The sequence below is a fragment of the Micropterus salmoides genome, unplaced genomic scaffold (genome assembly GCF_014851395.1).
Source record: "Micropterus salmoides isolate LMB-PRFRI ecotype aquatic unplaced genomic scaffold, ASM1485139v1 Ms_hic_scaffold_12, whole genome shotgun sequence".
Classification (NCBI taxonomy): domain Eukaryota; kingdom Metazoa; phylum Chordata; class Actinopteri; order Centrarchiformes; family Centrarchidae; genus Micropterus; species Micropterus salmoides.
Window position 1 is genome coordinate 34,916,807 of NW_024040263.1, and position 142,126 is coordinate 35,058,932.

General features: G+C 45.5%; 7 protein-coding genes across 18 annotated transcripts in view; 3 read left to right on the forward strand and 4 right to left on the reverse strand.

Annotated features, from left to right (window-relative positions):
- Positions 1 to 4,694: 4,694 nt before the first annotated feature.
- On the reverse strand, positions 4,695 to 18,601 carry LOC119899856 (spastin-like). 2 transcript variants are annotated; one of them, XM_038714649.1, is made up of 17 exons: positions 17,825 to 18,601; positions 16,547 to 16,630; positions 16,202 to 16,285; positions 11,141 to 11,218; positions 10,646 to 10,800; positions 10,409 to 10,539; positions 9,898 to 9,991; positions 9,693 to 9,767; positions 9,115 to 9,186; positions 8,889 to 8,964; positions 8,718 to 8,809; positions 8,554 to 8,633; positions 7,765 to 7,807; positions 7,595 to 7,674; positions 7,322 to 7,392; positions 5,366 to 5,406; positions 4,695 to 4,906 (listed from the first exon to the last, which is right to left on the reverse strand). In XM_038714649.1, the coding sequence occupies exons 1-17, from the start codon at positions 18,165 to 18,167 to the stop codon at positions 4,781 to 4,783; spliced, it is 1,725 nt and encodes a 574-aa protein (XP_038570577.1). In that variant the 5' UTR covers positions 18,168 to 18,601; the 3' UTR covers positions 4,695 to 4,780. The 2 variants fall into 2 exon arrangements, with proteins under 2 accessions (XP_038570577.1, XP_038570578.1); XM_038714650.1 differs by having other exon boundaries at positions 10,646 to 10,797; positions 17,825 to 18,599.
- Positions 18,602 to 19,408: 807 nt separating this feature from the next.
- On the forward strand, positions 19,409 to 35,716 carry psen2 (presenilin 2). 3 transcript variants are annotated; one of them, XM_038714651.1, is made up of 11 exons: positions 19,409 to 19,523; positions 21,938 to 22,080; positions 22,228 to 22,448; positions 22,526 to 22,667; positions 23,777 to 23,844; positions 24,024 to 24,244; positions 24,682 to 24,780; positions 26,922 to 26,987; positions 27,449 to 27,535; positions 27,644 to 27,759; positions 32,424 to 35,716. In XM_038714651.1, the coding sequence occupies exons 2-11, from the start codon at positions 21,943 to 21,945 to the stop codon at positions 32,577 to 32,579; spliced, it is 1,314 nt and encodes a 437-aa protein (XP_038570579.1). In that variant the 5' UTR covers positions 19,409 to 19,523; positions 21,938 to 21,942; the 3' UTR covers positions 32,580 to 35,716. The 3 variants fall into 3 exon arrangements, with proteins under 3 accessions (XP_038570579.1, XP_038570581.1, XP_038570580.1); XM_038714653.1 differs by having other exon boundaries at positions 21,938 to 22,074; XM_038714652.1 differs by having other exon boundaries at positions 19,422 to 19,523; positions 21,941 to 22,080.
- Positions 35,717 to 36,139: 423 nt separating this feature from the next.
- dpy30 (dpy-30 histone methyltransferase complex regulatory subunit) lies at positions 36,140 to 40,714 on the reverse strand. Of its 2 annotated transcripts, none has more exons than XM_038714654.1 (5): positions 40,635 to 40,714; positions 39,386 to 39,426; positions 39,062 to 39,109; positions 38,830 to 38,972; positions 36,140 to 36,314 (listed from the first exon to the last, which is right to left on the reverse strand). In XM_038714654.1, the coding sequence occupies exons 1-5, from the start codon at positions 40,642 to 40,644 to the stop codon at positions 36,242 to 36,244; spliced, it is 315 nt and encodes a 104-aa protein (XP_038570582.1). In that variant the 5' UTR covers positions 40,645 to 40,714; the 3' UTR covers positions 36,140 to 36,241. The 2 variants fall into 2 exon arrangements, with proteins under 2 accessions (XP_038570582.1, XP_038570583.1); XM_038714655.1 differs by lacking the exon at positions 40,635 to 40,714 and adding an exon at positions 40,505 to 40,581.
- Positions 40,715 to 44,210: 3,496 nt separating this feature from the next.
- srd5a2a (steroid-5-alpha-reductase, alpha polypeptide 2a) lies at positions 44,211 to 68,710 on the reverse strand. Its single transcript, XM_038714656.1, has 6 exons — positions 68,636 to 68,710; positions 57,126 to 57,447; positions 54,127 to 54,290; positions 47,456 to 47,557; positions 45,303 to 45,453; positions 44,211 to 45,077 (listed from the first exon to the last, which is right to left on the reverse strand). The coding sequence occupies exons 2-6, from the start codon at positions 57,404 to 57,406 to the stop codon at positions 45,011 to 45,013; spliced, it is 765 nt and encodes a 254-aa protein (XP_038570584.1). The 5' UTR covers positions 57,407 to 57,447; positions 68,636 to 68,710; the 3' UTR covers positions 44,211 to 45,010.
- A 2,730-nt stretch (positions 68,711 to 71,440) lies between these two features.
- Positions 71,441 to 112,585, forward strand: LOC119899862 (CSC1-like protein 2). Of its 4 annotated transcripts, XM_038714663.1 has the most exons (25): positions 71,441 to 71,753; positions 72,140 to 72,271; positions 82,386 to 82,605; positions 85,446 to 85,525; positions 85,772 to 85,810; positions 87,416 to 87,506; positions 87,600 to 87,637; positions 88,869 to 89,011; positions 90,655 to 90,706; positions 90,968 to 91,076; positions 91,434 to 91,504; positions 92,265 to 92,345; positions 92,435 to 92,558; positions 93,418 to 93,551; positions 93,751 to 93,888; positions 93,975 to 94,128; positions 94,224 to 94,330; positions 95,613 to 95,699; positions 95,791 to 95,856; positions 96,239 to 96,401; positions 104,640 to 104,745; positions 105,046 to 105,213; positions 105,407 to 105,522; positions 105,618 to 105,701; positions 107,162 to 112,585. In XM_038714663.1, exons 3-25 carry the CDS (start codon positions 82,441 to 82,443, stop codon positions 107,390 to 107,392), a joined length of 2,547 nt encoding a protein of 848 aa, XP_038570591.1. In that variant the 5' UTR covers positions 71,441 to 71,753; positions 72,140 to 72,271; positions 82,386 to 82,440; the 3' UTR covers positions 107,393 to 112,585. The 4 variants fall into 4 exon arrangements, with proteins under 4 accessions (XP_038570591.1, XP_038570593.1, XP_038570592.1 ...); XM_038714665.1 differs by lacking the exon at positions 85,772 to 85,810; XM_038714664.1 differs by lacking the exon at positions 72,140 to 72,271.
- Positions 112,586 to 114,128: 1,543 nt separating this feature from the next.
- rrbp1b (ribosome binding protein 1b) lies at positions 114,129 to 133,497 on the reverse strand. Of its 5 annotated transcripts, none has more exons than XM_038714658.1 (24): positions 133,393 to 133,497; positions 130,361 to 131,024; positions 130,063 to 130,211; positions 128,865 to 128,987; positions 128,567 to 128,719; positions 125,350 to 125,468; positions 124,744 to 124,897; positions 124,495 to 124,591; positions 124,049 to 124,128; positions 122,167 to 122,204; positions 121,976 to 122,071; positions 121,750 to 121,792; positions 119,174 to 119,214; positions 118,829 to 118,895; positions 118,596 to 118,688; positions 118,363 to 118,455; positions 118,014 to 118,085; positions 117,414 to 117,488; positions 117,193 to 117,285; positions 116,137 to 116,208; positions 115,974 to 116,066; positions 115,115 to 115,198; positions 114,963 to 115,025; positions 114,129 to 114,365 (listed from the first exon to the last, which is right to left on the reverse strand). In XM_038714658.1, the coding sequence occupies exons 1-24, from the start codon at positions 133,480 to 133,482 to the stop codon at positions 114,324 to 114,326; spliced, it is 2,694 nt and encodes an 897-aa protein (XP_038570586.1). In that variant the 5' UTR covers positions 133,483 to 133,497; the 3' UTR covers positions 114,129 to 114,323. The 5 variants fall into 5 exon arrangements, with proteins under 5 accessions (XP_038570586.1, XP_038570585.1, XP_038570589.1 ...); XM_038714657.1 differs by having other exon boundaries at positions 119,174 to 119,256; XM_038714661.1 differs by lacking the exon at positions 133,393 to 133,497 and adding an exon at positions 133,045 to 133,190 and having other exon boundaries at positions 119,174 to 119,256.
- Positions 133,498 to 136,685: 3,188 nt separating this feature from the next.
- LOC119899868 (protein PET117 homolog, mitochondrial) overlaps positions 136,686 to 142,126 on the forward strand; it is a 5,497-nt gene continuing 56 nt past the window's right edge. The window contains exons 1-2 of the mRNA XM_038714678.1: positions 136,686 to 136,866; positions 142,032 to 142,126. The exon at positions 142,032 to 142,126 is cut by the window's right edge and continues 56 nt beyond it. Of these exons, the coding sequence (XP_038570606.1) occupies positions 136,771 to 136,866; positions 142,032 to 142,126 (191 nt within the window). The 5' untranslated portion in view covers positions 136,686 to 136,770. The remainder of the gene's footprint in view (positions 136,867 to 142,031) is intronic.

Here is a 142,126-nt window from a genome sequence, read left to right on the forward strand (position 1 = left end):
AAACCATCTCAAGCTTGACTTATTGCGTTTTAAGTTGAATAGTGTTACTGACTTACATAATGTATTTTTTTTAACCCAAACCACAATCTCTTCCTAAACCTAACTAAGTTGTTTTGTTGCCTAAACTTAACCAAACTGCGACTGACAACGTGTTTAACGTCATGTGACCTACGGAGCGTACTTAAGGTCCGGTACACCTGTAGCTGGGCTGGTACTTTCATATATGTTGTTGAGGGAGGCTTTGACAGTCTACTTTTTTTGTTTAGGTATGATAAATAATAAAAATAATAATAGCTTTATTTGGCACTCCATACAGGTAATAAAGGGCTTTAATTAGTGGTGGACAACAAAGACTACACAAAACATATATCATAAGTGTAAAATTAAAAGAAAAATAAATTACACATTGAAAATTTTGTGTATAAATGAGAAATGAGATAAACCAGGAATACACTCTGGGTTTTTGCCTAGAACTTGGAATAGCTAGCAACGCCCTACCAGAGGATTTCAGCATCCCAACTCATGGGGGGATAAGAACTAAGAGCAAACACCGTGGTGATGTTGAGCTGCAGAATTTTGGACTAACTGTAGGTCATGAATTGATTTCTGACTGAGACAGGTTGTATTGGGAGTTCCAGGAGTCGAGGCGGGAGGAGATAAAGGCATGAATGAGTTTCTCCAAATCTGTTGCTGAAATAAAAGACTTGATCTCGGCTGTATTTCTTAAATGATAAAAACATAACTGAATAACTCTCTTTATGTGTGGTTCGTCCTAGTCAAAGACTACCCTAGATTTCTGTCCGAGGGCTTAGCATAAGTTGCTAGTTCCCCTAGCTTTGCCATGATTTGAGTTCTGTGAGCAGGATGACATGAGTACAATGACATCAGATTATTTTGATGAAGATGAAGTTGTGATATCCACTAATATGTATTTCAGCAAGGCATTTGTGAAGGGTTGCAGTGTTAAACTGGTCATCCGGTCTAATTGGGATATAGAGGTGTGTGTCATCAGCGTGAAATTGTACACTGTATTTGCGGATGATAATACCCAGGGGAAGCATATAGATGAAGAATATAATGGGACCTAGAATTGAACCCTCAGGGACACTGTAGAGCATGTTTGTAGGGAATGAAACTGTGTAGTCACGGAGAAACATCTGTTTTGATCTGAATCAGTTTTAGGCTACATCAATGATTCCTGCCCACCTTTCCAGTCTGCCAATGAGCAAGTTGTGATGGACTGTGTTGAAAGCAGCACCGAGGTTCAAAAGAACTAGAATGGAGCCTCACCAGCATCTTCAACCAACAAAAGGTCATGACAGACTCTGAGGAGAGCAGTCTCAGTGTTGGGGAGTGATCGACAGCCAGACTGGAACATTTTGAAGTTATATGTACTGACAGAAGTGACACTAAGAAAACCATAGATAAAAATGACAATTTAGAAACAGGTCTATTATTATTCAAGATGGAGAGGTTTGAAAAAACGTGTTTCATCTGTTCTCTTTTTCTACATTCAGTTCCCAATTTTAGTTCCCGTTACTAAACTGTTGACTTTCAGGAAATGTTAGCTGTCAGGTTTCCACATCCGTTCAGTGCAGCTAAAACACATCCAGCTAAATATATCAAAACAATTCTAAGACAATGCACTATTCAATGACACTGTATTAAAATAATAACTGAATTTACTGTGTAGTGTAAAAGTAACACACCATGTACTTTAATAAATAATGACTGCCAAACTGAAGGACTCCAGCTGCGTTTTTAGTTCCACACGCTCAGAAACTCAGGAGTCATGTTTGAGTCTAACCTTGCCTTGTTTCTTACAGTGAAGATCCATCAAAAAAATACTATATTTTTCATCGCTAAATAATATACAGAAGGTCGTACATGCGCATGTGTCGGCGTGGCCAATCCTGGTTGTCAGCCATAATTTCAAATCATGTCATTAATATAAACCTATTTTTACTGCTGTTTTTATTTGGGCTAAAGATCTTAGACATCAGACCTGTTGATCTTATCTGGTGAACAATGTTTGGTGATTGGCTACAGGAAGTCCCGTGCTGGAGGCTATTCTTTTAATATTAATATATTTTTTATAGCGCCTTTCAAGGGATCCAAGGATGCTTTACACATGACCACAAAGACACAACAAACAACTGAACAATAAAAAGGAGATCATTCTGGATTGTATGCTTTGGTAAAGAGGTGGGTTTTTTCAGATCTAAGTGTCGAAAGACGGAGCCTTTCAGATCTCTGTGGGGGTGGAGTTCCAGAGGGTGAGGGGCTGCCACGCTGAAGGCTCTGTCCACAGAAGTCCACAGTCTGGTGAGGTGGACAGAGACCAAGCCCTTATCGGTGGACCTCAGGTTTCCGTGACGGAGTGGAGAAGGTCCAGTAGGTACAGGGGGCAGTGGCATGGAGGGATTTATAGGGGAGGAGGAGTGAAGCGGGGTGAGGATTGGGGTGATGTGCTGCCACGGCCTTGTGTGAGTGAGAGTTCTGGACATATTGCAGCCTGTCCAGGACCTTGCTGGGTACCCGTACAGGACACCATTGCAGTAGTCGAAGCGGGAGGTGATGAAGGCGTGGATGAGAGACTCTGTCACAGAGTCTGAGAGTGAAGGTCGAAGTCTGGAGATATTTGAGGTGGTAGAAGGCAGACTTGGTAATGAGTTTGACATGTGACTGGAATGAGATGGTGAAGTTCAAAATGACACCAAGGTTGCAGACTTCCTGGGATGGGGAGATGGAGCAACCACCCACTATGAGTAGATCACCTACCCTCAGGATTACTTTCACTTTGCTGTTTTAGGTTTTCCACAATTACAATTGTGTTGTTTTATGAGTTATAGTTTGAGTATAAATCTATTATGGCTGTGTGTATGTGGACTGCAAACTTGCTTACTCACAGTTGGGGGATAATTTCCGCCGCCTGGAGTCAGATCTCCAAAAAAGGGATAAGCTGATGGACGGCTTTGTCTCTGTGCTGCTGCAGAGGTCTCCCACTCTCGCTGTCCAATCAGCCTGATCACCCACCTCCCTGATGTCTCCAGTGGTCTCAGATTCAAAGGCCGCCTCCAGGCCACAAGATTTGTTTGGGGTTTCTCCACAATTCTCTCTAACCGCTACAAGATCCTACTGGATAGGGCTCTGGTCCATTCTGGCGATGCCCCTGAAGTCTCAACTCCTCCGGGCTCCAACCCCTTCCTGCTGCTCCTCCTCACTGATGGAGGCTAAAACCAACAGGCACCAACGTCGGTCGCCAGGTGCTTCTCCTAAGGTGTTACTCACAGCGCAGCCTTACTGGCTACCGTTACACTCAGCGCCCTAAAACTCTCTCCCATCCGGGTCCTGGCACCAATGTAACTGTCTGTCCTGAGTACGTACCTCACGGTCCTGACTTGAACCGGCGACCTCAGGTACACGAGGGGGACATGCTAACGATAAACACTGAAGGAATCCCAACCTGGAGAAGCTGACTGCAGCAAAGGCAATTGTGGTAAAGGCATGAACTCCCATAATCCCATGCTTCTTCCCAACACTACGTACAAGAGTTTGTGCCCAGGGGCCGCTGTATTTTTAATCCGTGCTAGAGTACAAGTACCTCAAAAATCTACAGTAGCCTACAGTACTTGAGAAATTGCATCACTTAAAGGTTCATTGTTTTAGATTTGAGGGCCTCTATTTGCAAAATATAGCGATAACATTCACAAGCATGTTTTCATTAGTGTATAATCACCTAAAAATAAGAATCACTTCATTTTCGTTGCCCTAAAATGACAGCTGGCCGCCTCGAGGCGTGATTTGGGCTGCTGCGAGACATCTCCAACAGCGGTTTGCATGACTGAGGTTATACTAGAGGCCAAAAAAGATACAGGCTTTAAAGGGCGCAGCTTTGGTTTCAGAGATCAGAGACATAATGAAGAAATATAATAAACACAGGTGTAGATGTGAGATCTATGGACGCCTACCTGAACCGCAGGGTGGTGTGGAGTTTCCTGGCCCACACAGGAAGCCGGTGGAGATCCAGTCGTCCATCTCCCAATTAGTCAATTGTCTAAATAGGTGACAGGGGAGGAGGAGGGCCTGAGGACGAGTGGGGACACGCTTCACCATCATAAACGTAATCTGGTGTCACATCACAGCCGTCCTCTTGAGTGAAGATGCACAGTGCTGACTCTGGGTCTGCCTACTGTGACGGCCCTCTGTGTGGTTGTGCCATGTTCGCAGGTTTGTGTAACAGATAGGCGGGGCCGTCCTCTTGGGCTGACGGGGAGCACCTGGGCCCAGAGCACCCGATCCGTATTAAAGCTGCCACCATCGGTCTCTCAGAGAGACGATCTCCATGTGCTTTGTTTGCTTCCTTTATCATTTCTTAAATAAACCCCTTAGTTCAAGTGCGTGTTTTGGTGTCTCTCCCTTTATGTGCAATATGCAACCTTATTTTAGAAGCGTGGCTTCGATATCTGAATTGCATTAGTGCTTCCTGACTTTTTTTTTGCTTTGTGTCAGAGCACACTGAGGGACAGTTAAAAGGACAGACAGACTGGTGGTTTTAGTTTTGTCCAACTTAAAATAGATTGGCACGATGCTGAGTGAGGTTCACTCTGTTGTGGGAGCAGACCACAAACAGTTCAGGTAGTTAAAAGAAGACTGTCTTTGGATATCAGACTTCAAGTAAGAAACAAAAGAAATAAGAGGAAGATTCTTTATTTCGTAGAAACATTCGTGCAAAGGTTCATAAAAACGCGGTTTTGGAAGAAGTCTGTTTGTGTGGAGTTCACAGAGCCGTAGTGTCTCCGTGGTCTCTGTTCCAGCGGACGTAAAGCTCCAGAGTCTGCAGACAGACGCTCCTCTTGATCTTATTCAGAGACTCCTCAAAGTCTCTGAAGCAAATGTTTCGGACCTGTGCAGAAGACAGAAGCACGGGAAACGGAAATATTTACTCCGTATTTTCAGGTGCTGCTGCACACTTTCCATTCACAACTTTTAACTCCACCACATTATTTGATGCACCGCTAACTTTAACTAAATCATTTAAAGTTAGCGTTACATTTTTAGTCAACAGGAAATTAATCTATTTTGTTCATTTACTTCTTTCCTTATTGACTAATTAGATACATGGTTATGACCTGACAGTGAAACTAAACTTCCTAACTTTTCATCAGTCCTCAGGTTATTTACTGCAGCTGAAATCTAAATGTGAACACAGTGTTGGGGTTGAGTTTGAGCGGTGTCTCCGCAGTAAAAACCCTCCGCACTGAAACATTAAGAGGCTTTAGGGTGACATTTAAAGTTTGGGGAGTAAGTTTATTCAATAAATGATCACATGATTACATCATCAGCTGGGGTGGAGTGAACTCACCTCGCTGGCCTCCATGTTCCTCACTTGTTCTGGACGCAGCTCTGCCGAAACACAAACAAACTTCATCTGAACAAACAGAACAACGTTCCCAGTCCTGAAATCTTTTTTCCAGGAACCCCCATTGAAGCCGGTTTTCAGAGCAGTGTGAAGCTTTCTGCTCACAGGGATCACTTTTACATCAGTCTGAACATCCGACTCATTATATTACTTTATATATGTATTATGAGTCCTTACTAGGCAAATCCCTGTTTGAACTAAACTCATTGGTCCCTGTATCATTACCGAACCGCAACCTGCACTCAAACAGGTTTACCTCTCTGGTCAACTCTTCTGGCCGCTTTCAGTTATCTGCGGCCAGTGACTGGAACGAATAACAACTCTTAGCATTTAAAGGACCTCTGTTCTCTTACCTGGTTAAATAAAGGCTAAATAAATAAATATATGACAGCAAATAAGGGAAAGCAGAGCTGGTTGCCTTAAACCATCATTAAAGGGGCATTATGGAGTTTCCAGCGGCCACTAGCGGTGCAGTTCTAAGACTGCAACCAGGCGTGTGCTCGTACGCGTGCTCGCTTGAACTCATGAGCGAGCAGAATCCGAAACACGACCACTTTCATACAGAAATCCTGCAATAAACGCAGGAACACCAGCATGCAGGCTGTGGCTTTTCACCAGACATGTTCAGGCTCTGTTACTTCAGCGTTCCTGGCTCAGAGGCAGATCAACACCGGCGCCGTAACGTTACTTCATTCAGCGCAGCGAGCCGCATATCGGCACAATCCTCCCGGAAAAAGGCAGAGTGACAGCAGCTATAGACAGACAGAGCTGGAAACTCAGGTAAACTCCCGCTGCAACGTTACAGTAACAGTTTTATCAGCTGCAGGTTGAACTAATCCGTGCTCGTTACATGATCACGGTACATTTACTGCATTTAGCCGACGTGCTACATCGTTAGCTCGCCTGCTGCTTTCAGTAACTATCTTTACTTTCAGTGAATCTTTCACCGGAGGCTCAGCAGTGTCAGCACAGCTACATGTACTGGATGATAATGAAACGGTTAGTGAGCTGGACTGAATATTATGAGGAGATTGTGTCACACTTTAGAACAGTTAGACCGCAGTGAGTAACTTTACTGTAACTAGTGTCAGTGGATGACTCTTCCTTCCTCTGGGTTGTTTTTGTTGCAGTGTTTTATGTTATGTGGGTCACGTTAGTGACGGAGAGGAGGAGAAGCTGTGTACCTGAGTATTGGTAAAATGACAATAAACATAAACTGAACGTTACGAAGCAAACAGCAGGTCCGAGCTACTGTAGCGTTAGCTGGCTGCATCACTATAGGCTAACGTTACTAAACAAATCGCTCCACATTTGCTTTTTGCTTCTTACATCCTTTCTTGCAGGCTAAATCTACAGTGCTACACAGGATAGTAACACGGGTGCCGTTAGTTGGTGAATTAAAGTGGAAAGCGATATAACTTTGCACTGGATAACATTAGTAACTGTCTAATCTTGACGGAAAGAGTTGGCGAGAGTGTAACATGGTATCCCAGTATTGAGGATCATAAATGACCAGAAACTTTCCCTCATCTTGTTTATCGTTTGTGTGGATCCAGTTAAACAAACATGACTGAAACAGAATTTAAACCAAATATATGGACTCAGGATGTAAGCACTGGACAAACACAGGAGCCACTGCTGAATAATGGAGAAACGTTCAGATACTGAGAAAAAAAAATACAATTTGTAAAAGTTATGCTTTTACAAACTGTATTTCTGTAACCCTTCTTTAACAGCTTTCAAGTTTTCTCTGGTTTGAACTTCACACAGTGCCAATTGTCCCCATATCTGAGTGGAGTTTTGTGACCAGACCAGAATGCCAATTTGAATTTGAAGACAAAGTAAGACAGCAGACAATAAAAAGAGCTGATAAAGTTTCACTTGAAGACTGTGTCTCACCTCTGATTGGTCCCAGGGAGGCATCTTTAGCCAATGAGGTGAGGTCACTGCCGGAGTATCCTTCTGTCATTCTAAACCAATCAGAAACAGAAACTCTTTTCTTAAACACAGTGTGTCTCTGCCCCTGCTGGATATAAAGTGCAGTGCGAACGCATCATTGTGCTTCATTGAAGCTCCGAGCACTGGGGATCGGGGGGGACGTCTTCCTCACACGCCACAAACAAGTTTGGAGTTCTGTGAAGACTAATAAATGAATAAGTGATGGAAGCTGACCTGGCCAGCTGGCTCAGCTCTCTGTGCGTCAGCGGGTTTCCATGTTTCCCCAACAGGTTCTTCAGCAGCTTGAAGCGAGTCTGACAAGAGAAGCAGCAGCAGCAGCGTCACGTCAGTCAGACAAACCTTTAATTTACATGTTTAAAATCTGTAACTGATGCTGAACTCACCTCCTCGTCTGGCAGAGCTACGTAAACACGCTTAGCAAAACGCCTGCAAATAAACAACAGACACAAAGCTGAGTGAAGGGCTGCCACTAACCATCATCACGACAGCATTATTTCTTCCAGCATCCTTTGCACTATGCTCCATCACACTGTGTACATGTATATGTATGAGTACATGTGTACATGTATGAGTACATGTGTACATGTATGAGTACATGTGTACATGTATATGTATGAGTACATGTGTACATGTATGAGTACCTGTATATCATATCCACCTTCAACATGTACATAATGAGAATAATAGTTTACTCCTGCATCCTTTGCACTCTGATCACTGCACTATTTGTCAATATGTCTATTGTTTTGTTCATAGTGTGTATATAAGTGTTGTCTATACTGTAGTTTGTGTCTGATTTTATTTTATTATTATTATTGTATTATGGTATTTTTAGTAAGTAAGCACATCGTGAGCAATGTACAATCCTGAGTCAAATTCCTCGTATGTGTACACATACCTGGCAATAAAGCTGATTCTGATCACTGTTGATTATTTTCTCCATTAATATATTAGTTGTTTGGTCTTTATAATGTCAGAAAACAGTGTCTGACATCCACAGCCTGAGATGACATCATCAAATCTCATGACAAAGAGGCACAAAATGACAACAAACCGGAACACCTTGAGCTCCACGAGAACTGGGTAACTCCACTTGCAGATGAAGATCATGTGAAATGATCTACAATGTACCTTCTGACACGATCATTTTGTTAAAGACAGGGAGATCTGACCTGAGAACAGCCTCGTCCAGCTCCTGAGGCCTGTTGGTGGCTCCCATCACCAAAACCCGGTCGTCCCCTCCTGACTGGACCTGGAACAAGTGTTTACGCATCAGTGTTTGCTGACGGTTCCTGCAGCTAACGCCACACCAGAAACAGGCTCAAGGCTGCATTACCCCGTCAAACTCGATGAGGAATTCGGTCTTTAGGCGTCGGCTGGCGTCGTGCTCGCCCTCCCGTCGTTCACACAGCAGACTGTCCACTTCATCTGAACACAAACAGCAGCATTAACACAACCGCCGTCGCCCGGTTTGCAGATCAAACCCCAGATTTAGAGTGAGCGTTACCGATGAAGATGATGGAGGGCTGCAGCTCTCTGGCCACAGAGAACAGAGCTCGGACCAGCTTCTCCCCTTCACCCACCTGCACAGACAGACAGACAGACAGCCGATCAGTCACCATCCATCACCTGCTCACTCCTGCTTTGATTAAGCGTAGTTTAGGTGTCAGTGAACAGTGAAAGATGGCCACGAGTGTCCCAGTGCAGCAGACAAGAGAAGTTATTTTACTCACGTATTTGGAGGTTAAGCTGGCGGCGCTGATGTTGAAGAAGGTGGCGTTGGACTCAGCAGCCACAGCTTTAGCCTGGAGTCAATAAAAGCATCTTTAATTTACAGGAAACTCAAAACCATGAATTTAAGTCTTAATACTGTGTGTGGCAGATTTTTAGGTTGTCTTACCATCAACTCTTAGAAATGTCACCAATGGATTCTATATTGTTACGTCACCTAAACTGTATTATCTTTATTCCCTGGTTCAAAGCTACGTTAACGACACACGTTAATGACCTGCGAGCTTTCATGTCATCAAGACTGCTGTATAAAGTATCCAGACTAAAACTAGTTAGAAGTAAAAGCTGCTACATTTAGATTTCAGAATGAACAGCGAAGAAAACAAACACTTGTCAAGCTCAGAATCAGGACTGAAGCTCACATTTTTAATGGCCAAATGAGCCATTTCATTTGTTTGTTGTAAACAAACAATTAATCTAATATATGTATTTATATATATTATTTTTAACCACTGAAATTAACAAGTGAGAAGGGAAATATTGCTGAAGTCAAACCCATCAGTTGGTTTCTGAGACTCACCAGCATCGTCTTGCCGTTGCCGGGTGGACCGAACAGAAGAAGTCCTCTGGCTGGAGTACGCAGTCCTGTAAACAGCTAGAGAAGAAGAAAATCTGCTGACACACCAAAACTTCCAGACACTGAAATCAGAAACTTCACCCTGCTGTTATTAAAGCAAATCAGAAAACCAAAGTTTACAAAGCTTAGTGTCAGGACTTGAACTCACCTCCGGCCTCAGCGCCGGCAGGATGACGATCTCCTGCAGCGCCTGCTTCGCCAGATTCTGACCGGCAACGTCTTCAAACCTCACAGACGATCCGCTGAAACACACGATCAACGCAACCGACAAACCAGCACAGACACACAATCAATCCCAAAGAACCAATAACTCAGCCGGTCTGATCTTCATTCAGAGTAAACTGAATCTTCTTGTGCTCTATAGACCAAACGATTATTTCATTAACCAAGAAACTAATCTGCGGGTTTATCCATAATGAAAACAATTGTTAGTCGCAGCAGTCAGTACAGACGCACAGCTGCAGGCTTCGACGCAGACTACAGTCTCCCTGCTCCACGTGTTCCACCAGAAAACAAGAAGACGACCTCTTGGTTTTCTGACTGCTGAACGCAAATGAGACCAGGACTGCAGAAGCAGAGCGATGATGCAGGAGATCCGTACCATCATAAAGCTCTGTGCAGTGTGCTGGTGTCTGTAAACCTTCAGGTGCGTCTCTCACCTGTCCACGATCTCGTTGAGGATGAGGTTGGCGAGCTTCCCGTCTACGTTCTTCAAGTTCTTCGTGTCCTTCTTCTTCAGCGGGCTCGACGTCGGGGAGCTGACTTTAACGGCGTGCCGACTTGTTCTGCCCTGCAGGAAGAGTCCGACACCTTGTGTTCATCACTGTGGACTAACCTGAGGGACGGCACCTCGGACAGTTCCTGTCACGGTCATCGCGTTTAACCTGTGAACACACCTTACTGTTACTGTGGGCGGGGGGGCGCTGCGAGCCGAGGTCTGATGGGCGATGGAGCCTCGTCGCGGAAGAACAGGACGTCTTTGGGAGGGGCTTTGGTCGGCTGGATGGTGCCGGACAAACAGAGTCTTTCTTTCTGGAGACAGCGCCACCTGCTGACCAACACGCACACATTTCATTTGTTGCTCACATGAAAAAAACTAAATCCCAATATTCTAATTACATACAGATGGTGACAAATGACAGGAAGAACCAGAACAGCTTCAGGGCTCCTCGCCAATGTAGTGCATGATGCTGTAATTTGAGACTGCTGCTGCTTCAAAAGGGACGGTTCTGAAGCAAGGATTTCTTATTTCATTAAATGAGACGTTGCCTCGTCTCCTATGCTCGCACCTCAGGAGGGAGGGACTAAAACGTGAGGGGAGGAGGCGCAAACTAAGAAATGAGAAAGGTCTACGGTGTACGTTGCCTCCTCTGAACCTCAGCAGAACGTACCTGAGCGCAGGTGGGCAGTATGGTAGGCGGGCTCAGTGTAAATGTCTGTCTGAGCCCCGGACCCCGACAGCACCTTGACTAAAACAACAAGGAAGAAGAAAAAACACATTTCACAGAAGAAAAGATCAGAAGAGGTCAACTGACAAGATCAAAAACTACCAAGAGATCCTAAAAGGCCACAAGGAGACACAACACGGCCACAAGGAGACACACCACGGCCACAAGGAGACACACCACGGCCACAAGGAGACACAACACGGCCACAAGGAGACACACCACGACCACAAGGAGACACACCACGACCACAAGGAGACACACCACGGCCACAAGGAGACACAAAGAGACACACCACGGCCACGAGGAGACACACCACGACACACCACGGCCACAAGGAGACACACCACGGCCACGAGGAGACACACCACGACACACCACGGCCACGAGGAGACACACCACGACACACCACGGCCACGAGGAGACACACCACGACACACCACGGCCACGAGGAGACACACCACGGCCACAAGGAGACACAAAGAGACACCACGGCCACGAGGAGACACACCACGGCCACGAGGAGACACACCACGGCCACGAGGAGACACACCACGGCCACGAGGAGACACAAAGAGACACACCACAGCCACAAAGAGACACACCACGACCACATGGAGACACACCACGGCCACAAGGAGACACAAAGAGACACACCACGACCACGAGGAGACACACCACGACCACATGGAGACACACCACGGCCACAAGGAGACACAACACGACCACAAGGAGACACACCACGGCCACAAGGAGACACAAAGAGACACACCACGGCCACAAGGAGACACAACACGACCACAAGGAGACACACCACGGCCACAAGGAGACACAAAGAGACACACCACGGCCACAAGGAGACACAAAGAGACACACCACGGCCACAAAGAGACACACCACGGCCACAAGGAGACACACCACGGCCACAAGGAGACACAAAGAGACACACCACGGCCACAAGGAGACACAAAGAGACACACCACGGCCACAAGGAGACACAAAGAGACACACCACGGCCACAAGGAGACACAAAGAGACACACCACGGCCACAAAGAGACACACCACGGCCACAAGGAGACACACCACGGCCACAAGGAGACACACCACGGCCACAAGGAGACACAAAGAGACACAACACGGCCACAAGGAGACACAACACGACCACAAGGAGACACAACACGACCACAAGGAGACACAACACGACCACAAGGAGACACAAAGAGACACAAAGAGACACACCACGGCCACAAAGAGACACAAAGAGACACACCACGGCCACAAAGAGACACAAAGAGACACACCACGGCCACAAGGAGACACACCACGGCCACAAGGAGACACACCACGGCCACAAGGAGACACACCACGGCCACAAGGAGACACAACAGGGCCACAAAGAGACACAAAGAGACACACCACGACCACGAGGAGACACACCACGACCACATGGAGACACACCACGACCACATGGAGACACACCACGGCCACAAGGAGACACACCACGGCCACAAGGAGACACACCACGGCCACAAAGAGACACACCACGGCCACAAAGAGACACACCACGGCCACAAAGAGACACACCACGGCCACAAGGAGACACACCACGGCCACAAGGAGACACAAAGAGACACACCACGACCACGAGGAGACACACCACGACCACATGGAGACACACCACGGCCACGAGGAGACACACCACGACCACATGGAGACACACCACGACCACATGGAGACACACCACGACCACAAGGAGACACAAAGAGACACACCACGGCCACAAAGAGACACAAAGAGACACACCACGGCCACAAAGAGACACACCACGGCCACAAAGAGACACACCACGGCCACAAGGAGACACACCACGGCCACAAGGAGACACAAAGAGACACACCACGGCCACAAGGAGACACAAAGAGACACACCACGGCCACAAGGAGACACAAAGAGACACACCACGGCCACATGGAGACACACCACGGCCACAAGGAGACACAAAGAGACACACCACGGCCACAAGGAGACACAAAGAGACACACCACGACCACATGGAGACACACCACGACACACCACGGCCACGAGGAGACACACCACGACACACCACGGCCACGAGGAGACACACCACGACACACCACGGCCACGAGGAGACACACCACGGCCACGAGGAGACACACCACGGCCACGAGGAGACACACCACGACACACCACGGCCACGAGGAGACACACCACGACACACCACGGCCACGAGGAGACACACCACGACACACCACGGCCACGAGGAGACACACCACAGCCACAAGGAGACACAAAGAGACACACCACGGCCACGAGGAGACACACCACGGCCACGAGGAGACACACCACGGCCACGAGGAGACACACCACGGCCACAAAGAGACACAAAGAGACACACCACAGCCACAAAGAGACACACCACGACCACATGGAGACACACCACGGCCACAAGGAGACACAAAGAGACACACCACGACCACGAGGAGACACACCACGACCACATGGAGACACACCACGGCCACAAGGAGACACAACACGACCACAAGGAGACACACCACGGCCACAAGGAGACACAAAGAGACACACCACGGCCACAAGGAGACACAACACGACCACAAGGAGACACACCACGGCCACAAGGAGACACAAAGAGACACACCACGGCCACAAGGAGACACAAAGAGACACACCACGGCCACAAAGAGACACACCACGGCCACAAGGAGACACACCACGGCCACAAGGAGACACACCACGGCCACAAGGAGACACACCACGGCCACAAGGAGACACAAAGAGACACACCACGGCCACAAGGAGACACAAAGAGACACACCACGGCCACAAGGAGACACAAAGAGACACACCACGGCCACAAAGAGACACACCACGGCCACAAAGAGACACACCACGGCCACAAGGAGACACACCACGGCCACAAGGAGACACACCACGGCCACAAGGAGACACAAAGAGACACAACACGGCCACAAGGAGACACAACACGACCACAAGGAGACACAACACGACCACAAGGAGACACAACACGACCACAAGGAGACACAACACGACCACAAGGAGACACAACACGACCACAAGGAGACACAAAGAGACACAAAGAGACACACCACGGCCACAAAGAGACACAAAGAGACACACCACGGCCACAAAGAGACACAAAGAGACACACCACGGCCACAAGGAGACACACCACGGCCACAAGGAGACACACCACGGCCACAAGGAGACACAACAGGGCCACAAAGAGACACAAAGAGACACACCACGACCACGAGGAGACACACCACGACCACATGGAGACACACCACGGCCACAAGGAGACACACCACGGCCACAAGGAGACACACCACGGCCACAAAGAGACACACCACGGCCACAAAGAGACACACCACGGCCACAAGGAGACACAAAGAGACACACCACGACCACGAGGAGACACACCACGACCACATGGAGACACACCACGGCCACGAGGAGACACACCACGACCACATGGAGACACACCACGACCACATGGAGACACACCACGACCACAAGGAGACACAAAGAGACACACCACGGCCACAAGGAGACACACCACGGCCACAAGGAGACACACCACGGCCACAAGGAGACACAAAGAGACACACCACGGCCACAAGGAGACACAAAGAGACACACCACGGCCACATGGAGACACACCACGGCCACAAGGAGACACAAAGAGACACACCACGGCCACAAGGAGACACAAAGAGACACACCACGGCCACAAGGAGACACAAAGAGACACACCACGGCCACAAGGAGACACACCACGGCCACAAGGAGACACACCACGGCCACAAGGAGACACAAAGAGACACACCACGGCCACAAGGAGACACAAAGAGACACACCACGGCCACATGGAGACACACCACGGCCACAAGGAGACACAAAGAGACACACCACGGCCACAAGGAGACACAAAGAGACACACCACGGCCACAAGGAGACACAAAGAGACACACCACGGCCACAAGGAGACACCACGGCCACAAGGAGACACAAAGAGACACACCACGGCCACAAGGAGACACAAAGAGACACACCACGGCCACATGGAGACACACCACGGCCACGAGGAGACACACCACGGCCACGAGGAGACACACCACGACCACAAGGAGACACAAAGAGACACACCACGACCACAAGGAGACACAAAGAGACACACCACGACCACAAAGAGACACAAAGAGACACACCACGACCACAAAGAGACACAAAGAGACACAACACGGCCACAAGGAGACACAACACGACCACAAGGAGACACAACACGACCACAAGGAGACACAAAGAGACACACCACGGCCACAAAGAGACACACCACGGCCACAAAGAGACACAAGGAGACACACCACGGCCACAAGGAGACACACCACGGCCACAAGGAGACACACCACGGCCACAAGGAGACACACCACGGCCACAAGGAGACACACCACGGCCACAAAGAGACACACCACGGCCACAAAGAGACACAAAGAGACACACCACGGCCACATGGAGACACACCACGGCCACAAGGAGACACAAAGAGGCACACCACGGCCACAAGGAGAGCCACAAGGAGACACAACACGACCACAAGGAGACACAAAGAGACACACCACGGCCACAAAGAGACACACCACGACCACAAAGAGACACACCACGGCCACAAAGAGACACACCACGGCCACAAAGAGACACACCACGGCCACAAAGAGACACACCACGGCCACAAAGAGACACACCACGGCCACAAAGAGACACACCACGGCCACAAAGAGACACACCACGGCCACAAAGAGACACAAGGAGACACACCACGACCACAAAGAGACACAACACGGCCACAAAGAGACACAAGGAGACACAACACGGCCACAAGGAGACACAAAGAGACCAGATCTGAGGACATTCAGCACCAGAGACGTAGTGAAACCACCCAAAGCTACCTAAAGACTGCAGTCGGTCTTTAGCCATGATCAGGTTGGAGGTCATCTGTTTCTGCAGACGTCTGTCACGCTCATATGTCTCTCCTGGAAGAGAGACAGAAAACACAACTTGACTAAAGCTGGACTTCATCTCCTCACAGAATCAGGAACGAACGATGATCGTCATTACAGTCGGGTCCTCTCCTGATGAACTCAAGCTGAGGATGACGTGACGTCATGACTACAGGTACAGCCAGCTGATGTGGTTTCAATAACAACAGATGCTGGGCCGCTCGGTTTCCCTTCCTGCTCAGTTTGTCCATGTCGGGCTTCGGTCTCCCTGCAGTGAATAAACTGTGGACTCACCGCTTCCTGCAATCTGGATGGCGACGCCCTTCTCCAGCTCGGTGATGCCTCGTTGGTACCAGACCACCGCCTGCTGCTTGTCACCTGATAACACATCAGCCAATTAAAGCCCTCGAAACTAAGTGTGTGTGAGAGAGAACTGAGGCTTTTATTGTGAAGAAGAAGAAGAATATAGACTTAAAGGAAAAGTTCAACATTTTGGGAAATAAGCTGCTTAACTTTCTTGCAAGATCAATACCACTTTCATGTCTGCACGGTTAATATGAAGCTGGTGGTTAGCTTAGCTTAGCATAAAGAGTGGAAACAGAGGGAAACAGCTAGCCTGTCCAAAGACAATAAACTCCACCTCCCAGCTCCTCTGAAGCTCACCGATTAAAATCTGGTTTGTTTCATCTGCACAAATAATTTGGTCAGACCAATGAATGAAACGATAACTTTAATTAGAGAGTCCGGTATCGACAGCAGGGACCGTGGCAGCTCCGCGGGTCAGGACTATGGATCTGCTGGATCCTGATACACTTCCACATCTAACTGACCTTCAGCTGCACACAGAGGCTGAAGAGTTCAGCTTAACACCTTAACCGCATCCTGCAATCCTTACTGTTAAGTTATTTTGCATTATTTCTATGCAGATTTAATGACAGAGTTTAATTTGGATACATTTAGAAATTCAAATGCATCAGTTTTCTCCTCCTGCTGCACAGTTCAGCCTTTGTGGTCACCATTTAATTAAAACCTTCACAAAGATTTGTCCAAACATGTGCTGTTAAATCAAATCTTCAGAAGGTTTTATAAAGAAAGACACGCTTCACTTTAGTCACACAGCCAAAACAACAAATCCCCATGTTTCTACATCCACTGCAATAAGACGGCTGAACTAATCTGGTTCCTTCTGGTCCAGTATGAGGATTTCCTGTTTCCCTTTGAGTTTGGACTCACTTTAACAAACTGATGACATAATACTGAAGATGATTGTTAGGTGCAGCAGCTCTCTGAGAGGGTGTCTGGCTCCAGCTGATCAATAATCAATCAGTCATCACAGAAAGAGTCATCAGCTGCAGGACACCGGCTCCCTGATGGAGTCGATTCCCTGATTTAAACCCTGCGGGGGGGTCAAAGCTGTCACGCGCTGCAAAAAATATTCTAGGCTACTTTATTACAACAAAACCAAGAACTGATACTGATCCAGAACCCTCTGTGGTCCATTCTTCACACACACATCATGCAGCTGATCAGTCTGATGCAGCAGCAAAGGGGGAAAACGCTATCACCGGATACCTTGCTCGTCCTCATCGATCCTCAGCGCCGCAGACATGAACTCGAAGGCCCGGCCGTGGTGGCTCCTGACCCGCTCGCCTGGTTCCGGGCTCCCGCCGCCGTCCCGCTGCTGCCGCTTCGCGCCGCCAGGCTCGTCGGCTCGGGGCTCGGCTCTGCCAGCGGCCGCGGTGCGCCTCCACAGCCAGCGGAGGAGCGACCGCAGCAGGGACAGCACGGCCAGCAGCGGGTAGGACACGGACCACAGCACGCTCAGCTTCCCGGCACCGTCACCGGCGGGGACTCTGTCCAGCGGAGCCGCGGAACTCCCGGTCCGCTTCCTGCCGCTTCTTCCCCAGAGACTCATTCAGGTCCATATTCAGTCCACAGCATACCGGTCCGGTTCAGCCCCGAGAGCCGCTGCAGGTCAGACTAACGCGCTGCTGTTTCACAGACCGCTTCTTCTTTGTGTTTACTGGCGGGTCACGATCCAACACGGTGCTGCCACCTGCTGGGCCGGAGTGTGTCCAGTCCGCCAAGGGCCCCCAGGTTGTCTCCATCTCATTGGGGTCTACATAAAATTATAATATCAACTATGACGGGCCCTCCAGCCTCCATCTTGTGGCCCCAGTCTTGTTTCACTCTGTGTTAATTTGTTGTAAAGTTATGTTTTATCAATTTTTTTTTTAACTCTTTTCTGTGTTTAGTGATTAAGTTAACGGAAAGCTCGTGGGACGTTGAATCAGTCCATCACAGCAGAACTAAAGCTGCAACCAACAATGATTTTTTATCACAACATGACAGTATTTTCTTTATTAATCTTTAATAAATCGATTTGATTATTCACTGAATAAAATGTCAGTAAATACTGAATGCTGTCATTTTGTCCTGAAGCGCAGGTGTTTGTTTTTCTGACCAACTGTCAAAATGCAGACGTCGTGTTTATGATCACAGAAAACTGAAAACTAGCAAATATTTGCAGTTTAGGAGCCAGAACCAGTGACCTGTCGGTGTGTTTGTTTAAAAACAGAAAGTCATCAATTAGCCTATCAGTTAATTGGTTAACCCTCACCTTTCATGTGGTGTGAGAATAATCTGAAACATTTGAACTGGGAAAATACATTTCAAGTCAGAACAACAACTCGGACAGTCTGGGAAAATGTTGGGACATGACTTTATATTATGCAGACTCGGTTTTTATTAATGCACGGATTGCATATCGTTTGCTCACATGTAATTTGTAATATGGTGGCAGGTTGATATTTATTAGCATTACCTCTGATAACACGTCAGGTATGAAATATGTTGTTTTAGGGAATGTGCTGCAGCAAACATCACCTACACACAGCACTCACACTGTTACCACTGAAAGGAGGAGCACGTGAATGCAGCATGCTCAGCTCTGCAGAACTGGTCGGTTTCTGTGTTTAATTGGGGGCCAGTAGGAGCCAGTATCACATTTTTTGCCCCGGGGCCCCTGGAGGGGGACCGGCCCTGGTTCTCAGGTTCCAGGTAGAAACACCTGCTGAACACAAACCATCGGAACCGAGAGCTTCAAATCAGCTGTTTGACGTATCGGAATCCAGCTAGAAACAGCACGTGACCCCGTGACGTGCTCGGTGATCACGTGGTGAGCCGGTCAGCTGACTGACGGCTTCCGGGTTGTCGGTCGTTGTTTACTTTGAGAGCGGATCCTTCTTTTGTTCTTGCGGCTTAAATCCAGGTAAAGTCTGATCTTAAAGCTTCACTTCGAACTACAGGCTCCGCTTTAGACGTTGTACCGAAAGTGTCCCATAAATCTGAGCACGGTCAGCTGACACTTCATTAAATGAATAACAAGAAGGCCCAGGGTTAATATCAGGCTTTGACGGGATTTATGAGGACCTGTCTGTGATTCGTGGATCTTTACAGGTGTGGCTTTAGTGAACTGGGGCCCAAACTGTGGCTCGGGGGTCTCCACAGCCTTATTTTCAACTTCAAACCTAAACTGAAAATCATGTTTGTTTTTTTATCAAACTGTAAAAAGTCTTAAATGCTGCTGGGTGGTTTAATCTTATTTATCCTCCTCATCCTGTGTGTAAAATCTGAATCTTTAAGGTAAAAAGTACAAGTACGCAGGTGGATAAAATGAAAATACTCAAGCGGAGTACATGTACCTCATAAATATACTTAGTTACTGTTGGTCTGAAGGAGGCTGCTGGTTGCTCTGGATGCAGCTGTTTCCTGTTTCCTGTTTGGACCTACATTATGAAGAGATCCATTAGCTGCAGCCCTACATTCAACCGCTACATATCCCATGAGTCTCAGCGTGTCCGGCTCTTTCATACCGCTGAATATTATTAATGCTAATGACCACTCAGATAAACCTGCTGAATTTAATGACGTCTGACCGCAGCAGATCACTGATCAGCAGACAGTCCCACAGCTGGTCCTGGGGGGGTCAGGGTGGAGGACGTTGCCAGGTCTGCGTTACTCTGGTGTCTCTCAACATTAAAAAGGTCCTCGCTGCGCCACCGGCATCAGCTCCCTGTGCAAACCTCGTTCTTTTTGAAATGACAATAAAGAACACGTAAAACCACGAAAGACAAAGTTTGATACGTCGCTCTGCAGGAAGCTTCGGGGCCACAACCAACAACAACTTGTATCGTCAGTTAATTTCTAACAGCTCATATTACAGGACCTACGATGATATTCACAGACTTTATTGAGTAAATCAGCGGCTCGGGTTGTACCCGAGTTCGAACCACGTGGTTCTGCAACTTTACAGACAGATTCTCCTGGAAGACGTTCACAGTGTCGACCTCCGCTGCTCACACCACACACAGAAAAATCAAAAACTTAGAAAAGAGAGCTGAGAGAGCGGCTTCATTATCGCCTCCACACAGCCGAACCATCGCTGCTCCAAGTGGCTGCGAATGTCGGATGTTTTCAGTCTTTATGCTAAGCTAAGCTAAGCTAGCTGGCTGTTCTGTGTTCTTTAAAGGTTCAGTGTGTGAGATTTAGCAGCATCTAGTGGTGACGGTTGTGAACTGTAACCATCAGTCCAGTCTACCACTGCCCTCTAACCTTTCAAAGAGCGCAGGACATCTACGGTGGCTGACACAGGACAAAAGGTGTCTCTTCAGAGACAGCAGAGAGAGATCAGTCAAGATATTAGGGCTGCGGTGGAAAAGTCAAAAAAATCGACTTTCCTAACCACTTTGATGTGAAGGAGAATTCATAAGGACTTGGGAAAAGACGACCGTGGGGCTCAGAGAATCCGACTGCTCTTTTCCAGGTGGCGTAATTATGGGACGGCAGATAAAATGGTTCTGCCTACAAAATAAAAGCGCAAGAAGCTTGTTTACTGTAATGCAGTATTTGGAGTTGAACTGAGCTTTTACTTTGAAAGAGCCGTCAGAGAACGTGATTCCCCTAAATGTTCTCTGCCTGGAGATACTGGGGAAATGAAAAGCGTCTGTAGGTTGATGGATGAGGATCAAACACCGAAACACAAACAGTGCAGCGCATGCCGTGACCTCAGAAACATGCGCTGCAGAATCTTTTTGTCCTGAGGTGGAATCAAACGCACAACCCTGCAGTCCTGCACCTTACCGACTGAGCTGACCAAACACCATGTTAACGAAAGTCAAAATTATGTCTAATGGTTGAAAATGTTGCTCTGATGCAAAACTTATTTGCAGACCCCTGCAGTATATTATTACTTCTTCTTCTTCTGTACGTGTTCAACACAGTGACGAGTGTCTGACTGCCTGAATTAAGTAGAACAAGAAGAACATGGTGACGAAACGCGCTCTGTAGCCTGTTTGTTTTCAGCTACTGTAGAAACATGACGATGCAACGTGGAGACGTCCATGGAAGGGGGTTCCCGCGGTTAAGTAGATATAAACGTCTCACTCTAAGTTAAAAACATAACGGTTTATTATGTAAGGTCTTTACACACCACTGAAAACATAGTTATGGATCTTATATTGCATTTCTGTCCGTAGATCCTCAGAAATATTACAGACTGGTCCTTTAAATAAACAAATGTCCCCTCGGCCAATTTGACGCAAATACTTCTAAACTGTTAGCCATGCTAACATTAGCGACAAACGACCATAAAGAGACGCTAACAGCTGAGTGGTTTATTTTCAGCAGCCATGAACGCCTCGGACAGTGACGACGACTCCTTCAACGAGAGGACGGCGTTGGTCCCGTCTGAGAATCCAACAGTGCCGTCCTACACGCCAGATCCAGACCTCAGCCCCTCAAACGGCACGCCGTCCCAAAGGGTAAAGGTCAGGTTATTATTCTTTACGTGGCAACATCTCGTGAGGCATCGTAACAAAAAACGTTTGTCCTTCTGATTATGGCGAGGAATGTTCTTGTTGGGCTGATGTATTTCCTGCTGCACTGACGCTGAATGTCGCCCTCTGTTGGTCCAGCCGGGGGTCGGCAGGAGGGGCGGTCCGGCCGCCGGGGACGGCGGCGGTGGAGGTGGCGGGGGCTCGGATCAGGAGGTGGATGCAGACGATGAGGAGCTGACGCTGAAATACGGAGCCAAGCACGTCATCATGCTGTTCATCCCCGTCACCCTGTGCATGGTGGTGGTGGTCGCCACCATCAAGTCGGTCAGCTTCTACACCGAGAAGACCGACCAGCAGCTGTAGGTCAACGCTTCAGCCGCCACACGCAGGACTCCTCCTCCCACCTTACAGCTAACCATCATGTTTGTCCCCGCAGGATTTACACGCCGTTCACGGAGAACACCTCATCCGTCGGCCGCCGGCTCCTCAACTCCGTGCTCAACACCATCATCATGATCAGCGTCATCGTGGTCATGACCATCTTCCTGGTCGTCCTCTACAAGTATCGCTGCTACAAGGTCAGGAAAAAGTTTTAAAAAATGATAATTGAGCTTTAAATATGATGGTTGTCTGTTTAAGTCCAGTTAACACGCAGCAGTTTGCTGATCATCCCTGAAGAGAAACTAAACGGGTCCCAGGACTGAACCCTGAGGAACTCCACAGGTCAGACAAAGTGACGGAGACAAATAAGTTCAGACAAGACCAATAGGAGGAAAACTATGTATTAACCCCTTGTAAACTGCTGGATGATGAATGATAGTAGCCACTACAGGGCTCCTGCTAGAGAGCACAGAGGCTGAAACTTCTTCACGGATCGTTGCAGCGAGCTAACGTGTTACAGGCAGTCACGCTGTACATGAGTAGTAATGGCAACTGTTTATCGTCTCTGACCGTTTTCAGGCAACCGCCGTAATGAAACGAAACTCTGATGTCTCGTGACAGCTCCGCTATTCCTGCGTAACTTCCGCAACTAGCGTACGTCGTTGCCGTATTCGCCGTCTATAAACAAAACATGATCCGCCCTGAATTCACAACAATGTGAAAGCTGCAACCGATATTTACTAACTGACCTAAAATAATTCCAGGGATATTTATGAAAGGATCTGCAGAGTCGGCTCGACTGATAATGTGTCCCTTTCATAACTTAAGCATTCTGTTGCCATTTGTGCAGAACACAGTCTGACCCGCAACGTCCACTGACTCCGCCTGCGTGCCGTTACGCCTGCGCCAGCCTGCCGGAGCTGATCGCAGCCATTCTTGTTAATACATGTGAATCCACCAGACGAGGCTCTCCTCTCCTCTCTGCAGAGAAAACACAGCAAGTCTGTTTTTGACGGAAGCCACGTCAAGAAAAGATCAAACCGGGCAGGAAGTCAGACAGAAAGGCAAAGAGAATCTGGTCTATTTTCAAAATAAAACCCCCTGTTCAGACTCCTGATCATAAATCAAAACAGGAGCCTTGTAACTACATAGCCTACTTAGTGATAGTAGGAGCAGAAAAAGCAAACACTGTTTACCAAATTGACAAAATGTGAAAGCAGCGAGTTTAGAAGTTGCTGACTGTGTGTAGCTGTAGTTGAACTTCCTGCTGCTAGAGGGCGCTGTCTGATGTGTTTGTGTTGTCCAGTTCATCCACGGCTGGCTCATCCTGTCCTCCCTCATGCTGCTCTTCTGGTTCAGCTTCATGTACCTGGGGTGAGTCCTGCTCTCTGCTGTGGAACTTCCCAGTATATGATATTAATATATTAATATTTCATCCCAGCAGGAAAGAAACACTCAGATTATTGTTTTTTAATTATTTATCAGCTGGGAGTTGGTGTGAAAGAGAGAAAAGATTCAGGTGCATCATGGTGGTTCATTCTTATGTTTCCCAGCGAAGTCTTTAAGACGTACAACCTGGCGGTGGACTACCCGACGGTGGGGGTGATCATCTGGAACTTCGGGGCCGTGGGGATGATCTGTATCCACTGGAAGGGCCCCCTGCAGCTGCAGCAGGCCTACCTGATCCTCATCAGCGCCCTCATGGCCCTCGTCTTCATCAAATACCTGCCCGAGTGGTCGGCCTGGGTCATCCTGGGAGCCATCTCCGTGTACGGTGAGTCGGCGCTGTGTGCTGGAGGCTTTACAGATAAGTTAACGTAGAGTTCCTCACCTGCTCGCCAGCTTTTCACCTGCAAAGAATGAATTCATAAAAATGTTAACCTGTTTGCACCTGATCTCTTTCTTAGCGCAGCCTTTTCAAACTACATGTGATATTTGTAAAACAAACTCACCTAAACAAATCTTTCTGGCGATGATGCAAAATCAGTTACTAAAACACTGCCAAAGATTTAGTTTGAACTGTGGAAGGACATTTTCCAGCTGAACAGAGATCAGAGAATATGAAATATAAGGTAACAGAAGTGTTGAGCTGTGATGTCGGCGGACGCTGGTCCGGTTCTATCAGCTGATTTTTCAGTCTGTCTTCAGGGACCTCTTCCTCCTGCTGATCCCTCCCATCATGCCTTGCTCAGGTTGTTTGTGTTGTTGCAGACCTGGTGGCCGTCCTGTCCCCTAAAGGTCCGCTCAGGATGTTGGTGGAGACGGCTCAGGAGCGCAACGAGCCCATCTTCCCCGCCCTCATCTACTCCTGTGAGTCCACTCAGCTTTTATCCAGCCAAGAGAAAAAGAATCAGGCTGTTAAAAGTGTTCAGCGTGCAGCTAAAGCTCCTCGCTTCATCTGGAAGGTTCCAACAGTGTAGATGCTCTAAGAGATCTGCGATTACACGGGCAGCATTTCAACCGCTGCACCAACATTTGCATTGATCTTATAATAAAATAAATAGAAAGTTAGTAAAAAGTATTCTTTTAACCTGCAAGTTGTTTAACCAGAGTCAGTCTGCAGCCACACTAGCTGCTCTGCACTGAGCTAAATGCTAATATCAACATGCTACATGCTCACAGTGACAATGCTAACATGCCGATATTCACAATCTTAGCATGCTAACATTAGCTAATTAGCAGTAAACACAGCTGAGGCTGATAGGAACGTCATCAGTTCTGCAGGTATTTGGTCACTGTCGGTGCCCAATCGGTAACGCCTACCAGATCCGCTCTGCACATGCAGAAAAGTCAAAGGTTACCGCAAATCTGCCTATTCAAAATGATCCGAGTAAATCTTTCAAATCAAGATAACAAAATGTTTTTTTAATCACTGGAGATGAAACTGTTCACTCTAATGTAAAGGGAATGTACTTAAGATATGAAAAACCTTATCCAACAGTACATTTTTAATTTGACAACAATCTCACAAAGGAGGCTAACCCTAGCTGCTAGCACACTGGCCATATATGCAATTGCTGACTTAGGTTTAGGCACACACCCCTGTGATGGTTAGGGTAAGGGTAGCTGTCGATGCCTTCTATACTAATGTAGCTACCTACCACAATCGACACAGTCGACCACACGATGTTACTAGACAGACTTGAAAACAGGGTGGGACTTTCTGGCACAGTACTAAACTGGTTTGAATCCTAGTTTACAGACAGGGAGTTCCCCAAGGCTCCATTCTGGGACCTCTTTTGTTTAACATTTACATGCTTCCACTGGCTCAGATTATGAAAAACAACAAAATATGTTTGCATAATTATGCAGATGACACGCAGATTTACATAACCATTTCACCAGGGGACTATGATCCCATACGGGCGCTGAGTAACTGTATTGAGCAGGTCAACGATTGGATGTGCCAGAATTTTCTTCAATTAAACAAAGATAAAACTGAAGTTATTGTTTTTGGAGCCAGGGAGGGACGATTGAAAGTCAGTGCTCGACTTCAATCTGTAATGTTAAGAACCACAAATCAAGCCAGAAATCTTGGTGTAGTCATGGACATGGACCTGAATTTGAGGAGCCACATTAAGACAATTACAAAGTCAGCCTACTATCACCTGAAGAATATATCAAGGATTAAAGGACTTATGTCTCAGCAGGACCTGGAAAAACGTATCCATGCATTTATCTTCAGTCGACTTGACTACTGTAACAGAGTCCTTACAGGCTCCCTAAGAAAACCATCAGACAGCTGCAGCTGATTCAGAACGCTGCTGCTCGAGTCCTCACTAAGACCAAAAAGGTGGATCACATCACTCCAGTTCTGAGGTCTTTACATTGGCTTCCTGTCTGTCAAAGAATTGATTTCGTTTATAAAGCACTGAACCATCCAGACCTCTCAGGTCGTCTGGGATCAGGTCTGCTTTCTGTCCCGAGAGTCAAATCTAAACAAAGAGAAGCAGCGTTCAGTTATTATGCTCCGTATATCTGGAACAAACTCCCAGATAACTGCAGGTCTGCTGAAACTAGCGCTTCCGGTCAACACAGGGCACCTCATACGGACGCTGAAGGCTACCTTTTGTACCAGATAACGTCGGTATTTGAAGCCCTGAGATGAGAACCGGCATTATTATTATTAACAGGCACATTTGTGGTAATGTTCTTTGACAGACAGGACCACTTCTGCACATGTGCAGATAGGGATCCGGCAGGCAGCACGGATTTGGTACCTACACTCACAAACAAAGTGTTGGACCCGTGAACGTCCTGATGATGGCGCTACATGAAAGGTTTTTACAGTTCATCCTGAGGGGGAACTGAAGATCTGAACCACGTTTCATCACAACTCATCCAACAGCTGCTGAGATGTTTCAGCCTGCAGCAGAGTGGAGGACAGAAAATAAAATAGGGATATTTTCAGCAAATGATCATGTTATTTGTTTGTTTGTTTGTTCGGTCAGCTGCCATGATGTGGACGGTGGGGATGGCGAGCCCAGCGGACGCTCCGCACTCTGGACACGATACAGGTCCATCAATCAGCTACTCTCTGCAAGGAATCATGGGAAATGTGGGGGGTGGACACAGCATCATGTTTCTGTTATTTTGTCCGCTCCTTGTTTTAAGGATGTGACATTATGGAGGCTCGAGTGTGACGTTATTGATCCTTTCAGTGGTCATCAGTGATTGGTCACTTAATTTAGTGAGAATTAATTTATTAAATTTACATTCAAACTAGATTTGATCTTTCAAGTTATTTATTTTATTTTACCAAACAATTATATCTCTTGAACTTTGTCTTTAACTTCCAAATTAAAAAAACCACAATAAAATTTCTGTAAGATTAATGATCAACTGATTTTACATTATTTTAATGTTTTAATGTAATCGGCGGCTTTTTGAGTTGATTCAAAAGAGTTTTTCTGTGTGCTGCTGTTCTGGATCAGTTCATCGTACCGTAACACACTTGTCACACTAACGCCATTTTCAGACGAGGAGGCGGAGCAGAGCGGCAGGGGGGCGGAGCCTGAGAGCAGACGGTCCCGGACGTTTCCTGAAGACGACCTGGAGGAGGACAGTGAGTTCATCTCAGGACAGGATTCAGTTTTATATTTCAAAATAAAGCGCACCTCAGGAAAGCCTCGCGTCTCTGCAGGAGATTAAACGCCGTTTCATGTGTCTGTAGGAGGGGTGAAGCTCGGCCTCGGTGATTTCATCTTCTACAGCGTCCTGGTGGGAAAAGCTGCAGCGACGGGTGGAGACTGGAACACGACGCTCGCTTGCTTCGTCGCCATCCTTATCGTAAGTGTCTGACGGGGCAGGTGCTCTGTGCTGTATTATGTGACGCTGCTGCTGTGAACAGACACCAGCAGAGCTCCACACGGGGACTGAAGATCTGTAACACACCTGTTCTCCACCTGTAACACAGCTGCAACTGTGAACTCTGAGTACAGTACGCTCCTCTGTGTGGCTCCGTAATACTGTGCACACCTGTTCTCCACCTACTCTCCACCTGTAACACACCTGTTCTCCACCTACTCTCCACCTGTAACACACCTGTTCTCCACCTGTTCTTCAAATGTTCTCCACCTGTAACACACCTGTTCTCCACCTGTAACTCACCTGCCCTCCACCTGTTCTCCACCTACTCTCCACCTGTAACACACCTGTTCTCCACCTACTCTCCACCTGTAACACACCTGTTCTCCACCTACTCTCCACCTGTAACACACCTGTTCTCCACCTACTCTCTACCTGTAACACACCTGTTCTCCACCTGTAACACAGCTGCAACTGTGAACTCTGAGTACAGTACGCTCCTCTGTGTGGCTCCGTAATACTGTGCACACCTGTTCTCCACCTACTCTCCACCTGTAACACACCTGTTCTCCACCTACTCTCCACCTGTAACACACCTGTTCTCCACTTGTTCTCCACCTGTAACACACCTGTTCTCCACCTGTTCTCCACCTGTAACACACACCTGTTCTCCACCTACTCTCTACCTGTAACACACCTGTTCTCCACCTGTTACACACCTGTTCTCCACCTACTCTCCACCTGTAACACACCTGTTCTCCACCTGTAACACACCTGTTCTCCACCTGTTCTCCACCTGTAACACACACCTGTTCTCCACCTACTCTCTACCTGTAACACACCTGTTCTCCACCTGTTCTCCACCTGTAACACACCTGTTCTCCACCTGTAACACACCTGTTCTCCACCTGTAACACACCTGTTCTCCACCTGTTCTCCACCTACTCTCTACCTGTAACACACCTGTTCTCCACCTACTCTCTACCTGTAACACACCTGTTCTCCACCTACTCTCTACCTGTAACACACCTGTTCTCTACCTGTAACACACCTGTTCTCCACCTGTTCTCCACCTGTAACACACCTGTTCTCCACCTGTAACACACCTGTTCTCCACCTGTAACTCACCTGCCCTCCACCTGTTCTCCACCTGTTCTCCACCTACTCTCTACCTGTAACTCACCTGTTCTCTACCTGTAACACACCTGTTCTCCACCTACTCTCTACCTGTAACACACCTGTTCTCCACCTGTTCTCCACCTGTTCTCCACCTGTAACTCACCTGCCCTCCACCTGTTCTCCACCTACTCTCTACCTACTCTCTACCTGTAACACACCTGTTCTCTACCTGTAACACACCTGTTCTCCACCTACTCTCTACCTGTAACACACATGTTCTCCACCTGTTCTCCACCTGTAACACACCTGTTCTCCACCTGTAACTCACCTGCCCTCCACCTATTCTTCACCTGTTCTCCACCTACTCTCTACCTGTAACACACCTGTTCTCCGCCTGTTCTCCACCTGTAACACACCTGTTCCTCCACCTGTAACTCACCTGCCCTCCACCTGTTCTCCACCTACTCTCTACCTGTAACACACCTGTTCTCCACCTGTTCTCCACCTACTCTCCACCTGTAACACACCTGTTCTCCACCTGTAACACACCTGTAACACACCTGTTCTCCACCTGTAACTCACCTGCCCTCCACCTGTTCTCCACCTATTCTCTACCTGTAACACACCTGTTCTCCACCTACTCTCTACCTGTAACACACCTGTTCTCCACCTACTCTCTACCTGTAACACACCTGTTCTCCACCTGTAACTCACCTGCCCTCCACCTGTTCTCCACCTACTCTCTACCTGTAACACACCTGTTCTCCACCTGTTCTCCACCTACTCTCTACCTGTAACACACCTGCCCTCCACCTGTTCTCCACCTACTCTCTACCTGTAACTCACTTGCCCTCCACCTGTTCTCCACCTACTCTCCACCTGTAACTCACTTGCCCTCCACCTGTTCTCCACCTACTCTCTACCTGTAACACACCTGTTCTCCACCTGTTCTCCACCTGTAACACACCTGTTCTCCACCTGTAACACCTGTTCTCCACCTGTAACACACCTGTTCTCCACCTACTCTCTACCTGTAACACACCTGTTCTCCACCTACTCTCTACCTGTAACACACCTGTTCTCCACCTACTCTCTACCTGTAACACACCTGTTCTCTACCTGTAACACACCTGTTCTCCACCTGTTCTCCACCTGTAACACACCTGTTCTCCACCTGTAACTCACCTGCCCTCCACCTGTTCTCCACCTGTTCTCCACCTACTCTCTACCTGTAACTCACCTGTTCTCTACCTGTAACACACCTGTTCTCCACCTACTCTCTACCTGTAACACACCTGTTCTCCACCTGTTCTCCACCTGTTCTCCACCTGTAACTCACCTGCCCTCCACCTGTTCTCCACCTGTTCTCCACCTACTCTCTACCTGTAACACACCTGTTCTCTACCTGTAACACACCTGTTCTCCACCTACTCTCTACCTGTAACACACATGTTCTCCACCTGTTCTCCACCTGTAACACACCTGTTCTCCACCTGTAACTCACCTGCCCTCCACCTATTCTTCACCTGTTCTCCACCTACTCTCTACCTGTAACACACCTGTTCTCCGCCTGTTCTCCACCTGTAACACACCTGTTCCTCCACCTGTAACTCACCTGCCCTCCACCTGTTCTCCACCTACTCTCTACCTGTAACACACCTGTTCTCCACCTGTTCTCCACCTACTCTCCACCTGTAACACACCTGTTCTCCACCTGTAACACACCTGTAACACACCTGTTCTCCACCTGTAACACACCTGTAACACACCTGTTCTCCACCTATTCTCTACCTGTAACACACCTGTTCTCCACCTACTCTCTACCTGTAACACACCTGTTCTCCACCTACTCTCTACCTGTAACACACCTGTTCTCCACCTGTAACTCACCTGCCCTCCACCTGTTCTCCACCTACTCTCTACCTGTAACACACCTGTTCTCCACCTGTTCTCCACCTACTCTCTACCTGTAACACACCTGCCCTCCACCTGTTCTCCACCTACTCTCTACCTGTAACTCACTTGCCCTCCACCTGTTCTCCACCTACTCTCCACCTGTAACTCACTTGCCCTCCACCTGTTCTCCACCTACTCTCTACCTGTAACACACCTGTTCTCCACCTGTAACACACCTGCCCTCCACCTACTCTCTACCTGTAACACACCTGCCCTCCACCTACTCTCTACCTGTAACACACCTGTTCTCCACCTGTTCTTCAAATGTTCTCCACCTGTAACACACCTGTTCTCCACCTGTAACTCACCTGTAACTCACCTGCCCTCCACCTGTTCTCCACCTACTCTCTACCTGTAACACACCTGCCCTCCACCTGTTCTCCACCTACTCTCTACCTGTAACACACCTGTTCTCCACCTGTTCTCCACCTACTCTCTACCTGTAACACACCTGCCCTCCACCTGTTCTCCACCTACTCTCTACCTGTAACACACCTGTTCTCCACCTGTTCTCCACCTGTTCTCCACCTACTCTCTACCTGTAACACACCTGTTCTCCACCTACTCTCTACCTGTAACACACCTGCCCTCCACCTGTTCTCCACCTACTCTCTACCTGTAACACACCTGTTCTCCACCTGTTCTCCACCTACTCTCTACCTGTAACACACCTGCCCTCCACCTGTTCTCCACCTGTTCTCCACCTACTCTCTACCTGTAACACACCTGTTCTCCACCTACTCTCTACCTGTAACACACCTGCCCTCCACCTGTTCTCCACCTACTCTCTACCTGTAACACACCTGCCCTCCACCTGTTCTCCACCTACTCTCTACCTGTAACACACCTGTTCTCCACCTGTTCTCCACCTACTCTCTACCTGTAACACACCTGTTCTCCACCTACTCTCTACCTGTAACACACCTGCCCTCCACCTGTTCTCCACCTACTCTCTACCTGTAACACACCTGTTCTCCACCTGTTCTCCACCTACTCTCTACCTGTAACACACCTGTTCTCCACCTACTCTCTACCTGTAACACACCTGCCCTCCACCTGTTCTCCACCTACTCTCTACCTGTAACACACCTGCCCTCCACCTGTTCTCCACCTACTCTCTACCTGTAACACACCTGTTCTCCACCTGTTCTCCACCTACTCTCTACCTGTAACACACCTGTTCTCCACCTACTCTCTACCTGTAACACACCTGCCCTCCACCTGTTCTCCACCTACTCTCTACCTGTAACACACCTGCCCTCCACCTGTTCTCCACCTACTCTCTACCTGTAACTCACCTGCCCTCCACCTGTTCTCCACCTACTCTCTACCTGTAACACACCTGTTCTCCACCTGTTCTCCACCTACTCTCTACCTGTAACACACCTGCCCTCCACCTGTTCTCCACCTACTCTCCACCTGTAACTCACCTGCCCTCCACCTGTTCTCCACCTACTCTCCACCTACTCTCCACCTGTAACACACCTGTTCTCCACCTACTCTCCACCTGTAACACACCTGTTCTCCACCTGTAACTCACCTGCCCTCCACCTGTTCTCCACCTGCCTCAGGGTCTGTGCCTGACTCTGCTGCTGCTGGCCATCTTTAAGAAAGCCCTGCCGGCGCTGCCCATCTCCATCACCTTCGGCCTGGTCTTCTACTTCTCCACAGACTTCCTGGTTCAGCCCTTCATGGACAACCTGGCTGCTCACCAGTACTACATCTGACAGAAAGACCCGCCCCCTCGCTTTCCTCCTCCTCCTCATTATCTTCCTCGTTATCCTGCAGGGCCGCCGCACAACGCACAAAGACCACTTCCTGCGCAGGTCTTCTACCCGTCTTTCTAACACTGTTTGGGGAACATGACGCATTAACCAAACCGCAGGAAGTGATGTAATGCGGACGGAGGAAGCTGGTGTGGGTGTTAGAAGGTGGCAGCAGGTTACCTGGTAGATTCTCCTCAGGTGTGTTTCTGATCACCTGCTGACTAATAGTTTAAAGGAAAGATCCACCTTAAATGCTGTAACTCATCCTGTCTGTAGAGTCTCAGTCACGTTTCTGACGGCCGCGTGTGATTGGACGACGCTGCCGTCAGTCAAAGCAGACACAACATCCTGTTTTCAAACTGTAAACATTCACTGGGACAGAATTTAAGGATGTTATTGACACTTTTTTTGTGCGCTCCATTCGCTGTTTTGTCTTTTAACTTCCTGTCGGTGGCACTGGCTTCTGTCCTGCAAACGCACACCTACATTAATGAGGAGGTCATGTGACCTGACGCCACATCCACCGCCGATATCTAGCTTAGCCTGTGTTAGCAGCAGCGCAGTGTTTCTGTGGTGATTAAAACCAGCTGATTTTGATGCATTATAAACTTTTCAACTTGTTTAATAAACATTTTATTATTAGTAGTAGAATTTGGAATAATCACGCCATAAAACAAAAATTCTTTTGATATTTTGAATGTCATTCGTTTCTGAAGATCCAGACGTTTCACTGTCATCGCCATAACTACAGATGAAGAAATATTATTATTATGCATTAAAACTCTTTGAAACGACCACATCTTGAGTTGTCATGTTATATTTACAGTGTCAGTCAATCAGCTGCTCGTTAGATTAAAAAACTGATCAGATATTTGATCAAATATCTTGAGGTGAAGCTGCAGACGTCATTCCCACTTCCTGTGTAGACAGGAAGTTGAAAGACAGCATCACAGCGGACCGATTTTAATGTTTACAGTATTTTAAGGTGGATTTCTCCATGAACACGTTGGCAGATCTCCCTCACAGAAACAGATTACTTTACTTCTAAGATTAGGATTAATGAAGGTTTAATTAAACTTCAAAATCCAGCTGTGATGCAGAACTTCAACAGAAGCTGCGGTCCTTTATTAACGAAACAAAGCTGCGAAATGAAACCAGCTCGACTGTCAGAGTGACGTCAACAGGTCCGATCCGGTTTAATCTGTTCATTATTTTTAGCAGTAAAAGACCTCGTATCAAAACCGAGTTTCAGGACCTGAATGATTCTAGTTTAAATTCTGCTCATCTCGTGAGGAGATAATCGCTTGACCTAAAGATATGCACCCCCCCCCCCCCCCCAACAGTCCCTCTGAAACGCCAAAAGTCCACTTTAATACAATTTCAGACTCTATTTAAAGGTTTTACATACATTAAGAAAAGAGAAAGAAAAAGATCTGAATCACCCTAATTAGTCGACGGTAGTGTTGTAGTACTGGAGACCGGTCTTGTCTCGGACATTAAGGACTCTGGATTTTATTTCAAGACCAGTGCAGAGCAACTTGGGAATATCAATAAATTGCTTTTGCATTGTCTGATTTATTTGTTAACATCCAAACTTTGATTGGATGTAAATCTTATTGCTTCTAATGCAACAAATAACCCTAATTAAAAATGTGTTGTTACCGTTAGCGACTGCCCCCCCCTCCCCGTGATGCTCAGCGTGGAAAAGGAGCGTTGATTTCAGCTCTTAGTGTTTACATGTGGGTGTTTTAACGGGAATGTGGATCTTTCAGATCAATTTGAGACGTACCTCTGATCTGGTTCCACATTTTATTGTGTGTCCTGTGGGGAACTGGTTTGGGTCTCGACTCGGTCTCAACCCTAAAGTCTTGGTCTCGATAAACTCTGGTCTTGGTCTTTACTACAACACTAATAGACTAATAGACATGTATTCCTTAAAACTTACGAGTACTTATTTTTTTGAGACCAGCACTTAATTTTTTGTCACTTGTAACTATTCCGTTGGTTAATAGCAACTAAATGCACATTTTTCCCCTTGAAATCTACGGGGCTCTGATATCAGCTGGTAACTATTCCAAAACACTCTAGTAAAGATCTTTTTTATTCATCTATGACCTGTAAAACTGCTTGTTGATAGTTACTAAGTTTATCTCAGTAACTATTGGAATAGTTACTAGTAACAAAAGAAATCAGGACTAGTAGCTAAAAATGAGATATTAGTAACCATTTCAATTTCACTAGTAACTATTCAAATAGCTACTAGTAACTAAAGAACAGGTGAAGTCTGCACTGCAGAGATTTCAATAGCAGAAATGTGCAATAGTAATTAATGCCTCACTAAATGTTGGAGCTGCAACACACCTGGTTTAAATCCTCACCTCAGCAGGAGGTCAGCTAGTGTTGCTAACTTTAGCTTTGGCAGCAGAAAGCTTCATTTTTATCTTTAGGATCCATCAAACAAAACCTAAACTACAGAACACGGCACCAGTGGAGTCTGTCCAGGTGGGTTTGTGTGTCCAGGTACGTCACCATTGTGGTCTGGAAATGACAGAACAGAATCTATATTCTGGAAAAATGTTTCAACTAACTTATATTCACCTCCATTATTATATCATGAGAACAGAGTTGTAATATTTCACAGAACCAAACCTTTGTTCAGGTTTCAACACAAACTGCATTTACTTTGTATTTAGATGCTACGAGCTCTGTTCTCTAGTTTACAGCCGAGTATTAAAATAGTTTTATACATCTTTACTCTCAAAATATATCTTTATTCTAGAAAATTACTTCTTTGTATAAAAAGAATTTAGGCAGTGTTTCTGAAATATTACAACGGCATTCTTAAATGATTTCTTTGGTAACCGTGGCTGTAATTTTCTGCAGTTTCCAAATGAAATGCTCTGTTGCTCCGGGACTGTTCATTTCTCTCTGAACTGAACTTTCTGATAAAGCTTTACGAACACCGGCCTGCTGTATGATGGGTATATTTTGTAGAAAGTGATTCAGGTGATTTTGTAACTGAAAGATTTTATTTCATTGTATTGTGCAATAAACTTCTGTGATGAGCTGGAGAAATAAAAACAAATCTATTCAACTTCTTCCGCCTCTTTTAGCTCATGTTTATGTAGCATGTTAGCTAGCATGTTATCCATGACGTCTTTGAGTAATGTGTGCATATTATTTTTGACGCCAACCTACCGGCCCCAGTAGGCTAGTTAAGTGACTGGTTAAAGTTAAAGCAGTTCAACCAGCAGACAGCAGCACTGAATGAGTCTACTCAGTCGTGAGTATCTTTTTAGCAGCAACTGAATGGAAACGACGACTTCTCGTGCCGAAATTAAGATTTCTTAAACTTTGGACAGAGCAAGGCTAGCAGTTTCCCCCTGTGTCCAGTCTTTATGCTAAGCTAGGCTAAGCACTGCCCTGGTACTCATGCCCATTTAAATGTCATGTTGAACGATTCCTCCGGGCTTTTTTTACAGCAGAACCGTCTTTTCAGAATAAAATCCCACAGAGCCGGCTCCTCCTCACATCAACATGTTTAATCTGGATTAAAAAAAAACCAACAGCGTAGCAGTTCACTAACAAACAAGTTTCTACTGTATGAAATGATTTCCGATGACTTAATTCCTCTCTTCAAACTGGGATTTGTTCTTCAGCAGGAACGCCGCCAGGTACTCGATGGGGTTCGGAGGTCTGGAAGAGGAAACACGACACACCAACATTAGGGCTGCAACTAACGACTATTCTATTCTACTATTCTCACGACAGGAGAACTGTTCTCTCTTCTTTAGAAAGAGTGATGTGACGCATCGTTTATGAAGTCAGGGCACGTCTGCAATGTGAACACGCCCGTTGTGAATCATAATTATTTGCTACTCTCATCGCCATTATCAACCAATCAAACTGACCGAGGGAAACTAGAAAACGTTTCAGCTTAATACGACTTTAACGTGAAGCTAGCTCGCTAACTAGCTTACAGACTTGAGTCATCATCCACAGAGACACGATGTTACGCGCCTCCTCTTCAGGCGCTCTGGTGTCTGCAGGAGAGCTCAGCTTTGCAGACGCTGCAGTTCACGACCTTTCTGGCTGAGTGAAACGCTGCCACGCTCTGGAGGTTTGAGGTGGTGAAGGTGTTACTGCAGCGCTGATGTTGTTTTAGTACCTTTACTGTTCACTTTACTCCGTTAAGCTAACGGCGTCGCTACGGCCCGATGATGTCGTGAACGAATACATTATTAAATCTGTTGGCAACACGTTCTGAATGAATAAATACAGTAGAGAACAGCGCTGAGCGGAGCGGGGGGGGGCTCGCGGGGGCGGGGCTTATGTGCTGTGATGTGGTAGTGAATTGTTGAAACGGTGTTATCGTCATCACGCAGGTTTTCTATATGTTAGAAACGAATGTGTTGAAACAGATTTGTAAGAGTTTTATGAAGTTCTAATGAAGCGCTGAATACGCAGCAGGATCTCCGCCACAGTCTCGTTGTTTCAGCGTTATTGATGCTGCAGGTCTTCAAATCAGTCGGGCCACTTCTTTAACAGCCATTAGACGGTTCCTGGTCAGCTCAGTCAGTAGTGAACAGGCCTTTCAATCGGAGGGTTGTGCGTTCGCCCTGCACAGTACTGCATGTATGTAGTAATATACAGTGAGGAAAATAAGTATTTGCTATTTTGCAAGTTCTCCCACTTAGAAATCATGGAGGGGTCTGAAATTGTCATCGTAGGTGCATGTCCACTGTGAGAGACATAATCTAAAAGAAATAATCCAGAAATCACAATGTATGACTTTCTATTTATTTGTATGAATCAGCTGCAAATAAGTATTTGAACACCTGAGAAAATCAATGTTAATATTTGGTGCAGTAGCCTTTGTTTGGTCAAACGTTTCCTGTAGTTTTTCACCAGGTTTGCACTGCAGGAGGGATTTTGGCCCACTCCTCCACACAGATCTTCTCTAGATCAGTCAGGTTTCTGGGCTGTCGCTGAGAAACACGGAGTTTGAGCTCCCTCCAAAGATTCTCTTATTGGGTTTACGTCTGGAGACTGGCTAGGCCACGCCAGAACCTTGATATGCTTCTTACAGAGCCGCTCCTTGGTTATCCTGGCTGTGTGCTTCGGGTCATTGTCATGTTGGAAGACCCGGCCTCGACCCATCTTCAATGCTCTAACTGAGGGAAGGAGGTTGTTCCCCAAAATCTGGCAATACATGGCCCCGGTCATCCTCTCCTTAATACAGTGCAGTCGCCCTGTCCCATGTGCAGAAAAACACCCCCAAAGCATGATGCTACCACCCCCCATGCTTCACAGTAGGGATGCTGTTCTTGGGATGGTCCTCATCATTCTTCTTCCTCCAAACACGGTTAGTGGAATTATGACCAAAAAGTTCTATTTTGGTCTCATCTGACAACATGACTTTCTCCCATGACTCCTCTGGATCAAACTGAAGACGGGCCTTGACATGTGCTGGTTTAAGCAGGGGAACCTTCCGTGCCATGCATGATTTCAAACCATGACGTCTTAGTGTATTACCAACAGTAACCTTGGAAACGGTGGTCCCAGCTCTTTTCAGGTCATTGACCGGCTCCTCCCGTGTAGTTCTGGGCTGATTTCTCACCTTTCTTAGGATCATTGAGACCCCACGAGGTGAGATCTTGCATGGAGCCCCAGTCTTGAGGGAGATTGACAGTCATGTTTAGCTTCTTCCATTTTCTAATGATTGCTCCAACAGTGGACCTTTTTTCCACCAAGCTGCTTGGCAATTTCCCCGTAGCCCTTTCCAGCCTTGTGGAGTTGTACAATTTTGTCTCTAGTGTCTTTGGACAGCTCTTTGGTCTTGGCCATGTTAGTAGTTGGATTCTTACTGATTGTATGGGGTGGACAGGTGTCTTTATGCAGCTAACGACCTCAAACAGGTGCATCTAATTTAGGATAATAAATGGAGTGGAGGTGGACATTTTGAAGGCAGACTTCTAGCTGATAGACAGGTGTTCAAATACTTATTTGCAGCTGTATCATACAAATAAATAGTTATAAAATCATACATTGTGATTTCTGGATTTTTTTTTTAGATTATGTCTCTCACAGTGGACATGCACCTACGATGACAATTTCAGACCCCTCCATGATTTCTGAGTGGGAGAACTTGCAAAATAGCAGAGTGTTCAAATACTTATTTTCCTCACTGTATGCAGTAACGTGTTCCCACCTGTCCTTGGCGAGCACCGACAGGCCCTGCAGCAGGATGGGGACCACCGTCTGGTCCAGGTACGCTCGGGTCGGCAGCGCCTGCAGGTCCACCTTCTGCTTCGAGATCTTCTCTGCGCTCGCCTTCTCGTTCTCCACCGTCCTCTGAGGAGCAGCAGCAAAGCATGCTGGGAGTCTGCCTTCACCTTACCATTACACAGCGCACAGTGTGTGTGTGTGTGTGTGTGTGTTACCTGGATGTTTTCCGTCAGGCCGTACTCTGCGTGAGGGTTTTCAGACACCTGCAGGAGGATTCATGTTTCACAGATGAGCTTCACTGAACAATCACTTCATCATCCATTCATCCGACGATCCATTACTTGATTAACTGATTAATCGTTTGATCAATGAAGAATCAGAAAGCGTCCCAGTGATCAATGTGTTTTCATGAGTTCAACAGTCAGAAGCTCTCCAGTTTATAAATATCACACCAGAGAAACTGAGTGAGCTGCTTTAATGGCAGGACAGTGTGATGTGGTTTCACTGTGTAGTACTGTGTAGTAGAGTGTAGTACTCACAGGTGTGTGTCCCTCCATGGACTGATCTGCATCTGTGTGATCTGAAAGAGAAACCGTGTGCCTTTAGAGGTTGTTTTTAAATCGAGTGACGGACAGCAGACAGACTTTTCCCAGGCGGTGCTAAAATGTCACATTTTTAGACTAACTTTGGTTCAGAGGTACGAGGTATCGCCTGTAGAAGGTGTTCAGAATTTGATTAACTGTTGATTAATTAATTGTCGCTCCACAACCAGAGTGGGACAGGTGACTTACCTTAGGACAGGTGAGTGTGCTGCCTGAACCTTAACTGGGTTCCAGCTCTTTAAACTGAGCTGTCTTTAATCTCTGCATGTTTAGTTATTGTCTGAATATCTGTGTGGTTTCAACAGATGAAGCAGAAGAAAAGCAATTGTGGTTTAATTTATATGTTTAAATTACTATTTTAACTGTTGCATAAAAACATGTATTCTGCATTTTATCCGTTTGTGTTTTAACTGATTATCCAAACTGAACTGACTAACAGATGAATCGGTTCATGCTTTACAAGCAGAAGCACCCGAACAAAACCGTGTGAATCTAAAACTGACGAAATTCTGAATGGAGTTTGGTTCAAAATACTCTCAAGTCATAGGTTTGAGTATTTTGTAACATTAAATAAAAAGTTATTCTGTGTTTGACCGACATCCTGCCGCATTCAGCAGGATATCATTGAGACTTGCAAGTGACCCTGAGGTCACTTCAGGAAACACCGGTAACCGAGGAATCACTAAAACACATGATTTTTAAACACAGTTTGGTTTAATGAAACGGAAAGCTGTCCGGAGTCCGTAAGGTCACTTTGGAAACATATTAGAGAGGATAATTTGTTTAATAATTAAGTGTTTAGCATCAAATAAAGTGGCTAATAAGTGACCGTAAGGTTAATACTTCTAGTTTGAGTCTGCGCCGCGAACAGAGGACGTTAATAAAACTAAAGCCATCAGACGCCTTTTTCCGCTCTGATGGAAACCAAAGTCCGTAACATTTATTCAGTATTTAAGTCTTTACACTGATGTCGCTCGCGCTGCATTGTGAGCGGCGGTAAGTTAGCTTAGCATCACCTCAACGATTTCGTTATCCGGTAACATAAACCTCACTTACGGGTAAACTCGACCTCCGTGATCCGAACCGAGACATCAGACCGCCAAACCAAACCGGAAACACGCGGCAAACAAACAGAAATAACAACAAAAACGGTGAAAACGCGATCAATGGTCAACAATTAACTTACCGTCCGCCATGTTTGTTGTGGGTATTTACGCAAAATGTCTGGCGTAACGTTACGCCGATTCTGTTCTAAAGGCTACGTAGAAAAGACATCCCTTTCCGGTTTGTGTAGACATACTTCAAAATAAAAGCACGAACCCAGATTAAAATTTCTCTCTCTCAGGATCTTTTATCTTTCTGTTGATTAAGCGCAGAACGAGAGGACAGGTAGAGACAGAGCTGCAATAAAAAACATCAAGAGAAAAACACTTTGCAAACATTTCCCAAATATATAAAATATACCCTGAATTCAAATTTCTATCAGACACACAGAAACTCCTCTATTTACTAGTAGAAATGCCAAATGCAGCAAAATATGTCTCCTCATGCCACCAACTGAGGACAACCAGTGGGAACTCAGACTAGACTGATAAATATATTAAATTAAATAAATATAATACATTTTCAAGATATTATTATTTCATTGTTTTTATTTTAGTCATTGTTCATTTATTTGTTTATTTTAAATTTCACATTTGATTCTGATTTTTTTAGTTGTCAGAATCAGAATCAGAGTGAGGTTTAATGCCAGGTACATTTTCACGTACGAGGAATTTGCCTTGGTATGTAGTGGCGCTCTACAGAACATAAATATAGAAATATAAATGTAGAGACTCATCGTGTTCCACAGCGGGTGAAGCCATATTTGTCTGAGTAATCTCCTCGAGTCATCAGCCAGTAAAGGTCACCGCAGACCTCATCCCGCTAGTCAAGGTCATCGGAGCTCACTCAGCAGTTCTGGCTCGGTGCTGAACTCATCACTAAACATCACAAATCACTAACAACAAGTTGGCATAACTTCCTGTGTGTGGTGTTTATTGCTGATGCGTCATCTTTCTCCCTGATCACTACAGTCCAAACATCTCCATGTGAAGGTGTCTGCACAGATTCTCTGATCCATAATGCATAAAACTGCGCTGGTGCTTTGGTTTCCCCCGTCCCTCCATCAGCCCAGTATACAGTGGTCGGACAAAGCCGGATTGCTGGGATTCATTAGCCAGCAAGAGTTATAGGGCCCCACATGCTCCTGTAATATATCTGACAGCAAAGTATAGCAGCGCAAGTGGCGTACCTGCATTTCCCCGTGAGGAAGCTGGTTCACACGGTGGCTCAGCGGCCTCCAATGAGAACACAATTTATGGGAGGAGCTTAAGCCGAGTCACCATCACCCACCATCACCCTAATTTCCTCTGGAGGCATGCCAAAGATGTCCACATGAGGGGACGGACAGGCCTTCTTTCTGGTCACAGTGACCTTGGCATTACATCCTCATTTGCTGGTAATTCGTTGACTCAGAGCTGCGACATCGTCGTGTCAATGCTTCTTGCCGGTCGTTGCTGACCTCGTCAAGTTTATCCTGGGTAAATCCTTATTTCCTGCTGAGTCACAGCTGCTATTGCTCTGTATTCACCCTATCTGCCCACAGTCTGTTGTGACCAGGCCCGGCCCGGGGCATTGGCGACACAGGCGGTTGCCTAGATATGTAAGATTTTATTGGTCTTTAATATTTGTAACCCACAGAGAACAATCGCCAGATGTGAACTATGATGCGCAAATATTTTACTATCTGCAAATTGACAGGCAATGATCCGCAAATGTGCTAAAACTGTTTTGTGTGTAGACGTCACTCTGTGTAGATATGATTTTACACATCACAAATGGAAGAAATACATATTTGTAGATAGTAAAATATTTGCGCATCATAGTACACATCTGGCGATTGTTCTCTGTGGGTTACAAATATTAAAGTCCAATAAAATCTTCCATATCTAGGGCGCAAACTGTCATGGGGGCGACGCAAGAGAAGGTTTTCAACTCAGTAACAGTAACGTAACTGGAGTTTTGCAATATAAACACCTTAAAACTGAAGTGCAGCCTTGCTCTGTTTGAGCTGCTGAAGTTAACGTGTGGATTTGTGGTGAGATTTCTGCCTGATCACTGTTCCATGCGGCCCCTGTGTCTGTCAAACACTCAGCAGAGCATAGGGCAGGTAGAAATTAAAACATCATGAATTCTCATTAACGTCATTGACGTTAGTTTTTTCTGGACATGTCAGAGAACACAGATATGTGGGCGTCACACTGTGAGTGTCTGCTCTGGTCTGTTTAGTTAGTTTCAGTCGGGTTTTTTTCTGTATCTGTCATTTAGTCTGTTGTCTTGTGTCCAGTGTGTTTGTGCTTGTTCGTCTGAGACTGTCTGTGTGTCTGTTGGGGAGTCTGGTTGTGTGGTTCTGATCTATTTAGTTTCATTATTATTTTGATTATTCTGCTTTAGTCTGTTCTCGTGATTCAGTTTGTTGTTCGGTTTGACTGTCCGTCCTGTTTTAGTTGTCTCTCATATTGAGAATTATTTTAGAGCATTATAGCCTAAGTTGTTATCATTAATTGCTAGAGCGAAGGTAAAGTTAGGATCACAGTGTTTAGACTCTATAGCTCTGAGAGTGTGTGGTCCTCTCTGTGTCTAGCTGCCCGGAGGCAGTAACAGTAGCACATGTGTGCTCTGGGAGCAGAGTGAGCTCAGCAAGGCATCATCAGAAACACCAGCAAAGTTAGAATGTAGAAGCAGAATTAGCGAACATACATAAACATAGTCCATCACAGCAGGGATGTCCTGTCTTTAGCACACAGACCAAAAGACACCGGCTTATTCCACAAAGGTTTTTGGTGAAAATAGCCTGATCAGCAGTTGGCAGGTCATCATGTTTGAGTAGTAATCATTAATCACTCTTAATTCATCATTTTTAATCAATCATTTAATCATCGAAATTATATCAAATAAAGGCTTGAAATATCTCACTTCACATGTAATGGGTCTATATAATATATTAGTTATATCTTTTAAGTTGAATTACAGAAATAAATGAACCTTTGCACGATATGCTAATTTTTCGAGTTTCACCTGTATAAACAGAAAGGATATGTGCACACAGGACAAGAAATAAAAAACATTGCACCCGTTAACATTCAGACTTTGCCTGAGTCGTTGTTCAGGCAAATGTCATTTAGCTAAATTGTGTCGCGCCAAACAAGATACTTCTGGAAGACTGCGGTGATCAGGTGGATCAGGATCTGGCGTGAGTCATGATCTGGTATGAATCAGGATCTGGTGTGAGTCAGGATCTGGCGTGGGTCAGGATCTGGTGTGTGTCGTGATCTGGTGTGGATCAGGATCTGGTGTGAGTCAGGATCTGGCGTGGGTCAGGATCTGGTGTGTGTCGTGATCTGGCGTGTGTCGTGATCTGGTGTGGGTCAGGATCTGGTGTGAATCAGGATCTGGTGTGAATCAGGATCCAGTGTGAGTCAAGATCTGGTGTGGGTCAGGATCTGGTGTGAATCAGGATCAGGTGTGAATCAGGATCTGGCGGGAGTCGTGATCTGGCGTGAGTCAGGATCTGGTGTGTGTCGTGATCTGGCGTGAGTCGTGATCTGGTGTGGGTCAGAATCTGGTGTGAATCAGGATCTGGTGTGAATCAGGATCCAGTGTGAGTCAAGATCCGGTGTGGGTCAGGATCTGGTGTGAATCAGGATCAGGTGTGAATCAGGATCTGGCGGGAGTCGTGATCTGGTGTGAGTCAGGATCTGGTGTGAGTCAGGATCTGGCGTGGGTCAGGATCTGGTGTGTGTCGTGATCTGGTGTGGATCAGGATCTGGTGTGAGTCAGGATCTGGCGGGAGTCGTGATCTGGCGTGAGTCAGGATCTGGTGTGAGTCAGGATCTGACGTGGGTCAGGATCTGGTGTGTGTCGTGATCTGGTGTGGATCAGGATCTGGTGTGAGTCAGGATCTGGCGGGAGTTGTGATCTGGTGTGGGTCAGGATCTGGTGTGAATCAGGATCTGGTGTGAATCAGGATCTGGCGTGAGTCAAGATCTGGCATGAGTCAGGATCTGGTGTGTGTCGTGATCTGGCGTGAGTCAGGATCAGGTGTGAATCAGGATCCGGTGTGAGTCAAGATCTGGCGTGAGTCAGGATCTGGTGTGAATCAGGATCTGGCGGGAGTCGTGATCTGGCGTGAGTCAGGATCTGGCGTGAGTCAGGATCTGGCGTGAGTCAGGATCTGGCGTGAGTCAGGATCTGGTGTGAATCAGGATCTGGCGTGAGTCAAGATCTGGTGTGTGTCGTGATCTGGAGTGAGTCAGGATCTGGTGTGAGTCAGGATCTGGTGTGTGTCGTGATCTGGAGTGAGTCAGGATCTGGTGTGAGTCAGGATCTGGTCTGGATCATTGTTATGGCTGATAAAAGAAACACTCAACTAAAAAGAAAACATCCTCTGGTCTCATCAGTATATTTGAGCTGCCGTGTTCACAAGTCTGGAGCTGGATTTGATTAGTTCCTCCTCCCTCCTCACAGTATGAAAGGAATGACAGCTTTCCTGGAGCGAGGGTAGTCCTCAAACCTCTGCTGGTAGTCTCTGTAAGAAACACAGATGAAGATACTTAAGTCCACCAAAAATTAGGGGTGGGGCTTTAAAGTGGGGGCTAAGTGTCTTGTTCAGGGACACATTGGTGTCTCACAGTGGATTTGAACCCAGGTCTCGCACACCAAAGATATGTGTCTTATCCACTGCACCATCACCACCCCCTGAGTAAAATTAGAAAGCTACCTGCACTGGTAACGAATCAGATTGTAAAGCTACCTGTGGTGCTGGCAGGCTCTGGGCCCGATGGAGCAGACGGTGAAAAGAGCGAAGGCGAAGGTGGGTAAAGACCAGGTGGCTATGGCAAAACCACACCACTCCACTATCTCCCCGAAGAAGTTAGCGCCAGACACAAACTCAAACATTCCCCCTGAAAGAAATATAAAGTCGACTAAGTATTAAAAGTGAAATGGAGTCACAGATACTGTAGAAAGAGTATTACGTGGTACTCAGTAGCATGTTACAATCAATTCATCCCTGGATCTGGAGTGAGTCAGGATCTGGTGTGGATCAGGATCTGGCGTGAGTCATGATCCGGTGTGAGTCAGGATCTGGCATGAGTCAGGATCTGGCGTGAGTCAGGATCTGGGATTTGGTGTGAATCGGGATCTGGCGTGAGTCAGGATCTGGTGTGAGTCAGGATCTGGTGTGAATCAGGATCTGGCGTGAGTCAAGATCTGGCATGAGTCAGGATCTGGTGTGTGTCGTGATCTGGAGTGAGTCAGGATCTGGTGTGAGTCAGGATCTGGTGTGAATCAGGATCTGGCGTGAGTCAAGATCTGGCATGAGTCAGGATCTGGCATGAGTCAGGATCTGGTGTGTGTCGTGATCTAGAGTGAGTCAGGATCTGGTGTGAGTCAGGATCTGGCGTGAATCAGGATCTGGCGTGAGTCAAGATCTGGCATGAGTCAGGATCTGACATGAGTCAGGATCTGGTGTGTGTTGTGATCTGGTGTGGATCAGGATCTGGCGTGAGTCAAGATCTGGTGTGTGTCGTGATCTGGTGTGGATCAGAATCTGGTTTGAATCAGAATCTGGTGTGAATCATGATATGGTGTGGATCAGGATCTGGTTTGAATCAGAATCTGGTGTGAATCATGATATGGTGTGGATCAGGATCTGGCGTGAGTCAAGATCTGGTGTGAGTCAGAATCTGGTGTGAATCATGATATGTTGTGGATCAGGATCTGGCGTGAGTCAAGATCTGGTGTGTGTCGTGATCTGGTGTGGATCAGGATCTGGTTTGAATCAGAATCTGGTGTGAATCATGATATGGTGTGGATCAGGATCTGGTTTGAATCAGAATCTGGTGTGAATCATGATATGGTGTGGATCAGGATCTGGCATGAGTCAGGATCTGGCGTGAGTCAGGATCTGGTGTGTGTTGTGATATGGTGTGGATCAGGATCTGGCGTGAGTCAAGATCTGGTGTGTGTCGTGATCTGGTGTGGATCAGGATCTGGCGTGAGTCAGGATCTGGGATATGGTGTGGATCAGGATCTGGCGTGAGTCGTGATCCGGTGTGAGTCAGGATCTGGTGTGAGTCAGGATCTGGTGTGAATCAGGATCTGGCGTGAGTCAAGATCTGGCATGAGTCAGGATCTGGCATGAGTCAGGATCTGGTGTGTGTTGTGATCTGGTGTGGATCAGGATCTGGCGTGAGTCAAGATCTGGTGTGTGTCGTGATCTGGTGTGGATCAGGATCTGGTTTGAATCAGAATCTGGTGTGAATCATGATATGGTGTGGATCAGGATCTGGTTTGAATCAGAATCTGGTGTGAATCATGATATGGTGTGGATCAGGATCTGGCGTGTGTCGTGATCTGGCGTGAGTCAGGATCTGGCGTGAGTCAGGATCTGGCGTGAGTCAGGATCTGGCATGAGTCAGGATCTGGCGTGAGTCGTGATCCGGTGTGTGTCGTGATATGGTGTGGATCAGGATCTGGCGTGAGTCAAGATCTGGTGTGTGTCGTGATCTGGTGTGGATCAGGATCTGGCGTGAGTCAGGATCTGGCGTGAGTCAGGATCTGGCGTGAGTCAGGATCTGGGATATGGTGTGGATCAGGATCTGGGATATGGTGTGGATCATGATCTGGCGTGAGTCATGATCCGGTGTGAGTCAGGATCTGGTGTGAGTCAGGATCTGGCATGAGTCAGGATCTGGCGTGAGTCAGGATCTGGGATTTGGTGTGAATCGGGATCTGGCGTGAGTCAGGATCTGGCATGAGTCAGGATCTGGCGTGAGTCAGGATCTGGGATATGGTGTGGATCAGGATCTGGCGTGAGTCGTGATCCGGTGTGAGTCAGGATTTGGTGTGAATCAGGATCTGGCGTGAGTCAGGATCTGGGATCTTGTGTGGGTCAGGACCTACCGTGGGGGATCCTGTAGACGGTCTCTCCGGGTTTTCTCAGGCTGCGCAGGACGGCGTCGCTGTGGATGTTGATGATGAGTCCGACCACGAACACAACAATGCCTGCGTCATACAAACAGGAAGTGGTTGGACATGATCTGATGCATATCCCTGCCTTAATCCAAAACCCTGTTTGCAGCAAAGAGTCGTTAATCAGCAAATTAAGAAGAGTTAAATGAGTTAATTCTACTCTGGAGTCAGATCCATTATATTTGACTCTCACTAAATCAAACCTGTAAGTATAAATGTATAAATAAATAAGTTGTCCCTGGCCCCCGGTGCCCAGGTGGAAATGTTAAAACAAATGTTTTAAAACACAAATAATTCGATCCATCTTCATCCGCTTATCCAGGGTCGCGGGACACAAATAATTACCGTCTTTAATTTCCAAGCCTTTTTTAAGAATATGGAAGAGCTATATACACCTTTTAAAATGTTGCGGGGCTAACACTCGATCCTCTGAGGCCCCATCCACACTATTTTAAAACGAATACGATCCACAGCAGCGTTTTAGCTGATCTCTGTCCACATTAAAACGCACATCTAGTGGCCGTCCACGTACTCTGGGCGCACGCGTGTCGGTGTAAACATGAACCAGATGGTCTGTTGCTTCAAATGCAACCAATAACCAGGGTTTGAATTACGGGGGGGATTGGGGGGAATCTGGTGTGAATCAGGATCTGGTGTGGATCAGGATCTGGTGTGGATCAGGATCTGGTGTGGATCAGGATCTGGTGTGAGTCAGGATCCAGTTTGACCCCCTAATTAAGGCTTGGACCCCCCAAAAGAGGCAAAACCAACAGTTCAGAGGGGTCTTTCTTACCTGTAATTGTAAATATTACAATATATTTCCCGTACTCATGCCTTATATTCAAGAATCTTGAAGTAGGATTTCTGACACCCCTAAAATGGACCGTACCATTTCCTAACCTTGGCGTCCTGTCTGCCCGCATCAGCTGCTCCAGTCAGAGCATCACACGCTAATGGAGACGCTGTAAGTTAATGTCAGTAGTTATCTAGCTGCTGTAATACACTGAACTTTCCTACCTTCAGAGTTTGTAATTAGCCGGCCGACAGCCCTCCCTGTACTTTCTTTACCAGCGTATCTTTTCATATGTAACTGTCAGCCGACACTGGGGCTCAGGCACGAGCAGCGAAACTGAGGAAACACATTCTGACATCAATATATAGAGGTTATTATTTCATTTCAAGTATTCTGTCAGTCTTTCTACAATCAGCACGATACTTGTTTCCACAGGAGTTTTACCTGCTCAGGTAAATGTTAAAATCCAGGTGTGTTGTTTCTCATGTATTCACTTTTATCTATATCGCGCCGATTCATCACAAAAGGTTATTTCATGGCACTTGTTCTACAGAGCAGCTGTAGATAGTAGCCTACTCTGTTTAATAATATTTACAGAGACCCAAAAATGCCCAATTCTCCAACAGTGTGTGACTTCTGCTTTGTTGAATACAAATTACATTTCACAGTCAACTTGAGCAGGAGGAAAGGAGATATTTGCTACAAAAAAAACATTGTTCAACACTGTGTGGGTCTGTGATTGAGCCGTCCTGATGGGCTGCAGTAGAATAGTGGCCTCTCACTACATGTTATGGAGCCCCGTGAACTGGTGCAATGAATTTGATTTATCATCATCCACAGACTGCACACAGTATTAAATGAGCAAGAATATTGTAAGCTTTGAAAGATTTTAGTTTACTGAAGCCTGCGCTGTACTGGGTTTCCTTTTCAACCATTTGAGGAACAACATACAAGCATCAACAGAGCATCAACTACAGATCTACAACTGACAACACATACTAGTAAGAGCTCAAAGTTCCCCCCCATCAATGGGGTAGATACCGAGGGAAGGAAGCAAGAGTTAACAAAAAAGTGCAATCAATACAAGATCATTGTAGGGGATAGAAGAAGAAGAGCACAGGAAGTGCATGTTAGAGGTTAGGAGTTAGAGGTGTTATAAGAGGAAGTGTTCTCGGAGGAGATGAGTTTTCAAGAGAGGGACGCCACCATGAGTCCTTTTGGGCTGATCAAAAACCAGACGCGCTGCTGCGTTCTGAACCGCACAAGCTGGAAGAGCTGCCAGGAGGGCGAAGAGGTTTAAGAATTTTAATTCCAAAAAGAGTTTTAATTCCAAAAAATACATGAAATTAGTTCAGGTACCAACACCGTGGACCCATATAGACACTCTGTGATTGTGGGTATGTTGATTTTACTGTGTAGACTTCAGTTAAATTAGGACTGAGATGATAACTAACCTTTAAACGCAGCTTTGAGCCAAGATTTCTTTTACGCAGTCACTTGGTCAATTCTTGGCTTCTTATGAGTAATTCTGAGAAGCTTGATAGAAGTTTACAGTAAGGCAATGCACTTGCTGTGGCCCTTCTCCAACAGCAGGTGGCAGCGTGATTTACCTCAGGGCCACCCCCCCCCCCCCCCCCCCTTCCTGTCCCATTATTTCTTTCCTGTTCTTCCTGTCAGTCCAGTTGTTCGCTTCTCCTGCTGTTTGCTGGATTATTTTATTTTCAGAGCATAAAACCAGCAGACAGTGTGTTTCAGTGTCAGTGGACAAAGTATTCAGATGCTGTTCTTAAATAAAAGTTCAAATACCACGCTGTAAAAATACAAGTTAAACACTGCATTGAAAATGCTACTTAAGAAACATTCTGAACCTTCATAAAGCTTTGTTTTGTCTGACCAACAGTCCAAAGCTTAATGTTTCTAACAAACATTCAAATAATTCTGAGAATTAAAAGGACCAGTTTTTCACAAGCCGCACATCATCCCAACATTCTGACACTGAAAAGGCATTTTCAGACAAATCGAGAGAAAATGAACTTTGTTTTCGTCTCAGCAACACTCTGCTGGCAGAGATGTTCAAAGTCACCGGTTATAAGGGCGTCACTTTGTGTTAAATCAGCCTCTTCACATCTCAGGTGTCATATATGCACGCTTGACAAACGTTAGTAGCACTAGTTAGCTAGCAAAGTTTGTGTTTAAGGCGTTGACAGTCCCCCGAGGCAACTTACCCTCACCTTAACCGTCACAGACGTGTGTGCAACAATCGCTGAAAAAGTTTGACGACTTTGCTCCAAAATAAGGTTTAAAAAGCGTTTTTCCTGACCTGTGCACTGACCTGACCTGCGCACAGCTGTAGGGTTAGCCTCCTTTGTGTTGCAACAATAGCAAACTGCAGCGTATCATCACGTGCCAAATCGACATTTTGCCTAAAATAGTACATAAGACACCCGAGATGAGAACAGGTTGGTTAAAAAGTTGTGGGGACATAAGGATGAAAAAAATGTTTTAATGCTTTTCAAAATTTTGGATTTTAGGTCAAGGGGTGGGGGGGGGTGGTTATGTGTTCACAGTAGTTCACTACAAATTACAGCAGTTCGGTAAAATTATTGCATAACGGTGCATCAAAAGAACGTAGCGTAGGCTGCTACAGAGTCGACAATACGAAAATACTGTTACACACAAGTAACAGTCATTCATCACATCCTCACCTGCAACACCGGGTCAATAATGAAGTAGCCCATTCACACCTGAAACCCTGTAACACTAACGAGTCACATGACATCGGGGAGGGAAATGGGCCCAATTTGGACATTTTCACTGATGTGTGATGTGTTATTTTGAGGGGACAGCAGATTTACACTGTTCTACAAGCTGCACACTCACTACTTTCTACTGGAGCAAAGGGTCATGTCTTCAGTGTTGAAACATGAAAAGATAGAATCAAATATTTACAAACATGTGAGGGGTGGACTCACTTTTGTGAGATACTGCACTTTTTTTGGACAAAGGCACATTTGTTTCTTCTATAGTTAAATTGCATTGTTTTCTCTAATGTGCAAATAAACCTTTTTGAAAACGTTTTTACTTGTTAGTTACAATTTATTTCTTTTTCAGAACAAAATCAGCCATATGGTGGAGACGTGGACTCTCTGCTGTAACAACAGTGTTTGCCATCAACCTTACTTATTACTGCAGTCTCATTTCAGCCAGGTAACTCCCCCACCTGAGTTGTGTTTCTGATTGTATCACAGTACGTTCTACAGTGTTTCCTACTGTCCTCCTGCCTGGGCTTGCCTGTTCTGTATCATATACTGACTATTTCAAACGCCACATTTCTCACTTCATCCTTACAATTATCCTCCCATCAATGGATTCTAACGCAGCCGATGTTTTGCCCTTCTGCTGTGCCTCACTGCCACATCACCATACAAAACACAATAAAACCACCGGGACTCTTGAACACACACAACGTGTCTCCTGTAAACTGTAACTGGTTGAAATCTTATCCATCAGTAATCAGGCTTCTCACATTCAGCTGAAGACATTTTAGTCTTATCAACTATGTACTACTCATGTTACGGCCTTGTCTCCAGGTATTTTAATAATGTTGTCATGCACAAACACAGGCTGCTGAAAAACTAAACTCCCATTCACTCTGTGAGGACAGCAAACACAGAGTCATTTCCCGCAAGTCTCCAGTCTGGACACACTCGCTTTGTCACAATTCCAGACTGCATACTCTGTTCTGAATGTGCTGTTGATAGACACTAATCTCCCATAATGCACAAAGGAAGCGTTTCAGCTGACTGTGGATCGTGGAAAAAGACCAGAGAAAAAAAACATTTAAATAAATAAATATATAAAACTAGAAAAACTTGATTTGTGAAGATCTTGTTGTGAATCGATACGTCAACATCCCGGTCCTTTGGGGTAGTATGAACCTTCAGAGCTGGCTCCTGCAGTTGTTGAAAGGATCCAAACAACGGTTCGTCAACTCTACGATGTGGTCCTGGCTCTGCTGCAGGCTTGGCCCATCCTCGTCTCCTGGATCCAGTTAAACCTCTTTCTGCTACAACAAGACGGTCAAAGAGGTCTACACCCTGCTCTCTGCAGCAGGCCTGCAGGAGGGTGGAATGCAGAGTGTGCGTAATATTCTCTAGAATAACCTTTCTGCTGACAGTCTGACGTGGACTTTAGATCCAAATCAAACCAGCGAGAGACGGCTAGATTCTAAATAAAATAAAATATACCCTACCTTTATGCGTCCCTCCAAAGCCACGCCCCCAAAACACTTAGGTAGATAGGCAGGTAGGCAGGACAAGATGTAATGATTAGCCATGCTTATTAAACCCTGTGGCAGCCACAGATGCTGGATTATTTTAATTTGTGTGTCAGAGCGTTTGATTTATTGATGGCTGTCGGGCTATAAGTTTGTCCTGCTGACAAGATTACTCCTGAAAAAGCTTGCCTAATTGTTCAAGTCAGAAACATCACTAACATGTTCCAACTGTAAAAAGACAAAAGTTACTCTGAATAAATGTTTAATGTTTCACTTTATGTCTGTTAACGTCAGTCAGTCTGTCCTCCACTTTGCTCCAGGCTGAAACAATCCTATTCCCCATAAACCCTGATCAGCTATTACATCTTGACCACCTGCTGGTCTCTCTTTTGCTGCCAAAACAGCCCTCATGCAGGCCTGGACTCCACTGTGTGAGCCCTGTGTGCCTGACACCAGCATCACTTTTTCACAGGTCAGCCTTCGCTCCCTACGTGCATCAGTGAGTCTTGGCTGTCCATGACCCTCTGACCAGTTAACCTATTTTCCTTCCTTGGTCCACCTCTGATAGGTACTGACCTCTGCAGACTGCTTTGGAGGTGATCTGACCCAGTTGTCAAGCCATCACAGTTTGTCTCTCAAATCCTTATGCTTGCTCATTTTTTCCTGCTTCTAACACATCAACTTTGAGGACACAATGTTCACCTGCTGCCTGATAGATCCCACCCACTGACAGGTACCATGGTAACCAGCGAATCAGTGTTTTTCACTTCAGTGGTCATAATGTTATGGCTCATAGCTGTAAATGCTTCCTTTAAGCAATATTATCAGGAAAAACTTCTTTATTCAAACTGTTTGCAGATGATACTCAATTATACCCATCGCTCAAGCCAGAGGAGGCAAGTCACTCAGCTAAACTTCAAGCTGCCTTCAGGATGTAAAAACTTGGATGAGATGTAATTTTTCTGATGTTAAACTCGAGCCTTTTCTCATCTCAGGGTGTCATATACAGATATATATATATATATATGTGAGAAAGGATAACAAACGTAGTTATTTGAAAGTTTGTGTTTCAGACGTTGACAGACCCCTGAAGCAACTTACCCCAACCTTAACCATCACATAAGTCATAAACCTAAGTCAGTAAATATATGCATGTTGACCGGCTAAACATACAGCTGTGCACATCAGCCTCACCACCTATGTGCTAGCAGGTAGGGTTAGCCTCCTCTGTGTTGCAACGCACTAGCAAACTGCAGCATTTCATACGGACGCTGAAGGGTACCTTCGGCGTCAAATAACTATGCTTTGTCACGCTGTCTCAAAGCATCGGTATTTCACGCACTGAGATGAGTGTTATAAACTCAGACAAAGTTATTGTACTTGGCCCCAAAGACCTCCAAAACATTATCTAAAGACACAGTTAACATAAACCAGTAGTCTGGTTCCTGCCAGAGTCTCTATGCTGACAAACATTAAGAGAACATTAATATGTTGTGAACGTGATGCTTCCTGGTGGATGTTGCTATGACCCACCTGTAACCAGGCGAGCGTACATCAGCCAGGTGTCTTCAAACTGGGCACAGTGCAGCAGGTGGTGTCCCTGCAGGAAGCCGTTGAGCGAGCAGAAGATGGCGGCGTATAGGACGATGGACAGTGGGACGGGTCGTCCTCTCGTCAAGAAGCTGTAGATAAAACTCCTAAAAAACAGACTCAGGTCAAATCTTTTTGGTTTTTTACACATTTCATGTTTATGTGGTTCTTTTTTTCAACATGGCTGCCGTTAACCGTTGGTCACCACTTTCAAAATACTTGGTGTCCTGTAACCATTAAACTCTCTATGTGTGTACCAGGCAAGGATATTCTCGTTAATGAAATAACGAAAACTAGATGTGAAAAACATTGTCGTTAACTGAAATAAAAATAAAAACGAGGCTTTACAAAAAAACGATGACTAAAACTGTGTTGTAGGTTTGCAAAACTAACTCAAATGAAACCGTAAATGTCCTTAGTTTTTGTTTATTTATTTCATAGGACCTAAATAAGCTTACAGAACTGATGTTGCGAGGCAGATGGTTTGGCTGGACCGGCAGTTCAGCTGTGCTGTGATTCGTTGATATCATTATATTTACTGCATGTCAGCTAGTGTGTGTTTTATGGGCTCATTGATATCTCAGCCAACCTGTCTCTTTGTGCTTCACGTTGTTTTAACACCTATTTTTTGATTAATATAACTTCTTTCCAGTCAGACTTGCCTTCAGGGTGCTAGGGACCTGTTGTTTGTGGCTCCAAAGGGGGGCCTCCACTATCTTCCAATTTCTCAGCTGTACATCAATTGTATTTCACCTCCATTTATTGTATTTCACCTGTTTAACCAAGAATGATAGAGCCAGAGGCTGATGTAATGAATTTCTTGGGACCACTGGGTAGGAGGATTAGGGGAGTTTGCTCTTAAAGTTTTCTGTACACGCCGACCTTTTATTAACAGAGAATGATTAGCTGAAGGTGAAAACAAATGCGTACTTCATGACAGTAATAAGATCACTTAGTTACATTCCACGCCTGGTAAACTGCTTCTGTTTCCTCAGACAGCAGATTTAATCTTCCTGAACCTGGTTTTTGGTCCATGGTTACATTCCTGTGAGCTGCTGGAGCTGATCTGATGATTATCTCTGTGCAAAAGTTGAAAACATGCTGCTAAACAACTCTAACAACTCAGTGTTAGAGAGCAGAATAGCACAAAAGTTTTGTGTTGTATTCGACTGTCTGTCAGTTTGATACTCTGGTACACTGTACAGTTAAAACAACAGCACTGTCCTACCCAAGATTCATTAAGAAGGACCCCAAAGGTGGTATGTCAAAATATTAGAATATTAGAATTAAGAATGTATAATACAGAAATGTGGACCTGAGAAGAGCCTTTAATGTCTCAGCCTGGTTCGGTCATGGGGAAGACTTCCGACTTCACAGTTTCACACTCAGTGAGATATGGATATTATTATTTCCATCAGCTGTTATCATCAAGGTTAAAACAAAACAGGCCTGAAATATTTCACTTTATGTGTAATGAAAGTTTCACTTTTTGACTTAAATTACGTTTTTCTTTCGTTTACTTTTTCAGGATCTTCAACTTTTCTGAGATGCACTTCAACCAAAGGAACTAAACCCAGGAACTAGGAACCTTTGGAGGAACTCACAGGCTGTGTTCGAAGGAAAGGCAGCTGCCTCAGAAGGCGCCACGTTCAAGTGAAGGCAGCTCTGTTTACATTAGTTTCGAACAGCCTTCTAGGGCAGCGCTTACGGCAACATGTGACATCAGCACGCCGTCTTGCGTCTCTTCTGGCTGTCGGAAGAGACGCTAGCCTTAGCATCAGCTAACTAGCTATTGAAAAGCCAAACGGCTAACAGACGCCTCAGAAATCAGACTGAACAAACTTCGTTCGAGCCGTTTGAAAAGAGCACTCGATGCCTCGCTGTCCTGTTAGACACCTGCTGAGACGGCAGTTTAGCCCGTTTCCAACACAGCCACTGCGTTTCCACTGGAGGGACCAGAGTCTAATTTTAGTTCTAGGGTTTTACCCCCCAAAAAGTCCCTGCTCAGGGGCGTAGTACGTAGTAGAGGCTACTGGCTTAACTGGAGAGTGTCGGCTGTTTTTCTATGACTGCTCGTCTCTTTTCCACCGTTGTTTTCAAACCAATAAATCCCAACCAACAGTCAGAGAGTCTCGCCGACGTCGCCTGAGATCGAACGTCGGCATTAAATGTGTTGCTGGGAAACAGCAGCTGGCGTGCAGCGGTGTGTTTACAGCGAACAGCTGATGGAGTTAGGCTAAATACCGGGTCCTGAGTTGTTTGAAGCCTCCTCCTCTCCAAAACAAGCAGAGCAGCTGATTACAGCAGGTAATGAAGCTCGTTAAACATCCCGTTCCTCCGGCGCTCAGGCGACACAGACGTGATGCTGCAGCTGTCGGCTGGAATTTTTTAATAACCTTCCAAACTTTCGGCACTTTCTTTTTGTGTTGTTTTCTCTGTGCTGGAGTTATTTTAGGGTTTTATCCAGTTTGTTATTAAAGGGGCTTTCACACCTGCCTCGTTTGGTCTGGACTTTTCAGTTTGGTCCGAACCATAATTGCAGGTGTGAAAGCTCCTGAACCACGGTTTGGTTTGTTTCTGGTGTGAAAGCATTTTTTGGATGGTTCGGACTTTCAAACCATTCACAGGAAGTTCGGCGTTTGCCATACAAACCGGAAACAGACAAATGAAAAATGAAAGTCCCCTAAATGTGTAACGAACTTTATCGTGTGTCTTTATACTCCCACACATCGCTTTGTACGGCGAACAGGTCTACAGCCTACGTCAGCTGGTTAATTAGTCTAATCTTCAGTGTGTGATGTGTGGACCTGGCTTTTTCATGCTTTGTGTCTTTCAGTTGAGTTGAGTTTGCTTCAGTGTGGATTTCTGCCGCTTAATTAAACTCTAACTTATCTTTTCACTCTACATTGTGTGGCCTATAAAGCCCTGGTGGGGCCCCTGACCTGTGGAAGTAGTGCAGCATGAAGCAGCAGAGCAGCAGCGTCCTCACGGTACCGTGGCCGCCGCTCCCCGGAGCCTCGGTGAGGAGCAGCAGTAGCAGCGGCACCAGGAAGGCCGGGACCTCCTGCAGGAACCAGGCCACTCTGGCCGGACAGCAGCGATTCTTGGCCGGCGTGTAGCGGCCGTACGGCGTTGGGTTCCGCCTCTGGTGCAGCACGAAGACCAAGCCCCCGATGATCAGAGTCCAGCTCAGGGAAGAAACAGCGGAGTCCCAACACTCCATCAGGCCGCTGCTGCTAGGCGCCACTCGGCTTTGCTCGGAGACTGAAGACAGAAAACACACAGAGTAAGTATCTCAGATCTAAAACAAGCAGATCTCGGAGTTTTGTGGCGGAAATCTTATTGGTTATTGGTCAAAGAGTCAAAAACAAAACAAAGCTTCTTGTCCAGGTACAAGGCTCCGGCAGGTTCATGGTGGTCTGCAGAGGACGGACAGCTGTAAATCAGTTCATAAGGCCTCTGTGAGTATATTGTGTACACTGCCTCCCTCCCCCTCTCTCTCTCTCTCTCTCTCCCCCTCTCTCTCTCTGCCGCCCACCCTGAGCCATGGTTCTGCTCGAGGTTTCTGCCTCTTAAAAGGAAGTTTTTCCTTGCCTCTGTCTCCTAGTGCTGCTCTTGGTGGGAACTGTTGGGCTTCTGTAAATATCATCACAGAGTACGGTCTAGACCTGCTCTTTTATGAAAAGCGCTGTGAGATAACTGTTGTTGTGATTTGGCGCTATATAAATAAAATTGAATTGATTGAAAAAGTCACCAATAACCAGGAATGTTGTAACACTTGCTAGAAAAGTCTGTCCAGTTAATAAAATTATATCTGATTAAATTTAATTATATCGATAGGTGAACTGTTTATGGAAATATATATGACAGATATCCACACATCCATCTAACCTTCAACCAACCATCCATCGTGAGTCGATAAATAGATGGATTGATATTTGTAGATTATCTCTTTCCATCCATGATAATATCTCTCATATAAGGAAAGAGAGACGTCTTTCCATCTAACTCCTGGTCTATCATGCGTGGACCAATGGATAGATGGATTATATCCACACATCAAAATATAAATAAACATTGACACTGACGCTCTGGTGAGTTTGTCTTTAAGCCTGATTAACAGTTGCTAGTAGTTGGTCAAGTGTTTCAAAACTGTAGTATGTTTTAGGCCAACAAAATAGTTATTAAGGTAATACATTGGATTCAGTGACTTACACACACACACAGCACAGTAATCAAAGAATAAGTAGGCCTATCATACAGCAATTTACTTTTATGCCGCAAAAACACTTTTCTCTGTGTGTCTTGACAAAAATAAGTCCAATCTGTCGAGAAACCGTGCTGGATCTTCGATAAACTGACCTGAAACACAATCTGCTCGACCCCGTGCCACTTGGTAAAATGTCCGTGTTACATCTTAACCCGTGTTAGGTTGCGCCCGGCGCTCCCCTACTGTCTGGATTCACAGCGCAAGGTGCACATGAATAAATGTGGCATCAGTTGGGCAGAGTTGATTTGCGCTGAGTCGAAAACTTTCTCTTGCGCCGCCCCTGACAGTTCACACCCTAAGCGCCTATATCGCCTAGCCTACGCCACGGGCCGGTGTTGTGCCGAATTCTGCACGCCTGGAATGCCTGGAGAATTTCATGCACCACGCAGGTGGTAACGCTCATTTATGCTGAGAACACAGAGAAATGCAAACCTCGGCAGGTAGCCTTCATCATCTGTTCTATCGAATTATGCATCTATGGAGTGCCAAATGTAAAATTTCAGATAAAATTCTATAGCTGATACATTTTGATTATTTAGCTCACTTTTCTCACATTTAAGACAGAAATTCATGATAAACAAGATCTTAAATGCAATTGTCAACAATATGTTTATAAAGTTAAATAAATGGGTCGAGAGCTTTGCCTTTATGGCTCAGCTCTCTTTTCGTCACAACCGCCCCCACTACGATTCTCCAGCCAATCTCCTGCTCCAATCTCCCCTCACTCGTGAACAAGACCCCGAGATACCTGAACTCCTTCACTTGGGGTAAGGACTCATTCCCTACCTGGAGATGGCACTCGACTGGTTTCCTGCTGAGAACCATGGCACAGATTTAGAGGCGCTAATCCTCAACCCAACTGCTTCACACTGCGAACCGATCCTGTGAGAGCTGAAGGTCACGGACCGACGATGCCATCAGGACCACATCATCTGCAAAAAGCAGTGACGAGATCCCAAGCCCCCCGAACTGCAACCCCTCCTCACCACGACTACGCCTCGATATCCTGTCCTTGAATATCACAAACAGGATTGGTGACAAAGCTCAGCCCTGGCGAGGGCCAACCCTCACCTGGAAAGAGTCCGACTTACTGCCGAGTACTCGACACAGCTCTCGCTTTGGATGTACAGGGATTGGATAGCCCTGAGAAGGGCCCCCCTCACCCCATACTCCCGCAGCACCTCCCACAGTATCTCCCGAGGGACCCGGTCATACGTCTTCTCCAGATCTACAAAGCACATGTAGACTGGATGGGCATACTCCCAAGCCCACTCCAGGATCCTTGTGAGAGTAAAGAGCTGGTCAGTTGTTCCACGACCGGGACGAAAACCACATTGTTCCTCTTCAAACTGAGGTTCGACTATCGGCCGAACCCTCCGTTCCAGCACCCTGGAGTAGACTTTAGGCTGAGTGTGATACCCCTGTAATTGGCACACACTGTCTGGTCCCCCTTTTTTAACAGGGGAACCACCACCCCAGTCTGCCACTCCTTGGGCACTGTACCCGACTTCCACGCAATGTTAAAGAGACGTGTCATCCAAGACAGCCCCTCCACACCCAAAGCTTTTAGCATTTCTGGGCGGATCTCATCAATCCCTGGGGCTTTGCCACTGTGGAGTTGTTTGACTACCTCAGTGACTTCCTCCAGGGAAATTGACGAGAAACCCCCATCAGCCAGATGAGCTGGAGCAAGCAGGGAATGCTGTGACCCATGGCGATACCAAATCGAAGGTCTTCCAAACCCTGTCAGCATGGACAACAAAGATGAATATGTGCGTAAAGCAATACTTTACCATGTCCTCATTCAACGACAGAGCTGCTATGATCAGTTAGTCGAGGGTTTGAGCACTATGGGGTAGGTTTAGACTTAAATGTAATTGTAATTGTATTTTAGAGTTCAACAGATGGGAATTGCATGTGCATGTTTTTTAATCATACTTGAAGACTGTTCAGTCCTATTCATAGTTTTCAGTCACTTGACATGTGCGGTGACCTGGAGGGCAAATCAACAGACCAACAAAGAAAAAGACACATATGAACACAAACTGCAAGTGTTGGGCATATCTGATCCACGTTACAGCATCCGCAGCCGCATTTCTACTGTTAAAAACCGGCAGGTCCCTGCTGCCGCTCCACTGCGGTAATGTTTTACCTTCTAGGGTATCCCTCACCTAACACAGCCCAGGCTCGTCTCCTCGATTAGTAAATCCGAAAACACAACAACCATCCAGCATTTTGGCAACGCAAAAAGTAACAAACTCAAAGTAACAGTGTACCACTTGTATATTGGTTGGCTGGCAGTGGAAAATAACGTCTTTTTGCCCTCCAACAGCGTTTTCATTGAAACGTGATGTTACTTGAAAACTGTGAAATTCAATAAGCCAATATGAGCTTATTGCATTTAAATCGGTAGCTGTGTTCATAACATCTGATATATGTTGATTAAAAAAGGAATAGAGAGAGGGGTCCCTCACTCATGTCATGAGTGTTGCATAGTTTGCCCACCAGAGGGCGCTATGAAGCTCCCCTGTTACATTTACATTACATTTATTCATTTAGCTGACGCTTTTATCCAAAGCGACTTACAATTGCTATACATGTCAGAGGTCACACGCCTCTGGAGCAACGAGGGGTTAAGGGATTGAACCCAGGTCTCTCACACCAAAGGCAGACATCTTATCCATTGCGCCATCACCACCTCTGTTAACTGTTAGCAATACTGCTGCAAAACAAAATAAAACAATCAGCTGAGCAGAGTCTACTGGAGCATGCAGAATGAACACAGTGTTCCTGGTGGGTTAATCATTTGTCATGTTAAATACATGACTACAGGGCTGTTTTTTTTATCATGTATCACTTCTCCTCTCCTGAAAACCGTCATGACCAGGCTTGCTAACCATCCCGTTTCTCGTTGCCCTCTCCTGTTTCCTCCCGGGTCACCGCAGTATGTTTAGTGTTACATTACTTGAGTGGTGGAGGCTACACTGCTGACAAACTGGATGGTAGACACTGTAGATGGTAGTGGAGAAATGGTTTCTTGAAGCTTTGGATAGAATTAAAGAGTGCTGGTAAAGGGATAAACTAGATGTTAGTATGCTACATTGAAAGTAGCCTAGTAATGGCAGATTATGTGTAAGGTAAAATACATGCTTATTCTCTGCATTACAGATTGCTTAAAAAGGTGCTTCTTACATAACAGATACAGAACAGTGCAGTTTGTCCAAATTAGTTTCAAAATATATGTTTATAAATCTCTTTTTTACTTTAATATCAAAAATACCCCAAAAATCCATATTGGTAGGGCTCTAGTCTTGTTTTGTCCACAGCCTAAACTTGGGAGTCATAGAGGAGTAAAGAAACACACAAAATATTCCTGTTTTAAGAAGCTGAAATTTAGATTTTTCTTTTTTATGCAAACTGATTATCAAACTAATTGGTGATTAATTTGCTTGACAACTTATAGATATAGCTTCATCGATTAATTACACATAATTGCAACAGGTACAGTGGTATTTAGGTGTTACAGCTGACTTAAAACTGTGGATAAAATTTTTAATAAATTATTAATTTATATTTTTTTCTAATTAGTTGGGCTACCTGTCAATCTTTCACAAACCCCCTGGCAACTGCAGAAGTACCTCCTGGGGTACTTTTGGTTGGTAACCACTGCTTTAATGCATACCAAACCCTGCCTCTTGGTTTACCCCTCAATCCCCAAGTATTCCATAAACTATGTTGTTCTTAGTATATTTACCTAGACAAAACTTCAAAATTGTTCAAGTATTATTGTATGTTTTTGTCAGCAAACGTTGTATCACTTGGAGTCACTAGAAACTCCAGGATAGTGTAATTTTTTAAAATCTAAATAAATTAGATTGTATCTGTGGCGTAACTCCCTGAAAAGATCTACCTACCTTTCAAGATCTTGTTTTTCCCCCCAAGTGTGTTTTCAAAAAGTTTAGGCCTAAAGTGTCTTTCCAGATATATCCAAAATCAAGATAGTAACATGGTTAATGGCAACTGTAAAATACCACATCATAGACATGAATTTGGATTTTTTTTTAATGTATTTTGTTATGTTTTTTTGTTTTTTTCTGGTGTGTTATACTATATGGTGGGACTTGGTGACCAGGGGGATGCTACCTCAATGATGGGATTCAAAATCCAGCCGACGTGCCCTTAAGCAAGACATTCAACCCCAAATTGCTCTCCCCTGTTCCAAGAGATGAAATATATTAAAATGTAACAAATGTTGCTTTATTTATGTCAATAATATATTTAAAGTTTATAGGTCAATCTGTGTTAGATACCGGGAGGAAATGCTACACTCTTGAAACCGAACTACTCTGTTCTGGGAAGCAACAGAAGACCAAGAGAAGAGTTAATGGTGGTTAAGATCAGAGAGTTTCTCCACTGTGTGCACGGCAATCAGGTGCGTTAACTAAAAATGTTTTCGCTGACATGCTCTAAATTTGCTTGATGAAAACTTGATACTACACATTAATGGACTAGGACGATGTGTGAAAGAAGGTTTTGGGGTTTTCTGGCTTCTGAAAGGGACTGACTATAGGCCTACCAGTCATACAGAACACTTTCTAAACAAAGCAGTCAGTTAGAAAGCTACTCACTTTAGCAGATCTGATGACACTTTGTTAAATTGGGATCAGATCTAATAGGATGTAAATATTTCTGGGACTCCCTGCTGGTGCCTGACCCTGTGCACTTTCTATCTCAAATTATCCCCTGGTTTGGCTGAATCAGTTGTGCTGGTGGTGGAATAGATCAAATATGTGGAGTAGGTAGGTTTTTCCAGGACAGGTTTGGGAACTAGTCATGTAGAGAATAACTTGACTACACTCACAGATGTTACAACAGTCTTATTTCTATATTTTCCTGCCTGCTAAGGACAATACTACCACTTCACAATCTATGATCTGTGACAAATGTACTTCAAGATATGCAGAGATAAATCTGTTTAGAAAATAAATGTGTAATGTCTATTTTTCTATAGTTTTGTACCTTTTTAACCCTTGTTGAGAAAGACCTTGGGGAACATCTGGATGCCAAGAACCTGATTGAGGCAGAAAGGGCATTTATCCTGACATTGACTCCTGGACACATCCTAGCTTTTACAACAGGAAGCAACTGGATTTCTTCCTAGTCCAAAACTGACTTTTGCCCATGATGACACAAAACACCTTCCCATTGCTCACACATGCTCAAATGAGCTTCAGATCTTTGTCAACAGTAAGAACCTCACAGATGATGAATTTTATTACCATTTTCTGGTGGCTCTCATGAATGGAGCCATCTTTAGCACAGTGTAGTCTACAGAAGAAACCTGATTGCAGAGCAGTACATAAAAAAATCCAAATAAACATGGTAGTGAGTAAATTCATTAGCCATTGAGTACACTACACATTGAACCACCAACGGGTAGGTTTGATGTGAATTTAGTTTTTAGTTTTCTGTTAAGACATTTCATGTTGAAACTGTTCAGTATTTACTAAACCTGTGCACATTGGTACATTTACATTGGTGGTATTTACTAAGCTAGTATTTACTAAACCTGTGCACGTTTGTATTATTTACTTAATGCACACCACTAATGTGTTCATGTTACATTAATATTCTTTAGTATGGGCACAAGAGTTACAGTTACACAACTACAATTTTGTGCAATACAAATTCCTGTACTCTGTGATACAATGTTTTTCCCTTGTTACCATCATTTTCAAAAGGGTTAACTGCAACAACAAGTTCTTGTAAGTGCTGCTCATTAAGTGGGCAAAAGGAGTCGTGTGCATGAGGTGTTGATGCTGAATCCACTGTTCTTTCTTCAGTTGCAGCGTCTGGATGGTTAAGTAACAGGGATTCTGTTCCCTTCAGAGCAAAGTGAATGATTGTTAAATGCAGCTTGAATCTCATCCAGTGTGCTATTGATCCTTGGAATGTACACATAATGAAGACAAAATAAATACGTTTCATTTTCTACATCCAAGGCCACCATTGATTCTAGCTCATAGAAAATGTGCGCAAACACATCACTGCAGTTTCTGTTCAAGTCTTGATTGAATCGTTCAATGCGCTGGTAGTAAACACAGAACTTCCACCTCTGTGCACTCTCATGTCTTCCCAAATCCGGGTATTTTCCCCTGCATGATCAGTTCTGATGTGAAGAGGCCGGCCATGTTTGCTGCTGGCTGTGCTGAAGAGGTCCATAGCTGTTTCAGCCCGACTGTTGTTGGAACACTGGAGAAACATTAACATTCTACTGTAACCATCCATTGCACAATGTACAACTAATTTCCATCTAATAAGTTTGTGATTGCCATCTATATGCCATATATAGTTTGGAAAAGGAACAGTGTATACTCGTCGTCGTATTGTTGTTGTCCTCCTGGACTCAATACCGGCACCATCAACCCTTCTTACAGAGTCTCTGACACGACGTCTCTGTACCACAATGTTTCTGGCACGCAAATGTCCATCAAGCATAACGTCTCCTATATAAGGATGTCCTTCTTTTATGGTTGCATCCAATACCTCATCAGAAATGTTACAACATTTTGTGTCTCTTATGTTGTATTCCTGCATGAGCTTGTCTGGACATCTGCAGGACTGAAGCTACTTCAGAAAGTGTTGTCCCAAGTAGCAGCAAACCCTCAATGTCCTCTTTTGAAATGAAGGTATGCCCATCCTAAAAGATAGAAGGCGAAACAGACAGGACATAAAATACAGAATAACTTCTTTTGCCGTATTAGAAGACAGGCAACAGCAGAACAACTCTTCTCCTGAAACACACCTTCTGAATGACTTCAGATGGATAAACTGGATGGATGTTTCTTTTTTTTTTTTGAGTTAACGTTTCTGAACTTAACTTGGGACAACCTAAATGTTAACTTCCTACACATCACAACTTCACTTACTGTTCTCAGTGATGTGTATGTGGGCCTGTGGGTTGAGGTTATCCTGCGGTGTGGTCGCCTGAAACATGAGTCCATATAGTGTCAGATATGGCGGCAAAGCCCCCTCAACTTAATGTAACGTTAGTGAGCAAGCGAACGAGCTAACGTTAGCTCTCCAGGAATGTTAACCACAGCATAGAATACAATAGTATAGACTAGGCTTCATACACTTGATAGTTTTGTTGCTATCCAGCTTTATGGGTAACTTTGAAGGTTAACTTACCTCTGAATCATAGCTACAGAAAGTGCATCACAAAAACCTCAACGTTAGCTTGCATTTGACTCCCACGTTACCTGGCTAGGTACGTTAGCTAAAAGTAACTCCCTCCAGCATGCATTAAGAAATTAAAATGAAACCCAAACTTACCGTTAATGGTGTGGCTGGTAATGTTACCGGTGGAACTACACCGTGGAGGGCAGCCCGCACACCTGCCGCAACCGCCCGCTCAATCTCTCCTAGTACTGGAGTAACGTTAGACATTTTCCTAGTATCACCATCATCTTCTTCTTTTTCTTCTTCTTCTTTGGGGGAGGGGGGTTATGGTGGTTGGCATTCAGAAATGTTGCATTACCACCATCTTCTGGATTAAACTGTTTCTCAGTGCGGTGAATTAACAGTGTCCTCCCACAGTATTCCCATTCAGCATTCTCCATTTTATAACGTTAACTCAGACTCGGGTGTCTGAGTTGGTGCAAATCTTTTCCATAGTCTCTATCTCTTCTCACAGTATGTCCACCATGTCCAAGAATCTACTTGCAACAGCCAACACCATCTTAATCTTTCTGATTTACTCTTTGTTTCACATGTGGATCTCATGACTGATCGAAGGTCAGTGGTGTGGGCAAGAACCCAATAGGGGGCGTGGTCAATTTGCATATTTTCTAAACATTTACATTTAGATTTAACATTTAACATTTAGATTTAACATTTATCATTTAGATTTAACATTTATCATTTAGATTTATCATTTGGATATAGATTTAACATTTTAGATTTATCATTTGGATATAGATTTATCATTTTAGATTTAACATTTACATTTGGATATAGATTTATCATTTGGATATAGATTTATCATTTTAGATTTAACATTTACATTTGGATATAGATTTATCATTTTAGATTTAACATTTACATTTAACATTTACATTTAACATTTAGATTTAACATTTAGATTTAACATTTAGATTTAACATTTAACATTTAGATTTAACATTTAACATTTGGATATAGATTTATCATTTGGATATAGATTTATCATTTTAGATTTAACATTTACATTTAACATTGAGATTTAACATTTAACATTTAGATTTAACATTTAACATTTGGATATAGATTTAACATTTGGATATAGATTTATCATTTTAGATTTAACATTTACATTTAACATTTAACATTTAGATTTAACATTTAACATTTAGATTTAACATTTAACATTTGGATATAGATTTATCATTTGGATATAGATTTATCATTTTAGATTTAACATTTACATTTAACATTTAACATTTAGATTTAACATTTAAAATTTAGATTTAACATTTAACATTTAGATTTAACATTTAACATTTAGATTTAACATTTAGATATAGATTTTAACATTTAGATTTAACATTTATCATTTGGATATAGATTTATCATTTACATTTAACATTTACATTTAACATTTAACTATTTATTTTACTTTATAAACATATTGTTGACAATTGCATATAAGATCTTGTTTATCATGAATTTCTGTCTTAAATGTGAGAAAAGTGAGCTAAATAATCAAAATGTATCAGTTATAGAATTTCATCTGAAATTGTACATTAGGAACCCCATAAGCATCCACCTGTTAGGGACCTTTGGTGACAAACGGCAGTGACAGTTAGTTTTAAGTTGGATACTCGACAGACCTTCATCCAGGATCCGGTCACAGCTTCTTACTCAGTTCACCCAGTGTTGGCAGTATAAGTGCGCTTGGCTCACCTCCGATGGCTCGCTTTTAACCACCGGGGTCAGTTTAGGGACCGTCAATAAATTACTATTGTCAAAACAGTGTTATGGGAAAATCATCATTTATTTCAGTAGCTTCCATGTCATGTGATCCAAGGACACCAAACCAACGCTGAACTGGAGATCTATACTGTGAAAATGAGACACACCTCTTCATTTTAGATTTGAGTGCATATTTGAATTTATATTAATATTTACTAAGATTTAATGGAAAAGGGCTTTTTTACTAGTTTAATTTGGGGGCTTTCTTTTTTTCAATAGCTTCCATGTGAAATTGTTTTTAAGACAAAATGAAATGATCAAAATAAAATCCCCTCAGTTTACCTTAACAACAATCACACCACAGCTGCTTCTGTCTTTTAACTGGGTGGCACATGACTCCCCCTTTCAACTTGACATCCATCCTGTCTGTTTGGCTTTCTCATCCTGCTGCTGAAAGACTCATTCACGCCTTCATCTCTTCACGGCTGGACTATTGCAACTCACTACTCCTTGGTATCAACTCAACCTACATAAAAAGACTCCAACTGGTCCAATAGTAATTTATTGACGGTCCCTAAACTGACCCCGGTGGTTAAAAGCGAGCCATCGGAGGTGAGCCAAGCGCACTTATACTGCCAACACTGGGTGAACTGAGTAAGAAGCCGTGACCGGATCCTGGGTGAAGGTCTGTCGAGTATCCAACTTAAAACAAACTTCACTGCCGTTTCAGACACTTTGCTCTCCACACTGATCAAACGCGGTTTTCACCGCAGATTTCTGCTGAATCTCAAGGAATGCGACTTCTACTAAGTGTAATAAATTATTAACGACTCTTAAAGTATTTTCAATATTATTAAGTTTAAAAGCAGGCAGTTCTCGGCAGGCCTGCAAAACTTGGAGTTTCTTCTTCCTGCATAATGAACTGGTTTAACCTCAGACCAACCTGAACCTGACGGAGCTCCAGGATGATCATAATCCAGGTAGAAACCTGGAGGCTTTGTTTTGCAGACTGTGGGACCAATAATCAGCTGCCTTTGTGAGCGCAGACCCGCATCCTCCTCACGTTGGTTCGGTTTGGTTTAACTCGGACTGAGCCTTGCGCTTAAGGTTCAAGTACTAACGCACATCTGAAAATAATCTGCTGCTGTTCGCACACAGAACCGAGCCTGCACACGTCGACTGGTTCCGATCAGGAGTTTATATAAGAGAAAGGACAGTAAGTAGGCCTACCTGGGGTTCAAACAGCAGCCGGAGACGCGGAGAGCTGGAGAGAAGTGAGAGAAGTGGGAGGAGGGGAGGAAGGAGGGGAGGAGAGAGAGGAGGGGAGGAGGAGAGAGAGGAGGAGAGAGAGGAGGGGAGGAGGAGTTAGAGGAGGCGGGGGGGGGGGGGGGGGGGGGTGTCTAAATAATAGATAGCCTATTAGTAAACTACTCGTGACTAATGAACAGCTGACCTGCAGAGCCTCGCTGATGTAAACGTGCGTAATCAGCCGACACACTGGAAGAGTTTGGGAGAGACGGTGTAACGAAGTCTGCCTGCCGAGAAACGCACGCGCCTCGCGGTGCACACGCTCATTAATGCTGACAGAAGAGGTGGATGCAAATCTCGGCACGTAGCCTCCAACATCTGACGCGTCCACCTCTTTGGGTCCTTCTCAGACACTTTGCTGTGCTCATGGATCAAACGGCGTTATCACCACATATATTTACTGAATGTCAAAGAACGGTGCTTCTACTGAGTGTCTTAAACTATTAAAGTTTTTATAAACTATTAAAGAGGTTTATAAAATATATACTTCGAATCATTTATCACCATTGATGAATATTACAGCGTTTAAAAGCAGCAGGCAGAACTCGGCGGAAAACACCGGGACGATTGAACACAGCGATTTTCTCGGAGCTCATAGAATCTGATCCTCAGCACGTTCAGAACAAGCTGCTTTCAATCAAGTAAATTCACTCAAGCTGTCATTTCTTTTTGAATGACGAGCTGTGTTTACTGTTGACAGAGCAGTCAGTACTTCAACACATCCTGAAGCTTTAAATGTTTTACAGTTTGGAAGCCATTCTTCCCTATGTAGATCCCGCAGGGGGGGCAGAGGAGGCCTAAACCAGGCTGCAGGCTGGACCACCATGCTGACAGCCAGATAACAGGGTCTTCACTGTAGACCGGGACACGGGCTGCAGAGATCTGAACCTTTCCTTCCACATTTGACAGCACTGACAACAACAAATGATTTCTGTCTGTAACTTTATCTTTTCTGAAAAGGGTTTCGGCTCTAACACAAAATCTGAAACTGTATCTGATATCAATAGTTAGTAAAACTTAACTAATAAACAGGCAGACCTATTAGTAGCTGTGAGGGACAAGCCGGCTAAGTTTTATAAGGAATTCAAACATCCCCGCAGTGGAACCAAGGCAAATGAAAAGCGACAGGTAAATAATAAACTAAGTAGAGGTTTCTTGCAGAGAGACATTGTGACTGTGCCTTACGTGGTTTCTCATTAGAATAGTGGAACAGAGTGGGATGAAGTTCGTCTTTAGCCTTCAAACATTTGCTTTATAAAGTGAGAAAAGTTTCGTTTAAATTGATTCCCCGGTTCTACCCGGTAAATATTATAAACTGAATATTGAAACTGTTCATTCTGTGAAGCTGCAGAGGAAAATGTGTCCCATTTATTCTGAACTGTTGTCACGCTGAGAAATTCTGGTCAGACATGTTGGAGTTCATTCAGGCTCTTTCCAAATATTTCGTTTAGTTTTAAGGATGTTTTCTTCAGTGTTTCATAACAAATCTGTTATTCTTCCTTGTCTTTATGACTGAACTAGATACATATGGACTCCATAAAATATTCAAAAACAGGTCAAGCTCAAAGGACCGTGTTTAACTGTATTCAACACTTGATGCTGGAACTCCAGAATCAAGTTGCTTCCTTAACCTGGACTTTCTCATCAGGAAGCCTTAATGAGTTTTAAATGATTTTTGTACCCCTGGACAATGAAATGTTGTTTGTCCTTTTGTGTTCTATGTATATGATGACGTTGTCAATAAAGTCAATAAAAAAATTAAAATGTTCCATTTTCCAAATGTTATTAAAACTGTCAGAGGTCATGTGGTACCTGAACCAATCAGGATCAGCCTCTCAGATCACACGTGAACTGTCACTTTTATTGATCTGATCAGAGAGGCCGAAAATAAATAAAATAAATGTTTGAAAGATGAGCTGAAAATAAATAATAGCCTTTTTAAACTAAATGAGGACAGAAAGGTTTTTATTGTTTGTAACAGAAAGAGAGTTCAGAAAAGAAGGGAATCTTAAAATCAAACCAAAAAATTAAAAATAAGGTAGTTTAGAGATTTGTAACTTGTATTGTCATAATAACTGATTATATCTCAGAGTGAGGAACATTTTGAAAACGTGAGAATTATTAACAGACTAATGTTTTGTTGTTATTTTACAGTGAAAGAATAGATGGATGGATGCTTCATCATCACAGAAAAAACAAGTGGGAACATGGGGGCCAAATGGGAACCAGTACCACCACAGGAAGCATTGAAGCCAGCTAAATATATACAGGGTATGTGGGTTTTGGAGGTTTAACAAGTGAAAACATGAATTTTATTACTTTTTAAAAGATTGTGTTTTAATTATGATATTTTATTATACTTTATTTCCATCATATTATTTATCATTGTCATATTTTATTTGAACTTTTCTGTGAATACAAAGAAAAATATTATATGTTTAAATATTTTTACCACAATTAATGTGATTTTATACAAGTTCAGAGATTTTTTTAAAGAATATAAACAATGAACAAAAAAACTGACAGAAGGGTCTTTTACTGTATTTTTTAACAATATACTTTTCTTCTTATTGTACTTGGAAATAAATAATTATTATTATTTATTTTTGTAAAACATTTCATTTAAATTAAACAACATAGAAAAACAACGAAAACGTCAAAATAAAACACTGGCCGGGCTCTTATTGTGAAGGTTCCGGTGTGGCGCCCCCTGTCGGCGGCTCTCCTCCTCCTTCTCCTCCCAGCAGCGGCTCCGCTCTGTGTCTATTCCCGGAGAGAGACCGCCTCCATTTTAACACCCACACCCGGCGGAGCAGCAGCGGCTCTCAGAGGACTCAGCGGCCGGCGGAGGGACACGCTCCTGCGGCGGCGGCGGCTCTAATTCTTCGGGCGTGAATCAGCCCTTTTTGTTGTTTCTGGGATGGCGGCGCTGCGGCAGGACGCGGCGCTGGATTTGTGAGGATTTAACGGGGCCGTTATCTGCGGGGAAATTTCTTGATTCACCGGCTTCAGAGGAGGAGGATCGGCTTCGGAGAGTCAGGTACAGGCTTTATTCTAATTGGGCTTATTTATTACGGGGCTTGATGCTGCGGTTTGTCATAAGACGGCTTTGTTTGAGCTCCTCAGCGGGATGATTAGCGGCGGACAGGCCGCTGCTGCAGCCTCACGGCGGCCTGTCGGCGGCTCGGACCCGGACAGCATCCATCCAGCCTCCGTACGGTGTTTATGGTGGAGGGGGGGGGGTGCTGCGTTATATAACGTGTGCGCAGAGGACACACCGAGCTGTCCGTCCGTCTGTCTGCAGCCATAATGTGCTTTCACCTCTTTAACGCAGCCCCGCGTCGTGCTGCTGCCTGCAGACCCGGTCCTTCTTCTACCCTAAGCCGGTTATTAACGGCGATATGAGCCGGTTGTCTTTGTGTGCAGGCGGGCAGGTGCCGTCGGTTCAGGCCGGACTGCAGGTGCAGCAGGGCCGCTGCTCCATCCGGGAGACAAACAGAGTCCCGGTTTGAGTCTTGACAGCAGCTGAAATCCACCTTCACCTGTCTGAGAGTCCAGGTGAGTCCGAGTCCACAGAAGCTTAAATATGACAGATTTTACACTGAAGGATAGGCCTGACTTTATATTTAATCTGACTTCTTGGTTTAATCTATAACATGTCAGAAAAACAGTCAATTTCATCGATCAACACAAAGTTCATCTCGATCAATCCTTCAGAGTGTTTTTCTTTCTCTGCTTCCACTTTCTGAAACGTGAATCTTTTCTCTGCTTCGCTCTGTTGGTCAGACACAACAACATATTTGAAGACAGAAGAGAGATTTGATCGATCCAGATATTAATAATTAGGCTCCTCGTCGATAAAGAAATGAATGATTAGTTGCAGCAGTTGTTCTCAAGGGAATTAATTTCACCCACACACGTCAGGAGGATTTTGTAAAAATGATTTTAATTGTCTGTGAACATAACTTTTTGAGTTTTTGATTGACAAATGATGATTGTGTAATGTTGTTTGACAGTTAAAGTAACGTGTTTTTGATGATTCATTGATTATTAAAGCAGGTTTAGATAATACAAACATGTTAAATGGATTCACATGTGCTTTCTTAAGGAGATCACCACGTTTTAGTTAAATGTTTCTGCCTGTATAATATAATACAATATAATAAGTCAGTGTCCAAAAACTAAAAATACTGTCCGTACATATTCGGTAAAAGCTGAACCAGACTTTTGTCTGTTAATAGTGAATGTATTATATAAATAGCCTACTGTAGTTTTTATATATATTACAGTAAACATAATACTATTAACCCCTAAATGATCAAAATTAAGTTTATTTTCTTAAACTGATTAAAAAGAGTTATAGAACCCGTTTAGTTGGTTGATGCTGTTTTATTGAACACTGGGATCATTTCTTTAATTTCTTTTTTATTATTATTACTCTGTCGCCTTTGTGTTTCTGATTTGTTGGAGTTTTTTTAGGTTTTCAAGTAGTAAATAAATATTGTAAACTAATAATCATGTTTGTGTGGTGGACGAGCTCGGCTTGAATCGGGGGAGCTGACCTGATTATTCTTAGGTGACCTTTTTAAAATTACAGTAATTACGTGTTTCTTGGACCACGAAAGTTGCACAACAACAACATGTGAACTTTATTATACGTGAAACGTGTGACTTTCAGCCGTTTTTAATGTGAAAGCAGCAACACTTCAGCTTCTTTCAGAACTTCATACAGACACATCTGAAAGGGTTAAACCTGTGTAAATGTTTTGGAAGAGTTTTTCCGTCAGATACATTTTGTCTGAGCTGTTGGTTTGTTTCCAACCCACCTGATAGGTCATGAACGCATCACAGCGATGTATCAACGCGGCCACCATATTGGTTTGGGGAAGCCGCCCCTGCTAAAAGTGGACCGCCTTTTTAAAAGCCTCCAGTTTGGCCTTTTTGATCTCGCCATCTTGTTTGTTTTTTAACACCAGACGTGACCATATTTGAACGAGCTAGCTAGCTTGGTTAGCAAGGTGCATCTGTAATTCACGTTAACTGCGATATTAGCTGGGATGCTAATTTTGGCTAGCAGCAAACGGGCTCAAAACAAAATGTACTTACTGAAAAATGAGCAGTTTTTCAGCGGCGCTGGTTAAATGTACACAGAGCAGCGGATACGAGTCGCCTCTATCCTGATTGACAGGTCGCCATCGTAGCGACCGCCGCTGCTTCCTGGTCTCTGTTCCTCTAACCATAATTTACTAAATGAACATCATGCTGTGTTGAAGAAGACTTGGATCATAAACAAATTAGCACTTTATTTTTTTATTAAAGTATTTATTTTGATGAGGAAAAGGGACTGAAAAAAGATTTACTGATCACATTTGTTAAGTGATCCTCTGTTTGGCATCAAGTGCACATTCTGATCATAAAGAAAAGTTTAACCACATAATTAACCATCTGTTTTTGCCAATTTTCAGTCAGGCGCAAAAATCAGCCTTTAAACTCGAGAGAAATAAAGATTTGACATCTATCGATATATTATCAATATCGAACGATACTAAATGTTTTTATCGTGATAACATTTGACCATATCGCCCAGCCGTAGTTTCACCATCGTCACTTTTTACACTTATTAATCTTACAGCCTTTAAAAATATCTGATTGCGATTATTTTTACTAATATTGCGATAGAAGATTTGCGAAAAACACATTAAAATGAATAATGGTGGGATTTTTGAGGAGCTCTGTACCAAAGAACGATCATTTCTTAAGTCTCTAGAATATGATATGTAGGCCATGACGTCTCTGCAGCACAACCATATTTAATTTAAAATCATATTTTCACACACACAACCTTTAAATATTTCACCTCCTGCGATTTGAAAATTGGAAACACAAGATGAAAGTTCCCTGTAGCTGCTTTAACAGAAGGACTACTTACTGTCTGATATGAAACTCGGCTGGTTTGTGACAGTAAAATGTTGTAAATGTGCTCATTGGCTGCTGCTTGGTGGCAGAGACGCAGCATCTACGTGTTTATCTGCTTTCACTGTTGATCTGCGTGAGCGAAGCCTGCAGGGCTGCAACTTTCGGTGATTTTCTGCTAATCAATCGTGCGTTTTGATCTATAAAATGTGGATCAGTGTTTCCCAAACGTCCTCAAATGTCTTTCACTTTAGACCAGGGCTGCAACTAGCCATTATTTTCACTCTCGATTAATAGTTTAAATAGTGAGGAATGCCGTCACAGTTACCCAGAGCCAAAGCGACTCCTTCACAATGTTTTCTTTTGTCCATCAAACAGTACAAAGCCCAACATTATTACAAATAAAGAAAAAGTTTTTACATGAAAAATGTCTTAAACCTTCAAAGTTGTCAGTCTGATAATCCTGTATAAACTGTTGAAGTTTAATTTATAACTAAACATTAGTGGTGGGAATCACCAGAGGCCCCACGATACGTTATTATCAAGTTACTTATGTCATGAGACGATATTATTGAGATATATTGCAATTTATTACCTTTTTTCCAACTTCAGATTATGTCCCCAAAGGAAAACTCCTTTTCTATTTGACAAAGCAACTGATTTTATTATTATAGTACCAAAAAGTAAAATTCTCATGTTTATATAATAAAAGGTCGATACTCGACGTCCGTGTATCGATACAATATTGCCACGGAAAATAATCGCGATAGTATGCTTATTATTTTTTCCCCCACCGCTACTAAACATCATATTTTATAAACTCTTCATGTGTTGTGTGTAAAAATCTGACTTTGTAAACTGAAGCTGTCAGATAATTAAAAATTAAAAAGATGTGGTGGAAAGAAAATACTCAAGTTAAGTACAAGTACCTCTAATTTGTACTTAAGTTCAGTACTTGAGTAAATGGACTTAATGTCCAGCGCTGGTTATTTGCTCTATTAATGTCCCAAAGCCCAGAAAGACGTCCTCAAACGGGTTTTTCTGTCCACAAGCTAAATGTATTGAGTTCATGTTTCAGATTTAAGAAGCTGGAATCAGAGAATTTATCTTTAAAAAAATGACGACTAATCAGCTAATCGCTGCAGCTCTTCAGACTGAGGAAGCTGCTGGTCAGTTATTTGGCGCTGAGCGCTGTGACGCAGGAGAAGATCAGTAAAGTGATGATGCAGGATGTTTGCTGCTCTCCTGCAGGTGTGACAGCACTCTGATTAACGTGGTTACTCGAGTCAGCCCTCTGATGGCGGCGGGGCGTTCGGTGTCACAGAGTTCAGGCCGCCGGCCTCGTGCAGCCGCCTGATAAGACGTTCAGTTACACGGTGTTCAGAGTGGGGGGGGGGGTCCGCGCCGGGCCGCAGCTTCCTGCGCTCTCAATCTGTCGGCAGCTGTTTATCTCAACTTCACTGAAGTCCTGGACCTGACGGGTCATTTACTTGGGGAGGCGGTGGGCCAAAGGTTAAAGAAGCGTGCTTGTGACCGGGAGATCGACGGTTCAATCCCCAAACCGGCAGGATCGAGCAGTGGCTCATCTCTGAGGTGCCCTTGAGCGACCAGGCTGCGGTTGTGCTGGGCAGCTTCCAGGTGTGAATGTGATCAGGGCTGAATAAATAAAGTTAAAATACTTTGAGGAAGATTTTCTTTGCACGTTAACAAATGTACAGAAAATGTAACTTAAGCTAAAGTAACGAGCTGCTGATTAATGCGTTATATTTCAAATTCTCACAGTTTCCCCTTTTAAATAAATAAAAACATTTCCACCATGTACTGGTGCAGAAAATGTCTCCAGAATGCAGGAAATTAAGTTGTTTAATGTTCAGAATCTTCTGGGGAAGAACTCGTACATTTCAGCATTTAACATTTAATATATTGTTCACAATCAGGTCAACAATGTTTCAGCACAATCTGAGCCCTGATGTCCCCTAAACAAAGTGACGTCCTGACCTCGACACACATTTCCTGTCTCTCCGCCGTCACCCGAAGGCCGACGCATAATCTTAAACCACACACACACACACAGCCTGGTGTTACTATCTGTGTGGGGACATTTCTTCACCCCTAAACCTAAAACCAGGCCTCAACCCTCAGACTGCCCTTTAAACTTGTGGGGTCGCGCATTTTGATCCCCACAAAGCTGGTTGGACCCCACAAGGAAAGGGGACTCCCAGTTTTTGGATGCCACGAATGTAGTAAAACAAACGCACACACACAAACAGCCAGCTGTTATCTGGGGGCTGCAGACGCCAGCCGGCCCAAGAAAGACGTTTTCTTTTTTTAGCTGCTGGATGACTCGACGTTTGTTCCCTGAAGGAGCTTCACCTGTTGGACTTTAAAACACAATAACAGGACTAAACTACCAGGGGCTAGAGGAGGTCTTAGGCCGGGACTAAACTACCAGGGGCTAGAGGAGGTCTTAGGCCGGGACTAAACTACCCGGGGCTAGAGGAGGTCTTAGGCCGGGACTAAACTACCAGGGGCTAGAGGAGGTCTTAGGCCGGGGCTAAACTACCAGGGGCTAGAGGAGGTCTTAGGCCGGGACTAAACTACCCGGGGCTAGAGGAGGTCTTAGGCCGGGACTAAACTACCAGGGGCTAGAGGAGGTCTTAGGCCGGGACTAAACTACCCGGGGCTAGAGGAGGTCTTAGGCCGGGGCTAAACTACCAGGGGCTAGAGGAGGTCTTAGGCCGGGGCTAAACTACCAGGGGCTAGAGGAGGTCTTAGACCGGGGCTAAACTACCAGGGGCTAGAGGAGGTCTTAGGCCGGGACTAAACTACCAGGGGCAAATGGAAGTCTTAGGCCGGGACTAAACTACCAGGGGCTAGAGGAGGTCTTAGGCCGGGACTAAACTACCAGGGGCAAATGGAAGTCTTAGGCCGGGACTAAACTACCAGGGGCTAGAGGAGGTCTTAGGCCGGGGCTAAACTACCAGGGGCTAGAGGAGGTCTTAGACCGGGGTTAAACTACCAGGGGCTAGAGGAGGTCTTAGGCCGGGGCTAAACTACCAGGGGCAAATGGAAGTCTTAGGCCGGGACTAAACTACCAGGGGCAAATGGAAGTCTTAGGCCGGGACTAAACTACCAGGGGCAAATGGAAGTCTTAGGCCGGGACTAAACTACCAGGGGCTTGAGGAGGTCTTAGGCCGGGGCTAAACTACCAGGGGCTAGTGGAAGTCTTAGGCCGGGACTAAACTACCAGGGGCTAGAGGAGGTCTTAGGCCGGGACTAAACTACCAGGGGCTAGAGGAGGTCTTAGGCCGGGGCTAAACTACCAGGGGCTAGAGGAGGTCTTAGGCCGGGACTAAACTACCAGGGGCAAATGGATGTCTTAGACCGGGGCTAAACTACCAGGGGCTAGAGGAGGTCTTAGACCGGGGCTAAACTACCAGGGGCTAGAGGAGGTCTTAGACCGGGACTAAACTACCAGGGGCAAATGGAGGTCTTAGGCCGGGGCTAAACTACCAGGGGCTAGAGGAGGTCTTAGACCGGGGCTAAACTACCAGGGGCTAGTGGAGGTCTTAGGCCGGGACTAAACTACCAGGGGCTAGAGGAGGTCTTAGGCCGGGGCTAAACTACCAGGGGCTAGAGGAGGTCTTAGGCCGGGGCTAAACTACCAGGGGCTAGAGGAGGTCTTAGGCCGGGGCTAAACTACCAGGGGCAAATGGATGTCTTAGACCGGGGCTAAACTACCAGGGGCTAGAGGAGGTCTTAGACCGGGGCTAAACTACCAGGGGCTAGAGGAGGTCTTAGACCGGGACTAAACTACCAGGGGCAAATGGAGGTCTTAGGCCAGGGCTAAACTACCAGGGGCTAGTGGAGGTGTTAGGCCAGGGCTAAACTACCAGGGGCTAGTGGAGGTGTTAAGCTAACAGGAGCTAGTGGAGGTGTTAAGCTAACAGGAGCTAGTGGAGGTGTTAAGCTAACAGGAGCTAGTGGAGGTGTTAAGCTAACAGGGAGCTAGTGGAGGTATTAAGCTAACAGAGAGCTAGTGGAGGTGTTAAGCTAACAGGGAGCTAGTGGAGGTGTTAAGCTAACAGGAGCTAGTGGAGGTGTTAAGCTAACAGGAGCTAGTGGAGGTGTTAAGCTAACAGGGAGCTAGTGGAGGTGTTAAGCTAACAGGAGCTAGTGGAGGTGTTAAGCTAACAGGGAGCTAGTGGAGGTGTTAAGCTAACAGGGAGCTAGTGGAGGTGTTAAGCTAACAGGAGCTAGTGGAGGTGTTAAGCTAACAGGAGCTAGTGGAGGTGTTAAGCTAACAGGGAGCTAGTGGAGGTGTTAAGCTAACAGGGAGCTAGTGGAGGTGTTAAGCTAACAGGAGCTAGTGGAGGTGTTAAGCTAACAGGAGCTAGTGGAGGTGTTAAGCTAACAGGAGCTAGTGGAGGGATAAACTAATGAAACTAACAGTTGTTTTAAGCCAGTGCTAAGCTAATTAATATAATAGTGGTCAGGCCAACACTAACAGGGTTAATAAGGTTTCTGGGTCAGTGTAAAGACATGGTGTGATCAGCTGTTGAGGCCCTGGACTGATGACTGGATGTGTTGCAGTGTCTCTGCAGCTCTGAGACTGGAGGCTTCAGATGAGTCATGCTGCAGCGGGGGGGGGGGGGGGTTCCCTCTGAATGATGCTGAACTGGTGGAATATTCTAGATCAGACCATCACTGTTCTACACAGAACCAACCAGAACAACAAACTGAAATCCTGTCAGCGACCCCTGGATGCTGCACTGCTCATTACTGCCACGGTCTGACCAGCAGAGCCTGTAGGGGGCGCTACAGGGGAGGTCACGGGGTCACGCAGAGCATAGGACACGTGTTAGGAGGTTATTCTGATGGAAATGACAGCAGTTTTAATAATAATTAACTGCCAGGCTTTTGTAAGTGAAGATCTCTTTTTTTATTATACCTTTTTTTTTTTTTTTTTTTTTAACAATATATACATTTAGAGACAAAAGCCTGCTGGAAGGAACGCGTCCTGGGATTAAAGAAAATAACAAAACAAGGGACAGAAGACGCAGGCTGACAACAACAAACCTTAAACTAAAAGAAACCACAGGAAAGAATAATAAGAAACATGACAAGACTGAGACGCAGGATGATCTACAGCGAGGAGACGATACAAGAAACTATGGTTAACATGGAAGGAACACGTTACAAGTAATGCAGTTACACTGATGTTACAAATTACTAATGAAATTTCAGTAATATTATACCTGTGTTGCAACTCATTTTAATCCAAAATGAAGTGGCGTTTTGTTAATGACTAAATGGACTGATGGAGTTCGATGGTTGAGATTAGAAACAGGGTGAAACTATGAGGGAACCTTAATAAGACGGGAAGTGATTGTAAATATAATTCTTTCCTTCCCTGGTCAGAGAGGCTGCTGTCGGTGCAGCCTGACAGATCCTGTCCAGATTCATCCTATTTCACCCATCAGCACCCCCCCCCCCCAACACACACAGACTAATCAAGATGTTAGTTTTTATAACAAAGACTCACCTGATGCACAGAACTGCACCTGCAGGCACTTCTCACTCTGAATAATGCGCCCATTAAAACGGCAGTGAAAGGAACTCAGAGACTGTGATTCTGTAATGGAATTACTCTCAAATGACGGTAACTAGTAATCTTTTACGCCTCTGAGTAATACAGCGGATTAGGTCTTGGAAGGAAGTTGCCCATCAGACTCAGGGTTTTGTTAACAAGCCGGTTCCGTCCAGTCTGAAGTGACGGCCAGTCGATGGAGGTGCGCAGGCTGCAGAGACGTGTCCTGTGAGGAACACTGTAACAAATTGCTGTAGTTTCTACAGTAAAAAATGACAGGAACTTACGGTTCTGTCATTTTACAAAGGTTAACTGTAAATCGCAATGCATTATGGGTCCAAAATAACTGTTGACAGCATTTTTCCATATATTAAAATTACAGGCAAACTGCGTTTTAACTGTCGATAATACGATAATAGATTGATATCAGATTATGTTTGAAAGAGGCGTTCTTCCTGAGCGGGGGCGGAGCTACACTCAGCGCAGTGGGGGCGGAGCTTCATCACGGGGCCCACCTGCTACCAAGTCATTTAAGTTTACGTGACCCCCGACTCACTCGGAAGGTCCACCGAGTCCGTCTGTGTCGCGGCCGCCGATGATATATGGCGGCCTACGTCCGTCCCTCAGAATCCCCATAATGCATGGCGGTGAAGTGAGTTTTGTTAAAAATTGCTAATAACTTATTTATTTGTTTGAAATACAAATATTAGCTGATGATTTATATATTTTTAAAGGTGTCTGCTTAGAACGTGGTGGTGTTTGTTGGTAGTTGTCATTCTTGTGGTGGTTTTGAAACCAGGAGTGAAGGAACCGTTTGTTTTTTCACTGCATATAGAGGTTGTTACTTGCACGCAGTGGCTCAGGTGGCTGAAAAACTGTATTGAATTTTAGTAAATGTTTTGTTGCAGTTCTGATTTTAGTTTGATTTAAAAGAAAACACAAAACCTATAATAAAAGGACATTTTGTGTGTGACGTTTTAACAGCTGTTTACTGGCAGGTCATTTATGTAATTTGAACAGAACACAAGATAATGTTGTAAATTACAATTTATTGCTGTTTTATTGTGAAAACTACAGTAAATTGCTGTAATTAATATACAGCACAAACCTGTAATACACTCTTATTTGTTTTATAGTATTTAGCAGCATTTTTAAAGGACATTATTTACTGTAAATTCTACGGTCCAACGTCTCGCCACTCAAGAAGCCTGCGGACAGGTGAACTACCTCACCGAAGTCCAGTAACATCTGAACAGGTGAACGTACTTTCATTCTGACCCGTCCCTGAAGGCAGCAGTGGGCACGCGGGAGCTGCCAGAACAACAGGAAGTCAGTTTGTCTCCCCCTGAGAGTCCAAACTCGCCACGTGGTCACAGCGAGACGATGAGTTCTGACGCCTCCTTTGTTCTCAGCGACGTCATGCATTGATGACATCATCGGTTTGAGCGCCGTCACTGTGCGTTTGAAGCGACAAGCAGCCGCAGCGGCAGTCGAGGCGTGAAAAGTGGGTCAGCAGCTGCAGTATGTGTTACCGTGGTAACGGGATCAGTAGGTCACGGGGGGGGTTGCCTGCCTGCCTGCTGCCTGCCTGCCTGCCTGCCTGCTGCTGCTGCTCCTCAGGCATGCTGGGAAATGTAGTCCACTCCGCTCTGAGGTCTGATGCTAAAACATTTTCATTACACATAACTTCCACCTCACTGATCTTCTCTCCCAGGGTGCACTGCGGTTTCTAACATTCTTACTCTGCGGTCATGATGATTTAAGTGTTGTAAATCAATGGCGGTGCGGCGGTTAGCACTGTCTCCTCACGAAGGTTGTGGGTTCGAACCCCTGCCGACCTGCCGCTGTTCTCTGGGACTGTACGCAGGATACGTTGGTCAGAACAGTCTGACACACTGATATAATACGACGGGTTGTTCTTTGAGTACGACGTGGAGGCGAGGACGTCTCTGCAGCACCAGGTTTCATTTAAAAAGGCTCCTCCTGTGGTTCAGAAACATTAGATCCAGAGCTGTTCAGCCCGGAGTCAAAAAACAGACGTTACATTGAAAAAGTTTTCTTTCTCTGTGAAGCAGAAACATCTCAGCAGTTAATAATTAAAGGTGACGCTGGAGTTGATTTGTCTCACCTGAAAGGTTAAAGGTCACTTGTTTGTTTTTCCTCCTTCAGGTTCTCCGTGAGGATGCGGCAGTGAGCGTGCTGCTCACGAGCGCTGATCGTTACCATGGCGATATTCGGCAACAGCCAGGCATGCGCCGGTCAAGACAACTGCTCTAACCACGGCGAGCGGGACTACTGCTACTCGGCTCGCATCCGCAGCACGGTGCTGCAGGGGCTGCCGTTCGGAGGCGTGCCCACCGTGCTCGCCCTCGACTTCATGTGCTTCCTGGTGAGTCGCCACTGCACGCGCTCAGTATGACACACATGCACACGCACGGTGGCGGGGGGGGGACATTGGCTGGTTAACAAAGCAGAGTTTCAGATTGAACGTCTGGACGCAGAGAGGATCTGTGTCCAGTTTACGCCTGTTCTTTAATCTGTGCGGTCGATGATGCGTTCAGGGACCGTCTGAATTTCCATTCAGTGACATGATTCTGACATTTAGGCTAATCGATCCTGAGCATTGACTCTCTGACAGACAGACTGCTGCTGTGTCTGTTATTATAAGATCTCTAACTACGTACTGACCTTCATAATGTTCACTGTCAGAACCACAGACGTCACCGCCGCTTTGAAGCCTCGGTGTTGATTTTTTGCAACCAGACGTGACCATACTTGGAGGAGATGGACGCAAAAGCACCAAACCACCGAAGAGGAAATAATAATAATAATAATAAAACTCATCTGATATTACAGATATGTACCTGACATCTTCTCTAGAATTATCATAAAGCGACACAGAACCTTTTCCTACGCGCAGTGTCAGAGTCTGCGGATCTGAGTGAATTGGGGTGCGTTCGAGATCTCTGCGGCTGACAGGGGTGGGGTATGAAAACACTGCCGTCCACTCGGACACGTTCTCCCTCCTGTAAATTGCGAGGTTTTGATGCCACGTGACAAGGTGAGAAAGTAGGGCAAACTTTTTAACCAGCATGCCTCATGTTAAGTCAGCTGAAGTCAAACGCACCTTGAGTTTGGGCTCTTTTGAACACGCAGTCAGCTGTGATGTTGAAGGAACCGTGATGCATTGTGGGAGCTGCTGAATGTGGACTGTCTGTAGGAAAAATCAATACCGCAGCTTCATGGATCGACCCTGACGCTGACGCTCCGTCAGACTCTGCAGAACATTTAATCAAAGGTTTGCTCGTGTTTTCAGAACCAGGCTTGTGTCGCAGCAGGTTAAAGCAGGAGAGTTTTGCTGCCTGATAAACTAAACCTAGTGCCAGAAGCCAGAAATCAGAAGTAGAAAATGGACAAATGTTTGATACAAATATGAAACTTACATAAGTAAAACGTGCGAGATCAAGTTCGGCTGGTGGGTCATTTTTCTATCTGCCAATGCATGATGGTAAATATGGTTTGGTTAGTTAGCGTGGGTATAGTTCTCACTATATACTCGGACAGCAACATTGAAAACTATTTTCATGCATGAATTATTAATAATTTTAGCTTGTTTTTCCTTTTAAACCTGTAAACTTTTTTCCACAGTATATTTGATTTTGAATGTGTCCGCTGCATCAACAGCATCAGAAGTGATTCAGTGAAACTCAAACTGTGATTTTAAAACATTTACTAAAAACCAGTGGTATAAATACACTTAAAGTTATTCAAGTGCAAATTATATCATCATTTTAAATAAAACCTCAGTAAAGCCGAATCAGCCCTCTGGAGTGGACAGATGTATTTTCAGTCACAGAACAAAATGTACCAGAAATATGAAACAGTATCTCACAAAAGTGAGTTCACCCTTCACATGTCTGTAAATATCTGATTCTATCTTTTCATGTTTCAACACTGAAGAAATGACACTTTGCTCCAGTGTAAAGTAGTGAGTGTGCAGCTTGTATAACAGTGTAAATCTGCTGTCCCCTCAAAATAACACATCACACAGCCGTTAATGTCTAAACCGCTGGCAACAAAAGTGAGGACACCCCTAAGTGAAAATGTCCAAATTGGGCCCAAAGTGTCAATATTTTGTGGGGCCACCATTATTTTCCAGCGCTGCTTTAACCCTCTTGGGCCTGGAGTTCAGCAGAGCTTCACAGGTTGCCACTGGAGTCCTCTTCCACTCCTCCACATCACAGAGCTGGTGGCTGTTAGAGACCTTGCGCTCCTCCATTTGGACATTTTCTCTTGGGGTGTCCTCACTTTTGTTGCCAGCGGTTTAGACATTAACGGCTGTGTGATGTGTTATTTTGAGGGGACAGCAGATTTACACTGTTATACAAGCTGCACGCTCACTACTTTACAAAGTGTCATTTCTTCAGTGTCGTCACTTGAAAAGATAGAATCAGATATTTACAGACATGTGAGGGGTGAACTCACTTTGAGATACTGTATCATTAAAATCTGAATAAAAGTATTTCTAACATGCTCTTTAGTTGAAAAACATTTTGGTCTTGTTTTCTGAGAATAAAATGATTTTACAGTTATTGCTCAGGTGCATGTCCTCTTCCCTCCCCTGTTTTGAATTTATGATGCAGAATATCAGAATGACAGAGATGTAAAAGAAATGATTAATCAAATGGATTTGTAGACGACGCTTTGGGGTTCAGCCACATGGTGCTGTAACTTAAAGGGCTCCAAATGGTTTCTAAATATCTGTATGCTGAAGTGGACGTCATTCATGAACCTGATAAAGTGAGTAATTTCGGACACAGTGGTGGTCCTGGAGGGGGTGCAGGTCCTGGAGGGGGTGTGGGTCCTGGAGGGGGTGTGGGTCCTGGAGGGGGTGCGGGTCCTGGAGGGGGTGCGGGTCCTGGAGGGGGTGTGGGTCCTGGAGGGGGTCCTGGAGGGGGTGCGGGTCCTGGAGGGGGTGCGGGTCCTTGGTGTCGGCAGTCTACAGGTGCTGATGGAGTCAGAGACTTGTTTCCCGAGCTGCACAGAATCAGAACCAGGTTTACAGCCAAGGAGGTTTTCACTTTTAGAAGTTTTATCCCTCAGTTTTTGTAACAACATGAAACTCGCCACGTTAATACCTGAGATTGATCGTGACGTCACAGTGACATCACTATAACACCTTTGACTTCTGACTTGCAGCATCATGTGTTTCTCCGCTCTCTTCTTCAGGTGCTGCTTTTCGTCTTTTCCATCCTGAGGAAGGTTGCGTGGGACTATGGCCGCCTGGCGCTGGTCACCGACGCCGACAGGTAAACTCACCTGTAGTCGCAGGAAACGCTCAGAGGTTTCTTAATGTGCAGAAAACTCCCCGACGCATCTGAGGGGCCACAGCATGAATAAGATCCTGATTTGTTTCCTGTAAAGATTAATAAAATATCTCTGTGGTAACCACGAGGTGTTTTTACTACGTTGCTGTACGCTCATTTTTAATTTTCATTGTCGTCGTCCCGCCGACGTCGGCAGCTTTTGATTTTCTTTCTGTTTCCATCCTGAAGACTGAAGAAGCGTTTCAGCGACCTGGAGGAGCGGGAATAGTATGTTGTTGCTTCCTCCATGTTTGTTTTGACCGCTAACATCCTCCTCCTTCTCCTCCTCCTCCTCCTCCCCCTCCCGTCTTCTTCCCCCTCCTGTCTTCCTCCTCCTCCCGTCCTCCTCCTCCTCCCGTCCTCCTCCCCCTCCTGTGCTCCTCGTCCTCCTCCTCCCCCTCCTGTGCTCCTCGTCCTCTTCCTCCTCCTCCTCCTCCCCCTCCCGTCTTCTTCCCCCTCCCGTCTTCTTCCCCCTCCTGTCTTCCTCCTCCTCCCGTCCTCCTCCTCCTCCCGTCCTCCTCCCCCTCCTGTGCTCCTCGTCCTCTTCCTCCTCCTCCTCGTCCTCCCCCTCCCGTCCTCCTCCTTCTCCTCCTCCCCCTCCTGTGGTACTCGTCCTCCTCGTCCTCGTCCTCCGGTTTCATTAACAGGGTTCTGCTCTCTGATTGGTGCAACTAACACAACAACTTCTTCATTTCAGTGTTTCAGTATGGGGGGTTATTAGTGTGTGAAATCTGCACCACTAAAGTCCAGTATCAGATGGCCCCTGGTCCTGCAGGGGGCCCCCGGTCCTGCAGAGGGCCCCTGGTCCTGCAGAGGGCCTCCGGTCCTGCAGAGGGCCCCTGGTCCTGCAGGGGGCCCCTGGTCCTGCAGGGGGCCCCTGTGTGAACATCCACCTGAACTGTTTCACTTTCTATTTGTTGCTGTTGACAGGAAGCTCATGAGGCTGCAGCCAGCAAGTGTTTTCATTATCAAAACATCTGACAGTCATTTTCTTTACTAATGGACTGATCGATCGGTGAATAGTCACTGTTCTCTGAAGCCCAGGTGAACAATGTTCTAATGCCGAGCTTGTTGTTAGAAAACGGGGAAAGAGAAGCTGGAACACGTGAATTTATGCTGTTACAAAAATGACTGAAACAGTTTGATTGTAACATTCGATTTATTGATCGCTGTTGGGATGTAAAAAGAATTTCAACAGCTGTAATAAACCGGCTTTAATCCGGCCACGATGACCTGCAGCGACACGTGGCTGCTGTGTTGAGTGTGGCACCAATCACCCCCCATAGCCCATGAATACTGACGAGTGTGTGTGTGTGTGTGTGTGTGCGCGCGTGTGTGTGTGTACACAGTATTCACTCTGTGTTGGTTAATGTGATGCTAACAGATGTGATGCTAACAGATGTGATGCTAACAGATGTGATGCTAACAGATGTGATGCTAACTCCGCTTCTCACTTGTCTTCGTTTTTTAACTTGAACTCAGACTCAGACGAGACCAAGATAACTATGAGCCGGTCAAAAGGTAACCAGCTGTGTGTTTGTGTGTCGTCAACCCTGTGACGTGCTAGCTAGCTTGCTAGCTAGGTAGCTACCTCCACAGGAGACCCAGCGTCCTGTCAGCTAGCACGCTCACATCTGGAAACACCTCTGTCCTGTTTCTGCTGAGGGGTCAGTTTGTGATGTTACTTCCTGTTAGCGCCCTCTGTGTTTCAGTGTCTTGTAGAGGGACTAAACTCAAGAGTCCAATCAGCTTTCAGACGCCGAGGTCAAAGGTCAGAGCGGCTACATGCTAAATGCTAACAGTCACCTGACTCCCTCCTGCGTGTCTCCGCAGCGTGGCCTCTGCGATGCACTCGGAGACGCCTGACCGCTACGAACGGCTCACGTCTGTCTCCAGCTCCGTCGACTTTGACCAGAGAGACAACGTAAGGACACCTTCATCCCTCGCCACCCTCATCCTCACTGTCTACATCTTGTGTGCGTGTAAATCAGAATATAATCGTGTGTTTTTCCTGCAGGGCTTCTGCTCGTGGCTGACGGCCATCTTCAGAATAAAGTGAGTGTCCACTTCAGACCCACGAGACATTTCCGTTTGTTCCAGTCAAAGGTTTTACATGTTTTAGGCAACAGAGACAGAATGTTGTTCAGTAGCGCCACCTTCTGGTGAGGAGACGTTTTCTGTATATTTCTCATATATTTGATGTGTTTTTGTGTCTTTCTGACGCCTTCAAGTTGATATACTTTTGCAGGGTTCCCGCGGCTCCTTAAAGTCTTAAAATGAAATTAGGGAAATTCAAAATCATAAATTATCTTAAATTTACTCTGTAGGTGTTAAATTTGCTGATGGTGCGTTTGAGGCTGGTGCGTTAATTGTCTCGCTGGGTGGCCTGTATTTAAAAGTCAAATAAGCATTTATGTGTTTGATTAATTCGCTGTTAGACAACGGGAGAGTTTATTGTTGCGGCTGCGTCGTATTTTATTATCAGTAGTCGTGGTTGCAAGATGGGAAGATGCGAGTTTAATGGGTAAAAAAATGATCTGTAATATTAATAATAATCTAACTACGTGACGAGACAAATAACCTACAAGATCGAGATGAGACGGGATTTAAAAAAAATCAAGCTGAATTATATGAAAAGTTTGATCATAAAACTGTTCATTTTCTGTATTCTGGTGACATTTTCTGCACCAATTTATGGTGGAAATATTTTTATGTAAAAGAAAACACAAAATTCAAGCGGCAGGTGACAATTCAAACTCTTAACCTCAACTCTGTAGATAAACGTCTTTAATATCTGCTGAGTCATGATTTATAGTCTTCCCTCCTCTTTGTGTCTCTGTTTGGGGAAGTGACCTCTTTAAATGTGACTGTGGCGCCGGACTCTGAAGCCGTTCAGTATAAAAGCCCAGTGGGAAGGCCTTTCATTCAGGACTGAACCGTCTGCTGTGTTCGATCGTAAGAATAAAACATTAAAGATTGGTTCATTCTGTGGTCTCACATGTTTTTAACATCCGGTAAGATGTAAAACCTTCCAGTGAGCAGCGTTACTAAAACGCCAAATCTGGGGGTTGCAGCCATGTTTGTCTGAAACTCTTTTGCCAGCCAGCCTAAGATAAATAGTTAGATAAATAAATATATGCAGTGCCCGTTAGCTGAGCGTTAGCCTGCTCAGCTAACAGTCATGGATTAAATCAACATCTAGCTTCAGATCTTGGTTCAGGTCCACACAGTCTCTAAGCTGCTGGAGACTGACTGACCCATCCTCCTCCTCCTCCTCCTCCTGCAGGGATGAAGAGATCAGGGAGAAGTGCGGCGAGGACGCCGTTCACTATCTGTCCTTCCAGCGTCACATCATCGGCCTGCTGGTCGTCGTCGGCGTTCTCTCGGTCGGCATCGTCCTGCCCGTCAACTTCTCCGGAGACCTGCTGGGTGAGAACAACAGCATCATAGTCATTTAAAGGCCCCTTAGATCCATGTTGAGACCCCTACTGGGGGTCCCAATCCCCAGGTTGGGAACCACTAGTCTTCCACACAGAGCTTGCTGCTGATTGGTCGGTTTAAGGTGCTTCCGACTTTGTAATCTCTTCACATTAGACATTTCAAAACTAGCTAGGCAGCTACAGAGAGCTATAGAAGCCCCTCCCTTCCATTTCTGCCTCATGAGGCCTTATTTTGGGAAAAATATGACGATGTATATAACGATGAGAGCCAACTAATGTTTAGATCCTGTTTGAATAGAGTCCTGAATTACAGACGTTTGTCAGTACAAGTAAAAGATTAGACACATGATCTATTCCAAAACAGTCTGCAACTGTAAATAAATGACATCATAGGAGTTGAATTTACTATTTATAACTTGTTTATCAGAAATGTGAGTTTGTACATTGACCTCTGAGAGCTCAGCAGCTCTGGACTCACAGTGTTCTCGCCTTGTGTCTGGTTTTAGTCAGAATTATCAGTAAAGATGCTTTCCTAAACCAAGGAGCGCCCGGACTTCCTTCTAAAGAAGGTAACAGCAGTCAGACCAGAACTGTAGCAGGTCTGTAGCAGGTCTGTGGGCGTGTTGGTCTGTGTTTGCTGTCTGATGGTAGATGGTGGTTTTAGCTCAACCTGGACTCTCTGATTAGGAAGTTTTTTGTAGTAACATCAGTTCTGGAAGAAGTATATTTTACTTAAGTAAAGTTACAAAAGTATTATCATTAAAATATACAAGCAGCGATGAACTCGCTCCTTCACACACGGCTTTTTAGTACGATGCACGAAGGAGTTCAGTCACTTCCTGCGTCCCAGAGAGCAGCGGTTCTTAACCTTTCTGGCACTCTGACCCCTTTTTGAAGTTGAAAATATTTTTAAGTCAGTGTTTTTCTATTTTTGTGTTTATAGTAGCTGCTCCCCCAGAGGTTCCCGGCCCCCAGGTTAAGAACCACTGCCCTAGAGAAACTCCAATTATAACACATTGTGTCCCAGTACATCAAATGTGGAACATCCTGTGAAAATTTCCTGTAAAACAAATTATGCTTGTCACACAGGGCTTACCAGTAGGTGGCGCTGTGACTATATTGGCTTGTAGATGTGTTCAGGGTGGGGCTCATATCAAACATGTACAGTTTGGTGCAGATGTGGCTATGTACAGAAAAGTTACAACAACTTCCTGTTTGACGGCGAAACATCCATTTTCGACGCCACGCCACAAGCCCGCCCTTTAGCGAAAACTCACCGTTAACACAACTTTTAATCGCAAGGGTCTGTAGATTGTGCAGCAAAAATTTGAAATCGATCCAATTAATCCTGTAGGAGGAGTACGTTAAAGTACGGATCCTGTAAATCGTAAGAAATTACCATAAAATTTAAAATGGCTGACTTCCTGTTGGGTTTGTTTTATATTCAGCGGGGTAGTTTGTGATACAAATACATCGTCATGTATTTGGTGATTATAGTTTGTATTCTGAATCCGTATAGTACCTCAGAAGTGTACTTCAGTACAGTACTTGACTTAATGTACTTAGTTTGATTGTTAGCTTCAGTGGTAAATGTTTCCTGATGATGAACTCTGACTTATGTTTTTCTTCCAGAAAACAACGCCTACAGCTTCGGACGCACCACGATAGCGAACCTGAAGTCTCAGTGAGTTCTCAAGGGTTCATTTACTGTATTGATTACTTTACTGATCCTCACCGGTGATCACATGAGACCCTGTAAACCTGTTAATGGTCTGATCTGAGTAGCACAGATCAGACTGAAGTCGATGAAACTCAAATCTGTTCCAGCTTTAGTTTTTCTTCTTCTCCGATTTGAGTTGCTCAGCAGGAAGCAGCAGATCCAGGATCAGGACCTCTAAGCAACCTTGGTGTCTAAACCTGACCGAGTGTTTTTTTTCATGTCCAGGAACAACCTGCTGTGGCTGCACACCTCATTCGCCTTTATGTATCTGCTGCTGACCGTCTACAGCATGAGGAGACACACCTCCAAGATGCACTACAAGGAGGACGACCTGGTAGGAAACACAAGTTTAAATCTAATAGCCTAATAACGGTGATGAACAGTCGTCACCTGTGTGGATCCGGCAGGTGTCAAACGTCGTCGTTTTAGGTTTCTTGAGGCTTCATCAGAGATGTGACGACGATCTTTATCTGTGTAATGTAACATTTGGAAAACAATGTCCAATGTATTCAGATGCATTTTACAGGTGTTTGTTCGCTACCCTCGCTTTGTCACCACTGTCCCCCTTCCCCAATGCTGATAAAGTATTTTTGACTTTAAACTGTGAGGTGTGAAACGTTAATAATTGTTCAAATTAATCTTATTTTAAATCTGCTGTCGCTTGTTTTAATCCCAGTCTTGTGTTTTGCAGGTGAAACGTACTTTATTCATTAACGGCATCTCTAAATACGCAGAGGAGAGTCAGATCAAACAGCACTTTGAGTAAGTTCACTGCTTTCTGTTCCGTCTTCCTCTCAGATCTTTAAAAAGGTTTCTTTGTCTGTGGTTTAGGTGAAATTTTAGGCTGTTTATTAGATTAGAAAGCTTCATTATTCCTCAAAGGGGAAACTCTGAAGCCAACACTGAAGAAATGACCCTTTGCTCCAGTGTAAAGTAGTGAGTCTACAGCTTGTAACAGTGTAAATCTGCTGTCCCCTCAAAATAACACATCACACAGCCGTTAATGTCTAAACCGCTGGATACAAGAGATAATAAAATATTGACAATAATGTGGGGATTGTAGTCAAGACAACCAGTAGGTTCGCACAGAACAAGAAATAAAAACAGCCTTCTGAAGCCTGATTTAAGCTGATGGGTTGTTACAAATACGACCAGCTGAAAACTTCAAATAAAAAATCAGACACATTGATTTAAAAAATCAAATTGCTGTTGGGATAAAACACCGTGGCATCTTCAGTCTACAGCAACTCGGTGTCTACAAGCTCCATGAGATTCTTTAGTTTGGCACTCGTTCTCTTTTCTAAGATGACCTCCAGGGGGTCAGGGGCCAGGCACTCACCGGCTATAACACCTTGATTAAAAAGTACAATTAATTTTCTCTTAATCTTGTCCTCGACTGTGCCGGCTGAATAGGAACCCTTGATAATATTTTTATATTATTATATATTTATTTTATATAAGTCCGTAGTCTCTCTGTTTGGTGTGACGCCTGCAGGATCTGAGCCTTCTTGTTGTTCCTCAGGCAGGCGTACGAGAACTGCACGGTGCTGGAGGCTCGGATCTGCTACAACGTGGCCAAGCTGATGTCTCTGAACGCCGAGAGGTGAGACAGAGTCGGGGCCCAGTGCATGCTGGGAGACACATTAAAGACGATGAAAAGCCACACATGCTCCGTGTGTTTGTGTCTGTCAGGAAGAAGACGGAGCGCAGCAAGAAGTTCTTCACCGACCTGATGGCGAAGGAACACGTTCCCACCATGATCAACCCCAAACCCTGCGGACACCTGTGCTGCTGCGCCATCGCCGGCTGCGAGGAGGTGACGCTAATAACGCTAACGCTGTGCTCACACATGCACACGCAGAGTAGCGTGTGCATGTGTGAGCCTGCAGCATGATGGTTAGAAATCACATCACGTCGCTGCTGTGCTGGAACGTGATTGGGCGGTTAGAGAATTGAGACGACGTTGATGCTGACAATCATCTGTTTCTACATTTAACTTCTTTTAACTACTTACTTTACTTTCAGGCTGTGAAAACAGTTTTCAGACTAAAGTAAAGAGGCAGTTTTATAACATGTCGACCTGGAAGCGGCAGCCGTGATGAGAGCTGGTCGAGTTCTCTTAAGCTGAGGAAAAGTGCATCCCTGCTTCCTTCCTTACCCCCTTTAGCGTAGGGAACACTGCACCATCCTTTGCCAAAGGGAAGGAGGTAACGCCGTCCCACAATTCCTTGCAGCAGCAACATATAAGCAGCATTGTAGTTTCACCACGGCAGACCCACGTAAATGTAGAAACTACAGAGCGCCTGTTTTATGCTCCTGGCACGATCCAAAACGTCTGGAAGTCCTCGTATGATGAGCTCTGAAACCATAAATAGTAGGGATCCACCGAAAATAGCGAAAACAGCACTTTCGGTGTTCAGAAGACGCAAAAATGGCCATTTGCAGACGCTGTTCTGCTGAACTGTCTCCCAGCACGCCTACTCCATCTGTGGCTGTTGCTTTATTTGATCAATTTCAACATTTCAATCCTATTTGATTAGTTTTTATTTTAACAACTATCTATTTGGTTGTTTGTTGTTTAGGAAAGGACTTTTTCTTTTGCCTGGTGTGAATGTGTTGGCTCAGGTGTTGTTACCTTGTTAGCAGTGATTCAGCGGCCTGCATTTGTCCTGCAGGAGGAGGCGGTCAGCTACTACACCAAGAGGGAGGCCAAGCTGAAGGAGGAGTACAGGAAGGAGAAGGAGAAGGTCCACACCAAACCACTGGGCATGGCCTTCGTCACCTTCCAGAACGAGGCCATGACTGCCATGTGAGCCCCGCCCCTGACCTGACCCTGACTCCGCCCATTCTCATGACCCCACCTCGTTTCTCACGCCTCCCACCTACAATTATTTCCATGTCATGAATGTGCACTTCTCTGACTCCACCTCTTCCGCCCCTCTCTGTAACTTCACCTCCTCTGTCTGACTCCACCCCTTTCTCTGACCCCGCCCCGTCTGTTTTCACAGCATCTTGAAGGACTTCAACGCCTGTCAGGTTCAGGGTTGTCGGTGTCATCAGGAGCCACAGTCCTCTCAGTTCAGCGAGGCTCTTCATGTTTACAACTGGAGCGTTTCGTACGCGCCCGACCCGCAGAACGTCCGCTGGTACGTCCGCAAACTCCACCCGCCTAAAAACACAACCAAATACAAATCAAATGCACCCCTCACCGTGTCCTGGTTTCTTCTTGCAGGGAACACCTGTCGCTGGGGGGGATCTCCTGGTGGATCCGCTGCTTCATCATCAACTGCATCCTCTTCCTCCTGCTCTTCTTCCTCACCACGCCCGCCATCATCATCTCCACCATGGACAAGTTCAACGTCACCAAGCCTGTCGAGTATCTCAACGTAAGAACGACCAGCCTCTAAGTCCAACCGAGTCTCAGCAGATGAGTCATCGTCCTGCTGCTCTCACTCTGCTGTTTGTTTGTTTGTTTGTACAGAATCCCATCGTCACTCAGTTCTTCCCCACGCTGCTGCTTTGGGCTTTCTCTGCTCTGCTGCCCACCATCGTCTACTACTCTGCCTTCTTCGAGGCTCACTGGACCAGGTACCGCTGCTGGTTCCACCTCAGACTCGCAACACAAGGGTTGAGGGTTTGATTCCACCTCAAGACAACTTTGTTTTTTCTCTCTCCGACAAAAAGATTAAGCAGCGCATGTTTCTGAGGTCACGGCATGCGCTGCACTGTTTGTGTTTCGGTGTTTGATCCTCATCCATCAACCTACAGACGCTTTTCATTTCCCCAGTATCTCCAGGCAGAGAACATTTAGGGGAATCACGTTCTCTGACGGCTCTTTCAAAGTAAAAGCTCAGTTCAACTCCAAATACTGCATTACAGTAAACAAGCTTCTCGCTCTTTTATTTTGTTGACAAAACCACTAAAGAGGAAGTGATTATGTGAGTAACTGTCATGACTGAGATCTATTTCAGCAGCTGTCAAAGTGTTTAGGTATTTATATTTGTTGCCGCTATCAAAGCACCGTAATCTGGCAGCGGGCCAGATATTGTTGTTGGCGGCAGTTTTGGCGAGGATCCATAATCACAGAGAGAATCAACGTGTTTCCCTTTTCAGTGTTTGTATAAACTTTATCTAACGTGTGGTTTATAAAGGACTGTGGTGCAGAAACAGTGACAGTGTTTCACACTCTTGGCTCACATTTTCCACGTTGTCTGTCAGTGGCCAAGTCACAATAACATGTGGTTTTACTGAATAATTCAGTAAATATCATTTCTTAATAAATCTACCTAAAGAAACCTCATTTCCTGACTGGCCACTCTCTGCTGTCTCTGAAGAGACACCTTTTGTGCTGTGTGAGCCACCGTAGCTGTCCTGCGCTCTCTGAAAGGTTAGAGGGCAGTGGTAGACTGGACAGATGGTTGCAGTTCACAACCCTCACCACTAGATGCCACTAAATCTCACACACTGAACCTTTAATACTTCAATATTAGTAGTAGCACTTCTGTGGCAAGTCCAGGTCAAGCCTCAAGTCATTCAAGACTAATCCAAATAAAAATCTCACATTAGAGGAGACTAGTCCAAGTGAAGTTGAATGTCAGTTGATAAAAGTCCAAATCATGTCTCAGGTCACTCCAGACACGTCCAAATCACTTTGACTGAGAAGAAATTCAAGTTAAGTGTCAGTTTAAAGGACAGATCTCAATATATACAAACAAGCCCAAGTCAAGTCTCAAATTAATTTGTCATTAGACCTGTCTAAATTGGGTCAGTCGAGACAAGTCCTCAGATCAGTCATCACGGGTCCAAATCAAGTCTACAGTAGCTGAGGGGGGTATCTGACCCTGGTTTGGTCGTCTCTGTGTGTCTGCAGGTCTGGAGAAAACAGGACAACGATGCATAAATGTTACACCTTCCTGATCTTCATGGTTCTGCTGCTGCCGTCTCTCGGACTCAGCAGGTAATAAAAACCGTTCACTGTAAGAATCTGTCGCTGAGTGACCTTTGACCTCTGCTGTTCTTACTGATACTTCTGTGTCTCCGGTTTTCAGTCTGGATGTTTTCTTCCGCTGGCTCTTCGATAAGAAGTTCCTGGCTGATGCCACAGTCCGATTTGAGTAAGTAATCCCATGTTCAATGTCATTATCGAACACTAACTAGCACTATGATGGTTTGGAGGACACTGATAATTATTTATCTCTGGGGTTTTAATTCTAGTCCTCACTGCAAGTAAATGCCCAAGAAATCGAAAATTGGATATATTGGATATTTAAAAAATAAATACAATTTTAAATTAAAAACATTTAAACATAAAATTCAAATTAATATTGGCAGTCCTGGACTTCCATAATTTGAAGTGATAAAAGTATCTTTAGCCTTTGTTTATATTCAGCTTATGTACAGCTCTGTTTCTCTGCACGCATCTATAAGGTATCAATAAAGTTTGATTGATCAGTAGTAGGCCGTTCTGCTGTAATGATGGTGCTGCGTCCCCTTCAGGTGCGTCTTCCTGCCGGATAACGGAGCATTCTTCGTCAACTATGTCATCGCCTCGGCGTTCATCGGGAATGCCATGGACCTGCTGAGGATCCCCGGTCTGCTCATGTACATGATCCGGCTGTGCCTGGCTCGCTCCGCCGCCGACCGCCGCAACGTCAAGAGGGTGAGGACTGACGTGACCCTGACTGAGAGGACTGACGTGACCCTGACTAAGAGGACGGACAGTGACTCTGACTGATGGTGACCCTGACTAAGAGGACTGACCGTGACCCTGACTAAGAGGACTGACGTGACCCTGACTAAGAGGACTGACGTGACCCTGACTGAGAGGACTGACGTGACTCTGACTGAGAGGACTGACGTGACCCTGACTGAGAGGACTGACGTGACCCTGACTAAGAGGACGGACAGTGACTCTGACTGATGGTGACCCTGACTAAGAGGACTGACGTGACCCTGACTAAGAGGACGGACAGTGACTCTGACTAAGAGGACGGACAGTGACTCTGACTGATGGTGACCCCGACTAAGAGGACGGACAGTGACTCTGACTGATAGTGACCCTGACTAAGAGGACGGACCGTGACCCTGACTAAGAGGACTGACCGTGACTCTGACTGATGGTGACCCTGACTAAGAGGACTGACCGTGACCCTGATCGAGAGGACTGACCGTGACCCTGACTAAGAGGACTGACAGTGACTCTGACTGATGGTGACCCTGACTAAGAGGACGGACAGTGACTCTGACTAAGAGGACGGACAGTGACTCTGACTGATGGTGACCCTGACTAAGAGGACTGACCGTGACCCTGACTAAGAGGACTGACCGTGACTCTGACTGATGGTGACCCTGACTAAGAGGACTGACCGTGACCCTGATCGAGAGGACTGACCGTGACCCTGATCGAGAGGACTGACCGTGACCCTGATCGAGAGGACTGACCGTGACCCTGACTAAGAGGACTGACAGTGACTCTGACTGATGGTGACCCTGACTAAGAGGACGGACCGTGACCCTGACTAAGAGGACTGACCGTGACTCTGACTGATGGTGACCCTGACTAAGAGGACGGACCGTGACCCTGATCAAGAGGACTGACCGTGACTCTGACTGACCGTGACCCTGACTAAGAGGACGGACAGTGACTCTGACTAAGAGGACTGACCGTGACCCTGATCGAGAGGACGGACAGTGACTCTGACTGATGGTGACCCTGACTAAGAGGACGGACCGTGACCCTGACTAAGAGGACTGACCGTGACTCTGACTAAGAGGACTGACCGTGACTCTGACTGATGGTGACCCTGACTAAGAGGACGGACAGTGACTCTGACTAAGAGGACGGACAGTGACTCTGACTGATGGTGACCCTGACTAAGAGGACTGACCGTGACTCTGACTGATGGTGACCCTGACTAAGAGGACGGACCGTGACCCTGATCAAGAGGACTGACCGTGACTCTGACTGACCGTGACCCTGACTAAGAGGACGGACAGTGACTCTGACTAAGAGGACTGACCGTGACCCTGATCGAGAGGACGGACAGTGACTCTGACTGATGGTGACCCTGACTAAGAGGACTGACCGTGACCCTGACTAAGAGGACTGACAGTGACTCTGACTGATGGTGACCCTGACTAAGAGGACGGACCGTGACCCTGACTAAGAGGACTGACCGTGACTCTGACTGATGGTGACCCTGACTAAGAGGACGGACAGTGACTCTGACTAAGAGGACGGACAGTGACTCTGACTGATGGTGACCCTGACTAAGAGGACTGACCGTGACTCTGACTGATGGTGACCCTGACTAAGAGGACTGACCGTGACCCTGATCGAGAGGACTGACCGTGACCCTGACTAAGAGGACTGACAGTGACTCTGACTGATGGTGACCCTGACTAAGAGGACGGACCGTGACCCTGACTAAGAGGACTGACCGTGACTCTGACTGATGGTGACCCTGACTAAGAGGACGGACCGTGACTCTGACTAAGAGGACTGACAGTGACTCTGACTGATGGTGACCCTGACTAAGAGGACGGACCGTGACCCTGACTAAGAGGACTGACAGTGACTCTGACTGATGGTGACCCTGACTAAGAGGACGGACCGTGACCCTGACTAAGAGGACTGACAGTGACTCTGACTGATGGTGACCCTGACTAAGAGGACTGACCGTGACTCTGACTGATGGTGACCCTGACTAAGAGGACGGACCGTGACCCTGATCAAGAGGACTGACCGTGACTCTGACTGACCGTGACCCTGACTAAGAGGACGGACAGTGACTCTGACTAAGAGGACTGACCGTGTCCCTGACTAAGAGGACGGACAGTGACTCTGACTGACCGTGACCCTGACTAAGAGGACGGACAGTGACTCTGACTGATGGTGACCCTGACTAAGAGGACGGACAGTGACCCTGACTAAGAGGACTGACAGTGACCCTGACTGATGGTGACCCTGACTAAGAGGACGGACCGTGTCCCTGACTAAGAGGACGGACAGTGACTCTGACTGATGGTGACCCTGACTAAGAGGACGGACCGTGTCCCTGACTAAGAGGACGGACAGTGACTCTGACTGATGGTGACCCTGACTAAGAGGACTGACCGTGACCCTGACTAAGAGGACTGACCGTGACCCTGACTAAGAGGACGGACAGTGACCCTGACTAAGAGGACTGACCGTGACCCTGATCGAGAGGACGGACAGTGACCCTGACGAGAGGACAGTGACTCTGACTGAGTGACCCTGACTAAGAGGACGGACAGTGACTCTGACTGACCGTGTCCCTGACTAAGAGGACTGACCGTGACCCTGATCGAGAGGACGGACAGTGACCCTGACTAAGAGGACTGACCGTGACCCTGATCGAGAGGACGGACAGTGACCCTGACTAAGAGGACGGACAGTGACTCTGACTGATGGTGACCCTGACTAAGAGGACGGACAGTGACTCTGACTGACCGTGTCCCTGACTAAGAGGACTGACCGTGACCCTGATCGAGAGGACGGACAGTGACTCTGACTGATGGTGACCCTGACTAAGAGGACTGACCGTGACTCTGACTGATGGTGACCCTGACTAAGAGGACTGACCGTGACCCTGATCGAGAGGACGGACAGTGACTCTGACTGACCGTGACCCTGACTAAGAGGACGGACAGTGACTCTGACTGACCGTGACCCTGACTAAGAGGACGGACAGTGACTCTGACTGACGGTGACCCTGACTAAGAGGACGGACAGTGACTCTGACTGATGGTGACCCTGACTAAGAGGACTGACCGTGACTCTGACTGATGGTGACCCTGACTAAGAGGACTGACCGTGACTCTGACTGATGGTGACCCTGACTAAGAGGACTGACCGTGACCCTGATCGAGAGGACGGACAGTGACTCTGACTGATGGTGACCCTGACTAAGAGGACTGACCGTGACCCTGATCGAGAGGACTGACCGTGACCCTGACTAAGAGGACTGACAGTGACTCTGACTGATGGTGACCCTGACTAAGAGGACGGACCGTGACCCTGACTAAGAGGACTGACCGTGACTCTGACTGATGGTGACCCTGACTAAGAGGACGGACCGTGACTCTGACTAAGAGGACTGACAGTGACTCTGACTGATGGTGACCCTGACTAAGAGGACGGACCGTGACCCTGACTAAGAGGACTGACCGTGACTCTGACTGATGGTGACCCTGACTAAGAGGACGGACCGTGACCCTGATCAAGAGGACTGACCGTGACTCTGACTGACCGTGACCCTGACTAAGAGGACGGACAGTGACTCTGACTAAGAGGACTGACCGTGACCCTGATCGAGAGGACGGACAGTGACTCTGACTGATGGTGACCCTGACTAAGAGGACTGACCGTGACCCTGACTAAGAGGACTGACAGTGACTCTGACTGATGGTGACCCTGACTAAGAGGACGGACCGTGACCCTGACTAAGAGGACTGACCGTGACTCTGACTGATGGTGACCCTGACTAAGAGGACGGACAGTGACTCTGACTAAGAGGACGGACAGTGACTCTGACTGATGGTGACCCTGACTAAGAGGACTGACCGTGACTCTGACTGATGGTGACCCTGACTAAGAGGACTGACAGTGACTCTGACTGATGGTGACCCTGACTAAGAGGACGGACCGTGACCCTGACTAAGAGGACTGACCGTGACTCTGACTGATGGTGACCCTGACTAAGAGGACGGACCGTGACCCTGATCAAGAGGACTGACCGTGACTCTGACTGACCGTGACCCTGACTAAGAGGACGGACAGTGACTCTGACTAAGAGGACTGACCGTGACCCTGATCGAGAGGACGGACAGTGACTCTGACTGATGGTGACCCTGACTAAGAGGACTGACCGTGACCCTGACTAAGAGGACTGACAGTGACTCTGACTGATGGTGACCCTGACTAAGAGGACGGACCGTGACCCTGACTAAGAGGACTGACCGTGACTCTGACTGATGGTGACCCTGACTAAGAGGACGGACAGTGACTCTGACTAAGAGGACGGACAGTGACTCTGACTGATGGTGACCCTGACTAAGAGGACTGACCGTGACTCTGACTGATGGTGACCCTGACTAAGAGGACTGACCGTGACCCTGATCGAGAGGACTGACCGTGACCCTGACTAAGAGGACTGACAGTGACTCTGACTGATGGTGACCCTGACTAAGAGGACGGACCGTGACCCTGACTAAGAGGACTGACCGTGACTCTGACTGATGGTGACCCTGACTAAGAGGACGGACCGTGACTCTGACTAAGAGGACTGACAGTGACTCTGACTGATGGTGACCCTGACTAAGAGGACGGACCGTGACCCTGACTAAGAGGACTGACAGTGACTCTGACTGATGGTGACCCTGACTAAGAGGACGGACCGTGACCCTGACTAAGAGGACTGACAGTGACTCTGACTGATGGTGACCCTGACTAAGAGGACTGACCGTGACTCTGACTGATGGTGACCCTGACTAAGAGGACGGACCGTGACCCTGATCAAGAGGACTGACCGTGACTCTGACTGACCGTGACCCTGACTAAGAGGACGGACAGTGACTCTGACTAAGAGGACTGACCGTGTCCCTGACTAAGAGGACGGACAGTGACTCTGACTGACCGTGACCCTGACTAAGAGGACGGACAGTGACTCTGACTGATGGTGACCCTGACTAAGAGGACGGACAGTGACCCTGACTAAGAGGACTGACAGTGACCCTGACTGATGGTGACCCTGACTAAGAGGACGGACCGTGTCCCTGACTAAGAGGACGGACAGTGACTCTGACTGATGGTGACCCTGACTAAGAGGACGGACCGTGTCCCTGACTAAGAGGACGGACAGTGACTCTGACTGATGGTGACCCTGACTAAGAGGACTGACCGTGACCCTGACTAAGAGGACTGACCGTGACCCTGACTAAGAGGACGGACAGTGACCCTGACTAAGAGGACTGACCGTGACCCTGATCGAGAGGACGGACAGTGACCCTGACTAAGAGGACGGACAGTGACTCTGACTGATGGTGACCCTGACTAAGAGGACGGACAGTGACTCTGACTGACCGTGTCCCTGACTAAGAGGACTGACCGTGACCCTGATCGAGAGGACGGACAGTGACCCTGACTAAGAGGACTGACCGTGACCCTGATCGAGAGGACGGACAGTGACCCTGACTAAGAGGACGGACAGTGACTCTGACTGATGGTGACCCTGACTAAGAGGACGGACAGTGACTCTGACTGATGGTGACCCTGACTAAGAGGACGGACAGTGACTCTGACTGACCGTGTCCCTGACTAAGAGGACTGACCGTGACCCTGATCGAGAGGACGGACAGTGACTCTGACTGATGGTGACCCTGACTAAGAGGACTGACCGTGACTCTGACTGATGGTGACCCTGACTAAGAGGACTGACCGTGACCCTGATCGAGAGGACGGACAGTGACTCTGACTGACCGTGACCCTGACTAAGAGGACGGACAGTGACTCTGACTGACCGTGACCCTGACTAAGAGGACGGACAGTGACTCTGACTGACGGTGACCCTGACTAAGAGGACGGACAGTGACTCTGACTGATGGTGACCCTGACTAAGAGGACTGACCGTGACTCTGACTGATGGTGACCCTGACTAAGAGGACTGACCGTGACTCTGACTGATGGTGACCCTGACTAAGAGGACTGACCGTGACCCTGATCGAGAGGACGGACAGTGACTCTGACTGATGGTGACCCTGACTAAGAGGACTGACCGTGACCCTGATCGAGAGGACTGACCGTGACCCTGACTAAGAGGACTGACAGTGACTCTGACTGATGGTGACCCTGACTAAGAGGACGGACCGTGACCCTGACTAAGAGGACTGACCGTGACTCTGACTGATGGTGACCCTGACTAAGAGGACGGACCGTGACTCTGACTAAGAGGACTGACAGTGACTCTGACTGATGGTGACCCTGACTAAGAGGACGGACCGTGACCCTGACTAAGAGGACTGACAGTGACTCTGACTGATGGTGACCCTGACTAAGAGGACTGACCGTGACTCTGACTGATGGTGACCCTGACTAAGAGGACGGACCGTGACCCTGATCAAGAGGACTGACCGTGACTCTGACTGACCGTGACCCTGACTAAGAGGACGGACAGTGACTCTGACTAAGAGGACTGACCGTGTCCCTGACTAAGAGGACGGACAGTGACTCTGACTGACCGTGACCCTGACTAAGAGGACGGACAGTGACTCTGACTGATGGTGACCCTGACTAAGAGGACGGACAGTGACCCTGACTAAGAGGACTGACAGTGACCCTGACTGATGGTGACCCTGACTAAGAGGACGGACCGTGTCCCTGACTAAGAGGACGGACAGTGACTCTGACTGATGGTGACCCTGACTAAGAGGACGGACCGTGTCCCTGACTAAGAGGACGGACAGTGACTCTGACTGATGGTGACCCTGACTAAGAGGACTGACCGTGACCCTGACTAAGAGGACTGACCGTGACCCTGACTAAGAGGACGGACAGTGACCCTGACTAAGAGGACTGACCGTGACCCTGATCGAGAGGACGGACAGTGACCCTGACTAAGAGGACGGACAGTGACTCTGACTGATGGTGACCCTGACTAAGAGGACGGACAGTGACTCTGACTGACCGTGTCCCTGACTAAGAGGACTGACCGTGACCCTGATCGAGAGGACGGACAGTGACCCTGACTAAGAGGACTGACCGTGACCCTGATCGAGAGGACGGACAGTGACCCTGACTAAGAGGACGGACAGTGACTCTGACTGATGGTGACCCTGACTAAGAGGACGGACAGTGACTCTGACTGATGGTGACCCTGACTAAGAGGACGGACAGTGACTCTGACTGATGGTGACCCTGACTAAGAGGACGGACAGTGACTCTGACTGACCGTGTCCCTGACTAAGAGGACTGACCGTGACCCTGATCGAGAGGACGGACAGTGACTCTGACTGATGGTGACCCTGACTAAGAGGACTGACCGTGACTCTGACTGATGGTGACCCTGACTAAGAGGACTGACCGTGACCCTGATCGAGAGGACGGACAGTGACTCTGACTGACCGTGACCCTGACTAAGAGGACGGACAGTGACTCTGACTGACCGTGACCCTGACTAAGAGGACGGACAGTGACTCTGACTGATGGTGACCCTGACTAAGAGGACGGACAGTGACTCTGACTGATGGTGACCCTGACTAAGAGGACTGACCGTGACTCTGACTGATGGTGACCCTGACTAAGAGGACTGACCGTGACTCTGACTGATGGTGACCCTGACTAAGAGGACTGACCGTGACCCTGATCGAGAGGACGGACAGTGACTCTGACTGATGGTGACCCTGACTAAGAGGACGGACAGTGACTCTGACTGATGGTGACCCTGACTAAGAGGACGGACCGTGACCCTGATCGAGAGGACGGACAGTGACTCTGACTGATGGTGACCCTGATCGAGAGGACGGACAGTGACTCTGACGGACGGTGACCCTGACTAAGAGGACGGACAGTGACTCTGACGGACGGTGACCCTGACTAAGAGGACTGACCGTGACCCTGATCGAGAGGACGGACAGTGACTCTGACTGACCGTGACCATGACTAAGAGGACGGACAGTGACTCTGACTGACCGTGACCCTAACTAAGAGGACTGACCGTGACCCTAACTTATGGTGACCCTGATCGAGAGGACGGACAGTGACTCTGACTTATGGTGACCCTGAGTAAGATGATTGACGTGCCTCAACATTGCAGCCTCATGGGGGCGCTGCTGTTGCTGCTGCTGTGTCCTGTTTAAAGCCTGTGTTTGGTCCCTGCAGCACCAGGCCTATGAGTTTCAGTTCGGAGCGGCGTACGCCTGGATGATGAACGTCTTCACGGTGGTGATGGCCTACAGCATCACCTGCCCCATCATCGTCCCCTTCGGTCAGTCTCAAGTACACCACACCCCATACTGCACTGCTACTACGACAGCATCTGTAATACAATATAGTACAAGAATATAGTACCACAGCACTAGTACTAAGGGTAATACTAGTCATCACAGTTGTTTGTAGGACTTTAGTGGCAAGTCCAAATAAGTATCATATCAGTCAATTCAAATCCATGCCGAATCCCAAGTCAATCCACATAAGTCCAAATCAAGTTCCGTCTCTAGCCTTGTCAAATCCCGTCAGTAATGACTGATCAGATATGTTAAGTCGTCTGTGGGACTTCCTGAACCAGGTCTGATGTACATGCTGCTGAAACACCTGGTGGACAGATACAACATGTACTACGCCTACCTGCCCTCCAAACTGGACAAGAAGATCCATTCCGGGGCCGTCACCCAGGTTGTGGCCGCACCCATCCTCTGCCTCTTCTGGTTGCTCTTCTTCTCCACTGTACGCACAGGTAAGCCGCCCCCCCCCCCCCCCCCCCCCCGAGCAAGCCTCAAGTCAGTCAAGACACCATTTGAACCTATCACAGGAAGCGTACCGTTGAACGTGTCCTTTCAATGGTTGACCCTAACCCGGATAAACATTCAATCTATGTTTGTGTGAGCGAAGTTGTTGAATGCTAATTAAAACTGCTAATGTGCTTTCAGGTTTCGAGACAGCGACGTCCATGTTCACCTTGGTGGTGCTGATCATCACCATCGTGGTCTGTCTGTCTCACGTCTGCTTCGGACACTTTAAGTACCTCAGCGCTCACAACTACAAGGTACAGCAACTTCTTTTAGTGAAGGTTCCCAAAGGAACGTGTGTGAAACATCCGTGTTGGTGTTTACACTGTCTCCCTCTGTGTCTCCGTCTCAGATCGACACCAAGGAGAACGATGTGGACGCCGTCGAGAATGGACGTCCAGCTCGTCCCTCGTCCTCCCCCACCACCAAATCTCAGGTGGCTCACTTACAAGTTGCGCTCAAGTTATTACGTTGTGCACACAAGATCGAACTATATCTCTAAGGACCTTTAGGGTTAGGATCCAGTTTAGGTTTCTTACTTTTACTTGTTAAGAACTTGGACTGTATATAAATCAAATACAGCTCATAACGGGAGAGATGATTTAAATCTGGATTTGTTCCATCATAGAAAAAGTCAACAAGACTAGGACTCAGACATTATATGCCAACCTTTAAGACTTTTTTTCTATGGAAAGTACAAAAGATTTGTCAGTATGAAACAAGAACCCAGTTCTTTTTATTATGTATGATCATAGACTGCATGAAACACTCGCTCATAGCTTTGATTTGGAAACTCAGGCTCCATCCACACTACTACATTTTCCATCCCCACCAGCGTTTTAGCTGCGTATAAGAATTAATCTCCGTCTAGATTCAAACAAATTAAAATGCACATCACGTGACCGTTCACATACTCTAGGCACGTGCGTGCCGGTGTAAACAGGAAGCAGGTTGTCTACTCGATAGCTCGACTAAAGAAGAAAGTTCTACTAGAGACGAATGAAGAACAGCAGAAATTTCTTGGACCAGCATGGACCAACAGCGAAGTGGAACTGTTAGTAAAAGGAACACGACTTGCACAGTACATGAGTAGAAGTGTTATTTACACAGTACAACATGTTTTAATAAAACTCTGTCAGCAGCATCGTGTTTCTGCTTTGACTGACTGATAAGAGCCAATCAGGAAGCCAAACGTGAGCGTCATCGTTTTCACCGGTCAGCAGTAACACTCTACCCCGGAGTTTAAAACCAAAACAGTCAGTGTTTTCAGTCTCTTAGAAGTTCAGATTATCTGTTTTAGTTCCAGATGGCAGGTGCAAAAGTATCAGAAGGTCTGAGGTTTAAAACGAGAACGTAGGAGTGTGGATGGAAGCTCAGTGTGGCGACTCCGGCTAGTCTTTAACTCTAAAAAGATCCTGCGTAGCTTGCAAACACTCCCCCTTCTGGTTAACCTGTTTGTGGTGGTTTTTCGCTCCCCTTGCTGGTTACAATATTATGTAGCTGCAGTACAGGAGGCTGCAGTTTCAGGACCCCTGCAATCCTGGGACCGTAGTTCTTTTGCGACAGCGCCATCTGTTGGAGTGGTGGTGGTAATGCACAGCAACACAAAGGAGGTTAACCCTGTCAGCTAGCAGCTGTAGGGTTAACCGGTCGACATGCTTATAATCAATAACTTAAGCTTTGGCACACACTCGCTGATGGTTGTGGCGAGGGTAATTGGCCTTGAGGGGCTGTCAAGAGTAACCAGTCAGCTAGCTGGCAGTATCAAAGTAAGCAAGGGTCCTAGAAATGCAGTTCCGGTCCAAGGATTGCGGTCCTGAAACTGCAGCCTCCAGTACTGCAGCTACATACTACTCGCTGGTTAACCTGTTTGTTGTGGGTTTTTTTGTGGTCCAGCGGCGGCAGCAGCAGCAGCAGCAGCAGCAGCAACAGCAGCAGCAGCAGCAGCAGATGTACATTGCCCAGGTGCTCCAGGACCCAAACTCAGACGAGCCGGGCGGTGGCAGCGGCGAGGAGGACCGAGGGTCGTCCCAGGACGAGGAGATGCTGAACGGAGGGAGCAGCATCAATGAGGCGGATTTTCAGTCAGGGGAGGACAGTCTGATCGCCAACGAGGTCCGCCAGTAGCTGGCGGTGGACCTAGTGGGAGGGGGCGGAGCTTGTTGAGGGTCCATATCCACACAACAGATGGAAAATAAAGCTGACTGTAGAATCACTACACACACAAACACACATACACATAGACTTACACGGTTAGCTCCACCCTCTCCCTACAAGAAGACTTGACCCTGACCTTTGACGCCGGCGCCGGCTCGCCAACATCCAGTCCTGCACGTCTGTGGAAACTTGATGGACATCAAACTGTCTCCACACTTATGTACAGTCACTGTACATAACCTCAAAGCCAAAAGTTTCTCTTTTTTGTTTTGTATTTTTCTCGAGGTGTGGGACGGGGTTTTCGTGCCTGGGCTGGATTTTGTTCGTTCGCACTCGTGTCTTGACTCCTGATCCCACCGCGGGTCGCCGGGACTCGACCTGTCGAGGGGTCAACGCTGATGCTGACGCTGTCTTTTTCCTTGGCCTGGCGGACGCCTCCAATAAACGCCCGCTGCCGCTTACCTCCAAGATCGGAGTGCTAAATAAGTCGCCAACCGCCAGCTCTCGTAGTGGTAGAAGCCTTGCTTATGCAGACGCATCTCAGTCTCCCTTCCTTGTTCGCCGTTTTCATCTTTCTTTTTGTGGAACCTGTGGATCCTGGATTTTGCCGGTATGTTCAACACATCACCTAGAAGTATTTGTTTTTTCTGACCTGCCAAGCTTTCGCTGCATGTCGTTAAAAGTGCTGTCTGGTTTAATGACATCGCCGCCTTCAGACGATGTCCTCCATCGCAGTCTGTTGTGGCCAATGAACTCGCTAGGTTTCCACCCCGAGGAGGCTTTCTTTTCTGGTTTTGATTTCACCCGAACTACCTTAAATCATGAACACCTGACAAAGGGAACGGGGATGTTTGTGTCTGCGTAGGTTTAGCAATCAAAACTCTTTTCATCCTTGGGGAGAACTTTGTGAAGATGAGTCGAGTAGTTTGAGCTCGGGTAGACGCGGGTAAGAGCAGCGCTTTTCGTCCGGACGGTCTACCCTCAACGCCCGAAGCTGTCAGGACTCTCAAGGGAAAATGTTTTCTGTTTGTGTGTTTCTGAAGTGTGCACTTGTCTGTCTGTCTGTCTGTGTGTGTCCGGTAGCTTATTGTACACAAACCTGCACCATGAAAGGTTCAACATCACCACCAGGTGACCAAAAACATCTGGTTAACAAGTTCCAGTGCTTCTAAAACCGGTTGTTAGTCTACTGTAGAAGTAGTTCAACAAAATGTTTTCCTTCACTTTGGTCCGAAAATGTCCGTGTTTAGAAGGAAAACTTATCGTGTTTGACTTTCACATCTACAGATGTCAACAAAGTCCCTTTTTTACTGCGTTATTGCTGCAGTTCAAGCCTAAATGGTCCAACTATATTTAGTCCAGCTGAAATCCCTTTTGTTAAGTTACATGTTCCAGATTGGACATCAGTTTCATCTCTGTGTCCAGTGCACAGACAGGGCGCGTTTAGCATAGCTTAGCACAAAGAATGAAAGCAGGGGGAAACTGTTAGCCTAGCTACACCAAATGAGGAAATTAAATCTACCTTCATACAGCTTGATGTCTGTCTGATTTACATGTTGTATCTTCTTGTTAGCGTTTATCTTCGTCTCTAAAGCTAACAATTAGTGATGTTAGAAATTAGTTTAGGATAATCTTCTAGGTCTTGATTGGGTTCATTCCAAGTGTCTGATTTACGTGTTGGATTTAGTTAGTTAACCAGCTAGTTACCTGTTCATCCTGTAGTCTGGGTGTGGTTGACTAGAGCCAGGGGCCAAGAAGCTAATATTTCATGGCTTAATATCAATCTACATAAAGAATCTAGCACAAGATGAAAAAGAAAACGACCTCTTCCAAGAACTTCAAGTCTGTCTGATTTACTTGTTGTATCTTCTTACTAGCTTCTGTTCTTGTCTCTAAGGCTAACCGTAAAGTTTGAGATTTAAAATCTAGATTTTGACCCCTAGAGCTAACCAACAAAACCAACCTGACTCTTGGATGGATTGTTGACGAACTCCTTAGCCAACTACAGTGCATTTGAAATCAACCTTTGATGATGCTTGGCTAGGCTAGCAGTTTTCCTCTGCTTCTAGTCTTGTCTTTGTGCTAAGCTAGGCTAAACACACCCTAGACCTATCTGTCAACAAACAGATAAAGATATGTGATGTATTTGTCCTGGATTCAAATTGAACAACACACTGAGATATCATGTAGCCACATCTCGAGGGTAATGGTTTTTTTTAAAGAAAATTAACTTTGGTTGCTTTTACTCAAAGTTCATACTAAAAACGAGGCTTCAGCTGCAGCTCTGATGGACAGTATTTTTCAAGATGGAGGGAGGTTCGGTCGTCACTTTCCTATGATCCTTGCGGTTTCTGATGATGTGCGCTTAGTCGGGGCCTGTTTCCTCTGATTGAAGGGATTTTGGAGGGAAATTGGTGGCAACTTCCGTCTTCACTTTAAACGATCTACCACTACTTTCTCACACCATAACACCTCGTCGTATTTACTTCTGATCTCTCGTTTCTTTTAATTTCTGTGACAATCAAGTTTACGTGTCCCCATATGCAATTTTCAATGGACACCTGCCATCCAATTACAAACTGGTATTTTGTCCATGGTGTCTGAAACGTAGCTAACTGTTGCTAACCTTTCGGCATTTACAGTTTACTTTGATAATGGAAGCAGATTTAGCATCATCATTTATAGTAATTTATGACACATTTGTTCCTTAAGTTAATACAGAAGTAAACAAAGGAAGTTTGTCATTTCCACCCGGCAATCTTCAACTTCGTTGGCTGAAATTACAACTGATTTTATCAGCTGTAGTTAGTTAGCTAATTAAGCTAACGTTTGCTCCATCAGTTGGTTGAAAAATCTGTTTCTAGCCGCCTAATTTAAAAACCAGAACTCTGTCAAAGAGTCTTAAATATGTATCAAAAATAATAATGCTAACATAATGAAGCTGAAGCTAACAGGTCCAAGGTCATGATAGCATGCTAATATGCCCTGGTGCATGATATCATGCTAACAGACTGAGGCTAAAGCTAACAGGTCCCTGGTCATGATAGCATGCTAACAGATTGAGGCTAAAGCTAACAGGTCCCTGGTCATGATATCATGCTAACAGACTGAGGCTAAAGCTAACAGGTCCCTGGTCATGATATCATGCTAACAGACTGAGGCTAAAGCTAACAGGTCCCTGGTCATGATATCATGCTAACAGACTGAGGCTAGTGGCACACTAGTGGTCAGCTCGTCAGATTTGGACCGTTCTTTTTTTAAATCTGTCTCTTTTGAGACATACTGAATATCTGGGTGCCCTTAAGCCCCAGTCCACTTACGAGTTGTAGTTAAGTTGTCGAACAACTGTTGCCATTTTTAGATGCGCTGAATATAATTTGGCGTCGCCAGGGATAATTCTGCTCTGATCTGCCCCCTAGTGGACAAACACTGCACTTGCTTTGCAGCTGCTCGTCTTACGCATGTGTGTTGTTTAAACGTAAGCATCATAGGCGTGATAGAGGACCGGCCCACGACCGCCGTAGTTATCGGTTGGCCACCCAGCTGGCAGCATCATCATCATCATCAGGAAGCGAGGGAGAGGGGGGGGGCACTTTCAAATAATAAAACGTTTTCAGTGCAGCGGCGTGACGACGAAACAGTCTCAGGAGTTGTTTGTTTTCCTAAAATGTTTACATCAGTTTTTGTTTCTCGTTTTCATTTTTGGTGTGTGCGTGTGTGCGTGTGTTGCAGACACAGTGCTGGACTATGAAAGCTGTAGCCACCAGGACGCCGTTTTTCACCAGCGGCGTTCGGCGGCTGCACGCCGGAGAACCTGCAGCGTATGTGTCCAGGTGTTTTTTTGACTCTTAAGTTTCCTCTACACCTCCAGCCGGGCGTCGACTTTCCGGCGCTCCAGCTGTGATTGTATGCACACGAAGGAGAGCGATCTAGACCTGATGTCCGAGTCTGAGACCAGGAGGTTCAGCTCAGCAGCAGCTCTCAACCCGACAGTCTGGGAAACCCCTCAGCCGTTCTTTCTTTAGATCCGTTCAATCACAAAACAAAATGATGCTCACGTTTCATTTGAACCTGAAATAAAGACTACAGAAACAACCCGCTGATGAAACCTGGGCGGTAAAACCTTTTTTAGCTTATAACTGGTGTTAAAACTAAATATGAGCCACATTTGTAGTAAAGAAAATAACTCTGCTCGTTGGTCTCGAGGATATCGAGATGTTTCTAGTTGGAGATCTTAATCCAAGATTCGCCATCTGTTGTCTACAGTAACCGCAGGACGCCGTTAGCAGCAGCTAACCAAACGTTCATCATGTCGTTCGAAGGAACATATTTAAGAGTCGTGTTTTTTTTACAGCTACAAACATCTGAGCCGCACTTTCTATTTTTCACAGATGTAGCTCGTTAGCTGGCGAGCTACGTAGGAAACGTCCTGTTTTCAACCAGAGCGCAGCTTCAGCTTCATGATGAAGAGCTGCTGAGCTGCTGCCGGGCAGAGTGTTCAGCAAACTGCTGTTTCTCTACAGGATGAGTCATCGTTTCCCCCGAAACCCTTTAAATGCATCCCAGAAAGTCTTTTTAGTTAACGTGAGCGCTCAGCGCTGCAGAGCAGGTTGCGTTCAACAGCAAGCTCAGCATCAGACGGGGTCAAAGGTCTTGTTCTGGTCTGAGGGTCGAGAGCTGCTGCGTTCGCTGACGTCTGAAGACGCTCGTTAAAACAAAAGAGTGATATTTTTGTAACCTGCCGACTGAAGTATTTGATACCGAACGCGTATTAAAGAAACTGCTGTGACGAAGCTGTTGTAACATGTAACTAAAGGTTTTTAATAATCAGCCGCTGCTTTTTTGCTTTTCTTAGGTTTTTAAATTGTTGCTGTTGAAGTTGTTAAAAAAAAAAAAGACAAATGTAAAGACGGACGAGTGAAGTGAAACGTGCTGAAAATGAAAAAGCTGTGTAAAATAAAATGTGTGTAAATAGCCATCGAACTGCACTGTCGTCCTCCGAGACGAACGACGACTCCAGGCTAACAGTCTACTGGTCCATCTCATGCGTTTAATTTATTGCTGTGACACTATTTATTTTGACTTTGGTTTCCAGGTTGTATGTACAGTGAAACATTTGTCCTATTTATGTTACTTGATCAATAAAATTGGCTTTCATCTGTTCGACTTGTTCTTTGAGTGTGTTAATCCCGTGTGAACGATCAGGCCGTTATTACTTTAGTAATAGGAGCAGTATAATAACCAGGTAAACTTTTATTCTCTCAGCTGAGGACAGTCGGCCAGTTTGGGGGGTTTAATGATCCAACTGATCTTTTTCTGTCACTTAATAATTGTGAAATGTGCTTCAGTTGGTTTCTACCCACCGAGCTTCACCAAGCATGCAGAATAAAAACTATAAAACATGTTTGATTAAACAGAACATTACTTAATCCGCGGCGGTAAACGATGAGGTCTTCAGCTTGGGTTTGTAAGTCAGCAGAGTCTCCAGGCTGTTTGTTCCACATTGGACAGCTTCAGATCTGTATGATGTGAGAAGTGTCCTGGACCTGAACCATTGTGACTTATGGACAAGACGATTCTGGGAGAAACTGGTGTCCAGTCTTGTGATCGGAGAAACGTTTTGGCCCTTGTTTCGACCGTTGATCAGCTGTGCGGCAGTAGCTCCGTCCGTGGGGACTTAGCTGAAGAACCGGAGGGTTTGAGTCCAGCATGCCTCACTGCTGAAGGTGCCCCTGAGTAAAGCCCAGGGCCGGGTGCACAAAAACACTTAAGTTAAAGTTTCCTTAAAATGCATTCGGTTGCCTAAAACACCCTTATATCTCCTCCTTAAGGTTTCCTTAAAATGTTCACTTAAGTATTTGAGTTTTTCTCCTTATCTTGGTCTCATACTTAAGGAATCCCTTACGTGTGTTAAACCGTTGCACAAAGGACCTCAGCAACCAAACTAAGGAAAATAATTTAAGGTACCTCAGGCTTTCTCTTAACCAAAGTTTATGGCGAAACAAATTTTCCATATCCTGAGAAGTCTGTTCCGATGGATACGCTAAATGACGAGCAAAACGAGAAGGTTGTCAAATTTATTGCTAGCTAGCAACAGAGTCTATTTTATCTATAGCCTAAATAAAGTCAGTGTTAACTGTTTTATTGGGTTCCCTTCTATATGATTAGTGATATTTTTTGTCAAGAACAGACAAGTTTTCATACTTATTTTGGATCTCCTGGATAAACCTCTCCACAAGACTTCTTGGATGAATTTTCGAAGCGATTTCCTCCCACATTTGTTGTTTTCTGTTTGCTGTTATTTGCGGATCAAATTAGCTTTTTGTGCTTTATTAGATTGTAACAACATGTAATTAGTATGTAATTTTACTACAGTAAATTCTCCATCAATGCAGCAAACACCTTATTGCTTTTCCTTAAGTAAGGAAACATTTAAAGGGATTCTGTGCAACACCCTTAAGTAAATTCCTTAGCTAAGGAGAAATTAAGACTTAAGTGTGTAGAAAACAACATAAGTTTTTTTGTGCAACTGGCCCCTGAACCCCTAACTGCTCCCCGGGTCTCGTACACCAAAGGCCTGTGGCTTATCCGCTGTTCCATCACCGTTAACTACCAACGGTGGCCCCATGGGGCGGAAGGGAGGGACTCTATAGGGACAGTTTGTGTGTGTGCGAAGCACAAGCACAGAAAAATGAACCAATAAAAGCAGAGTTGAGACTTTACAGTTTATTTGTCCTGAAGCGTCTCAGTGAGCAGCAGAAAGTCCAGTGAAATCATGTAAAAAACAAACACGTCGGCTTCGGTCTCTCGTCACGTGCTCAGATCTCTGATTTCTATCGCTACCATAAAGACATCACTATGTGTAACCATGGTAACCACACAGGAAGTGAAGCGTGATGTTTCACACCGATGTCTCCTCTTTCACCTCGACCGGCGCCGCCTCCTGCAGAAACAAGAATTCAGATCAAAATGGGGAAAAAAACAAAAAAATCGTACTTCCTGCCTCGACAAAATAAAAGTCAGAAGAAAATGATGCTGCTTTATTTAAAAAGTCATCTGTTATTTATTTATTAATCATGTTTCAGATAAATTTGGAAGAACGTGATTTTTTTTTATTTTGTTTTGCTGAAAAGCAAAACCAGAACAAAAAGAAGCAAAGGTCAGAGTCGCTAACGCGCTTTGTGTAACAGCTGATTTAATTTCAGAATGAGCTTCATTTCCAAGTAGGTTTACACACACAGTGAATTTGGTTTGGTGAGTTGGTGCTTAACAATAAACATAAACTTTATAAATAAAAAATATATAATTAAAGACTATAGTAATAATAACTACAGATATTTATATGTGCGTCAGGTTTGTTCGTGCCAACGTTTACAGAGTGCACAGTAGAAGTACATCATTAGTATTAAAGCAACATGTCTCGTGACTTTTACTTCGACGAGGCCTCGCTGCGAGCGCTTCCTGTGCTCAGTTTGGAGAGTTAAAATCTTTAAAATGTGAATGACAGCTGCTCGTCTGGATCTAAACGAGGATCAGAAACCTTGAGCGGCGCAGCAGATCTCTGGTCAGCCTCCGCCCGCAGAGCCAGCACTTCCTGTCGAGCCTAAAGAACAACGAGACAGAGAGGAAACAGTTTGGCGCCGCGTTCTGAGCCTGTAAAACATCTGCAGACGTTCCAGATGTGAGTCTGACCTGCTGCAGCTCTCTGTCCAGCTGCTGTCGCTGCTGCTGCTCCGACTGCAGCCTGGCGGACGTCTGCTGCAGCCGAGACTGCACCTGCGAACACACGATGAATAATAACTGCGTGTCTGATGCTGATGTACTCGATGAGTCCTGCGGTGCTTTTCCACGTCGCTTTGGATTAAAGCGCCAGCAAAATAAATGGAACGTTGTGATCTTTAGTGGACTACACTTCTGTTTTTAAAGGTGCCGTAGGAATAAGAACGGGATTTAACTCGGCTTAGTTGAATTAAAAGAGTTCACACACAAAGTAGGAAGAACGACTTCAGAGCTGGAGTTAATGGACCATCCGAGGAGCAAATGGATGCACAGAAATGTTTACACCCTACAGTTACAGACGAAGCTACAGAGGAGCATGAGCAGAGGCCCTCGGCTGCGCTCGGGGAAGTTGGCCAATCTTAAAGACCTTCATCAACCTTAAAGAGACAGGAGCTAAAACTGAGTGTTCAGACAGAGGGTGAAAAGCATTTAAACATTTTCAAGTGGAAACACAAAATATAAGCATAAACCTGAAAATGAACAATTTACGGCACCTTTAAGACTTCCAGGACAAAAACTACTGAACACGTGCAGAACTTTATGGAGCTACTAGGGCTGAAACAATCAGTAGATTGATTGATTAGTCTGCTGACAGTAAATTCACCAGCAACAAACTATCACGCAGAAAGTTCTGTTCATGTTTCTCATCGTCCGGTCATCTCAGACTTCGGACTCTGTTCTGTAACATGTTCTACTGTTGTTGATGAATCGATTTGACGATCAGGGTTGGTGTGACGCGTTGGATGAATGTGATTGTGTCTGTGAATCGGACCTGAGCGAGCTCCTCGCTGCAGCTCTGGCTGAACGTGGCCTCCTCCAGCTGCTTCTCCAGCTGAGCCTCCACCAGCATCAGCTGCTCCTTCAGCTGAGACACAACCACAAGCTCAGCATCCGTCTGCTTCATCAACAATCAAACGCAGTGAAAGAGGACAGACCTGCTGAGTGTCTTCTGTCTCCGTCCTCTTCCTCTGAACTTCCTCTTCCAGCAGCTTCAGCTGATCCAGGATCTGCAATAACATGACGACGGCTCATAAAGTCACATTTTAATGAAACTACAGACTTGTGATGCTTAATATATGATGACAAGTTTATTTAAGTTGTATTTGTGTAAAAATACCAGTCTGGCTTCAGAGGGCAACATAGCACCGTTACAGCGACAATGAAGGTGGTGAATGACCTTTTTATTGACCTGTCAACAATACCTGACCAGGCAGTGGGACGGTTTGTGAATCACCTCGATGGGCTCACTTCTAACTGGCTAAACATTTGTAAAGGTGTTACCCAGAATTCTGTCTTAGGTCCCCTGTTATTTTCTGTCTATATCAATTGTTTGGGTCAAAATTTGGACGGAGTCAAGCTTCATTTCTATGCTGATGATACACTGATATATTGTGCTGGCTCCTGCATTACGAAGGCTGGGGCCAAACTGCAGGCTGTTTTTAATATTATTCAAATTCAGCTTTCACAACGACAGCTGGACGAAGCCCATACCTCTTCCTTGCAGACTGCAAGCTAAGATAGCACATGGATTCCCCCAATGCCTGTTGGTGCATATTCGATACGTACCTAGGAACCTTTTGCAAGCCCTGGTTTCTCATTTATGCCTGTTGTCGCTAATTTGCATCATACCTACACATACCTGAATTTATATCTTTTCTATGTTCTATAGACAAATTAACAATCTTCACTTAATTTAACATCAGCTTGAAAGCAAATGAAAACACAAATTATTTTCTTTATTTATTGATTGTAAAGACATTCAGGCGTTCAGGGGTTAATGTATATCTGATCTGTTTCTTGTGGTTACTGTTTTCATCTGTAAACATTTTTATGTCGTGGCCAGGCCACTAATCTCAACGGGTCTTACCTGGTTAAATAAAATTTTAAACAAATTTATTTAGACTTTGAGAATTAAGTCATGATATTCTGAGAAAACATATCACCAAGAAACTGAGTCTGTGACGATTAACTTATTGATTTCTGATCGTCACCGTTTGTTTCTGCTGTTCGGCTTCAGACTGTTTGTTCTTCCAGATGGTTTCTTCTTCTTCATACCGTTGCCGCAGAGCCTGAAGCTCCGCCTCCTGTCAGAGAAAACAACAATAATAATAATAATAATAATAATAATAATTAATACAAAAGCCAAAAACAGGGTCTGATTCAAACTTTTCTGGCCGTTTATAACGGCGTGAAACACTAAAGTTGTCTGTACCGTTTCCTGCAGCAGCTTCGTGTTCTGATCAAACTCCGCCTGCAGCCTCTCGGCCTCCTTCAGCCTCGACTGCAGCTGAGCAAACACATCAACAACAAAACTCATCAGGACGTTTACTAAAAGAGAACAAAAACTGTTCCTGAATTTAGCAACAAAGGTTTCAGATTTCTAGGTTATGTTCCTAAAAAGAACTCAGTGAAAAGATTTCCAAGATTTCCTAAAATATATTGTTAAACAACTGTTTAAAAAAACGCTGATAAAAGGTTCCTGTTAATGAAAAGAAACGTCCTAAAACCCTTGCCTGGCAGTGGTTTGGTCCCCTTCCTGCTTTCCCCTCTTTACACAAAGTTTCCATCTTTTCAGTAGCTGTGAAACTTGTTTTATTCACTTTAAACATCAGATGAGCTGAATCTTTTCTCTTTGTGGCTGATTTATTTGTGTCCTCCTCAATGCTCTTTTTATTTAAATTTTATGTTTATTGTCCCCCCCCAACCGTTGGATGAAATTTACGCCCATGGCGTCCTGTGATGCTGATCGATTGTTCCTGAAGCCAGATGGCGAACAGATATCCTGCGTTTGTTGATCTGTGCGTGTGTTTACCTCAGAGTGAGCGCGCTCTGCTTCACCTTTACCCTCCCGAACTCTCTGAGTAAAAAGTTGCAGCCAGTTTTTCTGCAGAGGAAACAAATGCTGTTAACACCCTGAGTCCTGACTGTCAGGCTCAAAACAGACATTTCCAACACTGAATAATAATAATAATAAAGTCACAGAGCTACTGAGATCAGACTAAAATAAAAATCTAATAACCAGAGAGTTCACACAAGCTGCACCTTGTCACTCCTGCAATACAGATGCAGAGCTGTTCAGTAGCAGTTTCTAAAAGATATTTGTTTTTCGTTTTGAGGACGAACTTTACAACAAATACAAATAGAGGAAACGGCGGTCCGACCTGCTCCGCCTCCACAGAGATACCAGGAAACAGAACCTGCAGCGACGCCTGGAAGTCCAACCGCAGGGATACAAAGCTGGACTCTGCTTCAGCCTGAACACACAAAAACACGAGCTCATATTTTTTTACAGTGTAGGTTCAGTTCTTTACACTGTAAAACTTTACGTTTTACAGGTCGATTCTTCTCGTCACGCTGAGGTTCAGTTAACAGTTTTCAGGAGTTCATCACTGACCAGCGCTGCTTTAAGCTCCGCCTCCCTCTGCTCGCTCAGGCGCTCTGCAGCCGAAAACGCCACCGCCGAAGCCGCCATTTTCTCCCTCAGCTCCTGAAGAACACATCATCAAGAACCAGAGAAAACGTCCAGTTTTTAGCTTTATAAAATGATCTAAATCTTTGTTTAATAATAACTTTTAATCGTCAGGCGAGCGACGCCGTGAACGTCACATCACGTGTTCGTGGACTCACGTCGGCATGGTTACGAGCCTGCTGCAGCTCTTCCTCCAGACGCAGCAGCTGAGAGTCTTCCTCCAGACTGACAAACAAACAACAACAAACACGTCGTCAGGGACGTTCAGCAACAGTAAACAGTTTTTCCCGTTTGTTTCGTTAGAATAGAAATCTAATAAAAATCACAGCAGAAAATGAGACTTTTAATAATAAAAATATTTGGTAACCTACACGATTTCATTTTATATATATAAACACATTTTTATTATATCTTTACTCTGAAACTATCGCATAGTTCTCAGAATTGATCTTTCCAGCAGAAACTCATGAGTCAAACAGTAAATCTGTGTTTTGTGTCGTCACCTTTCAAACGGCTGCTCGGACTCTGTTTCACTTCCTGATCCCTGCAGAGGAGAAGACGACCAATCAGCAGCTGTTAAACTCACCTGGAGGACACGATCACAAACAGAACGGGCGGCCAGCAGAGGGCGACACAAAATAAATACATTCGGACCAACACGGCTAACGTTAGCTCAGCTACTGCATCGTGTCGTTAAGAGAAATGACGCAGTAATCAGATTCATTTATTGGCAACTGAGGGAAGGTCGTCAGCTGACATTGTGTTCGCTGGATGAGTGGCTCAGACAGGTGAGACTCATGTTTGCCTGATTTTTGGCACAGCAGAGCCCCACGGAGGAAAATGCACCAGCTGATCCTGGAATATTACTACACAGTTCTTTGAGTGTTCGGGGTAACACGTTACTGTAATCAGATTACTTTTCTCTGTGACGCACTAGTGTAATGCGTTACAGTTACAAATAACAAAATCATCGCGTTACTTGCGAACTGGTTGAACGATCCGCATAACAGGAGGAGAGAAAAATAAATCAAATGTCCCTTTTCGTGTGTGTTTGCGTGACTCGCTTTTGACTTCAGCGCCAGTTGATGAGGACGCAGAAATGGCAGAGCTGCTAAAGACGTCTTTCGAGGGGGGAGGGGGACTGTTTTAGTTTTGCGAAACGACAGCGATGCCCTCTGATGCGACTGTGGCGAGGCTCTATAGCCTGCTGACTCCGAGGAGGAACAGGCTGTCTGACAAACCATTTGAGAGACTCCTGCCCATCAGGTGCAACCACTCTTTGGTGAGCATGTCCAGTAAGAGGGAAAGATCTACTTTAAGGTCGTAGGTCGGCTGGTGAGCTACAGTAAGTTTACTGCAAAGTTCAAATTACATTACAGAAGTTTTTCCTTTGGAGTCTCACCGTCATGTGATACTGTGAGGAGGGCTGGAAGGACAACCTGTTTTAACTTATGTTGTAATGAAATTCATTATTTAAAAAATAAATGTTTCCAATGAAATGCCAATTAGAGTTCTAATGCTGCACTCTATTCTTCTTCTTCTCTTCACAAGTGTTGGCCTGATGTTCTGTGCTGTGAATGTCCTCGTTAGAATAAGGATTTGTGTTGATCTGAACTTTATCTTGTTATTGTGCATCACAGGTGATGTTACGCAGTAATCCAAAAGTAACGTAACTAGTTACTTTCAGCAGTGAGTAATCGTAAAGTAAGGCATTACTTTAAAGAAAAGTAACTAGTTAATGTGTAATCCATTAAATTTTTTGAGTAACTACCCCGACACTGTCTGAGAAGATTCTCAGTCATCCAGCTCAGTTATCCAATGAAGATACTGGAAGACGTTTCGTCCCTCTTCAGTTCTGACTGACTGGCAGGGAAACTCAGCTATTTAACCTCAGTGGGGTCGTTTGCCCTAAATGGACCTTTGTGAAAACAGCCACAAGATCCAAGAAGAACAAAACTACAGGGGAGGAAAAGAAGGTCAAACGCAACAACATTGTGATTCCATACGTGTCTGGAGTATCAGAGAAACTCAGGAGGATTTTCAACAAACACAACATCCCTGTGTTTTTTAAACCCAAGAACACACTAAGACAGATGCTGGTCCACCCCAAAGACCGCACACCCAAACACAAGAAAAGCAATCTAGTGTATGCGGTCCAATGCAGTGAGGAATGCACAGACCTGTATATTGGGGAGACTAAACAACCACGACACAAACGCATGGCTCAACACAGAAGGGCCAACTCCTCAGGTCAAGACTCTGCAGTCTACTTACATCTGAAGGACAGAGGACACTCGTTTGAGGACCACCAGGTGCACATTTTAGACAGAGAAGATGGATGGTTTGAAAGAGGTGTCAAGGAAGCATCTGCACCAGGGTTGAGAAGCCGTCATTGAACAGGGGAGGGGGTCTACGCCACCACTTATCCCCCACTTACAATGCTGTCCTTTCATCACTTCCCAGGAAACTCAACAAACGTAACCTATTGGCCTCAGGTGAAGATACCAACGATGGTCGTTCAGTCTTGGCCTCAGGTGAAGATACCAACGATGGTCGTTCAGTCTCGGCCACAGGGAGTCTTAACGACTGTAACGACTGTCGTCACAGCAACAAGGAACACTAACGAACCAGCGGTATCGATGACCCGGGCCAACGACCCCACTGAGGTTAAATAGTTTCCCTGCCAGTCAGTCAGAACTGAAGAAGTCCTTTGGATGAGGGACGAAACGTCTTCCAGTATCTTCAACCAAGTCCAGTTGCCCTTCATTTTAACCTTCGTTGGATACCCCAACACTGGGTAGAAGATATCTCCAACTCCGAATTACAAGCTGGCGGCTAACTCATTTTTCCCACTCAGCTGCTTGTAATCACACTTTAAACGCTATGACGAAGGCACTTTAGCTTCTTTAAATGCAGAGCATCTCTCTGACTACAGCTCCATGTACACCAGCAGCAGGGATGTAAAGAACATTAGATTTGTTTATAAAAACCACTCAAAGCCTCTGAACGTTACGAGCAGGGAAACTGTGGATCTTTAGTTTCAGACATGATGATATTTGTTCTGTGAATTGAAACGTACGTCTTTCTGCGTCGGATCACCGGCTGCTTCCTCTTCTGTCGCTCTGCGGACACAAAGAAACAAAAGCGTCTGAGCTGCAGTTCATCCAACGTCCACCAGGTGCCGCTGCGATCACACTCTGTGTCGAAGTGAATGGAAACCTCAAACTTCTTTCACAAAGTCGGGGTTTTGAAAAATATACTTTGAGGAGATTTTAAATATGTTTCGTGCTTCTTGTGTTTCTGACCTCTGCGACTGTGATGATGTCAGCAGCTGTAGCTCCTCCCTCAGCTGAGTGAGCTCCGCCTCCAGAGCGACGACCTGCTCGTCTCTGCGCTGCACGCTAACAGGAAGTCACACAGGATGTCAAACTACAGTCCGTCACACCTCCACAACATCTTCACTCAGTATTATTACTGTTTCAGCAAAGCTTCGTACCAGATCTTCAGCTGCTCCACGTCAGACGATCCGTCCGCCTGCAGACACAAAGACAGGAAATAAGCTTTTCAGTCTCTTCAGGATTTCACCGTGTCGTGATTGCGACTATTAGCAAAAATTCTACACATCGTGAACCGTGAATTCAGCGCGACTTGCAATTTCGACCAATCACCGCAACTTTTCTACAAATCTGACCTCTCAGCTCTGTTTCCTGCAACAGCTCAGCAAACTCACGTCCTTGTTTAGCAGACGTGCGACACCAACGTCTCACAATTACCTACAACAGTAACAGCAAAGGGCCGTGAAGACCAGGATCCAGGTCTTCTTTAGCAAAGTGGGGAAGCTGTTCTGCAGAACGTGCAGCGTCGTGGTCGAACATAAAGGAAACACATGGAGGATGTCAATATGCAGGGTCAGGCCCGCCAAGTCCTGGAGGGGCTGTTTAATGATTCAACTACAATTCTAAAGTTCACTTATTCCCACAATTTCATCGCCCCAAACCATTGTAACGTTCATCGCAATTTCTTTTAGAAAAGCTGCTGCAAAATCACAAAAGGGGCCACAAGATCCTGGAGGGACTGATTCTTCTTGGTCCTGCTAGCATACAACTGCCGCAAAGTTATGTTCAATGCGACACAACGTTTGAACCTTCCTCAGAATGTAAAGACAGATAAGCGGTATGTAAACCTTCCAGCTGTGTTTTCCTCTGCCGTTGTTGCTGCAGCGGTCTGTGTGACGGCGGGAGCAGAGGGCTCTGTGGGCGGGCGGCTGGCCGGCCTCACACGCTCCTCCCGCGGGTCACAGCAGGCTTCCCCCGCCGCCACTTGCTGAGCTCCTCAACTCCGAAAATATTCATCACATTTTTGTTTCGCCATCACTTCTAGTAAAACTGTCAATATTCTAAATCTACACAGCTGATTTCACCGCAAAACTTCTCAGAAGTGGATTTAGTGATGAAACTTCATAAGAAAACTGTAAAATATAAAACTTTCTGTTGCTGGCCTCTGTCTGGTGCAGCAATGATGATGCAGTGAATAGTGACGATTCGTGTTTTCACGTCAAATTTTAGTTTGCCTCAGCTCGCTTGGAACCTCGACGGAGGTGATACGAAAAAAAGTACCTGGAAGCAGGAACAGGTGCAACATTTCTACAATGGAAAACCAAACAAATGCGAGGAGAGTTGAGCTGGTACCGTGCGGTGGAAAAGGGGCTTTAGATGCAATAATAACGGCCACATAGATAACAAGTTTCATTCACCAGACACGTGAGAGCACAGCAGCTCTGAGGCCGAGACACTGCAGTGCTTTGAGCTAACGTCAGCATGCTAACATGCTAACAATGACAAAACTAACATTTTTTTCTTCCCGCTTTTACTGCATGTTATTTGATTGATGTGCTTTATTGCCTTTGCTCTTGTGAAAGCAGTTTGTAACGTTGTTTTGAAAAGTGTTATTATTATATTATTAACATGCTGATGTTTAGCAGGTATAACGTTCATGTTAGATTAGCGCGTTAGCATGCTAAGATTAGCGTAATTAGCAGTAAACATAGCGTACAGCTAAGGCTGATGGGAATGTCATCTGTTCTGCAGGTTTTTGGTCATAAACCAAAGTGTTGCACACATGTTGACCTGATGATATAATATATTGAATATTTCTCTATTTTTGAATGCTCCGTCAGGATTTAATTGTCCTCTATTCTATTATTCTGTTGATCACACTCAGTTTGGACCAAAGCGATGGACCCTGACGCACCAAACAGACACTGGCTGAAAAACTGCACAAGAATTCAGAGTTAAATGTTAAATCACATTTAATTAAACATCAGCAACTTCTGTGGCTATCAGCAGTGAAAGGGGTCATGAAAAGTGTCATGACGTTACCTGGACTGCAGCCTGGTTCTCCAGCTGGACCTTGATCTCCTGCAGCTCAGCCTCCCTGGACACCAGCGCCCCCTGCAGCTCTGAGGTACGAACAGCAGAAAAACCAGCAGCGTCGTGTCACTGACTGTTGCTAAGAAGGTTACTGAAGTTCAGGTACATTTGGACGTGGTGGAACCACGGAGAGCAATGTGCTGGAGGAATGTTTTAGTTCCTGTGATAATTCCTGGACGTAGATACAGTTCCTCTGACTATTTGGTGGAAAAGGCTGTAATTCGATGTGCGATACACTCTGCCAGCTTTGTGTTAGCTTAAATCACGGGCAGTTAAAGTAAATATGGAGTACAATCGACTTATTCGGGCACAAACAGAACCCCGTACAGCTCACAGCTTGGCACACACGTCTGCTCTCGTTTCTACAGTAGTGGTTAGCATTAGTTAGCACTGACCGCTAACAGCAGCAGCTTCCTGCTGCAACATTTTCAGCTCGGAACACACTTCCTCCAGTCGCCGCTGCAGAGCGCGCTCGGTGTCTGCGTGGACCAGCTGCACAGACAGACAGAAAACACGGGTCGCTTCCTGTTAGCAACACTCTTATGGTGGTTGTTAAGATAAAGACGTTCTGTGGAAAGAAGTAAGAAACTACAGATGAAGCTGATAAGTTTTTCTTTTCAGGACAACAGTTCGGTATTTCTGACCTGGGCTTGGGCCAGTTCTTGTTGGGCCGCCGCCATCTTGGCCTCCAGGCTCTTCCTGCGCTCCTCGTCCGCACGCAGAGCGTCGGTACGCTCGGTCAACTCCCGACCCAGACGGACACAGTCCTGCCTGAGACGGGCCAGCTCCGCATTCTGCCTGCGGGGAGGATTAGGGTTAGGCCGACACACATATGGACAGTCAGGTAACTGTCTCTCTGGCGCTGATGTTTGTCTTATTGTCTTATTAAGCAACCGGCGTTTCCTGGTCATAATAACAACTTTGATTTGGCATAAATGCTATTTATAAGTCAGAAACTGATAACTTACCGAATATAAATTGACCGCTTAGGTTAGGTACGCAGCGGGGTAAAGTTAGAGGTTGATCTTTGGAGAACATGTTAGATAAATCCAAGGAAGGTTAAAAATCAAGGGCGACTGGACTTGGTTGAAGATACCTGAAGACGTTTCGTCCCTCATCCAAGAGACTTCTTCAGTTCTGACTGACTGGTCCATGTGCCTTTGATTTTTAACCTTCCTTGGATAACTATGACCTGGATGACTGAGAACCTTCACAGGCCTCTGCAGCTCATGGGTACTTGTGTGTGTTACCTGCTCTCGGCCTGGCTGGTTGCCTGGTTCAGGGCGTCTCGGAGGATGGAGTTCTCCTGCTGCAGTCGGGCCAGCTGAGCATTGGGGCCGTTCTCCAGCTGTTCCTGCAGACTCCCGATCTGTTCCGGTTTAACAGCCAGTTAGCTCTAACAACTTGTTAGCCATAACAAGTAACTTAAAACTTATAGGAAGGCCCTCCGTAATGCCAGAGCAGCGTACTACTTGTCATTAATAGAGGAAAATAGGAACAACCCAGGTTTCTTTTCAGCACTGTAGCCAGGCTGACAGAGAGTCACAGCTCTATTGAGCCAAGTATTCCCATAGCTCTCAGTAGTTACGACTTCATGAGCTTCTTTAATGATATAATTCTAACTATTAGAAACAAAATTCACCAAGACCTGCCCTCAACTGGCACCGACTTATCTCTAAACTCAGGAACCTTAGAAACAGCTGTAGAACCAGATATATGTTTAGACTGTTTTGCTTCCCTCAATCTTTACCAACTAACTTCAATAATTTCTTCATCTAAACCATCAACCTGCCTCTTAGACCCCATCCCGACTAGGCTGCTTAAAGATGTTTTACCCTTAGTCAGCACCTCTATACTAGATATGATCAATCTATCTTTATCAACAGGCTATGTACCACAGTACTTTAAAGTAGCTGTAATTAAACCTCTTCTGAAAGAGCCCAAACTTGATCCGGATGTTTTAGCCAACTATAGACCTATATCTAACCTTCCATTTCTCTCTAAGGTTCTGGAGAAAGCAGTTGCTAAACAGCTGTGTGACTTTCTACAGAGCAATAGTTTATTTGAGGATTTTCAGTCAGGATTTAGAGCTCATCATAGCACAGAGACAGCACTGGTGAAAATTACTAACGACCTCCTTATTGCATCAGACAAAGGACTTGTCTCTGTACTGGTTTTATTAGATCTTAGTGCTGCATTTGATACCATTGACCATCAGATCCTATTGCAGAGACTGGAACATTTCATTGGCATTAAAGGAACCGCTCTAAGCTGGTTTAAGTCCTATTTATCAGATCGATTCAGTTTGTACATGTTAACGATGAGTCCTCCATGCACGCCAAAGTTAGTCATGGAGTTCCTCAAGGATCTGTCCTCGGACCAATCCTCTTCACTTTATATATGCTTCCTTTAGGCAATATTATCAGGAAATATTCCATAAACTTTCATTGTTATGCAGATGATACTCAGTTATATCTATCGATCAAACCAGATGAAACTCATCAGTTAGCTAAACTTCAAATGTGCCTTCAGGATGTTAAAACCTGGATGACCTGTAATTTTCTCATGTTAAACTCAGATAAAACTGAAGTTACGCATTATCTAAAGATATAGTTTCCCTTGATGGCATCACCCTGGCCTCCAGCACCACTGTGAAGAATCTTGGAGTTATCTTTGATCAGGACATGTCGTTTAAGTCTCACATTAAGCAAATTTCAAAGACCGCCTTTTTTCACCTACGTAATATTGAGAAAATCAGGAACATCCTGTCTAAAAATGATGCAGAAAAACTAGTCCATGCATTTGTTACTTCTAGGCTGGATTACTGCAATTCCTTATTATCAGGCTGCTCGAAAAAGTCCGTTAAGACTCTTCAGCTGATCCAGAATGCTGCACGTGTTCTGACAGGAACCAGGAAAAGAGATCACATTTCTCCTGTCTTAGCGTCTCTGCATTGGCTTCCAGTAAAATCCAGAATAGAATTTAAAATCATTCTTCTTACCTACAAAGCTCTTAATGGTCAGGCACCATCTTATCTTAAAGCGCTCATAGTACCTTACTATCCCACCAGAGCACTGCGCTCCCAGAATGCAGGGTTACTTGTGGTTCCTAGAGTCTCCAAAAGTAGACTAGGAGCCAGAGCGTTCAGCTATCAAGCTCCTCTCCTGTGGAACCAGGTTCCAGTTTGGGTTCAAGAGGCAGACACCATCTCCACATTTAAGAGTAGGCTTAAGACTTTCCTCTTTGATAAAGCTTATAGTTAGGGCTGGCTCAGGTGAGTCCTGAACCATCCCTTAGTTATGCTGCTATAGGCCTAGACTGCCGGGGGATTTCCCATGATGCACTGAGTTCCTCTCTCCTCTACTTTCTCTCCCTCTGTATGCAACCTCATCCCATTATTGCATGTTACTAACACAACTTCTCCCCTTTCTGGTAGTCTTGTGCTTTCTCGTCTCTCTCCTCTCTCCTCCTATCACTTCCTGCAGGTTTTCTGGCTCTGGAGCTGTGGAGTCTGGATCTGTGGTTGCGGGTCACCTGCTGCCCCCGTGTTCCTGCTCGACACCCTCTGCTGCAACGACTATTGTTACTAGTCCTATTGTTATTATAATCATTAACATTACAATTGTTACCATTAACACTATTATAAATATCTGTAATAACAGAGACTTGAGACTTAAATTCACTTAAAAACAGTTAATGATCAGCATTCAGAGACCCGGCAACTGACTTGTAATTTGCTTGGGAAGACCTGTGACTTGACTTGGCTATACCTTCAAGGCTTCAGAATAAAGACTTGCTTTGACAAGATTTTGGATTTGACTTGGACCTGCCCTGCTGGACTTGAGACTAGACTTAGCCTTGCCCCGGTGGGCGTGAGACTAGACATGAACTTGTCCTGGTGGACGAGACTAGACATGAACTTGTCCTGGTGGACGAGATTAGACTTGGACTTGTCTTGGTGGACGAGATTAGACTTGGACTTGTCCTGGTGGACAAGACTAGACTTGGACTTGTCCTGGTGGACTTGAGACTAGACTTGGACTTGTCCTGGTGGACGAGATTAGACTTGGACTTGTCCTGGTGGACTTGAGACTAGACTTGGACTTGTCCTGGTGGACGAGATTAGACTTGGACTTGTCCTGGTGGACTTGAGACTAGACTTGGACTTGTCCTGGTGAACGAGACTAGACTTGGACTTGTCCTGGTGGACGAGACTAGACTTGGACTTGTCTTGGTGAACGAGACTAGACTTGGACTTGTCCTGGTGGACGAGACTAGACATGAACTTGTCCTGGTGGACGAGATTAGACTTGGACTTGTCTTGGTGGACGAGATTAGACTTGGACTTGTCCTGGTGGACGAGACTAGACTTGGACTTGCCCTTGAGGACTCGTGATTTGACTCAGACTCTTGAAGCTTGCTTTTATGTATCTGCCACTAAATGAATAAAACTTTGTTGAACCAGACCTTCTGGTTGAGCTGCTGGGTCTGTTTCAGATGTTCCTGGTCAGCAGTCTGCATTCTGGCCCGCAGAGCCTCAACCTCCTGAACCCGAGATCTCAGCTCCGCCTTCAGACTGGCCTCCGAAGACGCCATCTTGGATTTCTCTGCACCAAGTTCCTGAAGAAGGAAACACACCAAGCCCAAATATGACTTTCTAATGAAGAAGTGAAGGTCTGAAGCTAACGTGGTGGCGTTCCTTCTTAGTACAACTATAGGAATGCAGAGATCACACGACTGATTGTCTGAACGCTGCCTGGCTCACCTTGCTGAGCTCCCGCAGACGGCTCTTGGCGGCGGCGGCGTCCTCCTGCATGGTGGTCAGCAGCTTCTCTTTCTCCTCTAGCTGTTTCTTCAGCGCAGACAGCGGGTCTCCTTTCTGACTGGCCTGGGTGTCATACAGAGGCAGCCATGTTTGTTACTTATTATTTAGCACCAAGCTGTCAGGACTTCTAGGTCATAACCAGGTCCAGGTTCAGATGTAAACAGTATTTACAAGTTGGAATAGTTTGACTAAGTGCTAACATCAGCTTTTGAATGGTATCTGTACACTGAGCCAGATGCTAATATTAGCTAGGTGGTGAATGTGCTAGCGGCTAACCAGAATATGAAATGGTGTACCGTCTTCATTCCCATCATTAGTTGCTGGTGTTGTGAAAGTATTTGTGTACTCAGGGTGTCATTACTGTATCTGCTCGTTAGCTGCTAACATTATCTGGAGAAGGCACAGACTGTTTAAAAGAAGTGGACGTAGCTGCCGATATTGCCAATCAGCTTGTAGCCCCGCCCTAAAGCCTCCCCTGCTTCCTGGTCTCTGTTCCTCTAAATGGGACCATAATTTACTAAATGAACATCATGCTGTTTTGAAGAAGACTTGAAACTAGCGACTGAGACCATAAACTCATCAGGAAAGTGTTTACTGATGGGTAATACTGTTACCTGCTGGGTGCTAGAGAGGACGCAGGTTTAAAGCTCGTCAGCACTGACTTCACTTTTCAGACCCGGAGAGTAGTATGTAGCTGCAGTACCGCAGGCTGCAGTTTCAGGACAGCACTCCTTGGACCGGAACTGCATTTCTAGGACCCTTGTTTACTTTGATTTATTTTTTGGTTTATCAAAGTAAACAAGGGTCACATAGCCAGCTAGCTAGTTATCTATGTTACTCTTGACAGCCCCCCGAAGCCAATTACCCTCACCACAACCATCACCAGAGTGTGTGCCTAAACTTAGGTTACTGATGCGTGTCAGCTGCTAGCTGACAGGGTTAACCTCCTTTGTGTTGCTGTGCATTACCACCACCACTCCACTAGATGGCGCTGTCGCAAAAGAACTACGGTCCTAGAACTCCCAGGATTGCGGGGGTCCTGAAACTGCAGCCTCCGGTACTGCAGCTACATAATATTGGACCCGGAGGTTCCTGCTTGGTTCTGACTGTAGCTGGCGTTGTGACGGTGTTTAGTTACCAGCTGCCAGGAGTCCTTTCGGACACCGGCCTTCTGGTTCAGGACCTTCATGAGTTTGTGGATCTCGTCCTCGCTGAGCGTCATGTTGGACACGGCGGACAGCAGCTCGCCGTATGTCAGCGGCCGGGACGAGTCAGCAGAGTTGCTCACTTAAAGAAAACACAACCTGTTTTAGAGCCGATCCGATATGGTGTTCCTGAGGTTGATCCAGATATCAATATTTGATATTTGAGGGGAAGAAAAATCTGATAACACTATTGGTTCATAAACACTTGATAAACATATGAAGATGATTCACCTGGTTCAGGTTTGTTCTTGGACTTCTTCTTCTTGCTCAAGGTCTCTTTGGGTTCTTCAGTTTTGGTAGCAGACTGTTCTTTGGTGACTTCAGGAACAACATTCACCGATGAAACGTCGACCACCGGCGCCACGGCCGTGACCAGAACTTCCTTAGCGACGGTTTCCACACCAGCAGCTGGCTCCTCCTTGGCTGACTTCTTCTTCTTCGTCTCCTTTGGTGAGGGCGCTGGAGCCGACTCGATGGCGGTGGCGGTGGTAACCATAGTGGGTTCTGGTTCCGGTTCAGGTGCTGGTTTGGGTTCAGGGGCAGCCGCAGGCTCAGCAGCAGGTTCTGGGTCAGATTCTACCACCTCAGAATCTTCGCCACCATCACCACTTAGTTCTGAGAGTTTCCCGTCGGGCCGGTCCTCCTTCCTCTTGGCCTTGTTCTTCTTCTCCAGGGTCTTGTCCTTCTTCTTCTTCTCTGCTCTCTGGGAGTGTGTGTGGACGAGCTGGCGACGCTGTTTGGCCAGCGCCTCCTCGTACGAAGTCTCCTTCATGGAGAGCGTGGAGACGAGGGCGATGCCCACCGCCGAGATGATCATGAAGCTTCCAAAGACCATGAAGCCGAGCGTCTGCGGGTCGGAGACGTCCATGACTGATCCGAGTGTCGAACAGGAAGTCTGGAGGATAAAGAGGAAGTCAGCCTGAAGAAGAGCGACGACCACAAGAGAAATGTTTGTTTTCTTTGTGCGACCTTCGAGTGCTTTAACCACCAACTGTAGCGCCACCTATAGGAGAAATGCATTCAGCAGGAACACTCAGACTTCACATCTGAACTTGCTTCCAACTGTTCTTACCGACAATGATGAATTAGAAACAAATCAATAACTTGAAAAATGCAGATCTATTAGTTGATCTTGTGACCGAGGTGTGCACACGTGACCGCACTGTGGCGCCGTCTGATCCGAAAACCCGTTCACTATTAAACAAACAAACAAACAGACGGGACCAAAGGTCGTATTTAAACAAATCAGCCCTTTATGTGAACGTATTGATCCTCCTGGTGGTTGTTTGCCTGCTGATCACTGACTGGAGGTCAAAGTTCGCCGTCAGCAGAACATCACAGATCTGAACCCTCAGTCACCTCCAGTTACTGATATTTAAAGTCAACACATTTTAATGACGACATATTGAATAAATAATATAATAATAATATTAATCCTCTGGTTTTCATGCCGCTCTGCTGAGTTGAGCTGATCAGTCGACGATGATTAGTTTACGGTACAACTACTGATTATTTTCACTGTTGATTAATCTGCCGACTAATCGGTTTTGTCAAAAAGTGGCCATAAAAAGGTGACGAATTATTTAATAACTTTGTTTATTCGATTGTGCGACCAAAAATGCACCAAATCATCACGTTTGATGGAACCAGAGGATTTTCTTTTAGATTTATATTTGAATTCATTGATTATCGAACTAGTTACTGATTAATTTTCTGTTCATCAGCTAATCTTTGCAGCTCTGTAAACTGATAATTAGTGCTGGACAATAAAACAATAACAATATTTTTTTTCAATAACAAACTAACAAATGTTCAATAAATATTCAATAAATGATTGATTTTATTCACATAAATCATACAGGAATTAGGACTTAATTTAGTAAGATGTTTCTTTTGTTGAGGAAATAGGTCTGAAAAAAGCTTTTACTTAATTTTACTCGCACATATTTGTTGACAAAGATTTTATCATAATTGTTTTGAATGTTTACCCTCAGATTTGTGAAGTGATCCTCTGTTTGTCATCAAGTGTTGACCATAAATAAAGAGTTTAAACCTCAATTAACCCATTCACCATCACTCAGGAGCAAAAATCAACCTTTAAACTCGAAAGAAATAACAATTTGATACTTATCGTGATAATTATCGATATCGAAAGTTAGAAAACTTTTTATCGTGATATCATTTTTGGCCGTATCGTCCAGCCCTACTGATAATCAATCAGTTGTTTCAGTAATGTTTGAAGCAGAAGGCTGCGTCCGCCCTCCTCTCTTCTCTCCGCTGTTTCTGACCTTTTTGTACTTGAAACAATCAGTTAATCAATAAAACGATCAAAAGACTAATGAATGAATCTTTTCAACATGCTGGACTCATAAAACCGTCTCAGAAAACTTTTACTCAGATACTTTGTACTTTATACTTGTACTGCAGTCCACCTCAGAGGTACACGCTGTACTTTTTACTGCAGTGCAGCAGCTAGAGTCAAACTCAGCAGTACACAAAGTATTTAAAAGCTTCAACTCGACAACATTAAAATACAGAATGACAAATTAACAACGATTCAACAGTTTAATAAAATAAGATTCGGCATCATGAGAAGTTTTACTTTAGGTACATTTTGTTCCCAATACTTCTGTAGTTTCACTTACTTACTACTTTTAACGGAGTATTTCTACAGAGTGATATTTCTTTGACTGAAGTAAAGTATCTGAATCTTTCCTACACAAAAAAGTTTGATATTTCAGAGACAAGTTTTTTGTCTGGCAGCAGAAACATAATGATATTTATTAAATAAAAGCGAAGGTAATATATTCAGAATATATAATGTAGTGTATGTTAGTATATGTTTCCACATAGTGACGTGTCCACAGTTAACCCTTTATACTGTCAACACACACACACACAGTTATGTAACTCACTTTCACCTCCAGATTTTCACATTAAAACTCCTTTTATACCAAAAACAAAGTCGTGGCTCTCCACCTGCCGTCTGAACCTCCCCTGCTGATCCGTTATAAATACTTAGTTCATCACTTCTACAAACTTTTCTGCTCATTCAAGTGTGACTGCAGACATTCATCATCTCATCTGAGAATTTTCACATTAAAACATCCTCACTGCGTCAATTTAAAGTCTGTTTTTAAACAAAATATAATTCCTGAGTTTTAACGTGTAAAACTTTCTCCAGACCTTCCCCTCCCTCTCTCTCAGTTTCAGTTCAGAGCAGCAGCAGAGAGATTAGATGACTTTTAAAGAGTTGTTCTCACCTCAGCGGAGTCTGTCAGGCTGCAGAGTCGTGGCACTTTCTCTGACCGGGACCAGAAGCTCCGCCCCCAGGCGGCAGCGCGGCTCCTCATTGGTCAGCGCTGACGTCACTCAGATAAATTTAGCCGAACACAGATTGGTGGAGAGGACGCGGTGAGCTCGCCCACTGGCCTTATGGGAGATGTAGTTGTCTTGAAACAACAGATTTTACACCATAAGCAGATAAATAAAGTTAGTGCTGACGGTGTTTCATTATTTTGGTAAGTAGTAAAATTATTTCAAAGTTATTTCACTTCAACTAACAAGAACCATTAATGAAACTAAACTATTTTCTGGAACCATGATACATTTTATATTTGTTATTAATCTAATAATGCACATGTATTTAAATAAATGCCAAATTGTACATATTATTTTATTATTATTCTGTAACTTGTATATTGAGCAGGCTTTTGCAGTTCGGGTTAGAGAACCTGAGGCTCGCAGGATCTTTTCACTTCTACAGAACAGTGTGTTCTTCCATTTCTATCTTGTCCTACATGTCCATTGTTGTCTTGTTTTAACATTATGTCGTTTTAAATTGCTTAATTTAATTTGCCTCTGTTTTGAAATGTTTTTAATTTGTGTTCAATCAGAATCGTTTTTTATTGACAGGTACATTGAACTCGCCCCTGGAGGCGTACAGGTCCTGAAACGAAGGAAGATTGCAGCCAATCAGCTTCTCTGCAGAGCGAACGATGCGCTGCAGCCTGTCCTTGTCCCCTGCAGGGGCAGCAGCGAACCAGGGGCGAGTTCAACCTCTAAACGTTTTGCACCTGTTTGCAACGTTTTCAGATTGAACGCTATGTTTCCTTGAAATGTTGCGCAACGTTCTGCAACGGGCTTCGGGGTGTTTGCTCCCGTTTGGTGGGCGTGTCTCAGGTGTTACCCAATCAACTGCAGCAAGTTTGTAAACACAACGGCGTTAAAACGGCAGGAAAAAGCAGTGCGCTTGCGTACAAAACAGGGTGTTCAGGGGACCACCGTTCCCCAGTGACCGACACGCCCCCTTACTGGGTAGCCTATACTGATTGGACGCTGCAGCTGATCGGACTGATCTGATGCATCAGGACAGAAACATTAAACTCGAGTGCATCACTGCAAAGAGTTCGGCTGTATTTGATTTGTTTTCTGATTCACTGTCTAGTTAAAATCTGAGTTCATTGTAGGTCTGAACAACAAAAGCCCCACGAGACTTTCTGCATTTGGCCTTTTAGAAAGATTTTATTTTTCTTTTATTTCTCCCATCAACTCTTTTATTATGGAGACAATTAAAGTCAGAGAGTCTGTCAGCAAGAAACACGTTTTCCATCATGTCTATTCAGTCACATGTGAGGCTGCTCGCTCCTGAGTTTACATAACTGCTCCGCAAAGGATGCACTGGTGTGTCCTCGCTCAGAGCTCCTCGCTCAGAGCTCCTCGCTCCTCAGAGATTGTTCCTCGCTCCTCAGAGATTGTTCCTCGATCCTCACTCCTCGCTCCTCGTTCCTCAGAGATTGTTCCTCGCTCCTCGTTCCTCAGACATTGTTCCTCGCTCCTCACTCCTCGCTCCTCGTTCCTCAGACATTGTTCCTCGCTCCTCACTCCTCGCTCCTCGTTCCTCAGAGATTGTTCCTCACTCCTCGCTCCTCACTCCTCGCTCCTCAGAGATTGTTCCTCGTTCCTCGATCCTCACTCCTTGCTCCTCGTTCCTCGCTCACAGCTCCTCGCTCCTCAGAGATTGTTCCTCGCTCAGAGCTCCTCGCTCCTCGTTCCTCATTCCTCAGAGATTGTTCCTCGTTCCTCACTCCTCGCTCCTCAGAGATTGTTCCTCGTTCCTCACTCCTCGCTCCTCAGAGATTGTTCCTCGTTCCCCGTTCCTCAGAGATTGTTCCTCGCTCCTCGTTCCTCAGAGATTGTTCCTCGTTCCTCAGAGATTGTTCCTCGCTCCTTGTTCCTCGCTCCTCATACATTGTTCCTTGTTCCTTGCTCCTCGTTCCTCGCTCCTCAGAGATTGTTCCTCGCTCCTCGTTCCTCAGAGATTGTTCCTCGCTCCTCGTTTCTCAGACATTGTTCCTCGCTCCTCACTCCTCGCTCCTCGTTCCTCAGAGATTGTTCCTCGCTCAGAGCTCCTTAGAGATAGTTCCTCGCTCCTCATACATTGTTCCTTGTTCCTCGCTCCTCGCTCCTCAGAGATTGTTCCTCGCTCAGAGCTCCTCGCTCCTCGTTCCTCACTCCTCAGAGATTGTTCCTCGCTCCTCAGAGATTGTTCCTCGTTCCTCGCTCCTCACTCCTCACTCCTCGTTCCTCGTTCCTCGCTCCTCAGAGATTGTTCCTCGTTCCTCAGAGATTGTTCCTTGTTCCTCGCTCCTCACTCCTCGCTCCTCAGAGATTGTTCCTCGCTCCTCGCTCCTCGCTCCCTGTTCCTCGCTCCTCGTTCCTCAGAGATTGTTCCTCGTTCCTCAGAGATTGTTCCTCGCTCCTCGTTCCTCAGAGATTGTTCCTTGCTCCTCGCTCCCCGCTCCTCGCTCCTCGTTCCTCAGACATTGTTCCTCCATCCTCGCTCAGAGCTCCTTAGAGATAGTTCCTCGCTCCTCGTTCTTCGCTCCTCGATGTTCATTTTAACAATTTATGATTCAAGCGAGGATCAAGGAAACAACGAATAAGAGGGCCTTTCTCATTTCCCAAATTTCTGTCTCCTCGACTCCTCGATGTGCATTTTAAGAATTGAGATGTCCTTCAAGATGGCGCGCTGAGATCAATTTCCGGGTCACATTCTCGAGGAGTCGAGGAGTCAGAAATTTGGAGAAAGGCCCAGAGACTTGAGAAGCACCCTCGTTGTCTTTGGCAGGCCGAACTTCTGCAGCTGCTGCAGGAAGTACATCCTCTGCTGGGCCTTTGTGTTGAGGGAACTCTAATAAGAAGAATGGCACAAAGTTTATAATCATCATGTTTTCAACTTAAAGACCAAAAGCTCTCCTCATAAATATTAAATAAAAAGAAACGTTACAACAATCTAGAAATATAATGTGTTTTACAGTATGATATTGTGATTGATGCCTTTTTGTCTTCTTATCTGCAAGGTTTCTTCTTTTTTGGTTTTTATTTATTTATAATTTTGTAAAATATTTTTATTTTATTTATTTATCTGGTGTCCTTCATTTAATTAATCTATGATTATATTTTATTTCATGTCACAGCACTCCTGGATCTTGCTGCGTACCTGACGTGCCCGGTAACCGCCAGCGGAGGGCGCTCGTCCGACAGCCTGAATCTCGAGCGCCGGCAGCAGCAGCAGAAGAAGAACCTCTCAGCAGCACAGCCAGGTAGCCGCTGGCTAACGCGAGGCTAAAGCTAACGGGATGTCTACGGCCTCTAAAGTGGTTCTGGGAGTTTCTGTGGTTCTGACTCTGAGCACTGTGGCTGGAGTTCACCTCAAGCAGACCTGGGACAGACAGGTAAACCGAGCCGAGCCGAGCCGGACTGACGGCAGCAGGGCTAACGGGTAGCTAACAGTTAGCCAGGTTAACGGGGCGGCGAGGTCACCGGATGTTACCGGTTTGTCGTATCATTTAAAGTTAAAACCTGTCGGTGAGTTTACCGGATAAAAACTGCATTTAAACCCTCGCAGAACGAAAAACAGCAGAATGTAAACACAGCGGCTCAGCTAACAATGCTAACAGCAGCTAGCAAGGACTTCCGGTGTGGACTTCACAATAAAGGCGTCAGACAAACCCGCCGCGTAAGAGTACTACAACTACCGTGTAGAAATACTGTGCTGCAGTAAAAGTACTACAACTACCGTGTAGAAATACTGTGCTGCAGTAAAAGTACTACAACCACCGTGTAGAAATACTGTGCTGCAGTAAAAGTACTACAACTACCGTGTAGAAATACTGTGCTGCAGTAAAAGTACTACAGCCACCGTGTAGAAATACTGTGCTGCAGTAAAAGTACTACAACCACCGTGTAGAAATACTGTGCTGCAGTAAAAGTACTACAACCACCGTGTAGAAATACTGTGCTGCAGTAAAAGTACTACAACTACCGTGTAGAAATACTGTGCTGCAGTAAAAGTACTACAACCACCGTGTAGAAATACTGTGCTGCAGTAAAAGTACTACAACCACCGTGTAGAAATACTGTGCTGCAGTAAAAGTACTACAACCACTGTGTAGAAATACTGTGCTGCAGTAAAAGTACTACAACCACCGTGTAGAAATACTGTGTTGCAGTAGAAAGTACTACAACCACCTTGTAGAAATACTCTGCTGCAGTAAAAGTACTACAACCACCGTGTAGAAATACTGTGCTGCAGTAAAAGTACTACAACTACTGTGTAGAAATACTGTGCTGCAGTAAAAGTACTACAACCACCGTGTAGAAATACTGTGTTGCAGTAGAAAGTACTACAACCACCTTGTAGAAATACTGTGCTGCAGTAAAAGTACTACAACCACCGTGTAGAAATACTGTGCTGCAGTAAAAGTACTACAACTACTGTGTAGAAATACTGTGCTGCAGTAGAAAGTACTACAACCACCGTGTAGAAATACTGTGCTGCAGTAGAAAGTACTACAACCACCGTGTAGAAATACTGTGCTGCAGTAAAAGTACTACAGCCACCGTGTAGAAATACTGTGCTGCAGTAGAAAGTACTACAGCCACCGTGTAGAAATACTGTGCTGCAGTAGAAAGTACTACAGCCACCGTGTAGAAATACTGTGCTGCAGTAGAAAGTACTACAACCACCGTGTAGAAATACTCTGCTGCAGTAGAAAGTACTACAGCCACTGTGTAGAAATACTCTGCTGCAGTAAAGGTACTACAGCCACCGTGTAGAAATACTCTGCTGCAGTAAAAGTACTACAGCCACTGTGTAGAAATACTCTGCTGCAGTAAAAGTACTACAGCCACCGTGTAGAAATACACTGCTGCAGTAAAAAGTACTACAGCCACCGTGTAGAAATACTCTGCTGCAGTAAAAGTACTACAGCCACCGTGTAGAAATACTCTGCTGCAGTAAAGTACTACAGCCACCGTGTAGAAATACTCTGCTGCAGTAAAAGTATTTCAGCCACTGTGTAGAAATACTCTGCTGCAGTAAAAGTATTTCAGCCACCGTGTAGAAATACTCTGCTGCAGTAAAAAGTACTACAGCCACTGTGTAGAAATACTCTGCTGCAGTAAAAGTACTACAGCCACCGTGTAGAAATACTGTGCTGCAGTAAAAGTACTACAGCCACCGTGTAGAAATACACTGCTGCAGTAAAAAGTACTACAGCCACCGTGTAGAAATACTCTGCTGCAGTAAAAGTACTACAGCCACCGTGTAGAAATACTCTGCTGCAGTAAAAAGTACTACAGCCACTGTGTAGAAATACTCTGCTGCAGTAAAAGTACTACAGCCACCGTGTAGAAATACTGTGCTGCAGTAAAAGTACTACAGCCACCGTGTAGAAATACACTGCTGCAGTAAAAAGTACTACAGCCACCGTGTAGAAATACTCTGCTGCAGTAAAAGTACTACAGCCACCGTGTAGAAATACTCTGCTGCAGTAAAGGTACTACAGCCACCGTGTAGAAATACTCTGCTGCAGTAAAAGTATTTCAGCCACCGTGTAGAAATACTCTGCTGCAGTAAAGGTACTACAGCCACCGTGTAGAAATACTCTGCTGCAGTAAAAGTATTTCAGCCACTGTGTAGAAATACTCTGCTGCAGTAAAAGTATTTCAGCCACTGTGTAGAAATACTCTGCTGCAGTAAAAGTACTACAGCCACTGTGTAGAAATACTCTGCTGCAGTAGAAAGTACTGCAGCCACCGTGTAGAAATACTCTGCTGCAGTAGAAAGTACTGCAGCCACCGTGTAGAAATACTCTGCTGCAGTAAAGGGTACTACAGCCACCGTGTAGAAATACTCTGCTGCAGTAAATGTACTACAGCCACCGTGTAGAAATACTGTGCTGCAGTAAAAGTACTACAGCCACCGTGTAGAAATACTCTGCTGCAGTAAAAGTACTACAACCACCGTGTAGAAATACTCTGCTGCAGTAAAGGTACTACAGCCACCGTGTAGAAATACTCTGCTGCAGTAAAAGTACTACAGCCACCGTGTAGAAATACTCTGCTGCAGTAAAGGTACTACAGCCACTGTGTAGAAATACTCTGCTGCAGTAGAAAGTACTACAGCCACCGTGTAGAAATACTCTGCTGCAGTAAAAAGTATTTCAGCCACTGTGTAGAAATACTCTGCTGCAGTAAAAGTATTTCAGCCACCGTGTAGAAATACTCTGCTGCAGTAAAAGTATTTCAGCCACCGTGTAGAAATACACTGCTGCAGTAAAAAGTACTACAGCCACTGTGTAGAAATACTCTGCTGCAGTAAAAGTATTTCAGCCACCGTGTAGAAATACACTGCTGCAGTAAAAGGACTACAGCCACCGTGTAGAAATACTCTGCTGCAGTAGAAGGACTACAACCACCGTGTAGAAATACTCTGCTGCAGTAAAAGGACTACAGCCACCGTGTAGAAATACTCTGCTGCAGTAGAAGTACTACAGCCACCGTGTAGAAATACTCTGCTGCAGTAGAAGGACTACAACCACCGTGTAGAAATACTCTGCTGCAGTAAAAGTACTACAACCACCGTGTAGAAATACTCTGCTGCAGTAAAAAGTATTTCAACCACCGTGTAGAAATACTCTGCTGCAGTAAAAAGTATTTCAGCCACTGTGTAGAAATACTCTGCTGCAGTAAAAGTATTTCAGCCACTGTGTAGAAATACTCTGCTGCAGTAAAAGTATTTCAGCCACCGTGTAGAAATACTCTGCTGCAGTAAAAAGTATTTCAGCCACTGTGTAGAAATACTCTGCTGCAGTAAAAGTATTTCAGCCACCGTGTAGAAATACACTGCTGCAGTAAAAGGACTACAGCCACCGTGTAGAAATACTCTGCTGCAGTAGAAGGACTACAACCACCGTGTAGAAATACTCTGCTGCAGTAAAAGGACTACAGCCACCACGTAGAAATACTCTGCTGCAGTAGAAGTACTACAGCCACCGTGTAGAAATACTCTGCTGCAGTAGAAGGACTACAACCACCGTGTAGAAATACTCTGCTGCAGTAAAAGTACTACAACCACCGTGTAGAAATACTCTGCTGCAGTAAAAGTACTGCAACCACCGTGTAGAAATACTCTGCTGCAGTAAAAGTACTACAACCACCGTGTAGAAATACTCTGCTGCAGTAAAAGTACTACAACCACCGTGTAGAAATACTCTGCTGCAGTAAAAGGACTACAACCACCGTGTAGAAATACTCTGCTGCAGTAAAAGGACTACAGCCACCGTGTAGAAATACTCTGCTGCAGTAGAAGTACTACAGCCACCGTGTAGAAATACTCTGCTGCAGTAGAAGGACTACAACCACCGTGTAGAAATACTCTGCTGCAGTAAAAGGACTACAGCCACCGTGTAGAAATACTCTGCTGCAGTAAAAGGACTACAGCCACCGTGTAGAAATACTCTGCTGCAGTAAATGTACTACAGCCACCGTGTAGAAATACACTGCTGCAGTAAAAGGACTACAGCCACCGTGTAGAAATACTCTGCTGCAGTAAAAGGACTACAGCCACCGTGTAGAAATACTCTGCTGCAGTAGAAGGACTACAACCACCGTGTAGAAATACTCTGCTGCAGTAAAAGTATTTCAGCCACCGTGTAGAAATACTCTGCTGCAGTAAAAGTACTACAGCCACCGTGTAGAAATACTCTGCTGCAGTAGAAGTACTACAGCCACCGTGTAGAAATACTCTGCTGCAGTAAAAGTACTGCAGCCACCGTGTAGAAATACTCTGCTGCAGTAAAAGTACTACAGCCACTGTGTAGAAATACTCTGCTGCAGTAAAAGTACTACAGCCACTGTGTAGAAATACTCTGCTGCAGTAGAAAGTACTGCAGCCACCGTGTAGAAATACTCTGCTGCAGTAAAAGTACTACAGCCACTGTGTAGAAATACTCTGCTGCAGTAGAAAGTACTGCAGCCACCGTGTAGAAATACTCTGCTGCAGTAGAAAGTACTGCAGCCACCGTGTAGAAATACTCTGCTGCAGTAAAGGGTACTACAGCCACCGTGTAGAAATACTCTGCTGCAGTAAATGTACTACAGCCACCGTGTAGAAATACTGTGCTGCAGTAAAAGTACTACAGCCACCGTGTAGAAATACTCTGCTGCAGTAAAAGTACTACAACCACCGTGTAGAAATACTCTGCTGCAGTAAAAGTACTACAGCCACCGTGTAGAAATACTCTGCTGCAGTAAAGGTACTACAGCCACCGTGTAGAAATACTCTGCTGCAGTAAAGGTACTACAGCCACTGTGTAGAAATACTCTGCTGCAGTAAAAAGTATTTCAGCCACCGTGTAGAAATACTCTGCTGCAGTAAAAGTATTTCAGCCACTGTGTAGAAATACTCTGCTGCAGTAAATGGGATGACTTCCCATCAACCTCAGCTGTGTTTACTGCTAATAAGCTAATGTTAGCATTTAGCTCAAAGCGCTACAGCACAGCTGCAGACTCTCAGCGCGGCACTTCAGGTGTATTTGTGTGTTTTGTCCTGCAGCGTCTCCACGAGGGCGTAGTCAGAGATCTGGAGCGGCTGGAGAGGAAGAAGGAGAATCTGAGGCTGCTGGAGGAGCAGAAGACTCTGACCAGACA

Coding starts and splice junctions, on each gene's coding strand:
- rrbp1b (XM_038714657.1), bottom strand. CDS start 133,482: ATGAGGAGCCGCGCTGCCGCCTGGGGGCGGAGCTTCTGGTCCCGGTCA. Junction 121,793..121,975: donor ACATCATCACAGTCGCAGAG/GTCAGAAACACA, acceptor TTGTGTCCGCAG/AGCGACAGAAGAGGAAGCAG. Junction 118,456..118,595: donor CGGAGCTTAAAGCAGCGCTG/GTCAGTGATGAA, acceptor TTGTGTGTTCAG/GCTGAAGCAGAGTCCAGCTT.
- srd5a2a (XM_038714656.1), bottom strand. CDS start 57,406: ATGGAGTGTTGGGACTCCGCTGTTTCTTCCCTGAGCTGGACTCTGATC. Junction 54,291..57,125: donor ATGCTGCACTACTTCCACAG/GTCAGGGGCCCC, acceptor TCTGTTTTTTAG/GAGTTTTATCTACAGCTTCT. Junction 45,454..47,455: donor CGTCTACAGGATCCCCCACG/GTAGGTCCTGAC, acceptor TATTTCTTTCAG/GGGGAATGTTTGAGTTTGTG.
- LOC119899862 (XM_038714663.1), top strand. CDS start 82,441: ATGGCGATATTCGGCAACAGCCAGGCATGCGCCGGTCAAGACAACTGC. Junction 82,606..85,445: donor TCGACTTCATGTGCTTCCTG/GTGAGTCGCCAC, acceptor TCTCTTCTTCAG/GTGCTGCTTTTCGTCTTTTC. Junction 93,552..93,750: donor AACGAGGCCATGACTGCCAT/GTGAGCCCCGCC, acceptor CTGTTTTCACAG/CATCTTGAAGGACTTCAACG.
- psen2 (XM_038714651.1), top strand. CDS start 21,943: ATGAACGCCTCGGACAGTGACGACGACTCCTTCAACGAGAGGACGGCG. Junction 22,668..23,776: donor ACAAGTATCGCTGCTACAAG/GTCAGGAAAAAG, acceptor TGTGTTGTCCAG/TTCATCCACGGCTGGCTCAT. Junction 27,760..32,423: donor GCTTCGTCGCCATCCTTATC/GTAAGTGTCTGA, acceptor CACCTGCCTCAG/GGTCTGTGCCTGACTCTGCT.
- dpy30 (XM_038714654.1), bottom strand. Junction 39,110..39,385: donor CCATGGAGGGACACACACCT/GTGAGTACTACA, acceptor ATCCTCCTGCAG/GTGTCTGAAAACCCTCACGC. Junction 38,973..39,061: donor GCCTGACGGAAAACATCCAG/GTAACACACACA, acceptor GCTGCTCCTCAG/AGGACGGTGGAGAACGAGAA.
- LOC119899856 (XM_038714649.1), bottom strand. CDS start 18,167: ATGAGTCTCTGGGGAAGAAGCGGCAGGAAGCGGACCGGGAGTTCCGCG. Junction 8,634..8,717: donor TCCTCATCGAGTTTGACGGG/GTAATGCAGCCT, acceptor CACTTGTTCCAG/GTCCAGTCAGGAGGGGACGA. Junction 7,675..7,764: donor TAGCTCTGCCAGACGAGGAG/GTGAGTTCAGCA, acceptor TTCTCTTGTCAG/ACTCGCTTCAAGCTGCTGAA.